This window comes from Vigna unguiculata, chromosome 6, assembly GCF_004118075.2.
Source record: "Vigna unguiculata cultivar IT97K-499-35 chromosome 6, ASM411807v1, whole genome shotgun sequence".
NCBI classification, from domain to species: domain Eukaryota; kingdom Viridiplantae; phylum Streptophyta; class Magnoliopsida; order Fabales; family Fabaceae; genus Vigna; species Vigna unguiculata.
In genome coordinates, this window is record NC_040284.1 from 19,400,055 (window position 1) to 19,544,233 (window position 144,179).

General features: G+C 29.6%; 12 protein-coding genes across 19 annotated transcripts; 10 read left to right on the plus strand and 2 right to left on the minus strand.

Annotated features, from left to right (window-relative positions):
- Positions 1-1,085: 1,085 nt before the first annotated feature.
- Positions 1,086-4,465, plus strand: LOC114186783 (ABC transporter G family member 26-like). Its single transcript, XM_028074798.1, has 9 exons — positions 1,086-1,283; positions 1,699-1,988; positions 2,277-2,432; positions 2,536-2,719; positions 2,840-3,118; positions 3,202-3,486; positions 3,554-3,838; positions 3,924-4,031; positions 4,196-4,465. The coding sequence occupies exons 1-9, from the start codon at positions 1,086-1,088 to the stop codon at positions 4,463-4,465; spliced, it is 2,055 nt and encodes a 684-aa protein (XP_027930599.1).
- Positions 4,466-5,535: 1,070 nt separating this feature from the next.
- LOC114188159 lies at positions 5,536-8,794 on the plus strand. Its single transcript, XM_028076710.1, has 2 exons — positions 5,536-7,557; positions 8,310-8,794. Exons 1-2 carry the CDS (start codon positions 5,683-5,685, stop codon positions 8,418-8,420), a joined length of 1,986 nt encoding a protein of 661 aa, XP_027932511.1. The 5' UTR covers positions 5,536-5,682; the 3' UTR covers positions 8,421-8,794.
- A 12,311-nt stretch (positions 8,795-21,105) lies between these two features.
- On the plus strand, positions 21,106-23,971 carry LOC114189200 (E3 ubiquitin-protein ligase At4g11680-like). Its single transcript, XM_028077914.1, has 3 exons — positions 21,106-22,346; positions 23,211-23,601; positions 23,698-23,971. Exons 1-3 carry the CDS (start codon positions 21,913-21,915, stop codon positions 23,842-23,844), a joined length of 972 nt encoding a protein of 323 aa, XP_027933715.1. The 5' UTR covers positions 21,106-21,912; the 3' UTR covers positions 23,845-23,971.
- Positions 23,972-27,551: 3,580 nt separating this feature from the next.
- Positions 27,552-29,302, plus strand: LOC114186671. Its single transcript, XM_028074648.1, has 2 exons — positions 27,552-27,689; positions 28,621-29,302. Exons 1-2 carry the CDS (start codon positions 27,668-27,670, stop codon positions 28,956-28,958), a joined length of 360 nt encoding a protein of 119 aa, XP_027930449.1. The 5' UTR covers positions 27,552-27,667; the 3' UTR covers positions 28,959-29,302.
- An 8,934-nt stretch (positions 29,303-38,236) lies between these two features.
- On the plus strand, positions 38,237-41,851 carry LOC114186805 (protein YELLOW LEAF 1, choloroplastic-like). Of its 2 annotated transcripts, none has more exons than XM_028074828.1 (5): positions 38,237-38,438; positions 39,563-39,617; positions 40,194-40,363; positions 40,827-40,896; positions 41,348-41,851. In XM_028074828.1, the coding sequence occupies exons 2-5, from the start codon at positions 39,572-39,574 to the stop codon at positions 41,542-41,544; spliced, it is 483 nt and encodes a 160-aa protein (XP_027930629.1). In that variant the 5' UTR covers positions 38,237-38,438; positions 39,563-39,571; the 3' UTR covers positions 41,545-41,851. The 2 variants fall into 2 exon arrangements, with proteins under 2 accessions (XP_027930629.1, XP_027930630.1); XM_028074829.1 differs by having other exon boundaries at positions 40,197-40,363.
- Positions 41,852-42,692: 841 nt separating this feature from the next.
- On the minus strand, positions 42,693-49,339 carry LOC114187878. 4 transcript variants are annotated; one of them, XM_028076270.1, is made up of 11 exons: positions 49,149-49,339; positions 48,218-48,310; positions 47,587-47,705; positions 46,198-46,946; positions 45,001-46,067; positions 44,660-44,872; positions 44,070-44,149; positions 43,844-43,936; positions 43,694-43,767; positions 43,481-43,613; positions 42,693-43,090 (listed from the first exon to the last, which is right to left on the minus strand). In XM_028076270.1, the coding sequence occupies exons 1-11, from the start codon at positions 49,231-49,233 to the stop codon at positions 43,007-43,009; spliced, it is 2,790 nt and encodes a 929-aa protein (XP_027932071.1). In that variant the 5' UTR covers positions 49,234-49,339; the 3' UTR covers positions 42,693-43,006. The 4 variants fall into 4 exon arrangements, with proteins under 4 accessions (XP_027932071.1, XP_027932075.1, XP_027932073.1 ...); XM_028076274.1 differs by having other exon boundaries at positions 47,965-48,310; positions 49,149-49,331; XM_028076272.1 differs by having other exon boundaries at positions 47,956-48,310; positions 49,149-49,331.
- An 8,243-nt stretch (positions 49,340-57,582) lies between these two features.
- Positions 57,583-62,017, plus strand: LOC114186580 (calcineurin B-like protein 3). The gene is made up of 10 exons (XM_028074533.1): positions 57,583-57,801; positions 58,698-58,743; positions 58,827-58,981; positions 59,304-59,386; positions 59,575-59,634; positions 60,272-60,380; positions 60,545-60,597; positions 60,681-60,761; positions 60,891-61,003; positions 61,683-62,017. The coding sequence occupies exons 3-10, from the start codon at positions 58,858-58,860 to the stop codon at positions 61,738-61,740; spliced, it is 681 nt and encodes a 226-aa protein (XP_027930334.1). The 5' UTR covers positions 57,583-57,801; positions 58,698-58,743; positions 58,827-58,857; the 3' UTR covers positions 61,741-62,017.
- Positions 62,018-63,078: 1,061 nt separating this feature from the next.
- Positions 63,079-66,498, plus strand: LOC114187599 (peptidyl-prolyl cis-trans isomerase FKBP16-1, chloroplastic). Its single transcript, XM_028075884.1, has 8 exons — positions 63,079-63,321; positions 63,804-63,986; positions 64,093-64,127; positions 64,918-65,011; positions 65,210-65,270; positions 65,846-65,891; positions 66,125-66,195; positions 66,288-66,498. Exons 1-8 carry the CDS (start codon positions 63,257-63,259, stop codon positions 66,378-66,380), a joined length of 648 nt encoding a protein of 215 aa, XP_027931685.1. The 5' UTR covers positions 63,079-63,256; the 3' UTR covers positions 66,381-66,498.
- A 4,281-nt stretch (positions 66,499-70,779) lies between these two features.
- On the plus strand, positions 70,780-83,119 carry LOC114187950 (protein transport protein SFT2). Of its 4 annotated transcripts, none has more exons than XR_003605364.1 (4): positions 70,780-71,215; positions 74,830-76,481; positions 76,715-77,921; positions 81,854-81,936. XR_003605364.1 is itself a non-coding variant. In XM_028076398.1 (4 exons), exons 1-4 carry the CDS (start codon positions 71,028-71,030, stop codon positions 82,815-82,817), a joined length of 672 nt encoding a protein of 223 aa, XP_027932199.1. In that variant the 5' UTR covers positions 70,802-71,027; the 3' UTR covers positions 82,818-83,119. The 4 variants fall into 4 exon arrangements, 2 of the variants coding, with proteins under 2 accessions (XP_027932198.1, XP_027932199.1); XR_003605365.1 differs by having other exon boundaries at positions 77,763-77,921; XM_028076398.1 differs by lacking the exons at positions 74,830-76,481; positions 76,715-77,921 and adding exons at positions 82,241-82,345; positions 82,707-83,119 and having other exon boundaries at positions 70,802-71,215; positions 81,854-82,121.
- A 10,734-nt stretch (positions 83,120-93,853) lies between these two features.
- LOC114188024 (LRR receptor-like serine/threonine-protein kinase) lies at positions 93,854-97,779 on the plus strand. Its single transcript, XM_028076507.1, has 2 exons — positions 93,854-96,834; positions 97,086-97,779. Exons 1-2 carry the CDS (start codon positions 94,020-94,022, stop codon positions 97,541-97,543), a joined length of 3,273 nt encoding a protein of 1,090 aa, XP_027932308.1. The 5' UTR covers positions 93,854-94,019; the 3' UTR covers positions 97,544-97,779.
- Positions 97,780-101,176: 3,397 nt separating this feature from the next.
- On the minus strand, positions 101,177-112,087 carry LOC114186560 (kinesin-like protein KIN-14F). Its single transcript, XM_028074499.1, has 18 exons — positions 111,910-112,087; positions 111,438-111,607; positions 109,777-109,940; positions 109,079-109,222; positions 107,070-107,429; positions 106,755-106,823; positions 106,402-106,626; positions 106,212-106,293; positions 106,020-106,115; positions 105,759-105,938; positions 104,916-105,022; positions 104,191-104,369; positions 103,903-104,067; positions 103,571-103,824; positions 103,101-103,264; positions 102,831-103,022; positions 102,025-102,734; positions 101,177-101,538 (listed from the first exon to the last, which is right to left on the minus strand). Exons 2-18 carry the CDS (start codon positions 111,595-111,597, stop codon positions 101,379-101,381), a joined length of 3,411 nt encoding a protein of 1,136 aa, XP_027930300.1. The 5' UTR covers positions 111,598-111,607; positions 111,910-112,087; the 3' UTR covers positions 101,177-101,378.
- A 22,959-nt stretch (positions 112,088-135,046) lies between these two features.
- LOC114187251 (uridine kinase-like protein 4) lies at positions 135,047-141,823 on the plus strand. The gene is made up of 15 exons (XM_028075444.1): positions 135,047-135,156; positions 136,202-136,364; positions 136,801-136,892; positions 137,400-137,469; positions 137,974-138,086; positions 138,323-138,419; positions 138,885-138,964; positions 139,266-139,460; positions 139,564-139,647; positions 139,721-139,781; positions 140,484-140,544; positions 140,668-140,761; positions 140,848-140,920; positions 141,243-141,325; positions 141,417-141,823. The coding sequence occupies exons 2-15, from the start codon at positions 136,214-136,216 to the stop codon at positions 141,594-141,596; spliced, it is 1,434 nt and encodes a 477-aa protein (XP_027931245.1). The 5' UTR covers positions 135,047-135,156; positions 136,202-136,213; the 3' UTR covers positions 141,597-141,823.
- Positions 141,824-144,179: the final 2,356 nt, after the last annotated feature.

Here is a 144,179-nt window from a genome sequence, read left to right on the forward strand (position 1 = left end):
AAGAATTCGTGTTAGAGTTGCTCCTCAACTATGCATATCACAAGTTTATTGATATTTTTGTTTTACAAATGGTTATAAAATTAAAAAGAGAATCTCAATATCTCAATAAGATAAATAAAAAAGGAAAGGAAAGAAAGAACCAAGATATGTATCGGAAAAGACATGTAATACGAAAAATGAAAAATAGAAAGCTAAAAAAAGAGATAAAAAAAAGGAGTTGAGAAAAAATAAAATCCATGAAAAAAATGAGAAATAAACAAGAAATAAGTGCTGAAAAAAATTTATAATGATAAAGATATTTTTTTTATGATTGTGTAAATATTGTTGTTCTGTTCATGGAACAATATGAGAAAAAGCTTTTACAACAACACATCATTTGATTTTAATGTGGTTTTAATGAATAGTATTTGTACGAATTATAGTTTTGAAACAATAAAATGAACCTTTTTATTAAACTATTATGTTTCTCTTAAAGGAAGTATACTCATGATACTTAAGAATGAATAAAATGATATGATATATAAGAGATCAATAACTTTGATTTTTCTTTGTAATTTTATTATGTTTCCAATTAAGAGGTTGAATAAGAGAAAAAATATATATTCAAACTAGACAACAGAACACCTTTTATTTTTTTAACGTAAAATTCACTTTATTTAACGTTGCCTAAGAGAAAGATTCTTGAAGATAACATTTCCGTCAAAGGCTCAACGATTGCATTCACATTCTTTTGTCCTCATTTCTTTGTGAAACAATGGTTTTATGAAAAGCAAACCTGTGAGTGCACCTAATTAATGGAATGCTGAAAAATTGAAGGAAATGGGTATTTTAAATGTTCAGAATCTCCTCAAACCAAACGTTCTTCATTTTCTTATTATGCATATCATAATGGTTGAAAACACACCGAAAACTTTTGATATTGGTTAAAGGGCATGTATACTAGGACTACATAGAACACACCAACAACTTGTCATGAAAAGTTTGTGTCACACAAACCAAAATTTTCCCTTTATATATACCCATGATTGTTGGTTCGATGCAGTTGACTCAACACATCAAAACTCAGTTCCTAGACTTCATTGATCATGGAAATTGGGAGAGAGGATGAGATTGTGGACATGCCCATGTCACCCCCAATAGTTGATTCCATTATTAACAATGAATGTTGTCACCACAGAGAGTTCATGTCTCAGACATATCTGCAGAATAAGTACTCAGAGATTGATATAGACACTGAAGATTCCAATTTTGATCAAAATCGCCCCCTCCCCATATTTCTCAAGGTACTAGGAAACAATGCCTTTAAGTTGTAGGACAAAATGACACAGTAATTTTTTGAAAAGTGAATAGTGTATGCCTTTAAGTTTGTTGATTGTTATAGTAGTTACCTTAAAGCCAATACTTGGCACTGTTTTTCATTGAATGACAGTGCATAGAAATTAATCTCTGGTTTATTTTCTAGAGTAGTGTGTTGACTGTTTAGAGATTAAACCCCCAACTGATGTGTTAAAAAGTGTATTTAGGAGAATGTGCTACCTGCATTCCTCTTCTTTTGTTTTGTGTTTGTATTTGTCTTTTGTTGCAAATGGACGAACCAGTATTAGAATCAAGTAACAAGTATCATTGCTTGTGTTGGTAAGCCATAACTGCACTAGTCAAACTCATTGAAATTATTTACTCTTCCTTTCTCATGTGCAGTTTGAAGATGTGGAGTATAAGGTGAGAAATAGCCAAGCAGGCTCAGGTAACGTTGTGAAGTCAATGGTGTCAAAGGTAACCAAACACCTCACTGTGGAAGAAGATAGATACAAGAAAATTTTGAAGGGCATCACAGGAAGCATAGGCCCTGGTGAAATTCTTGCATTGATGGGTCCTTCTGGTAGTGGGAAGACAACCTTGTTGAGAGTTATAGGAGGAAGATTAGTTGAGAATGTAAAGGGAAAAGTAACTTACAATGATGTTCGTTTCAATCCAGCTCTCAAGAGGAGGTTAAGTGGTTATCATAATCATATATGTTACTTCAGAAATGGAATCCCTACATTCACACATCAATTGGAAGCATTAGATTAAGATCATTAAGTTCACAGTTAAGATACATATCTTAAGTTGAACTAATTGAGATAAAATATGAGTAATCTGATCTTCATTTAATGGTTCCAATTATCTGATTTGTGAATGCATGAACTCCCTGAATGTGTTACTTCATGTTCTTGATACTTTCATAGAAGATGAATGTGTGCTAATATTTGTTATTTTCTTTTTCCCCTACCTGCTAGGATTGGGTTTGTGACACAAGAGGATGTGCTTTTCCCACAGTTAACAGTTGAAGAAACTTTAGTCTTCTCTGCACTTTTGAGGCTACCAGGCAGTATGAGCAAGCAGCAGAAGTATGCAAAAGTAGATACCACCATCAAGGAGCTAGGCCTAGAAAGGTGTGTTTTGCACCATATATATGCTTATGACAAAATTAGAGAGAGTTTACTTCAATTGAAAGACATAAATGTTTTCCCTATATAATCTCTTGCATAACCATAGATGTCGCCACACAAAAATAGCTGGAGGATATCTGAAAGGCATATCAGGAGGAGAAAGGAAGAGAACCTGCATAGGCTCTGAAATTCTTGTTGATCCTTCACTATTGCTACTTGATGAACCAACTTCTGGGCTTGATTCCTCCTCAGCAAACAAACTCCTTCTCACTCTTCAAGGACTTGCCAAGGTATGTATTACTAAATTTAATCATGTTCCATTATGCCAAAAATGTTCAAATGCAGATATAGAACCTAAATGCATGAATATATATGCCGAATGCCGAGAGTCACATCTGATTTACTTATAGGCTGGAAGGACCATAATCACAACAATACACCAGCCATCGAGTAGAATCTTTCACATGTTTGACAAACTACTTCTGATATCAGAAGGCTATCCTGTTTACTATGGAAAAGCTAAGGAAACAATGGAGTACTTCTCATCTTTGAGATTCACCCCTCAAATACCGATGAATCCTGCAGAGTTCTTGCTTGACTTGGCAACTGGAGAAGTGAATGACATAAGTGTTCCACCAGATATCTTTCAAAATGAAGAATCTTCTGACCCATCAAAAATTGTTATTGAAGTAGGATTTTCCTCAGACGTATGTTTATGTACACATTTTCATCTCTTATCAGCTTGCTATTTACTGTTTCTTCACTTTGTTAGTATTTACAGCGCACATACAAATCTCTACTTGAGCCAAAAGAAAAAGAACAGAACCATAGAGTAGCAAGCACACCAGAACGCCTTCAACTAGCAATTCAGGTTAAGATGGAGTGGACATGTAGTTGGTTGGACCAATTTATGATTCTCTCCAAGAGAACATACAAAGCAAGAAGAAAGGAATACTTTGATAAGCTAAGAATAGTTCAAGCACTTGGGATTGCACTCTTGTTGGGGCTCCTTTGGTGGAAATCTTCAATCAATACTGAAGCTGGACTCAGAGATCAGGTAATTTCCATGCCATTATTTATCTCATGTTGCAATATCAAGTTTCTAATCACAACTTATGTTGCAGGTTGGTTTAGCATTCTACATCTGTATATTCTGGACATCTTCATGCATTTTTGCAGCAGTCTATGTCTTTCCATTTGAAGAGTACTACTTGGTAAAAGAAAATAAAGCTGACATGTACAGATTAAGTGTATACTATGCATGTAGCACTCTATGTGACATGGTGGCCACCATTTTCTATCCTACTTTTTTCATGCTCATCTTGTACTTCATGGCTGGCTTTAACAGAGCTGTTGCTTCCTTCTTTTTGACACTATTAACCATTCTGTTAATAGCTATAACAAGTCAAGTAAGTTGTGTGTTAAAAGTACTCAATGGATGAGTTAGTGGTTCATCAATCATTCATTCATTACCATCCACAATTATGTCAACAGGGGGCAGGCGAAATGTTTGGAGCTGCAGTTATGAGTGTTAAAAGAGCAGGTGCTGCTGCTACTTTGTTACTAATGTTATTCCTTCTCACAGGTGGCTACTATGTCCAGGTATATGCAATCACTTTATTTTGGTATGAATGTTTTTCCCATAATAAGTAGCAACAATACTAATAAAAGGAGACAAAACTAGGACTCAAGTTCTGCAATTAATTTAGTCAGATATTTATCCTTATTTGAGTGATCGATCATTCACATTCATTTCCATTGTGCAGCACATACCAAAGTTCATGAGATGGTTGAAGTATTTATCCTTCATGTACTATGGTTTTAGGCTTCTTCTAAAAGTGCAGTATTCTGGAGACCAGTTATATGATTGTGGAAGCAAGGGAGGGTGCAGGACCCTGCAGAGTTCTCCAACATTTGACAGTGTAAACTTGAAGGGTGGATTGAAAGAAGTGTGGATTCTGCTAGCTATGGCATTAATCTTTCGGTTGTTGGCTTATTTGTGTCTTCGTGTAAGAATTGTTGGTAGAAAAAACTAATGTATGATGGAATTCATTGCTTGAAATATATGTTACAAACTTACCACCATAGAGAACAATGAATAATACAAAGTCACTCAATTACTGCTGTTTAGTTGGAAAAAAAAGAAGAAGAAAACTCTCAAACTTGTTTGCTAAACATAAAATGGAGCTTTCAATTTCTTGTTTGTTACAGTAAACAACTAATGGTCAAGTGAGTGTTGCACAAGCTGTTGTACAAAAGAATAAAAAACTCATTCATGAACAAAATATATATTCTTTTATACATACACACACTTTATACTATTATTTAATTTCGAGTAAATAAATCATTAAAAAATGATATTTCACTATTTACTAATACAATCAAACTTTTTATTGATAATAAATAGTATATTGTAATGAGGGTAAATTTACACGAGAAGATACGCCTCATATTTAGCATAAAATAAGAAAGTACTAGTTTCAAGGTTCAACATATATGTACATAAAGTTTTCAATTAAGTGTCCATTTAATTCCTTTTCACCGAATAATATTTCATTTATAAGTTTCATTATGAAATTTCATAACGAAAAAAAAAATTCAGATAAACTTATATTAAAAGTTATTAATATGAATTTAAAAACATAGACCTATCACCGATATCTTTTATGTTATAAAGGTTTATTGTATGTTTGATTGAATAAATAAAAGTGGAATAATTCTTTGATGTATTTAGTAAGAAAAAATATGAAGGAAAAATATAAACATATAATAACATAAATTTGTTAATAAGAATTTTAAGTGTTCAAAGAAAAAAACCAATTTATATCTTGATAATAAAAGTGGCTTTTCTTCGCAAGTCGAAACTATAAAAGAGTGATTTTTTTTTTCTCTTTCTTCTTGCTCTTTTTAAGTTATACCAAACAATAACAAAAATCGATAATTTTTTTTATCTTTTGTTTTCTTCCATTTTCTTTCATTCGAAACATATGACAGAAAAGTCAAAAGAGGATTTATTCTGATATTTGATGAACAATTATTCTTTCTATATCATTCTATTTTTTCTTGTTCTCGTTAAATCCACGCACCTTCCTATTTTCTCACACAAAAACAAAAAAAAAAAACACTAAAAAAACATGAAGCCACTCATTCATCATACCTCTCTCTTAGTCAAAACTCTTTGAGTTGCTTTCTCTCTCTTCTGTCAGTTCATAACTGGCAAACACTGTCACCTCTGCTACATCATCATCCATCCATGGAACTTGTTCCATACTCTGAACCCTCCTCCACCTCCCCGGCATGGCAGGACATGTTCCGATCCGCCTCCTCCCGCCACCCCTCCTCCGCCCCAGCTCCCCACGCGCCGCCCGAGACACCCCACGCGCCCTCTCCCTCCTCACACGCGCCGTCCAATCCGTCATCCGGCGGTGACCCAGATGGAAAAAACACATTTTCCGGCGATGCCCAGGTGCGGCTGGCCCTTTACATAGCCATGGCCCATGCGGGTCTCGCATTCGCCATTTTTATTCTCTACACGTTCTCCAAGCTTCTAGAAGAGTATTTGAGACCTCTGCAATGGGCCGTGCTGTGTTCTATTCCCCTCAGGGGCATTCAGCAGACCCTCGTAGCATTTTGGTCCGAACCACTCCAATTGGGTCTCACAGAAACCGTTCTAGCTGTTCCTGTTGCTGTTTTCAGGGTTTTTGTTGGCACACTCGTTGAGATTCGTGAAGCTTCTTTCAGAGTCGTTTTGAGGACGCCAAAGCCCCAGCAGAACCTCCCCTCTAGGAAGCGTAGTGGGTTCTCGAAGCTGCTTCGTTTGCTTGTGTCTTTCGGGATTTTCATCATTGCTTATGAGAAGCTTGGAGGGTTTGGGGCTTTGTCACTTCTTATTCTGGGATTTTTGTTTAGTTCAAACAATGTGGATTCCACTATGCACACTTTGTCCTCTTTTAGGAGCCTTAGTTTCAGGCGTAGTGCAATTAGTGCCTTTTTCACCAGAGGGATACTGAGGAGGTTGAAGATTATTGTGGCGGTTGGACTCATTGTTGGCATGATTGTGGGGTTTTTGAGTGGGGTGATTTTCTTCTCTTACAAGATTGGTGTTGAAGGGAAAGACGCAGTGATATCATTGAAATTGCATGTGGAGGAGAGCAATTATGCTGAGAAGATTGGTGTGAAGAAGTGGATGGATGAGAATGATGTTGCTGGGATGGTGGATAGTTACACTACAAAGGTATATGAGACTGTTTCTGATCAGATAGATGGGTTGGCCGTGCAGTACAACATGACTGAATTTGTCTCTGGCATTAAGCATTTTGTGATATCTAATCAGGGAAACTCCTCAGTGCCATCCAAAGCCCTTATGACTCCCTCACCGTACGCTGAGAAGTTCCTGAGCTTGAAAACCAGGGTTAGGAACCGCGAATGGGGCCATATTTATGCAGAGGTTGATTCAATTTTTCGGGAGCTTGTGATCACCCGTGAGGATTTGGTTGAAAAGGCAAAAGGGTTTGCCTTCAAAGGAATTGATGTGTCTCGGCAAATTTTCGCTAGTAGTAGAACCGTGCTTGGCAGCAGTTCAAAGTTTATGTTTTCCATAGCCAATTCTATAATCTCTGGAGCTGCTGAGGTTATCAATTTTGTGTCTCAGTCAATGGTGTTCATTTGGGTTTTGTATTACCTCATCACATCAGAGAGTGGTGGAGTGACAGAACAAGTGATGTACATGCTTCCCATTTCAAATGCTGCTAGGGTCAGATGTGTTGAGGTTTTGGATAAAGCTATTTCAGGAGTGCTTTTGTCCACTGCTGAGATTGCATTTTTTCAAGGGTGTCTTACTTGGCTTTTGTTTAGGTTGAACAAAATACATTTCTTGTACATGTCCACCGTGCTTGCATTCATAAGTCCTCTCCTTCCAATATTTCCATCTTGGCTTGCAACAATTCCAGCAGCCTTGCAATTGGTGTTGGAAGGCAGATACATAATGGCCATTGTGTTGTCTGTTATTCACCTTTTTCTCATGGACTATGGAGCATCAGAGATTCTATTAGACGTGCCTGGGAATAGTGCATACCTCACTGGGCTAAGCATAATTGGTGGAATGACATTGTTTCCATCTGCTCTGGAGGTAATTATTTTTTTACCCTCCTTGATTTAGTCTTCTGATGATTATTGAAGCATCAGTCTCTCACTGGTGATGCTTCATGTTTAGCTGAATTTCAATTCTTCCATGCTTGTTTCTGCATATAACAAAATTGCTCTTTAGTTTTAGTTTTTATGTTAACTTGTTTCTTTTGGACATTGTTGGTTTAGAATAGAAAACTGGTTTACCTGCATAACTTGATTCAAATTCTAGTTTTAAGCTTCAAAATGTGGCTATTAAGTTGATTTGATCTTCTCCAAACTAAACTTATATTTGCCACTCTTGAAAATAACGTGCCAATGCACATCCATCTATTGAACTGTTCAATGAACAACAATTGGTATAAAGCTTCTTGATTCTTCTGGGTTATGTTTTTCTCTTTCAAGTATTATCTTTCTTTGTTAGGGGTCAGAATCCAGAGAAGAATTCGTGCCATTAGATGAAAATTAGATTGTTCAAATCTTATATCAGCATTTTAAGTTTGATTTACAAAGATAAAATATGAATCTTCCAATATTCATTCAACAGTTTCAAATGGTCAATACCCAACTGTAAGGAATCTTGATCCTTGGCATCATCAGACTTGAATTTTCCTGCTGAGTCTTTACTTTCAATGTTTGTTTCATTTCTTATCATGTTTGGTTCAGTCTATAAGGTACTTTGGTTAGATAAATTTCTCTTACGGTATCACATCAAATCATTACATTGACGAAAGGGTGGTTTATCTGGTTCTGCAGGGAGCTATCATGGGGCCATTAATTACTACAGTTATGATTGCAGTGAAAGATTTGTATGCTGAATTTGTGTTGCAAGAACCTAAGGACAATCCCAAGCAGAAAGCCAGCTAGCTAAGCTTCTTCTTCTACCTATTGTCCATAAAATTATTTATTTGCAGATGAAGTTTGGTGTAGCTGCATGATCTTCTTTGCCATTGTTGATGGAGTTTGCATTTAGATTTTTGAGTTGCTCATAGTCACCCTACACAATCTCATTTTTATCTGTATCATTAGGTTATTATAATTGAAAAAAATAGGATCATTTTATTAGTTCCAGGGGTCATCAAATATTTTCACTTGGTGGCAGTGTTTGTAAAAATTGTACACAATTTGTATTTGTATCTGTATCTGTATTTTATTCCTGAAACATTTTTTCTTATTCTTTGTACCGAAAGAAATGAAACTCATGCTGGCTTTTCAGAAATATCAGTGGATTTAATCATGAAGACGAGTTTCATTCACTAGCATCATTATGTGTATCTGTTACACGAGAAGAATAGTAGTAACAGGGTTTTAATTTTTAAACTGAAATTTTCAATTATCTAATCTCCATAGGAGAAGAATTCACAAGACTTTGTTATATTAAAATAATTAAGAATATTATGGTAAAATAATAATTAATAAATTATAGAATTCTACTGAGTAATATGAGTAGCGTTTGATGAATATGTTCTTAAACAAATGAAAGCACACGAATTCTATATTATTTATGCGATGCCTTTTAAAATAGAATATATAGAAAACATAGGGGAAAAAAGTGAAATACAAAAAAAAAAACCGTAATAAAAAAGAAGACATGGGCTTTTTATCCAGGCCCGTGTAACATATTTATTACTTATTTTATTTTTCATGCTTTGGTAAAGTGTTCAGAAGATGAAGAACCCTAATCTAACATTTCTTGTCATCTTCTCTCGACATAATCGCGATCTCACTTGGTTCTTAGCGCAATCTTTATTGTCGTATTCTTCGTCGTTGCACCGTCATCAAGCCAGGTAACTATGATTCCCTACGTGCTATTTTTTTTTCTTAATTTTCAACAGAAAATTTGACCCGTTAGATTAGAAGAGTCTGAGCCGTCAACTTTGTTTATTTGACCTGAGCCAGTCCATTGTTTCTAGAAATCCTGAAAATGAATTGCGCATGCTCTTAATGAAATTGAACCGTCTGTTTATTCACAAAGAAAATTTCGGTTGGATGTTTGAGTTGTCGGTATAATTCAGTTTCAAGATGAATTTTTTATTCATTTTTCCATGGTTTCTTGAGTCCATATGGAATTGACGAATTATTTTTTAATTAGTTTGTATTTATATTGTAAATGATTTTTTTATTGATTATGAAAATATAGATAGGTATATTTGAGTTGTTTATGTAATCGAGTAGCAAGATGAAATTTTTATTCTATAACGATAGCTTTTGAGTCTCGTATAAAACTGAGAAATTACAATTTTATTTTTTCATTAAGTCTAAATTTGAATTGGTCGTGGACCGTTATTCAAATATAGGATCCACCTTGATTCATCTTCTTTTTCTAAAGGAGGTGAAGTCAATTTTGCAGTGAAGTCTGACATTACTTCACCTTTGATCACTCTGCAAGGCTCGTATTCGATATTTATACTAAGATAATTCAATTAACCATTTCACCATTTGACCTAATACGTTTGGTTTCCATCCCAGGCATCCCATGGTATTAATAATCTTTCATTAGACCACATGATCTTTCCTGTATTTTTTTCTTTACATTGGTACAAATTTTAAACTTTTTCTTATCATCTCCATGTCCTATAATAAGTATCTCAACATTTTCAAAGAGAATTTTCGATCATCTTCATAATCATCTTTCACATTATCATCTTTCATATTATATTATCGACTGCTCAAAATTAAAAGTATTGGCATTATTATTTTCAAAACATTATTAAATTTATTCAAGTTTATAAAAGAAAATATATTAATAATCAAAGACGTGAAAACAAAATTAAGACACAAATGATAGCAGACATGATTAAGGTAAGAGAAAGTGTGAGCATATATAGTCATAAACCCTAACGCAGTATTCCTTTGAGTGGTTGGAAGTGTGTGAAGTAATTTGGGATAGTGAATTCAGTTGTGTGACCCCGTTTCTTTTGTGCGATTTGAAGCAATGTGAGAGAGCGAATTTGGAGATGGATGGTTTAATTTATTCCTGCAAAAGTGCGGTGATACTCGTATTATGTGAGGGACATTATGAAAATACCCTTCTGAAAATACCCTTCTGTTTTCTTGTTTTTCATACAAAAAAATATGTCATGAGTGTAAGAATTCATAACCGTGTGTGATTGTTGAGTGCATCCATGGAGGGGAGGGGAAGAATATGAGGTGCTTCAGTGTGGTGGGGAGGAAGAGGATGGAGGTGGTGGGTTGTGGTGGCGAACTTAGGTGAAGGAGGTGGTGCTATGTGGCGGGAATGAAGTCCCATAGTGCTAGGATATGCACACTGGTCAGTGCAAGTGTGTGTGTGTTGTATTTTTTTTTTAACTTTTATTTAAAATTTAGTTGTATAATATTTTTAAAAATTAATTGTATAAATTTTTTTAAAATTAATTGTATAATTTTTTTTACATTCATAAAAATTTAAATTTTTTTACATTCACAAAAATTTAAATTTTTTTACATTCATAAAAATTTAAATTTTTTTACATTCATAAAAATTTAAATTTTTTTATTTTAAAATTTCATATAATTTTAATACTTTTTATAATTCAAATTAATTATTTTAATTTTTTTAAGAACATCAATTAAAAAAATCAATCTCTTTTTACACAAGAGTTTTATGGTAACTTAATATTTATATCTATTTTAACAATTAATTTTATCTATTACATCAATTAAATTTCTTACTAATTTTTATAAAACTTATCTTCAAATTCACTCACTTTACTCTTTAAGTTCACTCAAAAAAGCACAAAAATTTATTTACCCAAATTTACACAGATTCATTTTCAAACTCTCCACCATATCCATTCCTCAAAGGAACACATCCTAAAGGTGTGTTTGTTTAGTAGATGGATTTGTGATAAAGTGTGAAGATGAATTTATGTAAATTTGAGTGAATAAATATGTTTTTTTAGTTGGATTTAGAGGGTAAAATGAGTGAATTTGAAGATGATTTTTGTGAAAATTAGTGGTACACATTCTTAGGGTGTGTTTGTTTAGTAGGATGGATTTGTGAGAAAGTGTGAAGATGAATTTATGTAAATTTGAGTGAATAAATATGTTTTTTTAGTTGGATTTAGAGGGTAAAATTAGTGAATTTGAAGATGATTTTTGTGAAAGTTAGTGGTAATGTGATAGATTAAAAAAAACTTGTAATAGATAGAATATGAAGATTAGTAAAATACCCTTGATAATAAAAATGTATGAAATAATTTTTTGATTAGTCAAAAACATTAAATTTTAAAAATATTATTTAATAAATTTTAATAAAAACATAAATTACATTAAATTATTATTATTATTTTTATAATAATTACTATTATTTGAAATATTATTATTAATTATTATATATTATTTTTATAATTTATTGTTATATTTAATTACTATATATTATTTATTTCTATTATTTGATTATATATATATATATATATATATATATATATATTATTACACACACATTACACAACATTGGTTATGTAATCGGTGTCGCTTTTCACACTACATCAGCACCAATTATGTAACCAATGACATACACACATCACCGCAGTTATGTAACCAGTACACAATCCCTTGTAACATCGCTCCCACTCACACACCATCCAATATTCTCACCCAATACTAGTTTTACACCAACTACAAGGTTAATTTGGTAAGTTTAACTATAATACTCTCAAATCATGACATACAAGCAAAGATGAAATATGGAAGGAATTTTGCAGTTCCTGCAAATAAATGTACATCTGTTCAAAAAAAATAATTGCGTTTTCACATATCCATACGTGCAAATATACACAAAAGAATAAAGCTTTGAGTAAAAGAAAATGATTATATGAAAATATTATATTTGTAACCTTGCAAATTTATAATATAATATACAATGTATTGGAGTTACATTATTTTATTGTTTAAATATATATAAACGTTATATTAATAAACGTTATATATTTATAACAATAAACGTTATTTTATTGTTATATAAACGTTATTTTAAAGTTAAAATTTTCAGGTAACTAATTCTTTTTATAATTACTAGTGAACACATAGGTGCGACAGCGTCGTCTGAATATTCGCATTTTTTAATTTTTAAGAAATTTAAGATTAATAATAAATATATAATTTTTAAAATAGTTATTAAATATAAAATTAAAAGAAAAAAAGATATGTAAAAATAATTAAATAATAATTTAAGACAAAAGAGATTTGTAGAAAAATGATCAAAAGTAAATTATTTATAAAATAATTAAGGGTAAAACGGGTATTATGAAATGTAGAAAAAAAAAAGAATCTTCTTTATTGTTATAGATGAATGATAATATTAATTTATTAACAAAATAATGAAATGGTTACAATAATTATAAAATGAATTTTCAGTCATTATATATTAAGAAATAAAATAATTATAATAATTCAGAAATATTGATGTTGAAATCTTTATATAAATAAATTATATATTATGATTAATGATGCGAATACGTATGATCCTTTCGCCTTTGCAGCAGTTTTTTGGGTCAACACATGACAAAATAAAGATGCGAATAATAATTTAGTAATGTTTCGTAGATCAGGTACTCTGTCCTCAATTTTTTGTTCACCCCAAATGCACCTTTCGTCCTTCAAGGACAAATTAAAATTACTTTCTATATGCCTATTAAAGTTGCTTTTTGTATGCTTCCAATAATTTAAGTTGGTAAATAAATAATACTCTTTTTCCTTAGAAAAATAATATGTAATATAGACGTCATTAAATATTGTAAAATATATTTATAATTTTTTTACTACATGTCTTATAACCAACTTAATTATACTACATACTACACTTTCTACACTAGTACGAAAAAGAGTATTAGTTATTTATAATTAAGAAAAAAATTAATTATTAGTTACTAATCTTCAAGCGACAAAAAAATTAAGAAAGTGATTCACTTGTAGAAGTGTCGGAGGCATATAGAATGTAATTCCAATTTGTCCTTGAAGGATAAGAGATACATTTGGAACGGATAAAAAGGTGAGGGTAGATGTATCGGTTCTGGTTACTTATTGAATTATTCATAACATTAATTTGTTATGTATTTCCAGAAAAAATTGCTACCATGTTAGCGATGAAAGAAGCCTATTGGGAACAATTATTTATGGTGAAATTATAAAATTTTGTTTTTCATACATAGAAAAGTGAGACAAATACCGAAAATGTAATATGAAATAAAATCCAATATTTATATATACACATTTTTTTTTTGTTTTATTTTTATTTTTAATAGAGTACTCGTAAATTATTTTTGTAATGGCTAATTATGATAAATAAGTTTCATCATGGCCAATAGCAATAATTCAAGAACATCATATCTTAAAAAAAATTACTCATTTAAATTTTTAAGGTATAACCTCCAACTACAAATTAATTTAATTTTTTTTTAATTTTTTAATCAATGAACAAGGTACATTTGAGATGTTAAGTGTTGAGTTTTTCTAAACTATTAGGATAAAAAAGAATAGAGAAAGAAAGATAAAGGAACAAACAAGTTTATACTAGAGCCCTAAAGCCCTTGTCAAGTAAGTGTCCAATGACCTCAGTGTGGTGCCTGGTGCTATTACCTTTAGAACTCACTGACCATATTCCAACTAGCATAGTTAGGACTGACCAAAATGAATTGAATTGCACTGCACTGTTAAAAACTGCATTAAACTAGAAAATAGTTCATTTAAACTGAATTGAACTGAAAAATAGTTCAAATGAATTGAATTGGACTGTTTTTTATTTTAAGAAATTGAATTGAACTGAACTAAACTAAACTGCATTATAATATGAACTGAATTGAACTGTTATAAACTGAACTATTTTTCAAAATGTACTATTTTTGAACTGAATTGCACTATTTTTGAACTCAATGCACTACTTTTGAATTAAATTGCACTATTTTTGAACCGTTTTTGAATTAAATTGCATTAATTTTGTACCGAACTGCATTATTTTTTATCCGAACTGTACTATTTTGAATTGAATTGTACTAATTTTGTACTAAAATACACTATTTTTTACCTGAATTAAATCGGAAACTAAATAAAAAAATATGACTTAAATTTATATTTTTACATTTTTTCTTAAAAACATAATATATTTACAATTTTGTTTCTAAATATATCATATTTATATATTTGTAAGTGTATTATTAATTTTGTATAAATAAAAATTAATTTTATTATATTTACTTTGTAAATAAATTTGAATTCTCACTAATAGTGGTAATTATTTTATAAACATCCTTTTAAAAATATATTACTATTACTTATTATTATTGTTGTTGAATTCTAGGGGTGGCAATTAGGGTTTGGTCCGTCAGGCCGACCCGCAGGCTAGCAAAAAAATGAGGGACGAGCTAGGGTAGTGAGCCCGCAGCCTGTGCGGGTCGCAGGCCGGCCCGCAAGCCCATATAATTTTATTTTTTTTAAAAAACTTACACTTGTGTATATTAATTACTTTTTTATGGACTCTTGCATTAGCGTTTCAAATTCTTATATAACTGGAAAAGACAAGTATTATGTGTTTTTTAATGTGCTAAAATTTAAAGAATACATTGTGTATGTCATAATATGAATATGATGAAAATGTTGAATTATCAATTTATATCCAATTCCCCAAAGTCTTTACTTAATTTTGTGAACTTCTTAAAGTTTTTCAATTTTTAAACATTGAAAATTTTATCATAAAAATAAAAATAAAAATTAAAAAAAAGCGGACCATCTCGTGGGCCTGCGGACTGAGAAATATGCGGGACGGGCCAGTGTTTGCAGTCCGCATAAAGTGTGTGGGGCGAGCCAGCCCGCGTTGTGTGGGCCTTATGCGGGCCGACCCGGCCCACATTACCACCCCTACTGAATTCATTATTTATAGTTAGAGTATACTCATATTTATATTCTTCTATAATTATTCTATTCATTGACAACTTAATTAATAGTTTAAAATATCAACACAATAAATTAAATATACGTTAAATAATGTATTAACCAAAATCAATTTGTGAAAGAATATTACTATTTTCAAATATCAATTTCTTTAAGAAAAAGTATTATTCTTACAAAATATGAAAATTAAAATTTAATAATATTAAACTAGAAAAAAGAAAAATCCATGTATACCAAACCTAATTCTAAATTGATGGAAAAGAACCAAATAGCTAAATTCGGGTGGTAAATAATTCATTGTAATTGAGATGGTGGTTTAGTTAGGTATATAAAAAATAAATTTGGATAATATGGTAAAAAGAAAAATATTCAGTTTATGCTAAAACAAGTGTTACAAGACTACTGGGCTGTGATGGGTAATAGGAATCAGTTCCGCTTACAACACTAGAAAAAAAGTGCAGTTATGTGAGTAGATAACTGTTATGGGTTCAGTTTTTCAAAACTTAAACTAATAAATATTATAGTTCAATTTTTCTATTTCAGTTAGTTTTAGTTTAATATAATTAAATTAACTATAGTTCAGTGTAGTTAGGTTATTTTTGCCCAGCCCGAAGCGTCGTCGATACCCTTTTAGCGCCTAATGCCACACCAAAATTCAATTAGAATTAGTAATTTGGTTTGTGCATTTGGCTTATGTGTCAATTTTACTGCTTTTCTAACTTGTAATTGATTACCAAAACAATGTATAAAATGTTCCCTCATAAGCCAATTACTCAATCTCAATTGTTAACTCTCAACCATCCCAAATACAACCATACAAGCAATAACTACGAACATTATATCACAGAACTTCACACGTTAAGCTCAAACACCACTCAAATGTCAAACTCAATCATGTAATACAATTTTCTCATTCATTCAATTATCACACATCTAACCAAATAAATCAATCAAAGGTGACATACCAAATTTAAGGTAAAAAACACAATGTACCAACCATCCATCTAGACAAATAAAAAAAAGGGTTAAGTATGTTTTTAGTCTCTAAACTTTGACCCAAAATTGAAATTCGTCCCTGGTTGAAACTTTGATGAATTTTGGTCTCTAAATTTTAAAAATGAATGAATATAGTCCTTTTAACCCAATTTTGTTAATTTCTTTTTAGGTTTCGAACGCATTTCTTAGTAAATATTGAGCCGAGAATGTGTCAAGCAGCATAAACAACTCCAATATTAACATGAAACACATTCCATATGTTGAAAAAAGTCAATGTAATTGGGTTAAAAAGACTATATTCATTCATTTTTAAAGTTTAGGGACCGAAATTTATCAAAGTTTTGACTAGGGACGAATCTCAATTTTTGGCCAAAGTTCAAGGACTAAAAACATACTTAACCCTGAAAAAAAATTGTAAGAATTAAGATTAGATTTCCTTACGTTGGTTAAACAATCATTTAACTCACATTTGCTTTTTAGAGTTTCATTTATCACAAGTTGACCAAACTAGACAAATAAAACCCCTATTAGAAATCTATCTAAACATATTACCATAATCACAAAGCAACAAAGATTTATTTTGAGCACCTTCGAATCACATGCATTGCATTACTTTCCACATGCAAACTCAAAGAACAAAACAACCTTAAAAGGGGTAAAAAGTGAATTTACTTTGTTCTTTACTCTGATCGGATGAATATATAGACCTCTCAATCGTGAATCTATAAATGGTCTTTAATTATCAAACAAATGAGAGATGAGCTTAAAAGGTTAAAGAGAAGATAAATGAAGTTTTAATATATTTATAATTAAGATTTTTATGAATAAAATAATTGAGTGTCATTATTAAAATTACTATTCCTCTTAAACTATTTTTTATGTCCTTAAATTTACTTTTCTTCTTATTCTCCTTTTTCTAAAGAAAAAAATTGTTGTCAAATTTGTTTTCATAAATACAATAATATATTATGACTATTGATAAAATCGAGTGCTATAAAATAATAATAATTCAAGGTCTAAAAAATAATTTAAATTCAGATTCATTAAGATTATAATAATTTAAAATCCAAATTATCCCAAGAAAATAGGTTCTTCAATTTGCCAAAGAGAATCCATATTCAAGTTTCAAACTCAATTTAAACCAAAATTAACTAAATGCAAGTAAGAGTGTTTAAGAGAATTTCTTGCTTTAAATGTTAGATTTAGTGGATGAAACTTTTTTGTAGGCAATGGTGTGTGCTTGTTTTACGTTGAAAATGTGAAGATGGATGGATGAATTGCTTTTGGTTATTGTGAAATCGTGAAAGGGAAAACCTTGAAAATGAAGAAATGAAAATTGGAAGAGAAACCAAAAAAGTTTGAAAATTAGGTTAAGACAGAATTGTGATGTTGATGAAAAATATGAACAAAGCCAAAAGAGGGTGAAGAAGAAGATGGAAGATGCAATTTCTCCAAAATTGCTTCAAGATCATGTAAGCATTTTTTTTTTCTTTTCTGTTAAAGAATTTGATTTGTAAACATTGTTAATTAATAGATCATTAATTTGTACAAATTTCTAACATGATGTCTCTTGAAAATTGCATTATAAGTTAGTGCTAAGATTAAAATTGTCTAACTTTTAAATGCATAAGAATAAATTTACAATCAAAATTATTGGAATTGAAATTATTCTCACATGGAAAAACTGAAAATGGTTGGAAAAGAAATAAAGGGTATTTCATCATTCTCAATACATAATGTTGGTGTTCATTATATAATTGAATTATTTAAAAATAAATAAATTAAATTGTTATTTTAATTTTTAGAAACTGAATTACTTTTTTAAAAATAAATTATGAGTTATGATATTAAAAAATGTATGTTAAAATAAATTTTTTATTGATAATAATTTAAACAATTTATAAACTTCTGACCATTTATAGGTGTTCAATTTGATTAAATTCACTTAAACTACAATCATTATTCAAACAAGTCAGAAACTTCTAGTCATTTATAAGTGTTCATTTTTATTAAATTCACTAAAATTACACTCATTATTTAAACAAATATTGAATTAAGTTTTATCAAATTACTTTTATAATTTAAATCAAATTTTATAGTAGCTGAGTAGAATCGTGCATTTTATTCACTCCTAATAATAATAATAATATTTTATTTATGAACTATATGTATTTTCAGGAGTGACACTTATGTTTGAATATTGTAAAATCAAACCCTTCCTAGAATAAAGATTAACAAAATAAAAGATCAAAAACAAATTTTACTCAAGAAGAAAGAAAGTTTGCTGGATAGTAAAACTGAAAAGAAAAGATAAATAATGAATTTAGTTTTTCTCCACAACAAAAAAATATATTTGTATATTAACAACTAAAGTTTTTAAGGAACCAAAATACACTTATCTTAACAACTAATAACATTTTAAATTATTCAATCAATCTTTTCATACACTTCCACTCTAAATTAACGTTAGTACACATACACTAATATTAATTAATGTTTTTTATGAAAAAAAAAACAACTTTTCGTTGAACAAAAAAAGATATTGCTGCCACAATATCCAATTTTCCATTGAAAGTTATTGTTTTTCTTTGCAAGAAATATGAATAATTAATATTTCATGTCCCCACATGCCAAATAGGGTCAAATTGAAGTCAAATAAGTTAGAAAGAAGGTTAAAGTATTTTTTTTTTATTTGTTAATTATAGGTTGTTCTTTTCCTCTACATATCCACCTAATAAGCAACATGTTGCCAATTTTGATTGGTCATTCAAAGTTTCAATTCTAGTTCTTCAAGTAACATATCTACCCAACTTCTTTCAATTCCCTTTCACACACTTTCTTTTCAAGTCACCAACCTAATTTAAATTACAATATTTTCAACTCCTAAAAAAATTTAAGCATTTTATGTTGTGTTTATGAAATTCATTGCCACTAAATTTATTTTCTATTTGTGATGTTACATGTGTTAATAAACCACTTATTAATTAACAATTAACAATAATTAAACAATAACCAATAGTTGAGTGTACATGGCTCCTACCCATCAATTTCTTGGCCTCCATTGAAGCTCTTTGGAGTCAAGAATAAAAATATGTATAATTGTAGTACAAAAGAAAATGATGTATGAGCTAAAGTTTTTATCTTTTTATTTTTTGGCTCAACATTGTATTTATTTTCCCTTTTATTTTAATGCCCATTTGCAATAATTGCCCAAAAATATGATCAAACTTTGCCATCATTTCGGATAGGCCTTCTTTCTATCACATTAATAAGATGATGTTGACTTCCATTAACTAGCTTCATCCAAGAAGTTTACTTTGTTGGCTTTTAGTAATAGTTTTTCAAGTTCTTCACAAATAAGATTCAACCTTGCTTATGTTCAACTCATTATAACGAGAAAAAAAATGATAAATTATAAGTTTGATTACTTTTTGTTTTCACTTTCAATCACAAGAACTATAACAATAACCTTTTTTTTTTTTACTTTATTTTATGTACAAATATAAAAAAAAAGGCTAAGTTAACGTGACAAATTTGTAATTAAAATTGAAGAACAGAAGTAAACAAACATATCCTTGTATTCAGGTGGCCAAACATCTCTTTTGACAAAAGAATGTTACATTGTCTCTCATTAATTGAAAGTTTTAGTAAATATTCTCACAGCTCTACATGGAACAGCGCCTTATGCAGTATAATCGATCATATTACAAATTACAACTAGAAAAATGGATTTTAAAAAGAATTTTTATGGTTTTTAGTATTAAAAATTAGTTAACTCGATCTAACTTATTTTTTGTGAACTAAAAATTTTGTAGTCTAATTTGATCTATTATGGATCAATGAGTTAAGTAAATTGATTTACTTCAAAATTATTGTTAATGAATTATAAATTAACTTGATTGAGTCAAACTTCTTTAACTCGTGTATTAAGTAAATTAAATTTAATTTGACCACATTTAAAAAAATTACATTTTTCTAATTCAATCGAACTCTGACTTAAATATGTGATGAACAAGATTAATTCACCACAAGTCATTTTAACATATTTGTTAAAAGAACACCACCAACATGCTTATTCATGCCGAAATAATTATCTGTGTTCACTCATGATTAGCACAATTAGGTGAAAATGTTACATGACCCACAGTGCAAAGTTAAGCAAAATGAAACTATCTGCATCATTAGACACAACCTTGATCCAAATAATGATGTAAGCAAAGCAACCAAGTCATTATCTTCACCTCTAAAAATATCAGAACAGGTTAACAAAACCAGTGCTCCCAATTGAAAATTGTGGCCAAGATGCAAAATTGTGAGTGATTCCTACACCCAAGTAGGGCCACAATCCTCTTAACACTGACACAAATTGCTGGTTGGATTAGGTGGGCAACCATTTACCACACCACACAATATCAGAATCACTTGTCCCCGCCAGAATTCAAATAAAATTTTCTTGGCTTGTTTTTAGTTATATCATATATAACATAAACAATGCATTTATGAAGGCCACGTTATGAACAAACAAACATTACCCCCTTGGAGTCCTACGTAAGTATGAATGTATCAGATACTCACTTTAAGTCTTATCCACTTGAATTCAAAGAGAGAAAAACTAATAAACTTTACTTTAATTCCAAAATAATAAGAGGGGTGAGAGAAAGAAAGAAAAAAAAAATATATCTTTGCGTTTGTCTTAATTTTCTCAAAGGAAGAGAGAGAAATGAGGAAAGTTCTGAAAAATTGAACTCCAATTGCTTTCTCAGCAACTCTTACTTCATAGAAAATATAGCTATAGGAGAAGTTGGCCAACGGTTAACTTCCCTCCAAACCTTGAGAGTCTCTTGTAATCAAAGCAAAGTTCAGTAGTCGATTCTTGGTCACCTTCTGAGACTCAAACTTCACCTTCCTGACATACCCTTCATACCAATCTTTCCTTTCTGTTTCCTACCTTCCTTCTATATACACTTAATCTCCAACTTCTTCTCACTCACTATACACTTTTTCACCCTCTGAGATTTTCTTTTCACTATCTTATGCTAAAGGGTTCATGGCATGCCCTTGAAATCTTGGTTTGTAATTGTAGCACTAGTTTGGTTTTGGTGCCAAGTCTTTGAGCTATGGTGGTGCAGTGAATAAGGCTTCTGGTTTTCAAGAATATTGGAGCTGGTTTTCAACAACTTTGGTTGCTGAATTTCGTGCTCTTGAGCCTTCAACAGATGGTATTTTTAAATTAAAGTTCTTGAATGCTTCTTATGCCTTTTAAATTATCTCCAAGACTTCAAAAAAGTTGGCTCTCTCCTTCAATTCTTAAATGCTATGTACTGAGAATCAAACAAGACTTGGTCTCAGGAACACACACGTTTTTCAATTTTGGACTGTTTCTGATCTGAATACATATATAGAGGCAAAAGGGTATCTTCTCTTCACCATCCTCTATTCCTTTCCAAAGACAACATTTCCATTTAATTGAAGCAGCATGGCTTCTTTTCCTTCAAATTCTGCATCAGAACATAGCATGGCCAGTGCACAAAGCAGCTCCTCACCTTCTTTCATGACTAGAGTGGCCATGAGAGTCTCTAGATCAAGATGGTTCACCTTCTTGAGAAGAGTATTCCATTACCAAAATGGACCAAGATCTGATCTTGGCTCCAACCCTTTCAATTCTAGCACTTGGATGATGCTGGAGTTGGTTGCTTTACTGATCCAGATAACAAGCACAACACTCACTTTGGCCATTTCAAAGACCGAGAAGCCTATTTGGCCTATGAGGGTGTGGATAGCAGGTTATGATACTGGGTGTGTTCTTAATCTGCTGCTACTTTGTGGCCGCTACTATCAACTCCATGTGACTCAAGGAGGTGCTCTTAACCTTTCTGATTTGGAGCAGCAGAGAAACAATGAAGAATCAAGGTACCCTTTTCTATTCATTTCAACAGTTTTCCTTTCACTGTCATTAGCAATTAACAGTACCAGAAAGTTAGAATTTATAGGATACTCATTGTGTGAATGTGCTGAAAACTTGCCTGGTTGGACTTAGAAAATGTTGACTCCATTGGTTTTATGGCTGATTTCAAACAACTTCAAGACAGAATCTTCTGTAATAAAAAAAAAAAAAAAAACTGTTGAACTTTAATTGAGTAGTATAGTATTTCAACTAGAAAATATGGAACTGCTAAAGTTGGACTTTTGATTTTTTTTTTTCTTAAGTGCCAATTATTGTAGTGGGCCTATGGATTTGCACATGGTGCACATGGGGAAACAGAGCTGGAAAGGGGTCAGAGCATTGATGAAGATTGAAACTATTGTAGTTTTAATAATGCACCTACACTTTCATCACATAAGTTAGGATATGAAGACAATATATCATTTTTTAACTTTTAAGCATGAAATAATCAAAATTTCAGAGTGAAAAAAGGGAATGAGAAAGTACCAAACTTTTTCACTGAAAAAGAACTGGTTGCAGCAGGAACCAAGCAAAAAGATATACCAGACAATAGATTCTTGATTAGCACAATTATTTATGAATTCGGCTTACCTAACCTAACCTAGCTTTTATTGGGTCAATAATCAGGCACCATTTTCCACGTTTGATAATTCAAACAAAAAGCCTAATAACATTTTGTTATTAACAGTTATTAACAAAGAAGCATATTTTTATCAGTTTAGAGTGTTTTGCATCAGAAACCACACACAGTCAGCGAAAATTTTAAACTAATTAGAACAAAAGTCAACAAACTTACATCTGAAATTTGTTTTGAACTATGCATGATGCAGTGTTCTGAGGGGATCACATTTGATGGACAAATGCAGAAGTTCACTAGAGCTTTTCTTTGCCATATGGTTTGTGATGGGCAATGTTTGGGCCTTTGACTCGCGTTTTGGGTCATTTCAACAAGCACCAAAACTGCAGGTGCTATGCATGATTCTACTAGCTTGGAATGCAATATGCTACTCTTTCCCTTTTCTGCTGTTTTTGCTCTTGTGCTGCTGTGTTCCATTGATGAGCACCCTCCTTGGATACAACATGAGCATGGGCTCCTCTGCAAGAGGGGCATCAGATGATCAAATCTCACAAATCCCAAGTTGGAGATACAAAGCTGCTCACACCAACTTGGACTTTGCCAATGACTCTCAAACCACTCAAAGATTGATCAATGATGATCCAGTAAGTCACACTAGTATCATAGAAAATCTCTAACATTTTTTATTTATTATGATGTTTGATATTGAATTGAAATTGTGTTGTTGGGTGAATTGACAGGAATGCTGCATTTGCTTGGCCAAGTACAAAGACAAAGAAGAAGTTAGGCAATTACCTTGTTCCCATTTGTTCCACCAAAAATGTGTGGATCAATGGCTAAGAATCATATCATGTTGCCCTCTTTGTAAACAAGGATTACAAAGGTAGCCATCACACACAACACTCAACAACAACATTCATCTCAATATATATATTTCCAATTATTTTTGTATTTTTTTCCCCTTTTTTGGTTACATGAGTGAGTTTGTACATGTACACAAGAGGTCACCAGTAACCAAAAAACTACACAGAATACTTTATTCTTAGGAGTGAATCAATCCCCTTACTTTTCATATTACTCCATTGTTTCTACAAGCTTTTTCTTTCTTATTATCATGTCATTTAAATCTTATTGTAAGTTGTACCGAATAATAATAAAGTAAATATTTATATTTGCTCCTAATTTTTTGTATAATAAAATTATTTAGAGTACACTTGTTTCTGTTTATTTTTACTTTAATCATATCATTAGGACCACATATTTATCGGTTTTCTCAACAACTATTGCTTCCTAGAAATTTAATTGACCATTTTCAATGTTGTCTTGTTATGAAACATTACTCTTGGATACCGAATCTAGTATCACTCGAAATTAGTGTTTTTTCTTTTATAATTTAAATGCATTTTTTCTTATTTGAGTTTAATTTTAGTAATTGAGATACTTGTTATATATATATATATATATATATATATATATATATATATATATATATATATATATATATATATATATATATTTAAGTTGGGAAAAATAATCATTGATATGTACGGATGGTACATTAAACTAGATTGCCATTTTCAATGTTGGTTGAATAGATTTTGCACCATTAATGAACTCAACTCGAGTGATTGCAATCCACGTTTAACATGTAAAATCTTGAACAATTTAAAAACATGTTTAGGTTACAATTTATTGGTTATAAAAATATGAATTTGATTTCATACTGGGATAAGGTTTTGTTGTAGCATGAGTTTGATCAACATTTGAGACTACATGTTCACAAACACAGAAATTAATTAGAATTTATTTGGAATAAAAAGATAACGTAAAGTTTTTTTTTTTTAATCCTGGCATCTAATTATGCATTACTGTATAATTATTATTCTTTTGTGAAATTTGCTTTGAAAATTATATTCACATTGTCTATGAATGAATCAAGTGGTAATTTCTTCAGAGTTGTACCGTATGATTTATTGATATTTCTAGCCAGACCTTTGGTCAGGCAGTTCAAGAAAAAGCGACCGAAGAGTCCGTTACAAGCAAATAATCCCATGGGTTGTTGATGTGACAATTTTTTCGGAGTGATTTTAGGGAGCTCACGACCTGAGCGGCCATAGCCGCTCATTCTAGTGGAACTTTGTCGCTATAACATAATTATGGAGGCTTAGACAGCACGCACGACCCTTCAGTCGGACGGCTGCATCAAAACAAAATCGTAAATTAAAGTAATACAAGTCGTCAGTAATCGAGTTTAAACAACAATTGGGTTTGGCTCGTGATTAAGAAAATCTTAATCACATGCCCATGTCAAACACTATAATTAGGAATCCAAGGTAAATTGGTAAGGACTTTTACTTCGTATTTATTATAGCATTAATTGCACTCACCCGAACGGACTTGAATTGACTTAAGCATCAAAACCTTATCGACAGGTACCCCGATCGTCTGGACAGTCAAACGGGATAAAGAGGATTGAATGTGAAAAACTGCTACGAGAAAAAGATAAGAACAAATTGAGTGTTTTTAAATAGGTGCTAGGTCCTTATACTCAAAACAATAGTATATCATAATCATACTTTCATTATTTAAACAAATAATCAATCACATGGGTTAATTTAAAAAAAAAAAATCTTAAAAAGATACTTTTTTTATTAAAAATTAAATCGACATCAAGATAATGAATACGATTTTGAGAGTTTATATTGTTATGTTTTTATTTAAAAGAAAAAAATTGATACGTGTATCGCGAGAGGTGAAATAATAAACGTACCTTTTTTAACACTTTTTTTGTTGTGTAGAAATTTTAACACTTTTGATGCTTTAATATCTATAGTTTTATCGATTAAATAAGAGTTTATATTTGTTAACATTTCTTTTAATTTTTATTCAACGTTTATTTTTCAGCAAATTGTGTGGAAATGGTTGATGGTTTTAAATTGTTGAGTCCATCTCAAGAATCTAATTATTGAAAAAAGGTGAGAAACTGATTCTATTGTATCCCCATGATTGATTTAATTCTGCAAAATATTAATAAATTTGAAAAAAAAAATATGTTATTTTACTTGTAAAGATTATATATACAATGAAATATTGTTTTCTTGCAAACATACTCAATTATGAAAAAGAAAAATATTAACTTTGCCGTGATGAGGTACTTCCAAGTATTTCTTAATTTTTAGTAAAAATCTTAAATTCACATTACACATTCAATATCTTTGTTTTGTTTCCATTACCATCGAAGATAAACATATGAATTAATTGTGGTTTTTGGATTTGTTTTTAGGATCCATGGAAATGAAGTTGATGAAAAGGGAATCATATTGTTTTCATATAAAAAAAATATAGAAACTAATTGAGTCAGAAAAAGAATAAAAATCAAATTAATAATTAATTATTTTTTGAACTAACACGTAATTATTTTTAACTTGTGTTAGCACTAATTTAAAAAAAATGAATTATGCTGACCTATTTGTCAAATATTAAACTCAATTAAATAGAAAAATATATAGAACCAAAACAAAACAAACACCTCAATATAGAAAACAAATTATTACTTAAGTAACACAAATTTTATAACAAATCAGATGAGAAAATTAGAAAATTGAGTCATCATATTTGAATTATTTTAATAGAGATAAAAATAGATATTAGAACTTAGGTTGACTTTAATATTTTAAAACTTTATGACGAATGTTTTCAAGTATTAATTTACTATCAATATTTACAAGAAATATGAAAATATGTTTTTGATTATTAAGTGAAAATGATGTCAAAATAAAAAAACTTTAAAAAAGCAAAAAAAAAATGTCTTTCCCCTTATATTATTATACAGAAGCTAATTTTCAACACTAATTCCATTTATTTATCTATACCAATATGTCAAATGAATACTTAATAACCTAATTAGAAATAAAATTTGCACATTAAACATTTCACACTCTATTTATTTTTACATTACTATACTCTCCCACAAGCCTAAGTGTCAAATCACTCCACATTTTATGCAGTACAACACAAAAATTGAAAAACTTACAAATAATGAAAATAATTTTTTACTACTAAATTTTGACAACTTTTTTTTATAACCTTAAATGTTAACTTTTAAGTGGTTTTCCATTTTTCCTTTTTCTCATTTTCAAGATTTAAAAATCATTTAAAAGATGACACTTCATGTTGTAAAAGAAAGTTATCAAAGTTTAGTAGTCAAAATATTATTTTACATAAAATAAAGATCATAAAAATGTTGGAAAACAGTGAACAAGTAAGTATACGGTGACATTGTGAGGCTAATTTTTGGTAAAATAGTTAAAATAAAGAGTTACCAATGGTGATCAATGAAACCCTAATAAAGGAATATTATTTTTAACAGACTCTCTTTCTACCTCATTTCTTTTAGAAAAAAAAAAAAGGTAACTTGAGGTTACAGATTGTTGATTGGTTTAAAAAAACACAAATTTGAAATAAAAATGGTTGATTTGATAAAAACCACATATTTGTGTTTACAAAATTAAGTTAGTTAACAACATTCCCAATGATTTAGGGTTACTTACGGTTTTTTCTAATGGAGTTTTCACTATTTTTTCTTTTGTGGAAAGCATGAACTGAAAATTCCACCTTCTTCTCTTCTATCCTTCTTGCTGAGAATTCAAAAAGAACATTGAGAAAAGCTGGTTATTGTTGAGTCAAGGGAGAACTTGCTCTGCTTTTTGCATGCCATATCTCACAAACACAGGTAACAAAATGTCTCTTCTGTTTTTCATCAATGTTTTCTTTGTAGTATTCTCTTGCTTTTACCAACATAAACTCTCATTCATAATACCAGGTTGTTAATATTAAGCTCGATTTACAAAATATAAATGAGAGCAAACTTTATTTTATAGGTCGATTTTATACGGTAAAATAGAGTTAAAGTTCACTTCCTAACGGTATTCATAGAGGTGACAATTAGGGTCTGGCCTGTCGGGCCGGTCCGCAGGCCCGCGAAAAAAACGCGGGGCGAGCCAAGGTAGTGAGCCCGCACGGATCGGCCCGCAAGCCCGCATAAAAATTCAGAAAAAAAACTTACAATTGTGTATATTAATTACTTTTTTTATAAACTCTTGCATTAACGTTTCAAATTCGTGTATAACTGGAAAAGACAAGTATTATGTATTTTTTAATGTGTTAAAATTTAAAAAATACATTGTGTATGTCATAGTATGAATATGAATATGATGAAAATGTTGAATTATCAATTTATCATCCAACTCCCCAAAGTCTTTACTTAATTTTGTGAACTTCTTAAAGTTTTCCAAATTTTAAACATTGAAAGTTTTATCATAAAAAAAAAAAAAAAAACAGGCCAGCCCGCAGCCAAGTGCGGGACAAGGCGGGCCGGTGTTTGCAGCCCACATAAAGTGTGTGGAGCAGGACGGGCCAACCCACGTTGTGCGGGCCTTATGCGGGCCAGGCCTAAACGGGTCGGGCTGGCCCACATTGCCATCCCTAGATATTCATATATAATAACAACAAAGCATGTTCTTAGTTTATCGATAAAGTCAATTCACAATATTCAAGTGGAAACAAACTTCACCTTACAAACTAGTTTTGTGAAATTGAGTTAAGCTTAAAGTTCATTTCTTAACATGAACGTGTAATCTATTCTTGATGTGATATGTTATTAGGAAAAGTTTGTGATAGAAGAAATATGGAGCCAAAAGCTGAATATCAAAAGCCACCAAAGACGATGCTTAAAAAATTGTCTGATAAACTCCCTGAGTTGGACGTTGAAATACTAAAGAAGAACTCACACATGCTTGTGTCACCAACTTCTCAAACCCTAAACATGAAAAAATCACCTGGGAGGGTGAATTGTCTATGCTCACCCACCACACATGCTGGTTCCTTTAGATGTCGCCACCATCGATCTTATGACATGCGTAGAGGAAAATCGATTGGTTCCAACCTCGCAGAATTGGGTTCAAAAGCTGGTCCAATAAGTGACTCACTCAATGCTCAATAGCTTGCAATGCAAATAACGAGGTTGCATATATATATTCATAGAGTAAAACCATGTTTTGATCTTTCAAAAGGGTAAAACTCTTGTCATATTAATCTTTGAAAAAAAAAAAAAAATTATATATCTATTCTTTTTCTCATCACTTTAGTCTTCAAAAGTTTTTATCATTTAAATAAATCAGGTGTGACTTTTTTTTTCAAATTTTGAACTAAAGTGAATGATAACTTTATTTGAATTTTCTTATTTTCAAAGATTAGAGTGACTATGAGAACCATATTCTCTATTTACTCTATTTACATATACACACATACACTTACACAAACAACTATTGCTTGTATAAAGTGATTATGACGAATTCTTTAGTTTGATAATGATATAAAAGGTTATTTCTTGAACAAAAGCTACTTATGTTCAATTTCTTTGTATGTTGTTTTCAAAACTTACAATTGAATCATATATATATATATATATATATATATATATATATATATATATATATATATATATATAAAACTAAATAATAAACATAAACATGTATTTAATTGTGTATAAAATAGGCAAATCATAATTAAAAAATTTATAACCTAACTAAGGAACAATAATATGCGGCATTTTTGTGTTTCATGGTCTCTCAAGTTAAAATTGTAAAAATGGGTCGATTACTTTTTTTTTAATAGGGATAAGTCGTCAGGAGACAAGACGACATTACAGGTGAAGTCGTCCTGCCTCCTGCCGGTTTCTATTTTTTTTTTTTAAAACAAAATCGTTATGCATGAGAACGGTATCAGTTTAAAAAAAAAAGTGAAGTCGGTTAAGATAATGACGACTTCACTTTTCAGTATTTTTTTTTTAATTTTGTAACACCTTACAGGTTTTAAATATTTTTTTACAAGTTTTTTTCTTCCTAGAAATTATATTTTTAAAAAATTTAAACTAAAGCCATTTTCTTCCCTCATTAATTCAATGTCTTTCTACTTTTTTCGGATTGGATCTCTTCATTCATTGTCTCAGGCTGCACCCCTTTTTGTTGTTCCTTGGCTTCTAATTACTTTTCCAATTGGGGTAAACTCAAACTAGCAGCTTCAATGTGTTACAAAAAAAATTAGAAAAAACTAAATTGAAAAGTCTGACGACTTCACTTTTTCCTCCAAACTGAAACATTTTAATGTATGACGATTTCGCTTTAAAAAGAAAAAGAAAAAGACTTCATATGTGATGTCGTCCTGTAACTTAACGACTTGACCTTATAATACAAAAAAAAATTCAAAAGACTCATTTTTACAAATTTCACTCCAAAAAGACCCTAAAATACAAAAAAGTCTAATATGCATTATTATAAAATGATGTCTTATTAATTGCTAATGTTTTTCATATTACATCATTAATACTTTTTTTCTTCTTACTTTTCATTGAGACCTTTTAATGAAGCTCATAGTTTAGTAGATAGAGTAACAACGTTACTATAAACAAAACAAGTGATAGGGATAGGACTAGGGATGACAACGGGTCGGGTCGGGTACAGATAGTGTCTACCCACAATTCGACCCGCAAAAAAAAATCCGCCCGCTATCCGCCTGTTTACCCGCCAGGTATCCACTTAAAAAATACCCGCGGATATTTTTAAAACCTGCAGGTACCCATGGATACCCGATACCCGCAAATATTTTAAAAAATATATATTTTATAATTTTTTTAATATAAAATTATAAAAATAAAATATAAATTTAATTATAATTTAATTATAATTATAATTAAATTCAACATAATAAAATATACTGTTAATTTTAATTTTAATTAAATTTAACTTAATAAAATATAAATTAAATTTTAATTTTAATTTTTTGCGGATAACGCGTACCCGCATGTACGGATAGTATGATACCTGTACCCGACCCGTTTATAAGTGGGTATTAAAATATCCGCTACCCGCTACTTTCGGGTAATAACTATCCGTCGTGGATTTTATCCACGGATATCCGCGAACACAAATATTTTTGTCATCCCTAAATACGACAACATCTTCACCAGATCTTGAGATATTATTCATAATTCGTATTTACGGTAACCTTCATAAAAAAAATTGAGAATTAAGATTATTAAAATCGTCAATCATATCAAAATACTTAATTACAATATCATAATTCACAATATTCAAAACTATGAAATTAATATAATTATGTATATAAGGAACTGTTTCAAAATTATTAACCTGAAAATTTTAAATCTTTTAGAATTATAAAAAAATTATAATATGTTCATCCTATTATGTACATTATTATTTAAATTTAATATTATATTATTAAAAGGCTATTGTTTACAAAAAATGTGTCTTAAATATTTTTTTAAAATTGAAAATTAAGAATGTTAATTTTTCTTCTTAACTTAATGTTTTAAAACAAAAAAATATTACGGTTAAGTGTCCTTTTAATTTAAATTTTTCATAAGATTATTTATATTATATCACTTTTAAATGTGATAAAAATATTATGTTATTCTTTAATTAATTAATTATATATATATATATATATATATATATATTAACTGATTTTAATCTTTCAATGATAAAAATAATAATTTTCGTGATGAAATATAAGACTTAATAATTTTTTTTTCTTATTACAATAATATTTTATTTTTTTCTTTTTTTAAAATGAGTAAATGTAGTTGTTTTATATAAATAAATGATCATTTAAATATATTGAATTTTATTTTATTTTTGTTTAAACAAAGTATATTAATCTACCAAATTTAAGAACATGTTTAAATATTAAATAATTATTAAAAAAATTAAAAAGAATTATCAATAATAATTATCTTTTATAATACCGTTTTTTCTTTCAAAATTTTATTTTATTAATTTTTGTCTCAATTTACATACTAAACTAGATTTAACAAAAATTAGAATTATTGTAACTTTCACTCACTAAGATATTTTATATTCATCATTTTTTTCTTCATTTCAGGATGACGTAAGTAGAGCTACTTGAATAAAGTTTGTTGTTCCCAACATGATGTATTGCAATAATATTTTCAAATGTTCTTACATAATATTTAATTTTTAAAAGAAATTGATTTCTTCAATCAAGTACATGATAAGAAAAATTAATAATCTAAATTGTAGAAAATTTAATTTAGTAGAATCATGAAAATATCAATTATGTTTAAATTATAACTTTTAGAATCAGTAAAATAATCAAACAAGTTTTATAGTTCATTTAGTTAGAGCAATTGGTAAATTTATTACATGATTTAAGTTAAATGATTATATAAAGTTTTAGATAACAAAATATGGGTGTCATCATGACAATGGAGGAGACTTTCACAAGTTGGATACTATAGAATGGATACTAAGTGCCACTTTATTTTTTTGTTTCCAGCAATCTTTGGAAAATTTTGATTCCTGTTTCGTTAACCATTGGATCGATCGAGGTTTTTACATATGGTTCTTGACAAGTAGTTCTTCACTTTGATCATTGGGATCTACAATTGGATGTCTATGGTTACAGAAAACAATCACGCATAGTTGTTAAAATTTTGATTCTTGCTTCATTAACCGTTGGATCGGACTGAGGTTTTGACGGATAGTTCTTAACAAGTAGTTCTTCACTTTGATCGTTGGGATCAACAATTTCATAACTCTAATTTCATCATTCAATAATAGCTGGAATTAAAATTTCCATTTTATTGTTCATGCAACTTAAAAGTAAGGTCTAAAAATCTAGAATTTAAACCAATTTTGAAATAACCTTTATCTTAATTAATTTCAAATGCAGAGCAAGTGTTTTCCCTAAAGCTCCATACTTTAGTGAATCTAAATCAACATATGCAACAATATATACTTCATATATATATATATATATATATATAATTATCGTAAATAGAAACCACATCCATGAAATGCAATGGTAAACTAATATAATTATAATAGTTACTATCATAATTCAAAAAAATCATGTATGAAAATAAATTGTTCTTTCATCATACAAAATTTCCAATTAGTCTATCATCATAAGATTATAATAAAGCACCAACCTTTCATAACCTCAGTGCCTAACCACACCATTCAATTACCATCGGTTATCTCACACAATCATTCAACTTCACAATGTTTGTTATCTCAATAGTAACTCAAAACATATCATTACACATTCAATCATATCATCACAATATGATACAACTGCTGGTGATCTCAACATTAGGAATCGATTTGTAACTGTCACACGTAGCTTATCAATACCCACTCACCACTAGAACCACCAACGTTTGTGCTTCTTAAAGACTTACGAACATGATCTATTTTCCATCACTCTGAGAGCTTCCCCAAAAAATACATAAGAGTCACTTCCCATCACTCTATTCGAGAGCTTCCCTCAAAAATACATAAATGTTACTTCCCATCACTCTCTTTGAGAGCTTCCCTGGGAAACTATACAGAATTACCCTTCCCACTACTCACATTGAGTTTTACGAGCGAAGACCACTCCCCACTAGAGACTAATAGAGTGTCCTCCCCCTTTCGATGGATCACCATCACACAAGCACATATATTTCACCATTGTACAAAAATGACACCAATTCCACAATTTTTTTTTCGTACAAAATAATACATCACACAATTTTATTCAAGTGGCTCTACTTACATCATCCTTAAATGAGGGAAAAATAAAGTTCGAATAATTCATCAAAGATACCATTGATCTCTTTATAAGTGAATGAACCTTCTTCATTCGATGTGTTTATTATAATCTTCCACTCCTCTGAGTCTACGTGATTTACAGAATCTAAATTAATATTAATGATGTTATTATTGTCTTCATTAACCATAATGTCAGACATTATATTTTCCTCTCTTTTTCAATGAATGATCTCTTTCACCCGATTTTTTCAATTATAATCCAAATCAACTCTCTTGTTCCATTTATAAGAAGTATACGACGATTTCTTAACAAAAATAAAACTAACAAAATTTTAAAAGATCTTAAAAATAAAATAATGGTTTAAATATTTTATATTAAAAGATTTAAATAATTAATAAAAATAGAAAAATATTTTTTAAAATATTTAGATAAATGAAAAATGATTAAGATAAGAAAAAATATTAAGATGATAACTCTAAATAGTTCTTTTAAAATAAATGAATATTTAATTTTTAGCGTTTTTTTAGGTGAATTTTCTTAAAGAGAATCTTAACTATTAAAATTTACTCATAGATATATTCTTTACCAAAATATTTCAAAAACGTCAAATTCACCTCAATTTAAATTATATACATTTTTATCTTGTTTTTAAATTTCAAACACTGCATTCTATACCTTTTGTAACTTTCTTTCTTTTTATTACACATTACATGTAGACAAGTTTAATTTAATTTACAATGTTTGTTTATAATGCGTTGTCCTACTATTCTTTCATTGATCGAACATTTGTATTTGATCAATTTTTACACTAATTAGTGTCTCATTTGAATGGAGAAGATGGATAAAATATTACTGTTTTTTGTTTTTTTTATAAAATTAATAAATTTTTAAATTCACAAATAGAAAAGGTATTAAAATCCTAAAAAATATGAAAGTGCTTTTAAAAAATAAAATATATTAGTTTTACAAAATATGATTAGTTAAAAAAGATTAATATTTAAATAGTATTATTATATATTTAAAAAATTTTAAAAACCTAAAGTTTTAAATAAAAATAAAACTTATTTTTCAGTTTTAAATTTGTTAACTTCAAATTTTCTTTTAAACTAAAAGTAGTTTGATAAATTTACTTAAAAAATTACTTTATTCAAAACTATTTTGTCTGATGAAAAATATCTTGTTAAACGTGTTTCTGATTTGGTTTTCAGATTCTTATAAACAGGTAATAAAATATATTGTAGTTTTGATTTTATTTTAAACTACTTGTATAAAAAAAGTTACCGGTTATTTTCTAATATATATACAATTTTGAACATAAAAATAATTACTATATATCTATAATTCTCTATATTGGTAGAAAATCACTAAAACCATCTGTTATAAAATGAGACTTTAATTAATAATGTTCTAGTAATTGTATGTTTTGTATTATTAATTAGTTTGTGCATTTTATTTTATTATTTAAAATTAAATTTTATTATTTAAAAGTTGTTGTTTAAAAAATAGTGCGTTAATGACTATTTTTCAAATTTAAAATTAAGAATGTTTATTTTTCTTGTTTAGTTAATGTTTTGAAGAAAAAATATTATTTACGGTTAAGTACCTTTTAATTTTTAAAATTTGTACATGATTATTTACATTATATTACTTTTTAAATGCGATAAAATTATTATATTCCTTTATTAAATTATTTAACATGAGAAATAATGAAATGTTGTGATATAAATCTTATGTTGTTCTTTAATTATATATATTATAGATATAGATATAGATATATATATTATTATATTTAATAAGTAATATTTAATCATTTTTCATCATAAAAATTATTTAAAATTATTCTGCTTTTAGAAAATATTAAAATTATTTAAGAAACACTGCTGAAAACACATCAGTTATTGACCTATCCATTTGTCTCAAAAATTGGTCATCCAGTATAATTTTGTACCCATGACTAACATGACTTGCATTTATCAAATTTCAATCCATTTACATTCTTGTAAAAATATAATTTATATAAGGATGTAGATCTCACTTTTGTGTGAAAGATGTGATCAGATTCTGTTCAAACATTATTGAAGTAGTTGATGAAAAACTAAAATTCTAATTTACATTAGATGTAATTATTCCAACCACGTTCAATATAAAATATATGGAGAAATGAAATTTATTGTTAATTGTTATAAATGATTATTTAACGAAAAAATTATAACTATTGTAATTTTTTTTTTGTATATCTTTTATTATTTTTATTTTTTAAAATCTAAAATGTGACATCTCATTTAATAGAATAATTTTAATAAATAAAACATCACATAAAAGTAAGTATATGAGAATCAACCTTTTACAGATATCCAAAATATACTATCATGGACATATAACAATGTCATAAATATATCTTAAAACATAAAACAGATTCGCACAAGATTGCTCAACAGAGCAAGGAATTACAAAGAAAATGATCTTTCAAAAGAGGTTCAACAATGAGAAAGATCCAACATGCCTAACTAAACAACAAAATCTTCATCATCATGATGATCACCAAGGTTCTCCACATCTGCCCATACCATCAATGGTGATCATTGTAAAAAGGAAAACACCACAAGAAAACATAGCACAAACAGGAAAAGGGTAAGCTAGAGAAAAAAAAATTTAACATATACTTAACCAAGCAAATTATTAAACACAAGCAACATGTGACAGCAAACCATGACAGATCCTTTAACTCAATTATCAGGAGACGTGTAATGAAATCGGATTCATTGGTTGCTTGCACTTGTGGTGGCCTTTACTGCTCTGCAGAGTCATTGCCAATGAGTTTCACCCTACCACACACAAGGTTAGTCCATAATCATCTAAGGTCAGTATCTTTGTCAAAGATTATGACTTCCTGCTACTCTCACTACATGAACCAGTCTACTCTAAGTAAGTCTGATTGAATAAATTAGAGTGTTAGGATACAGTCTTACTCGAATCCTTAAGTTATCACACACACTACTTCATCATAAAAAAGGATTTCTCCATGAAATCCCCACACACAATCCACATGTTATCTCAAAACATTATCATCTCATGCCAAACATATGAAATACAATCCTAAATGCCACATCATATATCATACCCTTAAGAAATCAAACAACAAATCAGAGAAGAGAGCAAGTAATGAAACACGTCCCTACACTAGTCTCGTTCAAGCCATAAGCATGCGCTTAAAATGTTCTTTCGCTTAAGCTAGGCATTCTCGCTTGGACGAGAGCTCGATCATTGAACACTGTAAGAGTTTTCGCTTAAGTGAGACCTTCTTGCCTGAGCGAAATTGCTCTTCACTAAGAAATGAAGCTCCTCGCTTGAGCGACAACTTGAACAGAGACAAAGGTGAGTTTCTGCTACTCTTGCTTAGGTAAGAATTGCTCACTTGGGCGAAAATAGCAGGTTTCAGGATTCTCACCTGATCACGCATGCAAACCTAAAAACACAAGCAAGACAACACCCAACTCATTTTTATACAACACAAACATCAAACAGGCATTGTAAACATGATTCAGAATCCAAAAACATGCAATACTCTTAAAAAGCTTTGAACCCTAACTTCCCTTACCTTGACAAGTGCTAACCTAACAAAACAAGTCCCAATAGGAGAGGACCATAGCATGACTACAACTTAAGGATTGGTAACCAAAAACAAAGAGAGAAAATAGTGAGGTTTATGACAACAAATCTGAATCAGACCAGAAACTTCGGGAATTCAAAATTAAAAGGGAAAGAAATGGAGATTTCGTGTTCGACTTAGACAGAAAAAAAGAGTGAGCGAGTTGTTTTGGGTGAATGAGAGAAGTTGAGCAAAAGTTTAGTGAAAAAAAGGAGATCTTCAAGAGAAAAAGAACAAATGAGGTGGTCTTGGACATTTTTAATCATCCTAGAAAAAATTTAAAAACACAAATGGATGTCACATAATAAATATTTAATTAACAATATTTTATTATAATTTTAAATTTTCATATCTACTTTTGTTATAGAAAACAACTATTCTATAGGAATTAAGATTGTTGTTTTTTTAATTTTGTAAAGAACTATTGAACAATTTTTCCAATTTAACCAATTTTTTTAAAATTTAATCATTTTTTAAATTTATTATTTTTTATTATAAAAAATTAAATATAAAATAAATAAAAAATATTATTATTTTTAATTATAATAATAAATTTATTATTTTTTATTATTATAAATAGGGTAAACGCATGCATGACTTTCTATAATTATTACTAATAGAAATTACTAATAAAAATTCATGTGCATATGTGTTCACAGTAGAAAAAAAAAGTATTATAATTGTAAAAATAAATATAAACAATTTTATTATAAATATTTTTATCTTTTATAATTTTTTTATTATACAATTACTTTAATTAAAAAATTAAATAAACTTTAAAAAATATGATTAAATAAATTAAATAAATTTAAAATATGATTAAATAAAAAAATGTTCAATTTTAAAAGATATTTTACATGTACAGTCAATAAAATAATTAATTAATGTGAAAAATAGTTAATAAAAAGACAGATTGAAAAATTAAATTCTTTTATATAATGCTATAGATAAAAAATTTGACCGCCTCAACCATTTTTGTTCTAATAATACTAAATAAATAAAGATGTGGATGAAGTTTGAGGTTCCTTGTGAATTGGTAGCAATTTGGTTCCTCTATTCCCTCTATCTTCCTCTTCCTCTGTTACATTAGGGTTTCCTCTTCTCAGACGGAGCTCCCAATTGAAACACAAATTTTGCAATCCCTTCATACTTTCTTTGTACGATTCGTTAATTTGAAAGAAATCGGCGCCCCGCGTGGTACGTTATTATTTCTTGTTCCTTTATATGACATTACCGTAAAGGTTCAATTTTGATGGTCATTTTGGCCCCCCTCTATTACTCTATGGTTGGTTTGTTGTGCCGTTTTTGAGTTTCAGTAGAAGCTGTTGGTTATGAAAAATTACATGATTTTGTGTTTGTGTTATTTTCTTTACTTATGTTGGAGGGTGTTCTGTATGCAGAAAAATCAAATTTTAGAGGTTCTGGAAATAGGTTTAAGGGGTTTGGTATAGGATAAGAGTTTCAAATATTTTGAAGTCATTAGAGTTTGAATTGTGTTATAGGATTTTAATTTGGATGCTCTAACAATTTAAAATTTGTATTGCCATCTACCGATGTGTGCTTCGACTTTTAATGAGTTTGATAAATGTCAAGTTGATTATATTTTGAGAGGTCAGACTTGTTTAATTATTTTGCAATGATTCATATTCTTGGGCAGCGGTGTAAAATGTTTTTATGTTGAGAAAGCATTTGCACCCGATTCGTAGGATGTATGGTGAAGTGAATAAGAACTTGAGACTGGTGTAAAGCAATTTTTATTCCAATTATAGACAATGAATGCATTCTACTTAAAAAAGTTCTGATTTCCTCTTGCTAGTGGTCTTTTCTATGTGTGTTTGCCCTCCTATGAAAGTTCTCACATTAAACAAAATGGGTAGGAAGTGGTAGAGAATGTTTTTTAAATCAATGAAGCTGAAGTTTGAAGAGTAGAAGATGATGATGACATTGATTTCTTATTTGCATTGGATAATTGAATCTGCTGGCAATCTAATCATCACTTAACTATAAAAGTTGTGTAAATGGAGTTCATCTTCAACCATTTGCCCATGATAACTGTAAGCTGACTGTGGAATGTGGAGAGCCTTCTGTCATACAGTCACTCTAAACATTTTTTCATTAAAAAAGAAAACTATAATAATCTATGCTGATTTTCAGTCTTGGGTTCTTTTTTTGGTTGTGTTTTGATCTTTTATTATCATCTTGGAAGTTTGTCAGAGAATTTCTCCGCCTTTTGATATTGTTTAATGATATTATCTTCTATTTTCTTCAGTTATACATATAACTTTTTGTTTTTCTGAAGTCAAATTTTGTTTTCATGTCAGCTGTTATCAATGCTCGCTACTAGTGCTGTTACTGCTTTGTCCCTATTACCACCAGGTAATGACAATTTATGACTTTTGTTGTATTTCAATTTAAACTTTTGTTTAGGATAAAGTATGGAAGAAATTACAGTTTCTCATCACTTTTATTTTGCATCTGTTTCACAATTCCTGCACATAGAAGTCCTTGAAGCAATACTCATCGATGAATATGTTCCATTCCATTTTACACGCATGAGCCCTTTTATACTTTATAGGAATGTGAGATCATGCCAACAAAAGTTTTTAGGCTGTGGTAGTGTGACCAGAGGTCCAGATTGAGCAATCTTGACTGTGAATTTTTCTCCCTGCAAACAAAATCAGTGCATGTTTCACTGCATTATTGGTAGCTTTATGATCCAAGCATCAACATGTCCATGTTTGAAATCTGATATTTTCAACATATCCACTTTCATGTAAAAATTTCATCTTATTTCTTCATTACACAATGGATTGGATTCAGTGTGAGGTGAAGGTTTAGTTTAGGCTGTCCCATTGTCAGCATTTGTGTAAAATGAACTGCTTTCATATACATTTGCTCTCTCTATTTGTATGGTTACAGTTATTAATGTAACAGTGATTGTATTTTTGCTAGCGGTAAGAAGAGGTGGCCACCACAATGAGCAGAATGTTGTTACCTCATTGAGTTTACCAAGACGATCATGGACAACTAATAATTCAATATCTCCTAGTTGTGCACATTTTCCATTTGGTGCAAGAGCTCGCTCTCCTCAAACAGCAACTATAATATGTTCTGCAGCTTTGGTAATGTTCTTTACTTTCTAAAGTTCATCTTTGATTCTTTTAACACCTTCCAGTAGGCCAAGTCCCCTAACTTTGATATTTTTCACATAGATCTTGGTTTTGTTCAGTACTAGTAGGCATATAAAGTCTAACCACTTGGGGAAAACTTCATTTGAGGCAAATTGTCTTTAATGGCCACTTTAAGGCATTAAAAATCATACATCAATGTGCAACCAAGGTTTACATGCTTTGTTTGATGTGTTATCTGTCTTCTGTCTGTAAATATCTAAGCTTAACCATTTCTGTACTTTTAGTCCCTTACCCTGAAGACATTTTTCTTGCTATTTTTTCCCTGTTTTTATCCTAAGAATGTTTAAAAGAATTTACATGTGCTGAAATGTTTTTTTTGTACATACACATAATTATAATATAAAAACTATATTTGATAGATCATGCATTTACTAGCATCCTCTGATATGTGCAGAATGCAAGATGTGGTGCAGAGCAAACCCAAACTGTTACTCGAGAAGCCCCTACAATTACTCATATTCCTGGTAATTGCTGATGACCATCATTACTGATTTTTTGAGTCCTTTTAGTCAGGGCATATCCCTTCCTGTTTTTCAATTTATTTGTCTATTTTTAACTAATAATTAAGGACCTGTTTAGAGGAAATTTCTTCATAAGCACTTCCGGGAGAGAGAATAAAGTTTAGCTTCTTCAAAGCTAAAATTATCTTATATATGAATTATAAGTCAGATTTTGGAAAAGCTTATCTGAAATGACTTCTACAAATTAACTCATTATAAACTAATTTTAGGTTATGGAGAAACTAATCCGACTTGTCCGTTTTACTTTTCTCTCTAGAAGTGCTTATGGTGAAGTTTCTCCAAACAAGCCTTTATTGTCCCTTCCAAAAGAAGTACCATGCAGCCTAACATGGAAAATTGAGCAAAAGTCCTTCAAAATAAAGTTAACTCCATCATGATTTGATTCAATTTTCAGGAAAGGAGAAGTCACCACAGCTTGACGATGGAGGAACTGGATTTCCGCCTCGTGATGATGATGATGGTGGTGGTGGAGGCGGCGGAGGTGGAGGCAACTGGTCTGGTGGATTCTTCTTTTTTGGGTTTCTTGCTTTTCTTGGTTTCTTAAAGGATAAGGAAACTGAAGACACATACGGGGATGACCGAAGAAGGTGAAGAAGAATAGGTCACACTACAAATGCATGCTTTACTTGAAGTATTCTTTAATTTCCTCAGTCATATATGCATACCATAGATTGCATTGGTCAATTGAGGTTCTGCGCTTGCGTGAGATGATGTAATGCGTAGAATTTTGTAATTCCACTTGAAACTTTAGTATGAGGAAATGTATTAATAAGTATCTGATTAGCCTTGGCATAACTGTAGTAGCTAGTTTTTGACCTAAATGGAGTTTTTCATCCCTTATCTTACACAACAATGGAATCATGGAACACGATAATATAAGTTATTGGACCCTTGTCTATGTCTTGGTAAGCATTTCATTGTATTAAATTTATAATAATAATGGTAATTCATTCTAAATTGTCACTTTACAAACCTGAAAATAGAGTTAATGGACACCAGTGAAAGATTCACGCAAGTAACTGTATATCCACGCATATTCATTGCTCTTGCATTTTGTATGGTTTTCCTGATGAACAAAAGATAGTGGATCTTACCATCTCTAATTAGTAACTTTTAATCGTCATTGATGAAATTAGAATATGAAAAGTCTAATAACTTAATTAATCATAAAATCTCACATGTTAACGAAAAAAAAAATACAAATATAAAAATAAAAGTTTAATAAAATTTTCGACTAGAAATAACCAAATTTATTAAAAAAATAAAATTTAAGACTAAAAAATATATTAACTTTAAAGTGTTACTTTTTTATCGCTCTTAAATTAACAGTAAAAATTGAGTTGCTCGTTAAAATTTTACATTGATACAGAAAAAGTGAAAAATAAAAAGAAAGAAAGAGCATGTTACTGAAGTAAGTGTCTCCACATTATTTTTATTGAGACAAAGCGAATGTTGCAAAAGTTGATCACTGATTTTCACCAAATTTTACAAATTTTAACCGATTTATATTATTTTCCATTCCATGGCTCATTTGTACTACTATATATTGCAAACCAGTTCCATGAAATTTCGAACTTATATTTCAACAAGCTTTTTCATAGAGAAAAAACACCTGAAATAAAAAATTACCTTAATTTTTTCTTAAATTAAAATTAAAAGTAAATAAATATTTTCCTAAGTTTTATTTTTCTACCTTACAAATAAATTAAAAATTCGTATAGGAAATCCTCATGAAGAAATTTGTGGAAACAGCTCTACTACGTCTTATATATCCCCTCCTTTCCTTTGAATTATACACACAAAAAATGGTCCAGAATAACGGTATTTACCATGGTTAAATTCTGCACCACCACCACCACCTTTTCAAACAAAAAAGTGCGCTGCTATTTAGAAATGCGCTGTCGCAGTAAATAAAAAAGTCAGGAATAAATCAAATATCTTGGTTTTCTAGCATGCCCCCCAGACACTAATTAAAGCCTAGTAATACAATACGAGGAAAAGAGAAACAAAAAGTTCTAAGCATTCAAATCCTTTGTTAGCCAATGATCACTGCTCATCTTGTTGGCCTAGTCCATGTTGTCTCCGAGGTGATGGTGTTACCATAATAAACCTGCTTTGTACTATCGTCCCAATAAGCCTGAATACCAAGTAAAAATGAGTAAAAGATCAAAATGACTCAGTTTCATGGTTTATTAAGAAAATTAATCACGTTCGGTATACAGAAGTTATGGTTATGACTTATGACTATTTGCTTCAGAAAATCACAACCAAAACATAAAACCAAACACGACTCTATAGAGAAACATGTTTGCTAGTAGTTGAAAACACTCAAGAAAAGTTAACCACAAGTTAGCTCAGTTGAAGAAATATAAATTCTATAATAAAAAGAAGTGCTTTTAACCCATCCTCCTCAAATCAAATTTCTCCCTCTGGAAGTGACAACAGATATTGCAGCAGCATTTCACAAACTAATATACTAAATGCGATTGTTTTGAAGAGCGCGTTAGAAAGGATAATGAGAACACACCTGCCAATTACTTGGGAGACCCTTGGCGAGTTCAGTCGGATCAGGTTGTTGTTGGTTCTGCTTAATAGCATCTTGCGGTTTTCTAACAGATTCTTTTGCTGCTTGTGCTCTCTTACGTTTGACCTTCTCTCGCCTGAAAACAAGAAATCTAATTATTGTGTGCAAGATGGACAAGGGGTGGATGTGAAATTAAAGGTTTCTGGAGTTCCATACCAATCACCACCAAGAGGCTGAAAATTAGCATTATCTTTGGCCTCTCCACTTGCAATTTGCTTGGCATGCCACTCCTAAAATCAAAGGAAATTGAGAGACAAAGATCTGGAAGACTGAAACGTTTAATGAAGGTAAGTTCCACATGCAAACCTCTATTTCCCTTTGGCGCTTTCTTTCTAAGGCCTCGTACACACTGTCAGGTTCTTCCTCTTCTTCAAGCATCTCCTCTTTAGCTGCCTTCCACTGATAATGATAAACAACAGAAAGAGTGCAGAAAGGTCAAATATTAGAAACTAAGATCAATTTCACGTCGAAGAGGACATAATACAGCGAACAAAAGAAGAAAATATACATATTTTATTTTAAAAAATCCTACCTTGTCTACCAAACTTGAAACCTTCTTATTAGACTTTAACGAGGATCCAACTGCAACTGCTCGCTTCCTAGTCCGAGCAACTGAGAACAAGGAAAGGTAAGAATCAAGAATGGTAGGATTGCTATTTATCATGTAGCTTCACGGGCGCAAACATCATTCAAATTTACAAGGATGAACGAATAAAAACAATTAGGAAGAAACTGTATGCAGATGCTTGAAAAATAAATAAACCTAATTATCAATGGATATCAAGAATACCAAAAATGCATTGTCTAAGAGTGGACAATTTGAAAACATGATTTAACCTCACAATCCACAAATGGAAAAGCGTGCATACAAATAAAACACTCATATTACTGTCAGCCAACACAAGGAGGGAGGAAGAAGGTTAAAACAACACTACCAAATACTTGGAACTGAATATAGTCAACTATTAAAAACATGATATAATACCTAATAAACCTAGTATGTGTTCTAGAACCCTTAGATTGCCAACAAAACCAGCCAGCCTCTCTCAACTTTAAAAACTGAATTTGAAACAGGATCAACCAAGCAGTAACACCAGACTGACTCTTCCTTGACATGTTTACCTTTAGATTGGGCTTTAGAAACTACTGATGAGGCATTATTTTCTGCAGCAGTTTCAGAAGAAGCTGGAGGTAATGAGACACCTTCATCAACTGAAACAGTTGCAGGTGCCTGGATACTAGATGAGGTGGACGGAACATCACTAGATACCCAGTTGGCCCCACCAACACCAGAACCGTTAATATTGATAGCAGGTATGGGCTTTGAACCAGCTCCTGAAAAATTAAAGGAAACCACATTGATTTGAAGAAATGTTGGAATTACTCATAGTCGGACAGGAATATTTACAGTAATAGAAAAATAGAAATTGCTTGACTGTCATAGAGTACCAATACAAACCTACCATCTTGAACATCATAATAAGCAACAGTGTCAGTTGGATTGATCATAACTTGAGGATTTTCACTATACATGTTAGGAACCGCACTATTATAGTAAATCTGTGCAGGGGGCATAGCAATTTGTCCATATATATTACTGCTTGGGACTTCAGCAGCTGTCTGACCATAATATTCAACAGCAACACCAGGATAAGATAGAGTATATTGGGCATAGGAAAGGGGCTGCCCTGTCTCCGCATAAGATGGTAGAACACTATAAGAAGGTGGTAGCGGGTCGCCAGGTGGAGGAGGCACCTGATCATTATCTGGCGGAGGTGGTGGAGGCACATGCTCATTATCAGGGGGTGGAGGAGGAATCCATTCATCATCTGGTGGGGGAGGAACAACAAACTCACCCTCTTCAAGCAACACAGAATGGTAGTCAATAGGAGGATTCAACTGAACCACTTGATTTATTTGCACAGAATCATTTGCAACAGGCACATCCATGACAGTAGTATTGTCTGAGGTATTGATATCTTCGACTTCCATATCAACATCCATATCAACATCTTCACCGGATACATACCCATGTTTATGAATTGGTTCCTGAGGATTTATAACTGCTTCAACTTTTGAATTAATCTCTACACATGTTTCCATATGACTACCAGGAGAACTAGACGATGGAACATGCTGACTATTGGTAAAAACTTTATCGTCGATATCTTTTACAACTACAGCTGAACCATCAACCTGAGATCCATTACAAGCTTCAGAAGTAAGAAGGCTCCCTTTGTTCTTACTTTGATCTACCTCAGACTCATGTTCCATACCATTCAGTTGGTCCCCCAATTCTTCAGAGACAGGAACATGTTTATCCTCAACTTCATCATGTGAAGATTTACCAGTTTCAAGCAAATCATCGTTGATTAAACTTTCAAGCAATTTTATCTTTCTGTCAGAATGCACCCAAAAAGGAAGCAAAGATGATCCATGTGAAGCAAGACACCTAATATCAGAAAGCCTAATCTCGATCTCTAGCATGTACTTTGACAAGAATTCCTGGCCTTGCAGATTTTCCTTTGACCTGTTCAGTATTCTGTTAGTTACTTAAATCTGGAACTGGAAGAAAAAGCTTTTCACATTATGAAACAAATAAATAATCAAACACAATTCTGAAAATAAATAATAAAGAGCCACTAACGTTATATACATACTTTTTCAGTGATTCCAGCCTCTCTAACAAACTCTCACATTGATTCACAAGACGAGAAGGAAAATCAAGGTCCACTTGCTGTTCTTCAACACTAAACTTGGAAACAGATGAATGATGTTCACCTTCGAATATATTCATATGACCGTCATCTCTTGTCAATTCATTACCATTAACATCAGAACCCTGATTTTGACTTCTAAATTCAACACTACCTTCATTCATTTGGGACCCATGACCATACAACTCTTTATGAGAAGTCCTTGTAGCATCCAAAGAAGTGTCGGTAGTGAAAGCAGCAGAAGTGTCCAGCATAACAGTTGAGAGCACACTGGAACTATCACCAACAGCAGCACTCTCTGTTTTATCATTAACAGAAGCATGAGGTATCAAGTCACTAGCCAACTGATCTGCAGGAGCCAAGACCTGGGGCACTTCCCATGAAGTTTCACCGGTTTCAGTGTTCCAGTAGTAATAGCTTTGGCTTTCCTCGTGCATCACGATCTTCCACCCCATACCAACATCAGTGACAACTCTTTCATCAAAACTTTCAGAGCCACATATTTGATCTTTGGAAACCAATCCATTTTCCAAATTTCCAGTAACACCGTGACTTCCATTTCTTTCACAGGATCCGGCATCAACAGAAGCAGAATTTGGCATTGCATTTTGAAGTTCGTTATTTTGAGTAACAAGATCTGCAGAGACACTGATATTCACATCTTTGGAGCCTTCATCGAGTTCACCCTTACCCTGACAAGAATAAAACAGCAAAATATATAACTAGTAAATAAAAACAAAGCTTACCCACTGTAGAATTAAGCACCACCCCCATTCAATATACAATATTTCCTCAAATTAACTATGAAACGTAAAAAATGAGTACACATAAGTCATACTTCTAGATAGAAGCCCTGAATAAATATGAATATCATATTATATTATAAATAAGTTATGGTAAACAGAATTCCATTCAAAAGAAGTACTCAAACTTTTGCAAATCATAAGCCTCAAATTAAAAACTAAAAAAATTCATATCACAGCATCAGAGAAGTGAACCTCAAGCATAGGACACCAGAAAATAAAACAGGACAAGAATTGAAAATTTTACATAATTTGCTAACGAATGATAGACACAAAAATTTGTAATTCATAGCCATCAAGAAAACAGGATATCACTCTCTCAAATAACAAGAGCATACGCTTAATCCATCAAAGAGCAATTCAAATATAACACTAACATTGAACCCAGCCAAGTATTGGTGGCACACCCCTTCTCACCATAAGAGATTCAATCAAGAAGAATATTAAAATCAAGAAATATCAATTTAAGCACTGCAAGGAAAGCCACAAATATGAAGCTCAGACACATATCTAGTAGGTCGTAGAATACCTCTTCATTGAGCACAGGGCTTTGCAAATTCGCATCATTAAGCCTTTTGCTTGATCCGTCATCCCCTTCATCATCACTATATTGCCCAAGTAGCAGCAAGGGATTCTGCGGTTCTTGACCTGAAGACAAGATGCCAGCATGTTAGAAACAACAGAAATGCTGGAGTACTGACCATGCAACAGCAAGTGCCTTAAAAAAACTATTAAAAAGGTGTGCTACAATTGACAAGACAAAAAGCAACTCAAGGATGAAAAATAGATTCACAAGCATTTTAGCTTGTATAATCTAAGTCACCTGTTACAATGGGAAATGTCAGTTAGTCATTAAGTGAATAAAGTCAAAAACATACGAACCGATAAAACTTTTTACCGTCTGAACCTCAGTAATCCCTTGATGCAGCCAAAGGGGGGAAAACGAGATTACGAGTCATTCATATTTCAAAGTGGCAGGGCCGACCTCATCTGAAATGAATATTCCCAAGACCACACAGCAGCCCTACAGTCTGCGAACAGTTTCTTGGGGCAAACAACAAAACATGTCTTGTATATATAGATCCATATTTCCACCAATTTAATGTTGAGCACTCATGTCCTCTAAATATAGTCCTTTTGAGAAAACTGACAGAACCCACCTGAAGATGAGGGTGAATTGGGTAACCCATCACGATGTTGAGAATCAGTATCTCCTCCAGCTTCACCATGTAGAGTGGAGCCACCCAACTCTCCTGGGGAGGTATCAGATTAAGAACATAGCATGAGAAGTAAAGAAACGTATTAAAATCCATTTCAATAATTTGATTCTCAAAAAAAAAAAAAAAACCATGGCATCCTCTTTGACAGGTGTATTACGCTCAACGCTCATAGCATAGCTTTTCAAAATCAGTAATCTACTAAAATGAAATATGTCTTGTGCATAGCTCTACAAGTCATGCGCATTGAGCATTGCACTGGCGCCAATTATTTTTCAGACACATACAAAATAACTAATACATGGATAGAGACTAGTCAACAGATAGTGCCCAAATATGTGAAAACTCTAAACTTTTTATTTCGCTTAAGACAAAAAACATAAGTAACAACAGCAAACGCCTAATTTCAACCAACGACAATGTGAAAAAAAAACACGTGCGAGAAACCCCGGAAAGCATGAACAATACAGTCTGGTAAGATAAGACAAGTATCATTGTAACATGCATATATCAACTCATTCCAGTCTCGGAACACTAGACTAACCACGAACAAGTCATACTACAATCACTTCCAGTAAAACATAAAAGAAATAAAAATGAAGAAAAAATAATACAACAGGGAAAATATCATAGAGACATTGAAATGGATAAACTATCTCGTTCAAAATTCACGTACAAATCATATTACTTTCATTCTCAATTAAACTCTAACAAAACCTTAAAAAACAGTAACAGTACAAATAAAAAAAATCATAATCAGCAAATACATGGACCAAAATCAGGGTTTTCGAATTCGAACTAATAGGAAAAAAATCACAGAATAAAAAATTGAAAATCCAAAAGAGAGGTTATAGGAAGCAAAGGTAGTGACTACCAGAGGGTTCCGCAAAAAGATCGAGTTTGACTCGGCGACCGGAGTTGCTGAGAGCGGCGAGACGACGCTCTTTTCTCTTCCCCATTCGATTTGCTCTACGAATTTCGATTCGACAAACGCCCGGTGGAGGAAACTGAGCTGCAGATTTTAGGGTTTGTTTGTAGTGATCTTTTGCTTTTTAGTCTCAGAAGAACCAAAACCGAACAAAGAAGATGATAACGAATCGGGTCACTTGGTACGGTTTCAAATATACGGGTCGAGCAACTCGGATACGGTTCCTCTGCAGTTACGTGCCAAGGTCGTTAATCCATACAGTGTCTTCATATTTGAGCGCCACGTGGAAAAGTCAAAGGTATAATAAATAATATAAATCATTATAATACACTTATTTTTACTAAAATTATTTTACTCTCAATAAATACATTTCATTTACTTCACTTATTCATTAATTATTGAAAAAATGTATACAATATACATTTTTAATCATATTGATTAATAATATATTGTCACCTGAAAACATATACGATTTTTAGATAAAATTATTAAAACTGCAAATAACCTGAGATAAAAGTAGTAGCATTTTCTTTTTTTCTTTTTATTTTTGTGTGATATTGAGGTCTCCACTTTTTATTTCATTGATATATCTTATTAGGTTTAATTGTACTTTTTTTTACAATATTCTTAATTTTGGTTTTTAGTTTTGTTCCATAATTTTAGTTTCTTAGTTTTCTTTATTGTATAAAATGTGGTTCATGGATTTTATTTATATAATTTTCATTTTTTCATTTTTTAATTATTTATAACTTTATTCTATAAGACTCTGAGATTCATTTTTTTTTCTCTTTCTTCATTATTTTCTTAAGAAACTTTATCTTTTTAGCTTTTCTCTTTCCATATCTCTTTTAAATTTCTTAGTTTAATTAATATCTATTTCAACATCGTATAAATATCATATTTTGGAATGGAATACACCAACTTTTTATATTTATTACTTATAATAGAAGTCACTTTTAAGGAAATTTTTCTTTGATAAACAATTAATAATATGTTAAATTTAGAATGTTTGTTGAAACTCATATTGACTTAATGCACGTGAAACTACTAAAAGGTTGAAAACAATTTTATCAAAAATTTATAATTTTGAATTTATTAGTTTGATAGAAAACTTGTACATGTTAACATGATACATTTTAAAACAATCTAGTTAAATAACAATCATTTTTAGATGTTATTATTTTGTGAGATTTATTTTATTTAAATAAAATAATATTAAAAAATCATAATATTTTATCAAGAGTGTTACATTTCTCCATAAAAGACTGATCCCTTTATGTGAAGGTTTCAACAATTTTTTTTTAATTACAAAGTTTAATACCCTTCTTGTTTCTCTGTTCTAACATCAATAATTACCTTAATTTGCCTAGAAAAATGACGTTTCTGTTCAGAAATTTTGATAATTTATCTGAATGCTTCTATATTTATGTTTATTAGTTTGATATGTTTGTTTTGTGAAAAGTTTTGTGTATCAATTTTAGTTGAAAGAGAAATAAAATGAAATTTTCATTTTGTATCTTTTAGGGTGCTAAAAGTGAGTCATGATTCACTTCACTTTTTATGTTTTAAATATGAGTTAACTCAATCTGATTTTATTTTTATGAGTTGAAAATTTTGAAGTTTGGTTTAATTTACTATAGATTAGTGGATCATTTAAGATTGTTTTTCTTTTTTAATTAACTAAATCTACTTTTATACAGCTGTATAAACAAAGTATTTAATTATTTCATCAAATATTATTATAAAAATACAATTAAAAAATAAAATATCAACATATATAATTTGATACATAAATAATTAAAAATATAAATTATTTAAATATTATTTTTATTAAATCTTTTAATTTGTGAATAAAGTGAATCGTATTTAATTTTATTCACATTTAAAAAATTTTAATATTTTTTAATAAAATATAAAGATAATGATATTTTAACCCATTTTTTTTACTTACTTTTAATCTGTCATTTTAATTATCTTTAAATTATCACACCACATTATTTCAAAAATTAAAATAAATAATTGAAAAATAATTAAAATGATAGATTAAAAATGGATAAAAAAAGTGAGTTAAAATATTATTATCTCATCATCTAATTTGAATGGTAGTGAATTGTTTCACAAGTTATAATTCATTTGAAATAATTAAGTTTCTAACGAAATTAATTTAATTTGATGAATATATAATCTAATCAGTCGAAATGACATACTATAGTATAATACATTTATATTCTTTTATATAATTTAGTTAATTTTTTTTATTTCATAAAAGAATTTAATCTAAACTTGTAAAAGATATTTTAAAACGCGTTGAACATTGTGAAACGGGTTTATTGGGTTCCCTAACTGCAACTAGTTAGTAATGTAATAAACTTACTTTGAGGTGAGATTTTGGGTGGTGTATGAAATAAAATCTTGTTCTGACAAAAATATTTTAACATCTTTGCATTAACATGAATAAATCATAAAATGACAAATTGAATAACATCATTCATGTTCATCCTTTTATAATCATCATTGTATTTTCACTCAAATATTTTTTATTGAGTTACAAGATGGTTGCTAATTTCTTCTTCATCTCACTTAATTCTTCAACTTACATTTTACATTTTGTCTGCAATGAAATGGTTGTTTGTAGATGACAAAAATTATGTCTTCACGGGTATTATTGTATTACGAGTATTTATTATTTGTAAGTAATATGGATATTTTAATATTTGTTAATAAACGAGTTAAACACGCTATCATATTATTTGTATTCGTATGTATTTATTATTCATAAAAATTAAAATTAAAATGTAATTTATATTAAATTAAGTTAAATTTTATTAAAAATAATTTTATATTTATATTTATTATATTATATATAAATAAAATTATAAAATAATTTATATTTATTAGATTAAGTTTAATTAAAATTAAAATTTAATTTATATTTTTATATTTTTTAATTTTATTTCAATTTTATTTTAGAGATTTATAAAATATACTTTTTTATATGGGTACTATGATGCATCAATACTTCAACTTGGGTCCATGTCCGACACATATGTGTCTAATACTTTAATATACTTTATTGATATTTATTAATGAAATATATAATTTATAAAGTCGTAGTACACCACAAAACAAATATTTGAATAATGATCAATTTTAATAACAAAAAACAATTAGTCACTATATAATGACAAATTTATGTATCAATTTAAAAACTAAAAATTATTGACAACTAAAATAGTTTTAAAAAATTATAATCGGTCTCTAAATTGATAATTAAAATAGTCTGTATATGAATTTGTTTCTAAATTGGTCACTAACATTAGTTGCCAAAGTTTTGACTACCAAAATAATTGACTTCTAGATTGGTCTCTAACATTAGTTATCAGGTTCTGGCTATTAAAAAAAATTAGTTTCTAATTAGAAAATTGGTCTCTAAATTGGTTTTTAACATATTTTTTGTTAATAAAATTGATTATTATTTAAGAATTTTCTCGTAATGGTACTTTTATACTGACAATAATTTATATTTTTTATGTTGACAACTTTAGTACATATAGTTTTAATTTTGATTCACATTTAATAATCATATTTTTTTTATGTTTTTAAGAATTATTCTACAATTTTTAATATTCATATATCACATGTCTATCACGTATCACATTCTATTATTTTGAAAATTTACGTATCAATGTATCAGATATGTGTGGTATCCGATACACTTATCGTATTTGTGTATCACAAGTATCTACATATGTACGTGGATTTTAAGAAATCTATAGGTATTTTTTAAACGAGTACTTAACAAATAATGATGCAAGTAACAAGTTAACTTTTTTGTTAACGATCGAATTGCATATAGTCATTATCCGTCTCTAACTCGATTCATTGACATCCCTAAATTTGTTGTGTTGGAAATCACTCATAATTTAAAACTTAATAAAACATCTTACAAATGTGTGTGAGACAAAGTTAATGGACCATTACCTTTAATAATAACAACATGACATAATCATTCAATGTCCTCCAAAACATTTAAAACAACACAAAGGTACAAGTTATTCAGTTATAGACTTTTGCAAATTAATATTTTAATGTTAAAATCAATTTGCATTAAATAATTATGATTTATTTGGATACAAATAACGGGTTTGATATTTGACAAGTGATTGAAATATATGGTAGTTGCTACCTTACTTGGAAGAAAAAAAAAAAAAAAAAACCTTTGTTGTAAAGTGTTAGTTGTAAGACTAGTAGTTGCTTCTCCTGAAGAAGAGATGTTCCCACCTACCATTATTTAAGTCCTCCAATTTTATTAAACTCTCAATTTCAAAATATTTCCTTTTTTTAAGATGTTGCATGTACTTTATCTAATGAATATTTTTGTATTGAAGTGTGTATAGTTGACTAGTAAAGTTTTCATTCACAGTTGTATTCTAAGATGGCTTATTGAAATTGTCTTGATATAATATTAGTAGCTTAATTTTAATATATTAATACATTAATTGTATTAAAGTGTACACGGTCTATTTTACTAAATAACACTTTTAGTGTGATTTTGAAGTAATTGTCACAATATCTAATTATTTAAAAATTAATTATTGATTGGTGAAATTTTACATATACATATCTTTATGGGTTAACGCAAAATACCGATTAATTTACCAAAAATGTTTATAAGATTAAAGTTTTCCAATGACAATAATTTTAAAATAATGTCATGCACACGAAATACAATTTAACCCCTAGCTATTTGTAATTTTTTTAAAAAGCGACCCAAATTAGTAATATAGAAAAAGAAATGATCTCTTTTTGATAAATTAACCCAAGACACTTCTAAATTTTTAAAGCACCTTCCAAACCATTTTACATGTGATTCATTTTAAATTTTCATATTAGATACATTCCACCATTATTAAACGTCAATTTACCAAAATAACCTAATTGATTTTACTTAAAAGGTATTAAAACTCAATCAAATAAAAAATACTAAGATTAAAGTGAATCATAAATATAAATATATAAATCACATTAATAATTAAGCCTTATATTATCATTTAGTTATTTTCATCGAATATAATTATATTCAAAATCATAAGACACTCTCACACCTCAGAACATACGTATGGCCAATTCTTTTAGTTTAAAAAACACTTTAAAATTAAAGTTCAAAAATGGGTGTTTTAATTAATAATGTGAAGTATAATAATTGTATCTAATTAAAGTATATATATATATATATATATATATATATATATATATATATATATATATATATATATACCAAACTAAATAAACAATATCTTTAGAAAAAAAAAGGAAAAGTTCATTTGATACTTTGTTTTAAAAGTTCATTTCTTATGCAATGTGGGATGATAAAATATTCGTATTGTTTTCACAAGAGAATATGAATTACGAGATGAGAATGTAAAAGCATAAATATCTTTTTGGTTCTTATTTTTGTAGTATTTGTTGCGGATGATCCTTATTTTGACAGAATGTTTAAAATGATCCTCATTTGTACCGAATGTTTAAAATGATCATCATTTTCGTGTTTTATTTGGTAATTTTCTGTAACACTGTTTAAATCATTAACGGAGCATTGTACATGTGACACGGTTTATATTAGGGTGTGTTACGTGTACTGTACCTATGTTAATTAACGTTAATTTATCAATTTAGGGAAAATTTTTGCAATTTGGGAAATTTCTTCATAAGAGGGTCTTATCAGGAAGACCCAAGAAAAGAAGAAGGTTGGAAGAGTGGGAGTTGAGAAAGGATAACACACAAATCAACAAAGGAAAAAAATGTAGCATATGTCGTCAGATTGGACATAACAGGAACAATTGCCCAGATAAGCCTGTGAATGAACAGACTGCAACACCTGCTGAAATTACACCAGATACCCAAACTGCTGAGAATGCACCAACTACTGAGAATGCACCAACTGCTAAAACTCAAACAACTCAACCACTAAGGAATGAAGTGGAGAGTCAAGCAGCATCACTACCAACACCAGAAGAACCATATCAGCAGTTTAGGATGAAATTACAGATTAGGAAGATGTCATGATAGCAGCTACAAACGTCTTAGTTATTTTTTAGAATTTCTGATGTATAATTCATTATTGATGTACTTCATTTTGACTTTTCTTCAACTTCGTTCAATTTCACTTTTGCCAAACATTAATGTAGTGCATTTTGATGAGGATTAATTGATGTTATGAATTTAACTTTTTCCAGTTAGATAAATTTAATTTTTTCCAAGCTTAGATCAATATCACTTACTTATTCAATGCTCAGATTAAGATATCATTTTGAACATGTTGGGACTAATATCAACAGAATCAAACTCATTCATTTCTTCATTTAACAATAATACAAAACAGATTGAACTTTAAAAGATTACACACAATAACAGTACAAATAATACAATAACAACACAAGGGAACCCTATTACTAATTGTAACCTCTTCTCATCAACCTTCAATAACTTCTCCAAATCATTAATATGCCTCATTTGTGTCATGATGATGACATCCTTTTCATCAACACCACCATTTGAAAAAGTTGCAGCCCACATGATTGGAACCACCACTCTGTAAATCAATAAACCAAAAATTAAAACCAAATTATTATTAAAATAAAAATAAAAACAAATTGTACCCAAAATTTTCTACCAATATTATTTAGAGTTCTTGCCATCCTCAAAGCTGTCATCTCTCCGCAGTTACAAGTCGGGGTTAATCCATTTGTCATTGAACCACCAACAGTGCACGAAGTTATACAACACTGTTGCCTCCAACGATTACAACTAGAGGTAAAGGAAGAAGATTGGGACCGTAACATACCTATATAATGGGATTGCAGGAAGAAGAAGATTGCAACAACACCAATTGAAAATGGAGAAACAAGATTGTCAAAACTCACCAAGTGTCCAAACATTGCTTACCAAAACACTAGCTCACTTATTTATTCCCAAATATCTAATTACTACACCTGTACAGTACACGTAACACACCGTAATACAAATTGTGCCACCTTCCGTTAATAATTTAAACGACGTTACAGAAAATGATCAAATAAAACATGAATTGCGAAAATGAGGATCATTTTAAATATTCTGTAAAAATGAGGACCATTTAAAACATTTTGTCAAAATGAGGACCATCCACGACAAATACTACAAAAATGAAGACCAAAAAGGTATTTAAACCTATCGAATATTAACTACTGACAGTTAAGAATAATAAATATGTACATAAGGATGAGATAAAGTAGTTTTTTAAAAATATTAAAGGATAAATACGATGCTGTGAGGAAGTAGCTAATGAAATAAATATATATTTAAAAGATAAAATTAACAACATATTATTTAAATATGAGAATATAAATAATAAGAATATTTAGAGAAACAATATTAAGAATATTTAGAGAGAAATAATATTAAGAATATTTTAGAGAAATAATATAGATTTTACTTTCTGATTTGTGTATGCCGTCATCAGAATAAATACAAATTATGTTATACTTAACAATCATATTAAAAATCTTTTAATATTTAAATGTAATATAGGGTTAAAAATGAAAAGGATAAATTAAGTTACGAATATGATAGATACCAAACTCATCTGATTTTATTACTAAGTTATGAATATTTTTATGCCACAATGTTTATTTTAATTATTATATTATGCTTATTAATATCGATGAATATTAATTTTAAATTTTTTTATTTCGTACTATCTTTTAATTGATATAATGGCAGTATCATATCCATTATTTTTATTATATTTTAAATTTGATTGAAAACATATAAAAATGCAAGTGTAAGATGAACACTAAAATACACAATATAAAAGTATAAAACAAAATTCCATAAATAAAAAAAATGAGAAATACTCAAAAATATATTTGATTGATTAAACAAAATTAAATTTATACAAACTACCATATAAAACTGTATATTATTCTGTTATTTTTTATCCTTAATTATTTCAACAAATAACTTCATTATATATTTATGGTCTAATAAGATAGTAACTGAGCATTGATAAGTTACTAATTACTGATTTTTAGTTCCAAGTTAATTTTTCAGTCTCTCAACAAAGAAATTTACTTGTTAGACCAGAAAAATAAAAATTAATTTAATTAAAATATAATAGCAAGAATGGAAGTCCCACTTTCCAAAATTCAACTTATACTTATAGTTTTGAATCAAACTCTAAAAAAAATCACTGATTTTGTTAGAAGTGATGAAATCAAACGAAATTTGTAACAACTTATGATTATTTGGTAGTTTGAAATATTTTATAGATAACTTATAACTTATAACTTATCTTCTATTTATTAATTTTTCAGAGATAAGTTTATGATATGAAAAATTGAGTTAACCTTTGATATAAAATAAATTGTCAGAGGTTCTTGTGGGTTGTACTCTATCTGTCATCGACAACATCACTTGCGTCACCTTCATAAACACATTCTTTCCAATCATCCATTCCACTTCCCCAAATTCCTTTTAATTCCAACCAAACCCTTAACTTCTCCAAATCTTCTACGCACTTTCTTTTTCCTTTTCTGGTGTCTGATCTTCTGCCTCCAAGGTCTGATTTTTTTTCCCCTACCCTTCTGGGCTGTTTGTTTTTTCAATCATGGTTGAAGCTGCATAACAAGATTTTATGGTGTATTTTGATGTGGGGTTCTTCAGTTTTCTGTAAATTTTGTTTCTTTTATTTTGTGTGTTGATTCGGTGCCGGTTCCCATAGATCGATGGGTTTTTTTCATGCTTGTGAGGTGGTGGATATGTGTGAGCTGTGAATTGCGCTGAATTCATAATTCGGTAACCTTAAAAGTTTGTAATTTTTTTATGTGGGGATGTTGAAATTTGAATCTGGTGTTGCTCCAAGGCGATTTTGAGAGGTTTTGTGTGAGGAGCTTGATGTAGGGTCATGGATTCTGAGTTTGTCAATTATCAGTAATTTTATGTTTGTGTTTTGAAGATTATGGACTTACTGAAAATTTGTTTTTGATATGGGCATGTGACCAATGTAGCATTACCCCCATCTTGCTGAGTAAGGTTTTGTTTGTTTCTATTTTTGTAGTTGTTATGTAGGGTGTTATCTTGAGTTCCTTAATGCCTATTAATTTATCAAATATTTGTGGAAATTTACTTCAACATCGAAAATTTTGTAACTAGCTTAAGGAGTGTCAATATATAGACATATACACACATCATTGAAATGTGAATTTTTATGCACATTTTCTTGTGATTCAAAGTGAAAGGAAGAAAGCAATGCACAATTTATATAGCCTGGAATGTTGATGTTTGTAGTTCGTGGTGATAAGTACTTTTAATTTTCAATGAATTCTGTGTGTTTGAAAGTGGGACTAGTGGTGTTGCTTTATTTTCAATTTGGGTACCTTCTGATATGAAAATGGCATCAATATCATGTTTGAAGTCTGAAACTAGGTTTCTTTTTCTCTGTTGTTGCCTTTTCAGATCTTGCCATTTGGGATTGTTCACCGGAATTGGAAATGGTTAAAAGGTTGGTTTGCCTTGTGCCTGATTATAATGACTTTATTAAGGACGAACTAAATGAAATTTCTAACTGATTTATTCTTGGAACAGTTATGGAGTGTTCTGATTTGCGAAAGATATCATGTTGCAGTGCTTAGAGGGATTAAAGCCTTTATTTGCTTCCATATTGAGATGTTGTGATCTGGACATATACAACCAGCCGAGAGGCCTTGAAGATCCTGAACTTCTTGCTAGAGAGACAGTGTGTACGTACTTACCCTTACTATATGCTTATAATTCATTACTTGTCTTTTTGTTCTTACATAATTAGATTACAAATAAATTCTGATTTTTCTACTGAGAATATACACTTCTGAATTCCTTTATCTTCTATTATTCCATCATATTTTGAGGTAATTTAACTAGTGGCAATGAACAAAAAAATAAAAGAAAAAAGAAAAGCATTAGTATGAAAGCTATAATTATTTTGTTTGTAATGGTGGATTCTATTGCCGCGAACATTGCTGCTAGGAATTAAATACATAATATTGTACTGAAAAAAGGGTATATATTTTCTTGTATGTGCAGTCAGTGTAAGTGAAATAGAAGCACTTTATGAGCTCTTCAAAAAGATCAGCAGTGCTGTTATTGATGATGGGTTGATTAACAAGGTTGGTCTGTTTTAGCTTGGCCTTTTCCAACAATGAAAGAAAATATATGCCTAATTTTAAGTTTTATTTATCATTCCGTATCTATGCTGTTTATTCTATTGTTCCATTTTGTCATTTACTTTCTTTTGAAGGGTTTAGTTTTAGAAACTCTATCAGATGTTATATTCAACTTTAGATATCATTTGCAGGAAGAGTTTCAGTTGGCATTGTTCAAGACAAACAAAAAAGAAAGTCTTTTTGCCGATCGGGTATTGCTTTCGTTTCATTTTATTGATTTCCTATGCAAATATCTTTACTTTGACACATGAAACTCTCTTTCTATGGTCATATCAGGTTAATATAGACACAGATACACAGAAAAAAATTGGTTCTCTGTCTAATGCTTAATGTAATGACTGAAATTTTGGTACTTCTCCCTTTTTTGCTATGTTCCAATGCAACTGTTTTAGCAGTTTGACATCTATATCAATCACCTTGTCTAGTCATACTCATTTCTAGATGTTCAGTTGTCTCTGTATTTTATAATTTCTTCTCATTGGTATGTGTATAATATTGCATATTATGTCTACTATTGCATCATATTTGTTTACACATACTAGCTTGAATAGTTCACCGAACACAAGGATTGCGAAAATTATGATAAACTTATGTACCTTGAAAGGATGCTATTTTAAAAATTAGTCTGTGCCTGTTTGCACATGCAATTAAAAGGATGGCATATTTAATGCAGTACGAGATAGTTTATTTACTTGCACAAGTTGTGTATGCACACAATGCATGCTATGGTATACTACAGCCTTTAGCTTAATATGCAACCAAAGTATTATATTTTGTGTTTGTTCAACAGAAACTCATGCGTAATGAATTTTTCTCTAATTCTTTTAGGTATTTGATTTGTTTGACACAAAGCACAATGGAATACTGGGTTTTGAAGAGTTTGCTCGTGCTCTCTCCGTTTTCCATCCAAATGCCCCTATTGATGATAAGATTGAATGTATGTTGTAAGGGTTTTTCTTTTTGTACAATTATTAGTTTATCATTAATTTTGTGTTCACCTTTTAAAATTTAGAACGATGCATGATTGAAATCCAGTCTTCAGTTTTCTTCACTGACCTTTTTAAGCAAACAAAACTAAACCCAAATGATATCATGTTTCAGTTTCCTTTCAACTGTATGATCTCAAGCAGCAGGGTTTTATTGAAAGGCAAGAGGTACTTAGTCAAGTTTGTTTAATTCTAAATTTTGTTTCTCTTCATTCCAGACAATCCTGATTTTTGTATGTCTTTTTATGCAGGTGAAGCAAATGGTTGTAGCTACACTTGCTGAATCTGGCATGAACCTATCAGATGATGTTATAGAAAGTATAATTGACAAGGTTTTACCCCATTCTTCTTTCACCTGCATTTCTAAGTTCTAACTGTACCCACTTGTCTCAAGAGTCTCATTCTCTCTGTTTGAAAACACACATGGATGGTTTTAACATTTAAGTTTTGGATTTCTGTAGACCTTTGAGGAAGCAGATACAAAGCATGATGGCAAGATTGACAAGGAAGAGTGGAGAAACCTTGTTCTGCGTCATCCATCACTTCTGAAGAACATGACCCTTCAATATCTCAAGTAATTATTCAATTTATATTTTTTCTTGTCAATTTCTGCAGTACACTTTCCAAAGTAGACAGAGCAAAATAACTCTTAGTAAGAGGGTTCATGCTTAACTCAACTTCACATAACCGACTTGTAAAGTAAAAATTGCACCCCACTTATATATATATATATATATATATATATATATATATATATATATATATATATATATATATATATATATATATATATATATTAATTTGGCCTTATTCCTAATTGATACGAGATCTCCAACACCCCTTCCGTCGATGAATGAACATCACGTGAGATTAGACAATTTGTGAATAGTTTAACCGAAACTTGATAACAAAACAATGACATAATAGTTTCAAAGAACTTGATTAGGATAGGCTCTGATATAATCTTAGGAAGTGAGTTTATCTCAAACTTTAATTTTTACATAACGACTTGTAAAATGAGGATTACACCTGTTTATATATTATAATGTGGTCTTATTCTAATCGACATGAGATCTCAAACAATAACATTGATCTTTATAACTTCATAACTACTCATTACTGAATCTTTGTTTAGAAAAGTATGATAGTTGCAAGTTAAGTGTTCATCATGAGTATCCTACTAACATATATTTTGATTTGTCCTTTGTCTTTCACTGGGCTTTTCTGATACCCTTTTGAATGTGTTTGGGCAGGGACATCACCACAACATTCCCAAGCTTTGTGTTCCATTCACAAGTAGACGATACTTGAAGATAATTTCTCCTATGGTTCCATCCTTTTGGGCTGCAGGGCCACTTGTGTAGAAAAGGGCATGCCACTTTTACCATACATTTGTTACATCTTTGAATAATATATTTTGTTTTGTGGATTCTTTTGCTGCTTTTCTTTATCATTTTTTTTTTCTTCAAATTCCGCACAGATTTGGTTCCATTTTTCAAATCTAGGATTTCAAAAGCAAGATGGAAGGTTGTGTAGAGTTTGGTTTAAATTGTGATTTATATTTATATTTTATATTGATTGAGAAAGATATTTGTGATGCCCCAATATTTAGAAACTATAAAGCCTCATTTTTAATGCTTTTAACCAAGTTTGAACGTGTTTGAAGTTCTTAAAATTCGTGCTTTTCTATTTGAAAAATATGAACGATAACATAATTTTTGTTCTGAATTAAGAATTATACATCCAAATACACCTTAGAAAACACATAAATTGAGGAAAAAAAAAATTAAATTATCTTCTTTTACAACATTGTGCCGTTTTAACTTTCAAAAAGCTAAGGAAAGTAAATGAGTTCATAAAAAAATTTAATATAAACTTTTAATTAAAAAGCTCAAATATAGCTTTATGGAGATGGACATAGTGGGTATGGATCGTGCGAATATGGTATTAAACTTTAGGCTTCTGTTTCCTACACCCTTATAATTACTGTCTGCACCCCATGTAATAAGATGGTCCCTAAAATATTTATTTATTTATATGAGAAAGACAATTTTACAAGAATAGAGGAGAAGTAAATTGAAGTTGTTCAATAATAATTATTATTATTTTAAAATCACATAATAATTTTGAAAAAAGTTGCATGAAATCTACGTTTCTTTCAATTCTTATGGTAACATCTAATAATTATTGTTTATTTATCAAACTCTAATTTTACTTAAATTTTATAATTGTTCAAACTTCTAAAAGTATTTATACCTCAAATGCATAATAAAACTTAACATTTAAATAAAAAAATTCAAATAATTAAATAAAAAAAGAACCAAGTTCAGTTAATTTAAAAATAAAAATTTAATTGACTTAAACAAAAACCACAGAGAATCAAACTCTAACACAGAATAAATTAAATGGATAGAAAATATAATTAAGTTAAAAAAAAAGCTATATTTGAAATAAAAAATGTATACTTTTTCTAACAAACGAAAAATAAAAAGAACATTTTTTTTAAATATACTCTAAAATCAAATTTTCTCTCTCTCTCTCTCTCTCTCTCTCTCTCTCTCCTTTATTTATTTTTTGTCTAATTAAATAAAAAGAATCAGTACAACATTATGATATTTTCTCTCTGTTTTTAGTTTTGCCTTTTCACTTTGCATTTATAATGGAAGTTGCAAACAGTAACTAATTCTGGGCTTGGTGGGTGAGTCCATACTCATCAGCAAGTACCTTACTTTTGGATGGAGTCATAGAGATAGATAATGTTTTGTTTGATGATTGAAATGAGTGGCCACACAAGTATCAACCTTTATTCTCAATTTTCAATTTGAGTATGGCAGTTCTATCTTTTCTCTTGGTTCCATCTCCATGTGCTGCCTCTGTGCATGCATCTCCAAGGTATGAAATTTCTTTCCAATCTCATTTTTCTTAGTAATTATGTCCAAATGTGTCATACCCTTGAAATACTTATTTTACATTAATATAATTGTTTATTGTAAGTTGAAAGAGGCCAAATGGTAAACCTTTTTGTGAGAATCAATCCAAATTTTCAAACATTATGCTTGAAGATAGAAGACACACCCAATCTATGGAGAGGGTTTCTCTGATTTATTGTAATGGGGAGAGTTTCTCAAGACTGTGCAAAAATCTTAATGTGGTGAAATGAAATAAAATATTTTTTAGATGGTGAAATCTTAATGGGAAGAGGTTCAGAATAATTCATGTCTTTCTCTATTTTTCTTTTGTGACGTTGCTTTGTGTTTATCTTATATCTTTGCTCCTCATTATGAAAATGGATTCTTTTGATGCATAAAGTTGTCATCATGCTTCTTGAGAAGCATCTTTGTTGACCAAGTGCTTCAAACCTCTGATAAATTCAGGTGCTTGGAGGATGCAAAACTCAGATATGCTGAGTCTAATAACAGAGTCTCCATATTAACAGTGAAAAGATTTTCAAGAAGGATGGTTCTTCAATTTCTGGGGATTAATCACATGATATGGCATGCTTCTTCTGCTCTGGCTGCACCAATTATGCCAGACATGAAGGAACCTGAACTCATACGGTTTGTCTGTCTTTCTTCCTTTTTTTAACCTAATCTAATATTGTGAAATGAAAAATGTTAGTGTATCATGATTTGTGATTTACTATTTTTTATGTGAAGCATCTAGGACTTTGAAGCTACCTAGTGGAGTGAGAATTCAAGGTAAACAATTTTTGAACTTCCATGCTACATTCCATCAGTAAAATGAAGCATGTATGTATGACATAAATTGTTGGTGCAAAAACACTTTGATGATTCACACTTTTTGTCTTCTTTGATGGAAAGACCAACAACCTTATTTTCTTTTTATTTGAGTGTGTATGTGTTTTTTCCCACATCCCATTGTAAGTATAGAATTGTATATGTTTTGAATGTACTGTGTGTATAATGCAGACCACAGTATGTATTTATACTATGTTACAAAATCAATTATAATAAAAACACTTAATAATTAGAAATCAATCATCCTAACCTAATTTCCTAGATTATATAACAGTTAATTTCCTATATTTTTTAACTGTTGATTACATTATAACACTCCCTCTCAAGCTGGAGCATATATGTTATATGTACCAAGCTTGTTACAAATGTACTCAATTTGAAGGTCTCTAAGGGACGGTAAATATGTTAGCCAATTGATTGTTAGAGTTGACAAAATCAGTAGTGATATCTCCAGAGAGCGCCTTTTCTCTAACAAAAATGACAATCAATTTCAATATGTTTGATTCTTTCATGGAAGACCGGGTTTGATGCCTGATTACATTCTAATAGTAGATTAAGCAACACTTCATTCTTCCATGTTTCTTCAAATACACGAGTGAATATACTTGATAAAATCATTGAACTATAATGCATTTTAGTGATTTTGCTATTCTTTCCTATTGAAATAAATCAAGCTATCAATACAAGTCTTTGTACATAAATAGGTATTCATATGAAGTTTTCGAATTAGATATTGTTGAAGGGGAAGGACCAGAAGCACATAATGGAGATGTGGTCAAATTCAATTGTGTATGCAGGCGTGCAAATGGATACTTTGTTTTCAGGTAATTGCAAACTGAATTTTTCACATACATGATATTCCACTGATTACCATGATTCAAATCATTATTGTATTCTAACACACACAAAACACAACCATTCAATTTCTAGTTCATATTTTCCCCCTTAATTTCCCTTAAACCAGTTTATCTGATCCAAACCTGTTCTACTGTTGCATGGTTTCATACTCTAATTCATGATAGTACAGTGGACCAATTCAGTGGAGAAAGTACACCTGTTACACTTCCCTTGGATGAGAACCAGGTAAGTTTTTTTCATTCAACTTGTATGTTTACTATTCAAATGTAAATGAGGTTGTATTGTCATTTTTGTCATGAGCATATAGATGTATTATTGTCAGTCTGCTGAACCTTCAAAATATATTGATGTTGATATATTAAAGAAGTTTTTAATATATTTTAAAACATCAAAATTGTATTTATCGATGTATTTTGAAGACTTAGTAGAGGGACAACACCACAGACTCAGCAGAAAGTCTAAATTCTGTAGTGTCCTTGACAATTTAGTTGAGTGTGGGGGCATTCTGTTGCTACTTAACTCTAGTCATCGTTGATTATGTTTTTCAAACATTCTTCCAAGTTGAGTATTCCATTAACCATAAAATTCAGCTCTGACTTCTTATATATATGGCTATTGCCTTTTACTCTGTTCATTGTTTTTCTGCATTTTAGACTTTAACTTCTTCACCAATTAACACATGACCATAGTCATAACAAGATTATATTATTTATCACTTGACATTCAAATTCTTGGTTCTTGTTCTTTTGAAATCAATTATGAGGTCTCATTGTACTAATTTGCATTTCTTTTTTATGCAGATTATAGTGGGCTTAAAGGAGGTCCTCACAGGCATGAGAGTTGGTGGTATGTTCTTCCATGGCATTTATGAGTTGCTATATATATATATATATATATATATATATATATATATATATTACTCCAAACTTTGGCATGCAATCCATTTATATACGTTTCTAACATATGATTATAAACAATATTTAAACATAACAATGGACATGATACAAAAACATGTTAAATTAAGGTCAATTAATTAATGTTGTCATTGTAATTTTTGTGGCATTTACTTGTACTTTTAGGAAAGAGAAGAGCACTGATCCCTCCTTCAGCAGGATATGTAAACGAGAACTTGAAACCAATACCTGAAGAGGTTAGATTAGATATTCTTTTAATTGCTAAGCTAAATTCTCAATAATTATATTTGATTGTAATAGTAGATTGATGTGCTTTTGTTAATTGCAGTTTGGCCCTCGTCGCAGCCTTTTTTCTCATGCACAGGAGCCGTTGGTTTTTGAAGTGCAACTCTTGAAAATTTTGAGCCCTCCAATTTATTAGTTGTGCTTATTTATTTTATTTTATTTTATTTTAATTCTACTTTCAATTTTAGATATCTTAATTGTGGAGTCTTATTTGTATTTAAATTATACCAATTGAATACATTTGATGTTACAAATGTGATTTTATTTTATTTAATAATTATGTAACTTTAATATGTCATAAATCAATATTATGAGAAGCTAAAATAGTAAATTTGAGAAACTAATTATAGTATAATTGTAGTATTTAAGGGACCTAATTAATAAATTATAATTTGAGAAACTAAAATAGTATAAGTAATGTCAATTAAGAAGAGAACACAACTAACTTTGAGTGTATATGTTGCCTTTGCCAAGAGAATCTTTTGTTTTGGTGTCAAGTATGATTGTACCATGATTAGGTACAATAATGGATTAACAATATCAATCTAAAATGTAGAATATACTCACTACATTGTTCATTACACATTCTCAACCCGAATAAATCATCATCAACATAGATTCTCAATTTAAAATCACATATAACATATACAAATTACACATGAATAGTGTTCAAAACAACATGAATCATCAACTCAAAGTAGTTGTTTTTACAAGTTAGTAAAACCAACTTCAAATTCGTATGTGAAGAAAATTCCTTACATTAACTATGACAAATTTTATTATAAAAAAAATTCTTTAACTTTTCTCTACTTAATATCTTAAGATGTGTCATCCTAAAAATCGAGATAGGAAACATATCTTAAACCATCGTATCTCATGAATGCATCAATTTGTTAAAATAAAATGATCCAACATTAGTGAGATCGAACGATCTATATACACCCATGAGAGCATCTAATGTACTTAAGATCTTAATGGTTTTGATGATAACAACTACTATAATTGAACTGAATTAATATTTTATATATAATCTAACTTGTGTGTTAATGTTGCTGAATGTCACAAATCCATTTTTTTTCTTTGATCAAAAGTCTATAAGACTTTGTTTGATGTGTTATTAGACAAAGTATGTTATTTCAAAATTCATTTTGAATTCAATTCTGATGAATTTAATCAAGTCGTAATAATCAACATATTTCTAGATAACCAAATATATGAAAGATTTAATAAATGAATTATATATATAGCTATATGTTTTAAAGTTGATACACATTTGAAAAATTAATATATATCTGATTTGAAGCTTCAACAATAATTTTCCAGATGATGTATAAAAAGTTGAAGCTGAAAACGAAGAACAACAATAAAAAAAACAAGTTACACCAACACAAGATTCATATTGTTCTCTACAAATCTTTCTATCATTCATTTAGTGTGTTCAAAAGAGGGAGTATGAAAGTTATTTTAATATTTCTGTGTATGTTTGATATGTTTGGTGCTAGACGACTTAGTATAGTGTTATAAAAAAAAAGTATAAGACTTTATTCACCCCTTCTAGAGCGTATCACACACACTAATTCAACAATTCCATATATACATGTAACAAAATGGTAAAAACTTCACATATTTTAAAACATACACTTGTAGTCATCATATGTTGTTTGAGCGATCTATCTTCACAAATGAGAAACCTAAATTAAGATTTTAATAAATTATTGATGCCATGAATTTATTAAAAAGAAATCTTGCTAAACTTATTTTAGTCCATCTATAGAGGGCGGTGGCTGCCGGGGGGGGGGGGGGGAGGTGGGTGGGTGGGTGGGTGTGTTGGTTTGATTGGATATTATCTAACTTATTATGAGAATTGGATTGTGAAATCTATGCTTATTGAAATAAATGATTTTATGCTATTGATGGTAAAATTTGTGACGAGGAAAGAATTGGAAATTTCAACATATATGATTGTTTTGGTTTGGTTTTAAAAATTAGATAGTGAATCCTTACGTTTTTAAGTCGATTTGAATAAACCTTTCATCTAAGTTGAGATATCAATTTGGTAGATTAGCGATATCTGAGATTGTTCTGATATAAATTAAGAGTATTTTGGTACTAGAAAAACAATTGAATTACTAAATTAGATAACCTATATCACGTGTAGAAAACTCTGCTAAGGTGTTGGAAGGTGTTTTAAGTTGGGTGCCAACTTTTCTTGTTGGGCACTAGGCTTGAGGGGTTTTTTACGTGGATTGAATGTGATAGAGGACTATCCCTAAATTCCATACAAGAAGAATTTGAAGATTGACCTTTACAATTCAAAGGACCTATGACAAGGGCATGGAGCAAGAGATTGGAAAATCGCATCTATTCAAGACTCTTGATACTACAAGCAACTGCAAGTGAAAATTCAAAGGATATGAAGATCATGGCTTGGAGCACTTTTGAAGGATAGTTATTAGGAAATTAATTTATATTTTTGAACTTTGGGTTTTCTTTTCGAAAATAGTTATGTTCTATGTTTTTGGGCTTTGGATTTTCTTTTATAAATTAATTTATGTTTTGGTTTGGGCCTTCTTGTAAGGTTCTTAGGTTTTCTTAAACTCGTGTGCCTATATATAGAGGTACCAAAAACTATTGTAAACACTTTTAGCCATATATTGAATTTGATTTTATTAAAGAGAGGATTCTCTTTGTTCTTGGCTTAGGCCTTCGGTTCTTATCAAAGATTAACATCTTTATGACGAATCTTCACTTGACTTATCAATCTGCTAGATTGTGGCGTCCTCCATCTCTGTCTTATTCTGCGTTCTTCTTTGATTTATTTGTGTCGTGCCTCTTGAGGATTCAAATTCAGAAACGATCATATAAGATCGTATCAAAATGAAGTATAGTTGTAAAAATTGGAAAATAGTGAAACATGGAAAGACGATGGTATGTGGTTAATGTGCGTGTTAGGTTGTAGAAAGATTGGGTTTTGTGCCATGCAACATATGGTCTAGCATTTTATTATTTTATGTGTGGACATGTGATATAAATGAGTAGGAAGAATGATGTCCAATGGAAATGATGATGATTTCTTGAGTTTGGTTTGAGGTTGTGATTGAAAAATATTGTTAATTTGTGAGTTGTATGAATGTGGTTAGTTATAAGAAAAATTAACTCATTATTTGGTGTTAAGGCATCTATTGTGTGAGCTTGATTGTTAAGTCATCCTAATTCTACTAAACTTACATACTCATATAGAGAATAAATTTTATGTGGCGAGAGTTGAAGGAGGTTCCAGTGTCGGAATTTGTGAGAGAACACATTTCTGGCTAGGCTATAATGAACTAACCATGTCATAAGGGATTTTAGACCATGTAAATCTGGGCAGGTCGTAACGTATTATAATGTTACATGGTAGGTGCAAGACTTCATGCATATTTAGCTCAATACATGATATTTTGGAATTGAGTACAGATAATGACCATGTTTTAATGAATTATGATTATCTAATATCTGGGATTTCAAATGAGAAACTAATCACACTCTTAGATTGGAAGACTAGATTTAAGAAATTATCATCAATATAAATTTTAAAAATAAATTTTATAAAATGAATAAATTTGTTATGTATTAGAATTATACATTGTAAAGTTACATTATAAAAATTGTGGAGATTTTTATTAAAATTAAACATATTATTAATATTAGTGAACACACATGCGATCTGTGTTCACATTTATTTTTAGAATATAAAGAATATATAATTAACTTTAAAATAGTTGTTAAATATAAAATTGGAAAAATAAAATATATACACAAAAGATGTTTTCAAGATGAAGACAAAAGAGATTTTTAAAATAATGATTTGAAGTAAACTATTTATAAAATAATTAATTTAAAATAATTAACTTTTAAAATAACAACTAAAGGTAAAATTGAAAAAACGAGATGTGAACACAAAAAAAATCTCTTTATATAATTATAGATTTTATATTATAAAATATTTGAAATTAAATATAAGATATCTATATATTTAGATATCTTTGATGAAAATTTATTATTCTTTCAGAGCATATTAAATATTTATTTTATTTATATTTTTTAATTATATTTATGTAATTTAATTTTTTCAATAATTTAGTGATGTAATTATATTAATAATATTTTTATTTGTACTTATTCACACAATCTTATATTATTTATTAAGACATGAAGATAAAAAAAATAAATTAATAAAATAAAGTAATAATCACATAAAAAATATAAAAGTTTTAACAATCAATCAACATAAAAAGAAATTCAATGTAGGTTTAATTTAAAACAAAAAAAAAACTTAAAACTTAAATTTAATCAAGTTCACAATCTTTAAAATAAATAGATAAAATTTTATAATTCAATCATATTAAATATTTTTGACCTCACAAACTTAGAAATAATAACGTATCAATTCATCTAACACTCAAAAGTTGAACATGGACATTTTCAATTTCATATTTAACCCTAAACATACGAATAATTATGATTTTACATCTTTATATAATTTTGAACTTCTTACCTGTATAAAAAAAAAAAGAAGAAAAAGAAAAAAAGACTGAGAAAGGGTGGTAAGGTATTGTAGCAATCCAGTGGTGATTTCAACAATACAGAGCAGAAGCAGCTATTCAATTCTCAACAACAACAACAGAAGCACTCAGCACACAACAGTTAAATCCACACATCAAATCGCAAACCCTAATTCATTTCATTTCCCTCTTTTCTCCCTCCAAGCAAGGGTCACTCGCATTTGGAATTGGCGACCAAAATGCAAGGGTGGTTCTCGGCACCGAGCGGTGGTGAGGAGGAGGCGAAACCCTCGTCGTCATTGCTTGCCGATTGGAACTCCTACGCCACCGCCCAATCCTCCCAGGACAGCTCCAATTTGGGTCTTTCCTTCGATCTCGAATCCGCCGTCAGGTCCGCCAACGACACCGTTTCAGGCACCTTCAGCGTGTAAGAAACCCACTTCAATCTCTTACCACGCCTCTTTTTTATTTTTGCTTCATGTGTTTTTATGTAAAAGCAAGTATGGTTTTAATTATGAAGAGAGAATGATGCGTTTGGTTCTGTGTGTGGTGAGAATCGTGTAACAGCTTAGTGTTTGTTAGTGAAATTCCAGATCCGTGCCTGAGAAGCTTGGGGTGGGAAATATTTGTCCCTAGTAATACAAAATCATAAGTTAGTCTAAAACAATCACAATTATCGGTCGAATTAGGCTCAGTTTGGATAAACTTGTCTTTGGAAGCACTTGTAACTTACATAGAAGAGATTAGGAAAGTATAACGGACTGGGAATCTAATTTTTCTAACTCACTTTGGCTCTATTTAGATAAACTGATCTTTTGAAGCACTCATAAGAGAATAAAACAAGGAAGTAAAACAAGGTAGTAAAATGGATTTGGACTCTAAATTGAGTGATCCAGTCTAAAGCGTAAAAGTAAGCAATTTTGATTGTTGATGAGAAATCGATAGTGGATGTTATTGTACATTCATGCAAATCACTTTTGTCTTAAAATATCATTGGTTGATTTTCTTTCTTATCAACAAGCGTACTTCTTCCACTCCATAAAGCGAGTTACTTGTTTTAAAGGAAGCAGATACAATTAACTAGACTTGTCCTTCGTAAGTTAAAATCAACTTGTGCTTTTAATTTTAAAAGAAGCTCATTTATACAACTTCTTGAAAAGCTGAGGATATAGGTGCAAAGTTTTTTCTTATGGAAGAAATTTGATTCATTTTACCTTTATATGTTCTTTTCTTGTTAGTGTTTTAGGGAGAAATTTAGCCCAACAAAGTCTTAGTTTATAAGCATGAGACACTTTACTTTAGTCCTTGAAAAGAACCAATGTGACTGAAATTTGTAATTTCTAGGGACTAAGGTGTAATTTTTCTATTTTTAAGGATGGATGAGTACCATGTCTGTAGCCATTGGTACAATCCATTTAAACATGAAGATATTGTTAAAATAACTTTAGCATGGATTTTGTTCCCTTTATTATTATAGTTGTTGTTGTTGTAGGTTTTGATTCGTTGTACTTCTAGTTATTTTGCATATTTAAGAATAACTTTAATTACTCAACAGATAATTCAACGGGTTTAGAAAAAAAAATCATTTTTAGAATGTTAATTTAATTAGAGTCATGTACACTGTTGATTCAGAAGGAAGTTTGACACTCAACTAGATTTGTGCTAGGCTAACAGAACCCTCAATAAGGGATAAGATAGATGTAGCTAGGTGTTATTAAGCTGCTTAAGGGCAGGACTACACCAATATGGAAAGCATTATTATCTTGGGATTAACTCTATTGCTCGTGAGGTTTTGGATCAAGGAATTGCCTAAGGTGTTTCACACCATGAAAAGTGTTCATCATATACAAGGGATAAATCTGTTTTGGTAACCATGTCGTGTAGACCAGTTGGATAGAGGGGACTAGAGACTAGTTTCGCTGGTCCCAACTTTTACTCTGGCTCAAAACTTAAAACTGGCCATTTATGTCTTTGATGCCACTGGAAACTTGAGCCTCCCAAAACCTACCTGTTAACTATAATAAAGAGGGAGACATTGAACTAAAATCATGTGTTTCTGAGACAATACAAATGCTTTATTTATATAGAGAAAAAGGAACCAATACAATAAATATAGGAGATTTGATATCCTCTAATTGTAAAGATATGGTACAGGAATAAATAAAAATATTCCTAAATACATATATTATCTAGATATTCTTGGTTATATATGATATGCTCATTATTTCTATAATTACAACTCTACCCTACAAGGTGGACCATATAAGTCAAATGTGCCTAGTTTGTTGCAAATATAATCAATCCTTGGTCCTCTTAGAAACTTGGTGAATACATTTAGTAAATGTTCACTATAGTTGGCAAATCTAGTGGTGAATACATTTAGTAACTGTTCACTATAGTTGACATTTAGTAACATTTAATAACTTTTCTCTTATGAAATGAAAATTCACCTCAATATGTTTGCTCCTCTCATAAAATACAGGATTGGAGGCTACATCCAATATTGCCCCATTGTCACATATAAGGTGCATTTGGGAAGTTTTTTAAAAAATTGAAGCTCTTTGAGGTGTTGTTTTTTCCATAGCTCACAAGTGATTAATGCCATTATCCTCTATTATGCTTGTGCACTTGATCTTGTGACAACATTTTGCTTCTTACTTTTCACAACATTAAATTACCTCACCCAAGAACACATTAAATAAGTACAAGAGATTTGATATCCTTTAATAATAAAGATATGATATGGGTATAAATAAAAATATTCCCAATAATACATATATAATCTAGATATTTTTAACTATATAGGATGGTGCTCCTTATTTCCGTATTATAAAGTATCAAATGTTTCTTAGTTTTCTCTTCCATTAACATGTTATATAGGGCTATCCAAGATGCAGCCCTTATCGATATATACCTTGTGGATTTCTTCTTTTAAGGCCATGTCTCATTCCCAGTTTCTCCCCAATCCCCCGCCCTCATTGTTGTGTACTCATTCTAGCATGTTCATACCTAATTTCCAGCTGCCAGCACAACCATTGCTCCACGATTGTCATTTGATCCCATGTATAGCGACCCCAGCATGTCTTTATTTCCATCACAGTAGTTAGTTTCCCACTGGACCTACCTCCACTGGAATGTCATGCAGTCTCATGAGTTGGTACTGACATTGCAAAATCTCCTTCACATGTTGTATTCATCTAATTGTTCTCTACTTAGATCCGTGGTGCTCTCTTCCATTCAACCTCTCCTTCATTGTGTCCCTTCGAAAGGTGCCTTTTAGTTTTTTGTTTTGGTACCCATTGTGACCTTGGGCTAGACCTGCACCATCAGATGGTTCCAAAAACATTTTGAGACTAAGTTTCCTACTCTCAATCTATTGTCTGTACTCCTCTCCACTTAAAGTTGGTTTGGAGGGGAGCAAAGCAACTATGACACATAAGCTTTGCTTATCAAATGGCGTTCTGAGTAAGATTAAATATACCATGTCACCACCAACACTGACTTTGGCTATCAGCAGGCACTCTATGTGAATCAAAATTGATACCCAAACATGCAACATTTTGTAATTCACCATTCAAATCTTGGGTTGGTAAGATTACATAGACCATCTCTTCCTACCAATGCCCGAATGGCTATTAGCAATCACTTTGTGGACAAAATTGACACCCATATATTCAGAATTATCAAATCCTCCCTTCATCTATCCTTTGAGCATATTTTTCATATCATTAGGAGGATGCTAAGGTTGTTTACGTCAATGGCACCTAGTATCTCTGTAGGTGCATTAATTATTTACTTAAACCTGATGTAGATTCAATGGGCTACAAGAAAAGTAATTATTACTGCAGATGTTGATATTTAATGTTATTTTTATTAATATTTCCTTTGTGTACCTAACTTTAGGGTTAGGGTTTTAGGCAAATGTCTTGCCTCTATTCATATCCTATATATTTACATCAATAAGAAACACAACAGTGCAAGTATACACTGTTTTTCTGTCCATCCTATTTGTTCAAGTGGGTTTCTCTTATTTGTTCTCAGGTTTGGTCACTTATCTGAAATGGCTTCAATAGGTTCTGCTCCTTTCTTTTCGGCTACTTCGACCATTACAAGTGCAAGGCTCAATTGGAAGAATTATTTGTCTTGGTCTGCCTCTGTTGAATTATGGTTCCTTGGTCGAGGATACCATGACCACTTAGAAACTGAACTCAACTCTATTCCTGATGCAAACAAATCCCAATGGCAAAAGATTGACTTCCAACTATGTGCTGTTTTATGGCAGTCAGTTGAGCCTGATGTCTTAAAGTTGCTCCGATCCTTCAAAACTTGTTTCTCTTTTTGGAAGAATGCACAAATTTTTTTTGCTAATAATATCCAGTGTCTCTTTGATGCAACTGAAAGATTGACTTCTCTCAAACAAACCAACCATGATATGGTCTCTCATATGATTGAGGCTAGGGATGCGGTAGAAGAAGTTAAAAGATTCCTAGTGGCAGACTCATTAGAGGAACTCAATAAGAAACTTGATAGATATTATATGGTCTTGATTTTGAGACACCTACATTCAAATTTTGATCATGTTCGTGATCAAATTCTAACTAGTGATCAAATCCCTTCTATGGATGATTTAATCACTAGATTCATCCGTTTGCCTTACCTTATTAAAGATGACAATCAACATGAAATTATTGAAAATTCTACCATGACTTCAATAGGTTCTGCTCCTTTCTTTTCGACTACTCCGACCATTACAAGTGCAAGGCTCAATTCGAGGAATTATTCGTCTTGGTCCACCTCTGTTGAATTATGGTTTCTTGGTCAAGGATACCATGACCACTTAGAAACTGAGCTCAACTCTATTCCGGATGCAAACAAATCCCAATGGCAAAAGATTGACTTCCAACTGTGTGCTGTTTTATGGCAGTCTGTTGAGCCTAGTGTGTTCCAGATGTTCCGATACTACAAAACTTGTTTCTCTTTTTGGAAGAATGCAAAAAATTTTTTTGGTAATGATATACGATGTCTCTTCGATGCAACTAGAAGATTGACTTCTCTCAAACAAACCAACCATGATTTGGTCTCCCATATGGTAGAGGCTAGGGATGCGGTAGAAGAAGTTAAAAGATTCCTAGTGGCAGACTCATTAGAGGAACTCAACAAGAAACTTGATATATATTATGTGGTCTTGATTTTGAGAAGCCTACATTTAGATTTTGATCATGTCCGTGATCAAATTCTAATTGGTGATCAAATCCCTTCTGTGGATGGTTTAATTACTAGACTCATCCATTTGTCTAACTTGATGAAAGATGACGATCAACATGAAATTATTGAAAATTCTACAATGGTAGTCCCTTGTGGAAGAGGAGGAGGTCGGAACATACGAGGAGAACGTGGTGGTAAGAGTGAACGTTTAAAATGCTCATATTGCAAGAGAATGGGTCATACTCAAAAAAATTGTTATTCCTTGCATGGTTTTCCAATAAAAGCTGGTCATGTGTCTAAATTTGAAAGATCAAAATCTAAATTTTTTTATGGAGAGTATCAAGAATTTTTGAGGTACAAGTATGAGAAATCAATCAATGAAGGTCAATCCTCTTCAATTCCAAGTGTGTCAACTACATGCATTTCTCAATTTCTGGAAGGTCATAGTCCATAGATTCTTCATTCAGGTGCCTTGGACCATATTTATGGTAACATTTCTTCATTTTCTTTCATTTCTTATCGAATTTTTTTCATTTTTTTACTCTTGTCAATTGATTCAAAGTGACTTCTTAAGGAGCTGGTCAAGTTTCTTTATCCCCTTCACTAAATTTATATTGCCTTGTTCATTCCTTATTGTCCTTACAATTTAATTTTTCTAAGTTAATTGACTCGGTCTTTAAGCGGTTTTGTGACCTGCATTGCTAATTCTTTTGTTATACAGGAGCATGGTACGAGTTGTCTAATTAGAGAAGGATACGAGTCATGGGGTCTTTATTATCTAAAACAATGTCCTTTAATATCTTGTTTTGCAACTCCAACTTGAAAACTTTTACATGATCGTTTGGTTCACTCAAGTTTATCAAAATTGAAGATGATGGTTCCTAGTCTCAAACACATCCAAGCATTAGATTGTGATAGATTGTGAATCTTGTCAGTTAGAAAAACATGTTAGATCTTTTCCTAAAATGTTTGAAGCACAATGTCTTTCTGTTTTTTCTAATACTCATTTTGATATTTGAGAACCAAGTTGTGTTGCTTCTTTTGGTTTCATTTATTTTGTAGCTTTCATTGATGATTTCTCTTGACATACTTTAGTTTACTTATTGAAAGATAGATCTGAACTTTTATCCATTTTTAGCTCTTTCTTCGGTGACCATAAAAACCAATTTGGAAAGACAATAAAATTTCTCAGAGGTGATAGGGACTATTTTTCTGTTGTGTTTTCTTCATTCTTATTTTCTCAAGGAATTTTACACCAGTCAACACGTTCTCATACTCAACAACAAAATGGTATAACAAAAAGGAAAAAAAAAATCTTATTGAAATTGCACACTCTCTAATATTGAATAATAATGTCCCTGTTCATCATTAGGGAGATGTAGTACTAACTAAGTGTTTCTTAATCAACATGATGCCTTCTTCCTCCCTTGAGAATGAAGTTCCATGTTCTATAATTATTCCAAATGATCCTCTATACGATGTCTCTTCACGTGTTTGGATGTACTTGTTTTATTTATAGTGTCTCTCCAAATCTTGATAAGCTTTTTGCAAAGGCTATTAAATATGTCTTTTTGGAATATTCTCTCCTTTAGAAAGGGTATAAATGTTACTCTCCCTCAACTTGAAGGTATTATATGTTTGCTAATGTTATCTTTTTTTAGGACACCCTTACATTCTTGTCCTCCATGGAACATTCTTTATTTGTTTAGTAGGTCCTTCATGTACCATATGTGATTCATTGATTATTCCTTCTTCCTCTCAAATTGAAGTTTGAAGTATAGATGACATTGTTCCATCGCCTCTTCTCACATACCGGTGTTATGCACAAATCACTCATTTCTTGCCTGAAGATACTTGTGACTTAGATCCTTCATCCTCATTGACTTCTCCTGACTTTGACCATGCTTGACCTTTTGCTCTTAGAAAAGGTATTTGATATACTTGTAATCGTTTGTCTTGTTCATATTACGCTCTTGTTTTCTCCTTGTCCACCATTATTAGGCACTTGGTCAACTTATGGTGGAAAACTATGATTGATGAAATGAATGCACTTGAACATAGTGGTACTTGGGAGTTTATCCCTCTTCCTCGTGGTAAAAACTCTGTTGGTTGTAGATGGGTCTATGCTTTTAAGGTTGGTCTTACTTGTAAAGTAAAAAAGTGTCAAAGCTTGTCTTGTAGTTAAATGATTCACTCCAATTTGTGGTCTTGACTTTTGTGATACCTTTTCTCTGGTGGCTATATGGTAGTCATCTATCATTGGCCTCTTCACCAACTTGACATTAAGAATGGCTTTCTTCATGTTGATTTGGAGAAGGAAATTTGCATGGAGCAACCTCCTAGATTTGTTGCTTAGAAGGAGTCTGATTAAGTTTATAAATTACATTGGTTTCTCTATGGCTTGAAACAATTACCTTGAGCTTGGTTTGATAAAGTTAATCATTGTGCAAACTTTTGGATTCAAACGGTGTGAGGAAAATTCAATGTTTCATTCTCATACTTTTTTTGGGAAGTGTGTTTGTTTAATAATTTATGTTGATGATATTGTTATTATAGGAAAATGATATCCCTATAATTGCTCAATTAAAAATACCTTTTTTAGCTACTTTTAGACCAAAGACCCAAGCCATCTAAAATATTTTCTTGGTATTGAAGTGACACAATAATAAGGTGTTGTGTCATCATTTCATAAAGAAAATATGATCTTGATATTTTGGAGGGAACAAACCTGACAATTGCAAGCCCATTGATAGGAAAGGTATAGAACGTTGGTGGGAAAACTCATTTGTCTCACTATAACATGACTTGATCTTTCTTATTTAGTGGTAGTTGAGAGTTAATTTATGCGAAACCCTCACATTGATTAGTGGAATGTTGTTATTCACATTCTCAAATATGTAAAGGAGAACCTTGGACATGGATTGTTGTATGAGAACAAGGGAAACACTGGCTAGTGTGATGTAGATTGGGTTGGTTGTCCCATTGATAGGAGATCTACCACAAATACTGTGTATTCCTTGGAGGGAATCATATGTATTGGAAAGTAAGATACAAAGTGTTGTCCGGTCTAGTGCAGAAGTTGAGTATAGATCTATGGCCCTGGTTACATGTGAACTCGTGTGGGTTAAACAACCCTTTTAAGAGTTGAAGTTTTTGTGAAAATGAGTAGATGAAGATGTATAGTGATAACGACAGCTATTTATGTTGCCTCCAATCCAATATTTCTTGAGAGAAGTAAACATATAGAGATTGATTGTCATTTTGTTAGAGGTAAATTGCTGTCCAGGAATCCTATCACTGGGTTTGTTCGCTCTAATGAGCAACTCACAGACATTCTAACTAAATCTCTAAGAGGACCTAAGATTCAACTTTTATGCTCTAAGTTTGGTGGATATGATCTATATACTCCAACTTGAGTGGGAATGTTGAAACATAATGTTATTTTATTAATATTTTCTGTGTACCCAAGTTTAGGGTTAGGGTTTTAGGCAAGTGTATTGCGTTCTTTTGTATCCTATATATTTACATCAATAAGAAACACAACAGTGCAAGTACATATGCTGTGTTTCTAACCATTCTATTTGTTCAAGTGTGGATAAAGGTGATACTCAACTAAAGTAGTCCATCAAACATTTCATACTACTTAATGAGACTTGATGTTAAGTGTTGGAGTAGATATGAAGTGATAGCATAGCTTTCGCTACTTGTGAATTCATTTGGTTCACTGTACATACTAGACAAGTCAGCTGTTTGCTCATTCATCTTGTAGAGCTGTCAAAGTTTGCTTGCCATCACCATTATATTTCTTCTTCACCAGCTTATATCCAATTTCACTTTATTACACTTTTTTTTTTAAATTCTCTCTTCTCTTTGTTTGAAACCATGTTTACTAACAATGAGAAAGTGAGGAGTTCACTGCAAGGGGTAGAAAAAGAATGGATTGAAGACTTGGACAAATAATGGAAGGCCAACATAGCTTGGTTACTCAAAGTTAACCATTTAATGTCTATTATATCAAAATCATTTTTTATTAATTTTTGCAGTGTGCCGTTATTTGTTAAAGACATTTTTTGTAAGCACTTTGAGAATCCCTTCAAAGTTAATTTTTTTAAGGAAGAGAATCAAAACACTTAAGTACTCCACTGAGCATCTCATAATTCTTGATGTTGGACTTAGGTACTCCATGATACCAAAATCGGAATCATACTCTGCTCTATAACACTTGGCCTGTTTGGCTAGGACCTCTGCATGAGTAGCCTTTTCCTAAATATTGACAACCCACTCTTATTTAATTTATTTGTCTTTGTGTGTGTATGCGTGTCTCTCAATGTCCTATATTTTAGACATTGGCGTTTGTGATTTATAGTCTTGTAATGTTGGATATAATACTTAAGCATTTCATGGTATCCAAGTCCTTATCAGTATGTTGATTCCCATCAGTTGGGAATAAAGTTTGTATGTAATTGTTTTTTTCCTTTACACACCTCTTTCACGAAAGGATTTCTAACAAAATGTAGTTAACAATAGTATTTATTTTTTAAATACTAAGGAATGTCATTCCCGTCATTATGTTACTGGGATCTTATTCCCAAAAGTAAAATTTGATAACGTGAAACAAAATTCCTGTGTTTTCCTAATATCAATGTGATCATCTAAGTGTACACATGATATTTCTCACTTCTCTCTTGTGTCATAAACTTCACTGTAAGGTCATATTAATTTATAAGGCTGAGTCTTGGTGTCAGGAACTTTTGTGAATTAATGTTACAACCTATAAAGCTCAGATATGGACATAGACACGGATACGACACAAATACGACATAGACATGGACATGAAAATATTGCTAAATTTAGAAAACGTAAAACACGGGACACGGCCTGTATATACATATTAGTTTCAAACTTTCAACTAACACACTGACGACTAACACAAAAATGAATCTAACCTATCTATCTAATATCCAAAAAAGTGAAAAGTTGTGATCATATTTTTTCCTTAATTTTGTAATCATAATAGAAACTTATGTGGTATCTTACAAGTGTATGGGTTTTTTAGAAAAATGATTGAATTGTGGTTATTAATATTGTGTTGATGTCATGTCAAATACAAAAAGTGTTTTTCAAATTGGACACTTGAATGATACATGTGTCATACGAGTATCGTACGCGTGTCGGTGTGCAATATATGTTGGACACGGGACACGCCATTGATGAGGCGTGTCTGGGCTTCATAGGTTACAACTGAAAACAGGTTTCTGATGCAATTGTCTATGGGAAAATTGGCTATTTTGTCTGCCTTATATGCATGTGATAAGGTGGTGGAGTTGGAAATAGCTTTTGTTAGACGAGAGCTCTAGGGCCTAAAATTGGCCCTTTTAAAACTTATAAGCCTAGGTTAGCCTGAAAACTTAAAAATGTACGTTGTGGTAAGACTTTTTAATTGGTAAATAGCCTAATTCTAAATAGGATAATGGGCCTAAAGTTATACCTGATGTAGCTTAGACAACTTTACCCTTTAAACATGTCAAGTTATATCTTCAAAAAATTTCTGTAAAAATTTAATAGCATAGTATTACTGATTAAAGGATGTCAGCGAGTTAGGCCTTACAGCTTTTTAACTAAATAGATTTTTTGTGAAAGCTTAAGCTGGAAAAACTTGTGGTAAGTTTGCCTTATTGGTTTAGGCTTGACTTGGTTTTAGAGTATAAAATGGCGCAGAAAGAACATACATTCTCCTAATTTGTTTTAAATGGATTTTCTACATCATAGCAAAAGAACATGCTGGTAAGAAAGCCTTTTGTAACAAATAATGATGATTTTTTGCCTGGGCTTATCAAGTAATTTGTTTCTTATTATTTAGGGTTTCCAAAGGCGTGAGAGATCTACCTGGCAATTTTCAGTCTGCTACTAGTAATGTGCCTTCTGGCAAAGCACTTGTATATTTTGGTTTGCTTCTGGCAAGTGGAGTCTTCTTTGTTTTTATAGCATTTACATTATTCCTGCCCGTCATGGTGGTTATGCCCCAAAAGTTTGCTATATGCTTTACACTTGGCTGTGGATTTATTATCGGATCATTCTTTGCTCTCAAGGGTCCAAAAAACCAGCTTACTCACATGATGTCAAGGGAGGTAACTTGCTACAATTTCATTTCCTATTGCTGATATGTTGCTTCAATGAATTTGTTTGGTCTCTTTGATTCCCGCTTTGCTGCTTCTTCCTTACTGTCGCTGTTATAATTGTTTTTCAGAGGCTCCCTTTCACATTGGCTTTTCTAGGCAGTATGATTGGTACCATATATGTATCAATGGTGCTTCATAGCTACATCCTCTCTGTGGTATTCTCTGTAGTGCAGGTATCACCTTCACGTATCCTTAAAAATTCTTCCTTGTAGCTTAGCCATGCCCATTCCCCAATCCCCAATCCCCAATCCCCTTGTGTTATTCTTTTGATTTGCTGTTTATGCTAAATATTTTTTGACTTCTGTTGTATTGAATTTATTATAACAATTAGGAACACTTCTTTCAATCTAGCAAAACCAATATAAATTTAGGAACTGCTAATTACACACTCTTGATAGTGTGCTTTATGTGATGTGTGGGTAGCTGGGTGTGTGGAGATAGATCTTCTGTACACATTTTTTTATTCTTCTGTCATGCTTCTTTATAACTATACATGTCTTTACATTAAAAATGAATTTTTGACTTCACTTGCAGGTTCTCTCACTTGGCTATTATTCTATATCATACTTTCCTGGTGGATCTGCTGGAATGAAGTTTCTAACTTCTGCTCTTACCTCTTCAATAATGAAATGTTTTGGACGGTGACCAATTTTTTGGTTGACAATTGAGTTGAGTTCGGACCAGTGTCTATACAGTAGTTGACTTGTAAATTTATCTCTAAAGATCTATCTGCCGAAGAGACCTACTGGGTTGAAGCATGATCTAACACTTTCCTAGGGTTCAACGTTTATTGCCACTGCCCTATCTGAATGGAAAAAAAAAATGATTTGCCTCTTCGCCTCATGTTTGTGAAAACAAAATAACATTGTCTGATTGATGAAGTTAATTCTACCTGTGTCGCTCCCTTTTACAGTTTGAATTTGAAATAATCTTTGTTTGTTTGCGAATTTCATTTTTTGATAGGGAATTGATTTCCCCCTCTCGATTTTATCACATTATGTCATGAAGATGCAGACGTCACCCTTTTGGCATGGAAGTAGATTAAAAAAAGACTTGGATGGGTATAACTTATCCTTCCATAAATGTAGAAAGGGTCTAAATTATCTGAGATCGATAATATTTTGAATTATACAAGCTAAAATACGTTTTTAAACTGTGCAACTAGAAAATTTCATTCATGAATGATTTAGATTTTTCACTGCATGAGAAAGAGGAAAGGTTACTTTTGTGAATTGGTCCTTATTGGAGTATGGTGGATGTTGGTTGGATTGTAGCGTCAGTGGTTAAAGTGGAATGATGAAATGGAATCTGAGAGATTTGGTGATCCAGCCAAAACAATGTGCAGAAATTTGGTTGAAACTGCAACCATCTGGCCCTTCCTCCCCTCACTCTTTTTGGTCCCCTCTCTTCTGGACATTCTTGAATTCAATACTATAAACAGACATAACCTTTCCCGGGTTTAAAGGACCAAACTATGTTCCCATTCAACTTTTGACCTGGCTAATACATCTTAGAAGGGCATTGGCTTTTGCTTCAGATTTTGGAAAATTTTTAATAATTTGGAATCAAAATCACACTATTTCTGATGAAAAAAACCTACCTTTGTCAGTTTTGCATAAATGATCCTGTAGTAAGGTAATGATATTTACTCTGTTTGTGAGAGTAAAAAGGAAATGCAAACAACATCCTCCTCCTCTTCAAGTCCCACACTGATATGCTTTTTTTTTAGTGAAATATTTTTTTAATATCTAAATTCTAAAGTGAAATTGAAATTTATTTCTGTTTTAAATTTTAAAATAATTTGGTATTTAAACTTTAAAATAAATGAATATAATTAATTTAATTTAATTATATTAATTTTTTTTACGTGTCAAACATATTTTACTATTATATTTGAATTATTTTGATAAGTTTTGACTCGAATGTTGATTTTAAACACAATCTAACAAGTTAAAAAAATTAAAGTTATTAGTTTAAAATAATTATATTCATTTATTTTTAAAGTTCAAAAACAATTATATTTGAGATACGGACGAGTTATAATTTCAATTCTAAATTTAAAGACTAAAATAATAACCCTTTCTTCTTTTTTCTTAATTTCCAAAGTGCAATGAAGCAAAAGAGTTTGTGTACCAATGTTGACTGGTGGAGTTGATTTGACAAGTTGAACGAGGTGTGGTTTTGGTGGAAAGGAAGGGTTTATAAGCTCTGTTTGTAGTGATTACCTCTCTTTTTAATAATTTATAGCCATTGCAAAGGTTATTAGGGAGCATAAGCCCCGGATTCAAGGGGATATTTGGACATAATAATGGCTGAGACTGCGATTTGACCTTTTAATATGAAGATTATGTGACGAAGCCATGTTTCTATTCGGCAAAAACCTTTTTAATAATGGAATTATTGATTTGCATGGATCATCTTCATCCAGAGAAAACAAAGCTTAAGTCAGTGGAGCACTTTCAAACTTTCAATAAACAAAAAGTGAACTTATGAACAAAATCAAACTTGAGACTCAAATTAATCAAATATAAAACCATGTTCATTATGATGGAGTCAATAATTTGAATTCTTCTCAATCAATTTGCTAGATGGTGGATTTCAATTCTCAAGGCCACACATAATTAGAGAGAAATGTCTAAACTTAAAAGTAGCAATGTTTTTTTCCCACTCTTAAAACAATTCACATTCATTATAAGGAAAGAAAGTAGAAATGAATGGAAAGATGATAGATGATTTCATTGATATAGTATAATATTTGTTTATACATTAATATATTTAAAATTATTTTATAAAATTATTTTTTAAAAATAATTTAAATTATAAATTAATTTTTAAACATAAAATTAAAATTAAAATTTAATATTTTAATTTTAATTTACTTATAGAAACATAAATATTAAAGTGATAGTCGATTATATATTTATACAATCGATTATCTTTTGAGATGCACAGTAGATCTTCATAAATTTTTACATCCATTAATTCAAGGAATGTTTAACTCATCAAACTCTTTTCAATTTGTGTGAATTTTTACTTTTTAAACTTCCAACTTTCACACTTTCTTTGCTTTTCTTTCCTCTTAAACTTTTCGTGCTCATAACAAACAAAATCTTAATATTTAGAGTAACATTTTCTATTTAAGAGTTTAATAACTTAAATACCATAGTTTGGTTATAATCTGATTCATCCAATCTAACTTAATCACACATATTAACTAGGAATCACAATATAACTACATTTTGATGTGATTTGAAAGTGGCAAACGACAAATAGTATTTTGGATGCATTGATTTGTATGAGTGTTGTTAGGTACTAAAAACTCCACGTGTGCCATGCATAAGGACAAAAGTTGTCACATGATATTGCAATAGTAGAATAGCAATTGCAACAGTTGAAGAGCATGTCAAAATTCTCTACCTTTCGATACAAAATCATAAAATCTCTCACCATCTTCTCTTTGCCCTCATAATGTAATTTGGCTGAACACATAATTATCAACACACTCTTGACTTAGTTTTAGAAGAAACAAGTTTGGAACCTTACATTTTATGAATATTTAAACAAAAAGTTATAATTTGTTAACATATTCTTTTATCTAGTGATGTATCTAGGGTATGAAAAGTTTCTCATTTATTTTTTCCTCTTCTCTCTCTATCTTTTTCTTTTTACCCATCAATGTCCATGTGAGTAGAAGGAGTAGTTAAAGATAATGCTCAACTAATATTGCATAGATTGGCCCATATCGCACACGCCCACAAATAATAGTTCTGTAGTACCTAATTCATAAAGGCTTACCGACACAACAAGGAACATGAATTTTTGAGACTCATTATTGCTATCAAATAGAGTGATGAAGGTAATGTGTTGATGTGCAACATTAAATCTTCTTTCATCTTTTTATCTTCATTTTTTTTATATCCTTGCAATTTTATTTTTTACTATATATTGGCATTTGTAAACATCAGGTTTATACTTAGAGATGTCAAAATCGATTAAAATTCGTGAGCTTTCTAACTTGGTCCACCAATAATTTGATTTATCCGGGTTGAACCTATAGTGAGTCGGGTTGACTCACCAACTCGCATATAAAAATCACACAAGTATTTTTTATTATGTTGAGTTTTGCATTCGGGTCACATCAGTTATTATTTGTAATTTGTTGTTAGATAGTAATTTGTATTTTTGTCATTTTGGTTTGTATTTGGAGTTTAACATTATTTTAGATTGTATTGAACTTTATTTAGATTTTAATCAGAACTATAATTTAGTTTTTTTTTTTGTAACCGATTAAAAAATGTATTTTTTTAATTAAGTTAGCAAGTGAGTCAACTCATTTAACCCACCAACTCGTGGTAGGTCGAGTTTAAATTTTTTTTTGGCTCACTAATAAATGAGTCGAGTTAGATTGGCTCACTAAATGGCCAACCCATAGTGAGTTGACCAGACCGAGACGGATGACCCATTTTGACAACTCTACCTCTATGTTTGTGCTACTGTATCTAAATAGAGTTACCTTTCAACTAGAGTTGTCAAATTGGGTTGGAAACCGCGAGCCAACCTGACTCACCACGGGTTTGGACCGGGTTGGGTTGAAATTTTTTTACAAATTTTAACATGGATTAATTTTTGACCCGACCCACCTAGAATTCAGTCCACCCGGGTTGAACCCGTGGTGAGTCGGGTTGGCTCACCAACCCACAAATAAAAGGCCACACAAATGTTTTTATTATGTTGGGCTTTGCATTTGGGTCAAGTTAGGTTATTTTTTTTAGTCAACACATTGGGTATTTTTGTGATTTTGGTTGTAGTTGGAGTTTAACATCCTTTTGGATTGCAATTGGAATCTATTGAAGTTTATTTCTATTTTAATCATAATTATAATTTAGTTTTTTTTTTAGATTGAAGAAAAAAATTGTATTTTTTTAACCTACCAACCTGTGGTGGACCTTGTCAGATTCGGATTTTTTTGACTAGCTAATAAGTGAGCTAGGTTGGATTAACTCACTAAGTGACCAACCCGTGGTGAGTCGAGTCAGACCAAGCCGGATTACCCGTTTTGACGGCTCTACTTTCAACCACCTCTCTTTAACATGCATAATTGGTGCTTGTGTTTTGTTAAAAAGTCACAAAAATAAATATGATCATTTTAATTTAATATAAAGTTTGAATTAGAATAAAAACAATGTTTTGCTCTTCCATATAATTTTGTAGTTGTTGTTATAAAATTATTAGTTTTTTTTAATTGTTAAATGTTTTTGTTGTTATGAAATTATTAAATTTTTTAAAAAACTGTTAAATGTTCATAATAAAAAGATTTCAAATGATTTTAAGGATCAATTATATATATTAAAATCAATTTATTCTTAGTTTATTTAAAAACTTGTCAATCTTTTTTTTTCTTTTTTACTTTTCTCTAAATTTTTAAATCCAATACTCATCTTCTTTTTTTTATTCAATTTTTTTTCAATATTGAATATTATCAAGCCTGCATCAAAACTAATTGATAAGATTTTAAATAAAATAAGTTTTTGTCTTTCTTTTTATTTATAGTTATTTTTTCTTGATCTGATTGTATATGTGACTGTTTTTCTTACCACATGTGAAATTTAAGCCAAATAGATAAATCACTATTAGTTTAGATTTTTGTAGTAATATATTTGGTTAATGTATTAATTTTTAAAAGAAAGTTAGAAATTTTTTAGATTTTATAATCTTGGAAAATTTTCTTGAATAAATTAAAGTAATAGAAGTTAAATAAATTCTTTATTATAGTTTACATGGATTGCAAACCAAGATTAGATACACATGAATGAACTAGTGTAGAAACTATTATCTTTTATAAGGAACGGTTTTGTTAGGGTAAGAGGGTATACCGAAAACTCTTAAGTTAAATTGAAATTATGTTGCTTTGATTGATTTGTACATGTCAGAAAATGTTGATAAATATACAAAATTGCTAGGTTTACACATAGGTTTCATTCAAGAGATACAACATAAATAGGACCTAAGCTCAACCACATAAGAAATTGACATCACTCTCAACCCAAAATCTTAACACAATAAGTTTATAGGTCTTTATCCTTATATAGTGCTTCACTTTCTCATTTCTAACCAATGTAGGATTTAGATTCACACTTGGATTCCTAACAATCTCCCCTTCAAGAGTGAGTCCCTTCATCCACATTGGTACACTTCCCCTCCAGCGGAAGCATTACACTCCCCTTCCAACGGAAGCATTTCCAACCATGAGTACTCCTTTTCTGTCTTTTATATACTGTCGTTCTTCTTAACGGGACACGCTTACTTGAAAGCCTTGTTAGGAAGACTTTCGATACAAGGACTATACTGCACTCGTCTGAGCCGGTTTTAACATCGGCTCTGATACCACTTGTTAGGATTACAAATGGGTTTCACTGGAGAGATACAACACCAATGAGACCTGAACCCAACCACATGAAAAATTGACATCACTCTTAACCAAAAACCTTAAAACAATGGGTTTATGGGTCTCATTCTTATATAGTGCTTCTCTTTCTCATTTCTAACTAATATCGATAAATACACAAAATATATTTATGTGTAAATCCTGAGTTTATGTGACGAAAGTCTTGAATGTGAAATACCAAATTTAATTATTTTTAATTGAGTTTATGCTAATTTTTGTTTCGTTTATTGAATACTAAAATTTCAAAATTACTGTTTTAGTCTTAAAAGATTACAGTGAAAGTAAATAATGATGTTTTAAAGCCTATATAATATCTTAAAAAATATTTTGATTTTTCTTAATTTTGTACACTGCCTGACAACAACACTATTCACTTTTGAACCAAATTAGTGTTTTAGCTATGCTTTACTATTTAGTTCCATAGGAAAATGCAACTAACATTTGGTTTCATGTGCCTAACACTGCTATGTTTTTTACCTTTACCAGAATCTGTCTTAGGTTTGTTTCTCACTTTTAATATTCTAAGTTGGTGCTTCGGAGTCACAAAATATATTGTCAGAATGTGACTTTGATCCAATCATATAAATTATATTTAATTTCCACACATGTTTGTCACAAACCTTCAAAATAGGATCCATACTTTATTTCTAAATCATAAAACTTCAGCTACAATAGTGGATAAGAAAATCACAAGAGGAAATCATCAGTTATTCAAATTATGTGATCCAATCTCACCAATCACAATTAATTCCCAAATCATGATGTTATTCAAATTATATTTATAAATCATAAAGAGAAAAAAAAAACTTGGGAAATATGGTAAAAGCAAAAGAAGAAAATGCAAGTAACATTTTTCTTTTTATTTTCTTTCTAAAATAGCTCTTGAGTTTACAAGTAGAAAAAACCTTGTAAAATGTGTGATCAAAGACTAAAAGGAATTATAAAAAAAAAAGTTATGTAGTTGACAAGGATGGATTTGAATTTAATAATCGATATGATGAATATTTATATGAATTTCTCGGATTTATTTATTTATTTTAGTATAAAATAAAGGCTAAAAAGGAATTATAACATGATTTTTGTAGTTGTAGATGGGAGTGTTAAGAATATGTTTAAAGTATAAGTCTTATCCATGATGTTAAATTTAAAATTTAGATTTTGTAACATTTAGTGTGTACTTTTAAGTATAATATAAATATATAAGTCAATATTATTTTTTTCAGAGCATTTACAACCTAATAAAGTCAAGATACTTCTTTAAGTGATTGAACATTGAAACTCTAAAATGTTCCTAAAAATGAGGAAAATATAAAGAAAATGAAAAATCCACTCCATACAAAATTCTAATTAGCTGAAAATTAAATATATTTATTCTCTTATTGTTGGAATCTGATCAAGAAATTGTTAAAAGTATTCTTTAAAAATTAAAGACAATAAAAAAATGAAAATGAAAAGAAATTCAAAAGAACATCTATTTTCTAAAAATAAATAACCAAATAATTAAAATTCTAATTTATGTTCTTAAATGTAACTAGACTTTTAATATTGATTATTTAAAAGTCTACATTCTTCTAACACTCATAAAAACATGTTTTTATATTGGTATTATAGAAAAAAACCTTCTATATAATATGAGAACAATCTTAAACCGAAGACCTAAAGATTGCATGAGACCCTATTCTTCACAATAATAAAAAATATATATATATTTAAGTGGACAAAGGTTTGGAATTTTTTTGTGATTAATTATAGATTAATTAAGTGGATCTAATAATTGTTTTCATTGAAGATATATGTTTGATTAGAGATGAATGAGCTCCATAACTTTTCTTCTCGTTCTTCTAAAAATTTGGTTATTTTATTGATAGCACTTAATGGTTTTGCCTCGGAATTACCAAGTGATGATAGAAAGTGTCTTCATCCTTATTTCATGTGCTGGAATAATGGTTTGATGTGTAATGTTCATAGCATGCTCCAAAGGGTGGCCATTCTTATATACTATTTTTCTCAAACAATAACAATGGTGGGGTTGGAGTAGGACAATTTCCAACTATACAATACCATCCATAAATAACTTGTGTGTGCTTTTCTTCAAAGAATACAAGTCAAATTGATTTTTTTAATATATATATATATATATATGGTGAAGTATGAAGAGTGAAGTAAAGTTGTTTTTGGTATGGATAAATGGATTTTCTGGGAGGTATTGAAGTAGAGGGGGATGAGTTGAGTGGTGAGAGTATCAGAAGGTTTTTGTGTAGAAATAGATTTGAAGTTTTCATAATAGAAAAATGATTAACATTGTGGGTGGAAGGTTATAACCATCACAAGGGAAAAATTTCCAAACAGTTCGACATCAATGCATTTTATTTGAATAATTGAGTCTAGAAGAGCCTTTATTTTGAATTATTTGTATTTTATAACTTGAGTTCTATTACATAATATCTATTTTTCCTATTAACTTAACATTTTGCCATGTTATTTTGTCTGTGTTTTCTTCTTTTTGCAATGATCATATTTATTAGTTAAGTCAGAATCTATTATCTCAAAAGAATGGTGACAACTGTTTAACTTTTGGATTCAATTTCTTCTTAGATTAAATCATTTAAAAAATTTATATCATTTTCTTTTGACCTTAACCTCCTCTACTAATATTTATGCAATTAATTTTTTTTGGGATAATTATAATAGAATACTCAAGTGGATAATCTGATTTAATTTTAGTTGTGTGATATTTTATTTCAGTAGTACTAATCTATTAAAATATGATATTACATTTAAATATTCAAATGTAATTATATTACTATTTAAAAAATATTTATAGAGTATGCAATACAAAAGCTAAAAATGATTTGAGATTATATAATGTAGAAAACTTTGGGAATGCATATTCGAGAGAGGGTAAAATGGGAAATTTGATATCCATGTAGGACAAAAAATTGAGATGTAGGAAAAATTTGGCTATAGTGAGAGCATAGTCTCCTCCTTCACTTTGAAAGGGTGAAATAACTTTTACACCCTTCCAAGTGCTTTTCAAATGTAACTAACCATACATCAAAACCTACCTTTTACTTTAGAAGGCATTTTTTTTTTTTTCATCTGAAAAAGCCTCATCAAATATTGCCTTCAGAAAACCCTTTAACTAAATTATCTTTTTCTTTTCATAAAATGACTTAAAAGTCTTTTTCAACAATCTTGTGAGCTATATAGTACAAAACCTTTTTTAATCTAAATTTTGTAGTTTTAACCCGTGAGTTCATAATGGTGACTAAGTTACAAAGAGGTGTTTAAAGAGATGATTGATCTTTGATTAATTTAATGTTGATTTTTGAATTTAGCATTTGAATATTGAAAAGGATGCAACGTTGTTCCTTCCATTGAAGGCCACCATACTTTTCATTGTTTTGAATTCATTCTTTAAACTAAACACTATGAGACAATGTTGGCAGATCTTTCAGAATTTTATATACCCTTTTTTATTACACATATTCTCACCTCCATGTGCACTTCACTTCTTCATCAGATTCCTCACCCATTTCCTCCATCTATGTATAAACAAATCCAAGTTACTCCCTTTACAATCAACTAACTACACAAAAAAAAAAATCCTCTTCCACCAAAGTACTCAAATTTACACTACACATCAATACTGAGTTTTACATTCTCACAAGAGTTAATATCTAAGGACTTTTAATCGAACATTCAGGTATGTCAAAATAGATTTCGATCCGTGAGTTAGATCGAAAAAAAATTGATTTTTTAAATATAGATCAAACTGAATCTAATTTATTTAATTTGGGAGTTAAATGGGTTAAAGTCGAATTAAGAGTGAGTTAATTGTATTTTACCGAAAACAATCTTTATTAACTTTTTAGCATTTTTTGTAAGTTTTTTATTATAATTATTTACTACGTATAATTATGTGGGTTGACAATTTAATCTTTTTAAATTTTAAAATGTTGTTCAATAATGTTTAAATTATTTAGATATTTAATTTATTTGTTTACTATAAGTTGACACTTTAGTTTTAATTTACTATATTTATAATTATGTTTGACAAAATAGATTATCAGTATGAATGTAGTGCTATTAAAAAATAAATCAGAGTAAATTCGCTTTGGTTGTACTGCAATATATAAAATAAATCGAAAGAGCAAACTATTTTTAAGTGAGTCAACCTTTTAATCCTACAATTCATGGTGGATCGTATCAGATTACAAAAATTTTGACTCATAAAAAAGTAAACAAAATTGAATTGACTATTTTTAACTCAGATGAATTGAGTTTATAAATAATGTAAATTTAGCTAAGGTAGTTGTTAAAAACATATATGTTAAATAGATGAAAATGAACTGTTTACTTTACATCATGAGTTAGTTAATTGAGGAAACAACATCTGAGCATTGTTTGGTTACTCTGGGAAAACAAACAAGGTAACAACTATGAACAACATGAATGCCTTATCAACTTGAACCACATAAAATAGGTGGACCACAAAAAATGGAGCTAGATAAACAAAGGGAGAAGTTATATTCTTCACTAAACAAATCAAGAACTATAAAACAATGAAAATAATGAAATATGTATCATATTGTCTGTTATGTTGGATCATCAGCCTATCACTATCATTGAGGTAATAACCCTAATTTTCCATTAGTTCAAAAGCCATTTTCCTATCTACATATTTTCCTAGTCTAGTGATAACCACATTTACTTTGTTTCCTCCCAACCGTGGCTACTAAAAGATTATAAGAGGATGAAACAATAATGACCAAATAATGCAGAAAACAAAGCAGGATAATAATGTTAGAGTCCACGTGGGGAGCAAAAACTTAGGAAATCTTTTTACATGATTTTCAGTTCCACCATTTTCACCACTCTGACATATTAGTATTTTTGAAACACAGTTCTAGCTAACAAAGAGTGTCAACTCGGAATCATTCAAACCGTAGAATGTTGAAACTTCCACGTCGATTAAAGATAGACAATTTTATAGTACATAAGTGTGTGCAAGTTTACTTTTTTTAACATGGTATCAGAACCATTGTTTAAAGTCTATCCTAGTGAGATTTGTGTTGATTGGACATATACTTTCACTTATTATCGGATCACCTACTAATGTCTAATGTCTGGTCCTACTACACATGAGACGTATATTCCTTTCGGCCTCTTACATGAGAGGTTAAATGAGAAATTTAGCATAATGAAAGACTAAGCAACATGGGAAGAAGTATGAGTGTGACCATGTTTTCATTATTAAACAACAACTTCCATTACAATAATAAAAGCATAAAGAATCAAGGTCTTGGACCCAGATCTTCTACTCTTCTTCCTCTATAAACAAAACATGGGGTTTCCCCTCTACAATCCCAAAACAGATCAACCGTTCTCTTCTCTCAGCAATGCCTGGAAGCTTAAGGAATCTGTCACTTTCTCCCAAAATCTTCTCCTTCACCTTGCTTCTTTCATTAAACTCCCTTCTCTTTTTTCCATGTTGTTACTCCCTTGATGAGCAAGGTGAGACTCTTATAGCATGGAAAAACAGTTTAAACATCACTTCAGATGTGTTACCATCATGGAACCCTTCAGCCTCAAGCCCATGCAACTGGTTTGGGGTGTATTGCAACTCACATGGAGAAGTGGTAGAGATAAACCTCAAGTCAGTGAACTTGCAAGGCTCATTGCCTTCAAATTTTCAGCCTCTAAGGTCCTTGAAGATTCTGGTGCTCTCATCAAACAACCTCACTGGAAGGATTCCAAAAGAGATTGGAGAATATCTAGAGCTCACCTTTCTTGATCTCAGTGGCAATTCTCTCTTTGGTGAAATTCCAGAAGAAATTTGCAGCATCAGAAAACTTTTGAGTTTGTCTCTCCATACAAATTTCCTTGAAGGCAGCATTCCATCCAACATTGGCAATTTATCAAGCCTTGTGAACTTGACAATCTATGATAATCATCTCAGTGGTGAAATTCCAAAGAGCATTGGCTCCTTAAGCAAGCTCCAAGTTTTCAGAGCTGGTGGCAATAAGAACCTCAAGGGTGAGATCCCATGGGAGATTGGAAACTGCACCAACTTGGTTGTTCTAGGCCTTGCAGAAACCAGCATTTCAGGAAGTTTTCCTTCTTCTATCAAAATGCTGAAAAAGGTCAAAACCATAGCCATATACACAACTCTGTTGTCAGGTTCTATTCCAGAAGAGATTGGAAATTGCAGTGAGTTGCAGAACCTGTACTTGCATCAGAACTCTATCTCTGGCTCAATACCAAGCCAAATTGGAGAACTCAACAAGCTTAAGAGTCTACTTTTGTGGCAAAACAATATAGTTGGTACTATCCCAGAAGAGCTTGGAAGCTGCACAGAGATCAAAGTCATAGACTTATCTGAAAACCTTCTCACAGGTAGCATTCCAAGAAGTTTTGGCAACCTTTTAAATCTCCAAGAGCTTCAGCTAAGTGTCAATCAGCTCTCTGGTATAATCCCCCCAGAGATTTCAAATTGTACTTCTCTGAATCAACTGGAACTTGACAACAATGCTCTCTCTGGTGAGGTTCCTGATCTTATTGGCAACTTGAAAGGCTTAACTCTTTTCTTTGCATGGAAGAACAAGCTAACAGGAAACATTCCAGATAGTCTTTCTGAGTGCCATGAACTTGAGGCACTTGATCTATCTTACAACAACTTGATTGGTCCTGTACCAAGACAACTATTTGGTTTGAGGAACCTCACCAAACTTCTGCTTCTTTCCAATGAGTTATCAGGCTTTATACCACCTGATATAGGAAACTGCACAAGCCTCTACAGGCTGAGGTTGAATCACAACAGAATAGCAGGTAATATTCCACCAGAAATTGGTAACTTGAAGAGTTTGAATTTTATGGACATGAGCAACAATCATCTCACTGGACAGATTCCTCCAACACTATCTGGATGCCAGAATCTTGAGTTTCTAGACCTTCACTCCAACAGTCTCACTGGTTCTGTTCCAGATTCTCTTCCCAAAAGCCTTCAGTTGATTGACTTGTCAGACAACAGGCTAACTGGTGCATTGAGTCACACCATTGGTTCATTGGTTGAATTAACCAAACTCAACCTTGGAAAGAATCAGATAAGTGGAAGAATCCCAGCAGAGATCTTGTCTTGTACTAAGCTACAACTTCTGGACCTGGGAAGCAATAGCTTAGATGGAGAAATTCCCAATGAAGTTGGTTTAATTCCTTCATTGGAAATCTCTCTCAATCTTAGCTTCAACCAGTTTTCTGGTAAAATTCCATCCCAGTTCTCTGGCCTTACCAAACTAGGAGTGCTTGATCTGTCTCACAACAAGCTCTCAGGGAATTTAGATGCCCTCTCTGACCTTGAGAATCTTGTCTCCTTGAATGTTTCCTTCAATGGCTTCTCTGGGGAGTTGCCTAACACTCCATTCTTCCACAAACTCCCTCTCAGTGATCTTGCTGAAAATCATGGTCTCTACATTGCCGGAGGTGCTGTGACTCCTGCTGACAAAGTCCATGCTTCATCAACCATGAAGTTCATCATGTCCATTCTCTTAAGCACCAGTGCAGTGCTAGTACTGCTCACAGTATATGTCTTGGTCCGTACTCACATGGCCGGCAATGTTCTCATGGAAAATGAAACTTGGGAGATGACTTTGTATCAGAAGCTTGATTTCTCCATTGATGACATTGTCTTGAATTTGACATCAGCCAATGTGATTGGCACTGGAAGCTCTGGAGTTGTGTACAAGGTGACAACTCCAAATGGTGAAACACTGGCAGTTAAAAAGATGTGGTCATCAGAAGAATCAGGAGCATTCAATTCTGAAATTCAAACACTGGGGTCAATTAGGCACAAGAACATCATCAGGCTTCTGGGTTGGGGATCAAACAAGAACCTGAAGCTTCTGTTTTATGACTATCTCCCTAATGGAAGCCTGAGTTCATTGCTTCATGGTTCAGGAAAGGGAAGTGCTGAATGGGAGACAAGATATGATGTTATATTAGGTGTGGCACATGCACTAGCATATTTGCACCATGATTGTTTGCCTGCCATTATCCATGGAGATGTCAAAGCCATGAATGTGTTATTAGGTCCTGGATATCAACCTTACCTTGCTGACTTTGGCCTAGCAAGAACTGCAACTGAAATTGGTGACAGTTCTAACTCCAAGCCAGTTCAAAGACATTACCTTGCTGGTTCATATGGATACATGGCTCCTGGTATTTATCTTACCTTTTTTACTAAAATTGAATTAATTGTTGAGTGATTAATGAAAAAAAGTAGTTTTAGAATTTAAATGAGGTGGACTTGGTTCATGACTTTATCTATACTTTTTAACCTATGGTGGATCAAACCAACCACATATGAACAAATATTATTAAGAAGGTTTTGATTCATAGTTCTGATACCATGTTAAGAAGTGAACTTTTGAACACTATACTAATTTGTGTTGTCTTTGGTTTATTAACAGAGCATGCATCTCTTCAGCCTATAACTGAGAAGAGTGATGTGTACAGTTTTGGTATGGTTCTACTTGAGGTTCTGAGTGGAAGGCACCCATTAGACCCAACTCTGCCAGGGGGTGCACACTTGGTTCAGTGGGTTAGAAACCACTTGGCTAGCAAAGGAGACCCTTCTGACATTCTTGACACAAAGTTGAGAGGGAGGGCTGATCCAACCATGCATGAAATGCTACAAACCCTAGCAGTGTCGTTTCTATGTGTAAGCACTAGATCTGAAGAACGTCCAACAATGAAGGATGTTGTTGCAATGCTGAAGGAAATTAGACCCCTTGAGACCTCAAGAACAGACTCTGATGCATTGAAGGGAGGTTTAACCTCACACACTTCTCCCCCACCTCCTAAGAATGTGGTTTCTCATGGATCTTCTACTTGCTCTTATAATTTCTCAGATAACTCCATCAGTTGAGCATGTATATGAAAAATGCATCTCATGGAGAAGCTATACTTCATTCCAATTTGTACATAGCCTAATGCAGTGCCAATTAGAGGTGTCTGAATTATTAATTAAATGATATTATAGTAATATAGTGTGGTGATTTTCCCCCTTTTAATGTTATCTCACACAGAGGATGCAGATTTCAAGTATTCATATGTATGTTGGATATACAAATAAGGATTAAATATGATTTTAGTGATCTCAAATTAAAATTTGTCTTTACCTAAAACTTTGATAATAACATTTGAGTTGTTTACACCGTTTATTACATTCTTGTTTCATTGTTATATGATCACTAAAATATGTTCTAGTTCTTGTTAACATTTTATCATCAAAGAATTTTCTTAGCTTGTAGAAATTAATCTTCCTGAGTGAATGCTGATAATTTAACTGTATATTAAGAGAAAGGGTTCAAATCTTGTGGAAAGTTGAAACAATGATTGGTTGTTTTGGATATATGTGTTTAGAATTTATTGATGGAGAACAATATTCCATGACTCATTCTCTTTCTCTCTCTGTCATAGATCCAAGCCAGCCTTTCATAACAGTACTCACATGGTCCCATGTTCAACACCACATGTCCATGTGCTGTCTGAGAGAGACTCACTTTCCAACCATTAGTGAAAAAATCACTGAAACTAACACTAACTTCTTCATTTTTTTTACATTGATGTTTACGTTATTATAGTTCGTCGGAAATTCTACGTTAATCAAAGATAAAATAATTTTATAATACATAAATAAATGCAAACTTCACTTTACACATCAATTTTGTAAAATTAATTAAGCTTAAAATTCACTTCAAACATAATTGAACATATATGTTTCATTTTCACCATTTAAAAAACAGGATAAAATATGTGAGGTTTCTGACAGTGAAAGGTTGCATGCATCGTAATGAAATGCACATGCATATGTGCAGGAGCATTATAAATGGAACAGTGAAAGATGACATTGCATAACTATGATACTTACCTGCTCCCAAACCAACTTCGGTATTAGTAAGTCAAACTTTGTTTCTGATATCATTATATTTAAAAAAAAAATAAGATAATAAGTTTGTAGGATTTTTCTTTATAATAGTAATTTTATTACTTTTAAGTAATGTAAATCTCGTATTCATATTTGAATTTCTATCAATATATATCAATATTTTTCTGTTGTAAACTATGTTATTTAAAAGAAAAACAATAAATTCTTTTAGATAGTAATCATATATTATAACTATAAGATAATTATTATAATTTAATTTTTAGTTTTTCATATTCCAATTATATACTGTAGTACAATTTTGTTTCTTTATCAATTTTCTATAAATATGTAATAAATTGGTTGTTGTGACCTTGAATGATGGATGTTGACCACAAATCTTCAATCGATTAGGGAACATCTAATGGTAAAGGATTAGATAGTTTAATAAAAGTCAATTATATTAGTCACTAATCATAAAACTATTCTAAAAAGAAGTTTTTTTTATCATTTATTAATATCATTTCATTCAAGAGAATTTTGTTATTTCTGAAAAGAGATGTTATCTGAGTGTTATATATTTACTTCTTGATTGAAAAAGAAGTGTTGAAGATTCATTAAAAAGGCTAATGAATATTTTTTTTAATTTGTATTGATAACTTTGCATTAGTGTTTAGTGTGTTGTAAAATTGAGTGTTTTTTGTAAATATTTTTGAAACGTGTTTTATGATTCTGTATTTCTTGTTTACATAGAAATTCTTACAATTAGATAATTCAATATTTCGGGAAAAGAAAATCAATGTAAATTGTCTAGATTAATTAGAGAAGAATGTAAGTAATATATAAAAATTTTGTGACTGATGTATTTCATCTTTCTTCCCTAATTTTGGATTCTTTGTTATTGTTGGCATTCACTAACATTTACACTTAATTTCTCTTACAACATCATGAATTTAATATTTTTTATTATTTTAAAACTCATTTTTAAACTAATTCAGCCCATCTTTGAGTCCTTCTTTGTTTTACTATTAAATTATAAAAATTCTGCCAATTATAAAAAATATAATAAATTATTATCTAAAAAATAATGAAAAAACTATAAGAGCACGAAATAAAACTATAATTATTGTAAATTCAATGGTTATACTCCGTTCTTATTTTATTTATACGCAAAAAAAAAAATACACTTTTGCAATACTATTTTGAATTTAAGTACTTTTACATCGTTTAATGATATTTTTTAGAATATTTTAACTTTAATTAATTTCTGGCATTTTTTTTGGTTTTAAGATAAGAACATTTTAATTAGAAAAATACTAGGACATTAGTAAGATTTAATTTAGATGATTAATTTGTTAATAAGTATATGAATTCATTTTGATTAATCCAAAAATTCTTGCAGGTGCACATATTTCAAATCAAGAGATTTTTTTTCCCATCATTTGCAAGGTTTGACGAAGCTTTTTGTAGTTATTGAAATTCTTAAACCAAACTATTTCATAGTATCTTTGAAAAAGCCATCTTTGGCTTTACCATGCAAAGAGTAAGAGAAGGACAAAAAGAAATATTATGGTGGGATAATGTCAGAAAAAGAAAAAATCAAGAAATGTGATAGAATAAGAGATTTAAGATATGTTAAAGCAAAATTAGAGTACGACTTTGAGTGTTATTTACTAAAGAAAAAATATAAACATGTTTTGTAAAAATAACGATTTTTTATTTTTATTTTATCTTTCAAAAATTATAAAAGTAATTTTAAATTATATAAAATTGATAAATTTGAAATCCATGAAAAAGTTGTATTTAATCCTTTAATTTTCTGAAATTCAAAATAAATATTTTTATCTTAATATTTATTTTAAGATAGTAAAATATAATTTAATTTAAGAATCTTGAACAAAATTTGTGAACGTGTCATATTTTATCACATATTATAATAATAATAATAATAATAATAATTACATTTTAGAATAATTATTTCATATCTGTTTCCTATACTCTTAAATAGATAAAAATAAATAAATAAATAAAATAAAATCACCAATACTTCGTATATTCAAATCTTAATTCTTTAAGAAACTGAAATTAAATTAATTTATTATAATCTTAGTCTTTTATGACAATTATAACAATCAATTATCATCAGAGATTAAGAGTTTGAAAATTCTCTAGTTAGAATTAACTTATTCCAAGTATTAATTCAAATTAGACAAACTCATATTAAACAAGTTAAAGGCCGTCAAACTCATAAAATCATTAAGCATATTAAAAAAGTAATTAAATTAAATGAATCTTTAATCAATTAAAATATAGTGTTTACATGAATTTAAGTCTTATACATTAATCTTAAAGAAATACATTAGACACTCATTTTTTCACTAGAAAGAGAATTTTGGATTATCACTCTAAGAATTTTAAATTTATTTCATCCTCCAAAAATTGTATAACATCTCTCCCTAATAATAAGAATTTTATTGGACCCAAATAAAATATTACATACTTCTACAAAAAAAAAAGAATAAAAATAAAGTGAAATAGCACTAAACACATCAACTGAAAAGGTCTTTAGAGAATTTTGTAAATACCTTAATTAAAAAGAATATTCAACAAAAACATGTACACAAGAAAACTCAGTGACTCAGAAATATGTATTGATATACCAAGCTTCAAATTACAAAAACATGCTCAAATACAAGGGATGAGTGGCACATACATATTAACCTCAAAACCTCAGTTTGTATAGAATTGTGTGTGTGAGGAACTCAAACATTGATTGTAGTTCCTGTACAAAAAAAAAATACTATAAAAAAAATGCTCACTGTGTAACATGAAAACCTCAAGATAAACCAAAAAACTTTCCACGTGGGGTAGATCTGCTTCTTCTAAATTCAGGCGTGGATGTATTGCTTCCTTCTTTAAGATTGCTGGCTGAACCATTCAAAACTTTGTTTTCAACTTTGCTAGCCAATAAATGTTCTCCTGCTTGAACAATTCCTCTGCATGTGGACAAAAAGGTTCTATTATCAATACCAGTAATGCTAATATTTTTGCATATGCATTTGTAAAACTAATCTTGAATCAACATGAGTTTGTAGTAACATGCTTGTTCTGTGGTAAAAAAGAGCAGAAAATTGATTTTGACACAAAATATTGTTTGGATACTGTAGTCAAATTGATTTTGAGTGTGAAATTACCAAAATAGCTTTAGTCATCAAAGCAGTGTTGATGCAAAAAGCTACTTCTGATAGTTATAATAAATAAAAATAAGAAAAAGTAAAAACTGTTCTTTAATAAGTTAGAATTAACTAAGCAAGTTAGAAGTTATTTTTTAGAAAAGCCTAACACAAATTTTCTTTTGCATTATTTTTTCTAAGCGTTTTTTAAAAAGTTTGGAATCATGTTTCAACATTTGCAAACATCATGTAAACTCAAGATGAAGTATGTCTTAAGTTGATCCAAACACACCCTACTGTTAGCCATACCTTGATTCAAGGTTCTGAAAATTCCTTGCAAAGTTCTGACGTATCTTTTTGAGATTTAAAGCACCGTGGACAGCAGACTCCATAAATCTAAGATCATTTTCAGCCTCAGAGTAATCATTCTTTGGAGGTGTCTCAACATTACTTTCACTAGCAAATTCCATGTCAGGAATGAATGGTGAGGTCAAATCAGGCTTTTGAATCTTGAAGGGTGATAGTTGATTAGGCTTGGCCTTAGCCTTACTCTCAACCTTGCTTTTTCTGATACCACCTTGTCTTACTGCACTAAGTGCTTGCTTGAATTGTTCCTCTTCATGTTCTTGATGAACTTTCTTATAGTTGAACTTCTGGAGGTTGAAGATAGTTTCCGAAATGTTTTCATGCTTTACTGTCTCTTGTGAACTCACATACATTCTTGTGTTATTGTCAGTGGATGCAACCACTGGCATTGTGACAAGGGATTTGTTAGCAGCTGGAAATGGATGCTTTAATATTGGTTGGTTGTCCATTGTTTCAGTTTTTACTTTGCTTTTAATGACTGTCCCTCTATCATTGGATTGTGATCTTCTCACTGGAGGAGATGGTGATCTTCCCTTCACTGAGCTCACTAACTTTTCTTCAGTCAGAAAAGACATTTTTGGCATAGAGTCCTTCTCCATTAATGTTGAGGGAAACCTTGACCTTCTTTGCTTACCTGAAGAGCAACTTCTAGACTGAAAAAAGAAGTTCAAATTAAGTAAGAGCATATATGAATCTGCATCAACATGGCACAATGTCCAAATGCATATTTACATATTTTATTTAACTACCTCCAAGCTTCTATCATCCATAAGTCTTTGACCAGTTTCATGCTTGGTGTTGCCACTGGCACCATATTTTGGTAATTGAAAAGGTGAAACAGCTCTTGGTTTTTGAGAATCAATGGCGTTTCTAGCATTCCCAGCCTTCCACTGCTCAAGTTCTGCTTCCTTCCTCTCCAATGCCAATTTGAGATTTGATATCTAAAAAAATAAAGAACCGTTTACATATGTTGTGCATGTTACATTCAAAATTGCACTACTTGTGACTAAAACGCAAACCTCTTCCTTTAGTTCTCGGATTTCACCAGTTTCTTTGTTAGATTGAGCAGCCCCAAGTTCAATGGATGAAACCCTCTCAGCAAACTTTAGTGTGCTAATTGTCTCTCCAAAAGCATTAAGTTCAGGATTTATATGAACAAACATCAATGTTTTTGCATGCCCTCCTATTGGTAAAAGAAAAGAAACACATATCTCAAGTTAATTTTGCAGAAATTCAAAGCTAGCAAACAACAATGGCAATAACCAAAGTAATACCAGCATTTAAATTTCTATTCACTTATCAGCCTAATCTGACAACCTGGTCCCTAAAGAAAGATTGTACACATAGTGGTCAAATAGTAGTAACACCTATTATAACATTATGGTTGTCATAAGAGAAATGGAAAAAATTCCAAATCTTAGTGCTGCTATAACCTATTATTATTGGTAACTTGCATCAAATGGGAAAAAATTACATGGCAAAATGTTACCTAAAGAATCTTGTAACACTTGTGTGAGCTTGCTATTTCTGTAAGGGATATGTGGACTCTTCTGTGCCAAGGCAGAGATGACATCGCCAAGTGCAGAAAGTGATCTATTTATATGTTGAGCTTCCTTTAGTCTCTCACCAACTGCCTCAGATTTGTCAACCCTCTCACTTCCAGCCAAATCAACCAGATGGAGACAACCTCTTAGAATGGAGTTGGAAACTAACTCCCTTCCTCTAACATGAACAGTCAAAACACTGCAAAAAGTAAGAACATGGTTAAATATATTTCGTGGTTGTTGGTACTCATCTATGTTCATGAAGATGTCACTTTACCTATGGGAACGACTGCTTCTCTCATTTAGAGCTGTAGCACCCACGGCACGGTTCTTCTGACCAATTCTCATCAAGTCTAGAACATCTTGAGTACAGGTAACAGGAACTAAAAATGCATCAGGCACATTGATGCCATTCATTTGAGAATTGTTTCGAATGTCTAATGTATATCTTGTTAAGGAACTGAAATAACTACATAAATTTCATTGGTAATATCTGTATAAAATTAAGAGTTTGAACTGCCTTGCTGAAAGAAAAAATTATGATAGGACACTGCTTAAAGGATATCTTCTGTTAGAGCCATCACTGACTAGCAAATCTCTCACTTGTTCATTGTATATTTCAATCATCTGAACGAAAACTTCATACTTTATGGAATCAGACCTTTCCTTTGATATATGAAATAAATCACCCAAAGCCCTGTAGTTTACACCCCATGTCTCTTCTGTTGTAAGATCAGGGCCACTCTGCACAAGCAAGTTGATCACATTAATAGGCATGATAAAAAAAAATGATGGAACACGAAAATGTTTCGTAATTGAACTTATTATAGACCTGGTTGTTTTCTGATGTAGCTATAGTTCCAAGGTCTATAAAATGGACATTTTATCAATTTATGTTGACAAAAAACAAGATATGAAATTAAAATTTGTAAGAAAGCTGTTAAGTTAGAGGTTGAGTAAAGTTTCAAATAAGGAAGTTTTCAAGAGAAATGGCTCCAAACCAAGGTTTGAACTAGTATTACTAGAGTCTTTAAACTCAACAAATCGTGTGATGGTGTCTAAACATGTACCATAAAACACTGAAGTAGAAGGAAAAGCATATGATTGGTAAATAATACATGGATACCCCATGAAAAGAAAGCCAATGGTAGTAAGTTTAGAACCACATACATTGTGTTACCTTTTGTGTAAACAACAGTCAATAATAGCCAATTAATTCAAGATACATTACTTTAGTTTAATGAATCAACATTATGTAAAATAACTAGGACTACTATAAGTGTCTCATACCATTGTGTATGTTTTCCCTGAACCAGTCTGCCCGTATGCAAAGATGCATACATTATAACCATCTAGAACGGATCTGATCAAGGGCTGAGTGTCAGCATAAATTTGTTCTGCACATGACATAAAAAACATCATGAAAAGCATCAAACAAGTACATGACAAAAACTGTAAGAAACGCAATTTATTAGTAAGAAAACCATAAGTTTATGATGAATCAAGGAAAGATTTTACTGACTGAACATTAAACAGGAGAAAGAACTTTCCTGCAAGTATTTCAATTTCACAAAGAGACAGTGCTCAATTTATAAACAATAATAAAGAGATAATGAGTCTCTTCAATCCGAACCTGTCTGAGGAATCGAACATTGATAAGATTTGTGTGACTATTTTGTTATTAAAATATAATTTTAAAAACCAATTTAACAATAAATTAGAGACTATTTTGTCATTAGGCTATAGTATTAGGGATCAATTTGAATTTTTAATTAAACACATTCAAGGATCAAAGCAGATTTTTCCTTCTTTTATGGACTAAATTGACAATGTCTCTCATTTAAGGATCAAATTGGTCAGTTGCCCTAATATTAAAAATAATATGAAGTCTGTCCTCGATCCATTAAAAAGGTCACTCACCCTGTTATCCACATACCAAGAGGAGAATCAAGTCCCACATCTAGTAAAGATAATGTCAAAATACAATATATACAAGTGAGGGAAATCCTCATCTTAAGAGTCATTTCATAGGTTTAAATTGACCCTAAACCCTCTCTGTAGGAATATTAAACATAAACACAATGCCTCAATTGGATATTTTATTGTATTATATTGCCTAAACCCTTAAACTACCTTGTGTTACGGTTGTTCCAAAAACCTTATCGAATGAAAATACTCGTCTAGCATCTTTTCCATGCTTAAGGGGATTTATGATCATCATATCTCCATTTTCTCCAATATAGTCCACCGTAGACTGCCCATTTGATTGTCCTGGTAAGAATGGCCTCACTCTACAATAAACCCTAATGGCTCCTGCAAAACAGAAATTTATTAATCAAATTTTAATAAGTTGATCCATGAAACTCATTGTTAGGAACCCGGATTCTTATGCACCTTTAAGGTCTTGTACTTCATTGTAAAGAAGGCGGTTCTCCTCCAAAACTTTGTGGTAGGAAGTGGAGGCCACTTCAAGGCTTTTGATATGATCCTCTAAGTAATAGAACTCAAGTCAGTCCAAATATTATCATGTTATTAAAACACTTCTACAAACAAGATATTCAATGAAAACCAACTCTTAGATGTTACCTAGCCTACTCAGTTCTTCTTCCCACTCTGATTGAATTTGTTTGACCTCCAATTTTGTTTCTTCAAAAAAGTACTTCATACCCTGAAGCCGGATGAAAACCTTAGCACACTGTGCTGAACAGCTAATCCAAACTCATATGTAAAAGTAAACAACTAACAATAGCAATAACTCCTATGATCCAATTTATACCTCAAGTTGTTTCTGTTGAGTGTTGATTACTTCAGCATATTTTGCAGAATAGTTGCCATTTTGTCGAATACTATCACGTTTTCCACCACAATTGCAGAATTTGGAGAAGTCATTTGATGCCAAGCTACTTCTTTGGTTAAGATATAGTGAGATGGTTTCTATGAACTCTCTCTTTGAGAGACAACCCATGTCACCTTTCAATATTTTCTTCAAGAAAAGTCCAAGCTGCAAAGAATTGTTGAGAAGTGTACTTTGGTAAACCATTAGAACGAAAAGGAAAATGTCAAATGAATGGCAATTGTGAAGTTTGGAAACAAATATAAGTTGCATACAAAAATTAAACTATGGAGTACCTGAGTGCCTTGAGAAACAAGCAAAGATGAGAAATCCTTGACTACCTTGCTGAGTAAGGTATCAATTACCTACAAATTATAATCCATATCACAGATAAGACTGCATAAAGAAAAGAAAATCTTTATGCAGATTATCTAAGATTTGTTCCATTTATATATGTTAATTCTAGATTATCTAAGAGATTCTCATGCTTAGCTTAGTGAGTAACATACTCTTTTTATAATATTCATATATTAATCTTCTCAGAAACACGTTTTGTAAAAATTAGAAAAGAAGTTACAGCAGTACAACAAACTGGAAAGGATCTTACCGACCATTGCATTCAGAGGAAGATCTTCAATCCCATTGGCCTCTCTAAGGTAAGCCTGAAGAAGTCTGAGTCCAAAGTGATCATAAAGGAAAGCCAAAGCATTGGCAGTTCTGCTTTCCTCAATCAAGAACTCTTCAGATAATTGAAGAAATTCTAGCAGTTGTTCATACTGTGATGACTCTGACTCATCTAATGATTCATCAGCACTTTCACTGCCAACTATGGAGGAAGGAGACTTCTTTGGAAAGGAAGTGATCCTCACAGTTCCACCATACCTCCACACACCAACCCCACCAGATAACTTCCATTCATAAAACCCCTTCAAACATAGAATGCAGTCCACAACTTTATTGGATGAACCTCCCTACATTTTCAAGTTTTAAAACACAAACCCTCTTTCAACAGAAAACTCAAAAGTAGTGTCAAAATCAACAAACAGATCAAATCTAAGAGGGATACATGGTATCATCTTCAATAGAAAAAAAAATGGCAAGATGTGTTCTGAACAATCTATCTAGCATTGGTTTCATTTGCCAAAATTGTTTTGTTTAGAAACATATAAAATTTAAATTGATTTTATGATATTTAAAAAATTTTGTAAAGAAAAAAACCCAAATTTGGTTGAATTTGAATGGAATTGTGCTTACTTTTTAAGTTTTAATTAATTTAGCATTATACATAAAATAAGAGTGACAAGCATATGATTACTATTTCCCGGATATTTTAAAATTAAAAATGAAAAAAGTAAATATCTTGCATGAAAATACTCAAAAATACATAAAAATGTACATAATCAATTCAAAAAAAAAAAAATATATATATATATATATATATATATATATATATATATATATATATATATATATGTATATGTACATGTATGAGTGTGTAAAGTTTAGAAACCATTTTCAAATATAGATGGATTACACTAAGAATTTTAATAATGAATATAAATTATTTTTAGTCCTCCTATAATTTTTTTAATTAGTTTTATGCAGTACAAAAAAATTATGAATACTTTTTATTTTAAAAAATATTAAACATATTTTATTTTCATTAAATAATTTTTATATAATACCAAAATATTGGCTATATTAGTTAAACCAGATCAAATTCATTCAATCTGAGAGTTTAATTAAAATTTATCGGCCAATATATACTTCTTTATTCTATCGTCTAACTACATATTATAAATAAATTTTTTAATTAATTTATATAATATATATCTGTTAATAAAAAGTATTTTTTATTTTTTTATATTATTTTTTAACATATTTTACTAGCAATTTTATTATTATTGATATAACTTATTTGATTGATTTAATTATTTACATAAAAATAAACTGAAATCAATAATAATTTTCCTCATATACTTTATAATTATAATATTATAAAATATTGCCCATTTTATCATTTTCATATTTTTTCACAATTTTTTTTTACCATTTTTACTTTTTTTATCCTAATATTTGTTAACCAATGTTTTAATTTTTTGTATAGTTTTTCTAATTTGTTAACCAATTATATCAGGTTTGAAAATATTATTGTATAATTATAACACCTAACAAAAAACAAATTATTTTTAACTATTTTCTATATATTTTATTATAATTTTATTTTTATATTTGGATGCTTATTTTTATTATAATAATAATAATAATTATTATTATTATATTTTTTATTGTTATTAAAAATGCATTTCCAGTAGTAACTATTATAGAAGTTATGTCCAAGATAGTTTCTTATCAGTTGCAAATGTAAAAATTTAAAATCTAATTCCCCTAAAAAGTAATTCATTTAGCAAAAGAATTCAACAATAGGTCTAAACAATACAGTGCGCATGTACTTCCAATTTTATTATTTTTTCTACGAACAAAAAGAAAAATATTTTATTAATTATTAACAAATTTATTTATAATTATTTTTTTAATTATTTATCACAAAAATAATTCCATATTTGAATGATTAAAAAGAGAATGGAACAAAAATAAATAGAAAATCCAAAGGCCAAACCTTCTCCAAATCAGATGCTTCAAATGTGAGAAGCTGCATCTCCTTAACAGCCTCTAAGAAATTCCTCATGTTCTCAAAATACTGAATTGCTGAGTGGGCCGCACCCTCTGCACATTGAACAGCAAGCCCAGGATTCTCCACCACCTATCCAGCCCAATACACAAAACAACCAAATAAAGAAATTGTCACCAAATTAAGACTTTGAAAACTAGGTTTTTACTTCCTACACCCCCATAATTTCTTTGTACACCCCTTCAAATTTTCAAAATGACCATTTTTTTTCTAGAAAAGTACATATTCCAAGAGCTTTCCAAAACAAGCTTTTCATACTTTTAGGAATAAAATATTTACAACAAAATTTTCGAAATAAAATTTTTGAAATATGATTTTCGAAACAAAATTTTCAAAACTCATGAAATTTATTCTTGAATATGTTTTCTGGAATGAAATTTCCAAAATAAACTTTCTGGAAAGCATGTAATGCCTTCCTCTTACATGAAGTGTATTATGGAAAGAGTTTTCCATAATACATGAAATATGTTCCAGAAATAGCTTCTCGAAATGATTAATGTCTTGTTTGTCCCGCATAATTTATAGATACTAATAATTTTTTATATTAAAAAATTGTATTTTTTCAGTTAAACTTATATTTATAAACAACAGGAAATTATAAAGTTTTGGAAAATGGAAAAGTGGACCTTGAGAACAGCACCAGGGTTGACTTTGTTGAGGACATTGCAGAGAATGAGACCATTGCGTAGGGCAAGGCAAAAGTCTTCTTCAGAGGGTGTTGCAGTGAGAGACAATGATGCAACATTGTCCATTTGGCGTAGCCATTCTGTTGCTTTGTATCTTCTCCGAGCTTCCACCATTCAACAAAAACCAAACCATTTTCATCACAAAATAAGATCACCAAAAAGATTGAACTATGTGAAAGGTGTAATAGGAAGTCACCAAAAACATAGAGAATGGTTGTATTATGTCAAAATCATCAAACAAAAAAGTTAAGGGACTGTTATTAGAAGTTAGGTAGAAAAACAAAGACACTAACAATGATTAGTAACAGCAAAGTGGCATTTTAAATGTTACGAATTTATGGTGCTCCTTGCTTAGATGTTGCTCCTTGCTTAGATATAGGGTCTTGATAATCGTTAATGCTTAACATTATGCTCTAAAATCATAGTTAGGGACTATGATCATAATTATGTCCATAAAAAGATTAAAAATATATCTTCTAATCAATAATAAAATAACAAATCATAATGATAATATCTTAATACAACCCTTTAGGTTATAAGATACTTGGTGGCACAAATTTTGGACCCGACCCCTTAGGGACAAGGGCACAGTCCTACACCTTAATTGAGTGGTGGGGTGCTGATCCATTTTAGTACAAACACTTACCCCCACACACTATTCTTCATCATCAATCTCTTGCTACATCTCATTCTTTTTCTTTTCTAGCCACCCACACTTTGTTTAACATATAAACCTAGCTTTTTGTTTTTTAACATTGCTTTTTCTGCTTTTGTTAAGTAAAGGGGTCCAAGTAATAATTTGGTTGACCAAAAAACAAAAGAAAAAAAAAAATGAAATTGTTAAAATAACCAAATGATATGTTGCTTCTTTTCTTTTCATTGGGTCATAAGAAACAAACATCACACCTAGAAACGTGCCTCAACTCAAGCATCTTTTGTCAATTATCTACTTTTTCACAAAGAGCTATTGTCTTCTTTCTTTTTTTCTTTCTTTTCTGGAAGAGGAACTACACACCACATATATTTGCAACAATTTTTGTTCAAGTTATGCCTACTTTCACAAATTGGCAGGTTGTATGCACCCTTTTGCTGCTTCCAATAAGGTTTTCCAAGAGAAGAAAATCTTATTCCCAATTCAGGGTATGAACTCTTTCAGCAAAGTGAATTATTCCCTCCATTTCAAATTGATCCATGTTAAAGTTTTTATACAGTAACAAAAAAAAAGTAACCACTTTAAGATAATAGTATGAAGGGATAAAATAGAATAAATTTTTAACATTTATCAAAACAAAAAACACTAAAGTGTAAATCAACTTGAAATATTAACATTTTTGACAGATTATGAGTGTACAAGTTCTGTATAGTATCAATCAATCTTGATCTCCCATGTCCTTGAAAAATATTAACTATCGTAAAATACAAACATAAAATTATTCCATTGAGAGATATTGAAAAAAAAACTCATACCAGTAATAATATATGAAGATTAAACTAAAATTATATTTACAAATTTGGTATTAAACTGCATTATTACACAACTGTATTTATATTATAACTAGATATTAATGGCATGCATGGTGTGTGACATTAAAGAAGCATACCTGCTTCCTCTGCCTTCCTCTGTGCCAATTCATTATCATTGAAACCTTCCTCTGTGACAGTGCATGAAGCCTCCTTGTTCATGGTGGTGACCACCAAACCCTTCAATCCTCTCTTTGAAGGAGATGTGAAAAATGAGTTTTGGCAACTCTCTTGTGGCATCTCAATCTCTCTGATAATCAACCAAGAAAACTGTATTAGATGATAATAGCATTGTATGCATACAAAAAGTTTCATACACAACACAATTCCTATGTATGATAATATCAGAATCAATAAACTGATTGTGGGTAGCTTCATACACATAGCAAGAACTAAACTTTTCATCTGATCAATTCTTACCTGGATGCAAACCAATTCTTACCTGATTGTGGGTAGCTTCATACACATTGCTCAACTATATTATGAATGGGTTTTCCTTATCGATAAATTTAAAAGAAAAGCACGAGATTGCAGAAAGAAGAGTAAAATTACCTGGGGAAGTGAAAGATTGAGAACAAGAAAGTTAAGTTTGGTGAATGAGGAGGTTAAGGAAATGGAAAGAGGGTTTTTGTGTGATGAATAAGCATTAGAAAGAAAGAAGAAGGTTATTGTGTGCAATGGTAGTGTGGATGTGTGAGTGTGGAAACTGAAGAGAAAAAACAGAAACACATGAAAACTTTCAAACGTCGTTATTGGCATTCTCAGACTAATATAGGACAAATGACTGCGTCAATTGACGGAGATTCTACCTATTCTTGCCGTCATATCTATTTTAATATTCCCAATAAACTAAATTTCAATATTAATGAACCAAAAGTTCTTCCGAAAATTAACAAATTTAAAAGCTCATTTATTTAAGAAACAGACATTTCTCTTTAATCTGTTACTAAAATGAACATTTAAAAAACATAAGTCTGGTTATTTTATCAAAATACATTTTGTACAAAAATAAATGGAAACAAATTTAATTTATATATATATATATATATATATATATATATATATATATTAAACTTTTAAAGTGATTATTTACCGTATACAATAATCTATAATTGGATGACACTCAATTTTAAATAAATTCATATACCTTAGATGATGATAAAAATTTTAATTCTAACAAAAAATATTGAACATAATGTTATATATGTAACAAAAAAAAAATTACAATAATTAATGCACATGTTAACCAACTGAAGTAGACTTCATTCGCAATTTTATAATCTTAGGTTTTACAATCTTTTATTACATTTTTTTTTATAAAATTATAGAGAAAAACAAATGGACCATTACCTTTATTTACCAAAATATTGTAGAAAAGGTAATTCAATCAAACTGTTATTTTTTTTCAGTATAATAATAATAATTTAAAAAACAAGTATAAAACAATTTATAATCTTATTTACAGTATAAAAATAACTATACGCAACAAAGAATTAAATTCAAAATTAAGTAAGTTTTAATATTATTTATTATTGAGTATAACGACAATATTATTTACTATTAATAAATAACAAATTAAAGACAATAAAAGACAATAAGGTCGTGTATAAATGACTTGAAAACACACTTCCTACCCATATTATTGTCTACTCGGTGTTGTCTCTCCGTACTACAGCATTCAAAATACAATAAATTTATGTTCTAGAGTGTTAATCTTTCCATTAATTTATAAGTTGATCTTTAATAATTAAAGTAACCTATAACTAAAATGTGATAATAGTGAAAATTCAGCTATTTTGTTAACTTTTATTTATCCTTATTATCTATTTGACTTGGTATATTATTAGAATTTAAAATCTCATATATTTTTCAACTTAAAACTTAAACAAAATTTATCAACTTTATATATAATTGAGCCAATTTTTGCATAAATATTTTCAATTTACCGATGAAGAATGACATTAATCTATTATCAATTCACATAAATTCTGAATTCATGAGACTTCTAAAAAATTTAAGTAAATATATAACAAATTTCATAAATATGTTAATGCATTTCTATTATAGAATTTCTATCTCTTGCGAAATTCTTCTCGGTCTTTGATGTTCAATCCTAATTTTCTGATAAAATGAGTGAAAAGCTACAAATTAAGTCACATTTATTTGTATATCGTAATATTTATTTAGATTTGTATACGTTTTAGTCTTGTTCAAGCGTACATCGTAATATTGTTTTATTCCAAATTCAATATCTTTAATTTACAATCTTGTATAAATATCATCTGCACCCAAAAAGAAATCATGCACGTGATCAACACCAAAAAATTTCTTAATGCGCATGAAAATTGAATCTACTAATTGTTTTCCTTAATTATGTCAAGAAAATCATTACAATATACCATAACTAATAAGATCATCTTATTCACATATTCATATATTTGAACTACTCAATCAATCTTCTATCTATTTTAATATAAATGAAAATATTTTAATGGTCTTGTTGCTTAAAGCACCAATTACCAAATTAGCCTTTCTTGATTACTCATAATTTAAAAATTGTAATTTTTTATGAGTTTCATCAGTCTTCTTTATTTCATTTATTCTTTTCAAAGAGGTACTTTAGTCTCATGTGATCACTAAAAATATAAAAATAAACTCCATAAAGATAATGTCTTCACATTTTCAAAATCAAAACCATAGTAGTAAGTTTTAAATCATAAACAATTTGTTTCATGACTCTTCAATTGTTTGTAAGCATTAGTCACAAATTACAATTCTCTTTACTTGCACGAACATACTTCTCATACCTTGATATGATGTTTGCAAAAAACTTTATAGAATGTTCTTAACTTCGTGATGATTAGATTTGAAGAACTAGTTAGGATTTATTTAATTCCAAAAAAACTTTGTTCACTCCTTTCGATCATTTAAAAGATATCACTTCAAGTTAACTAAGTCAAAAGGACTATTATCTTTGAAAATTCATTTGTGAATCTTAAGTAATATCTAGTCAAACGTAACTTTAAATATTCTTATTGCAATTTTGCTTACACTTTAGTATGATATACACAAATTCCTTGAACTTATGCAACATATCTAAAGAATTTTACTTTTGACAACCAAAATTTAATTTAGCATGTAACTATTTCTACTTCAAAAACACCCAAAATTATTTCCATGCGATTTAAGTTATTTGTGATTTTCATAATAATAGACAAGTATGTCATTTATAAAGACAATAAACTTATCTAAATATTATTTTAAAATCTTATTCATGAAGTTAATGAATACAACTAGAGCCTTAGTCACTCTAGGTGACGAAACATACTTATAATGTTCATATTTAAGTTGTCTTTTATACCTCATTTTCTTTCATGAGAATTTGATTATATCCTTAAATTAAATCTACTATAAAAAAACACAATTTACGATTGATTCATCAAATTATCAATTTTATCTATAACAAATTTTCAATTTGTTTCTTTAACTAAACTAATTATGCTAAGGGACAACAAATACAACATCTACGCTAAATCAATCTTATAAAAAAATCACTTATAAGTAATCCTCAAACTTCATTAAGAAATACATTTATGCATTATTGTAATATTGGTACACCAACATAGTTTTCTTAATTAATATAGTATTTCTCACAAAATATAAAGATTTGCCCGAAGTTTTTTTGATATAATTTAGAATAGTTTGGTAAGTGTATTTCATTTATATGTTTCTTACGGACTTTAATTAACTTCTTAGACTGTTGTGAAATTACTTTACATTATTTTCTCAGAGAACAGGTACTTTTTACTAAAAAAATGACTCTTAATAAATTGAATATAATTTATGTAGATATAGAAAGCTCTCATCCTTTAAATTATTTATTTAATTAACATAATATATAATTAGTAATTGAGATTCAAACTATTAATTATACTACAATATAACTCCCGTGACTTAGTTTATCAAGGGTGTAGAATTACATTATCTTTTAATTTTATACTGACACTTAAGACATTACTAAAAATTCTCATATTACATAAAAAAAATTTTGTAAATTTATTAAAATAATTTACAAGCAAAAAATTTTTCCTGTTATTTTTTCTAAGGATCTGAATTGGCAGATAATTATTTTGTGGGTAATTATTTCCTACAAAATTATAAAATCCGTAAGTATTTTCTACAAAATTTATTGTGAAAAGTGTTTTATACAAAATATTTTACAACAAAATTAGCAACAATTTTTTTCATACCAAATTTATAAGTATTTTCTAAAAAAATTCGAAACAAAATTGACAAAAATATAATTTTTTTTATTAATGAGATCACGTAAGTGACTAATTAATTTATGAGATAATAAGAAAGTAAATTAAAAAAATGCAAATATAATACTTATTTACACTACAACGTTATCAGTGAAGAAGTACACTTGTCACACAATCTTAAATAATAATAATTTTACCAAGATTTATTATGACCAAAACCAAGAAAATGCATTTAATAAACAACCAATGTGTTAGTTAATCAGTGCACCGATTACATTATAATTTATAGAGTTGAAAAAAAAGTAAAAAAAAAAAAAGACAGAGAACCAAAAATCAGCGTTATGTTGATGAAAAGGACATAAATCTAATTAAAAATTGGTTAATTAAACAGTAAAAGGGACTGCTAAAAGAAGAAAATAAACGATCTTTTGACTGTGGATTAATCAACATGCTTAATTAGCACTGATTTCGATCAATCAATTGTTGGTTTCTTAAGAACAAAATATGATTCATTGTTTATTTTCTTCTTCTTTTTTTCTTTTTCTTTTCATGCGATGTGATTTGCTTTCATGTTTGGAAGAGAAATGAAAGATAACAAAAAAAAGAAACACAAAGGTTGACAAGAAATGCACATAATATAAAAAGATAATGTAGATTTTAAAATTTTATTTTTATAATTTGTTTAATAATCGATTTATTCTATTATATATTATAATGTATGTATTATTTAAGTGGTCTTTTGAGTAAAGAATTCACGGAAAAGATATAATATCAATAAAATATTATTAGAATCCAAAGGAATTAAACCACTTATAACATGTAGTTTCCTTTCTTATAAGTTATTATTTCTTTTTTCATTTCTATTTAATGTTAAATTTAGACTACACTTAAATATATCATTACATGAAATTATATCTATAAATTGAATATTATTATCCACAGTGGGCTTCAATGTTCCAATTCTAACCCAAGTTCATCCGGCAAGCATCATTAGGAATGACTATCGCGTTTCCGATGAATGGTCCGCTTTAGAGCGTTTGAGCTTTGTCATGATTTTATCCTTAAAAGGCGTCTCAGAGGGTGGAGGGAGGTAGAAGTATTTAAACTTCGTTTGACCTCGACTCCTAAACGATGTGAGACTTTATTGGATATACCAGAACAGTACTTATTTGCATTGTTTTTTTTTTGGATTTTAAAAATAAAATAAGAGGCAAAAGGTGAAGGTTGGATCCCTGTAATGAAAATGATTGAGGATGTTGCCTTTGTGCTTTTGGTGGTTTTACATTTTGCACCCCCATTTAGTGGACCACACAGAGGGGACCTTATCGTTTCTCTTTCTCTCATTATTTTGTTGATTCACTTTCGTAGCCTTTCTTTTAGGTTGGTTGGTTAAAGATGGAAGAAACTTCACCTACAAGCATGCATGTTAGTATTAGTGATCTTAGACTTTCTTCTTTGTCAAAAAGACCTGAATTACAAATGGATCATTACTAATCATGAAAACATTTTCTTGGTATGTGTGCTTTTTCATTTTCTCTTGTGTTTGATTTATCCAATTACTAGGTGAAACAATTTGAGAGATTATGCTAAAATACTTTCTTAAATTTTTAAATAAAGTATTTCCTAATGTATTCATGCAATGTAAAATATGTTTTTCTTGTAAAACTCTAAATAGTTATTAGTTTGAGTGGTAATGATTTTTTTTTCTAAAACAATATTTGCAATTACATTTACACGAAGATTAATAATATATATAAATCTTATATCAACTAAAGATAAAATCAATTTATAATATATAAATAAAGATAATTTCATTTTACGAGTCAATTTGAAAAGATGGATTTTAGATTTAAACTCACTTACTAATATGGTTAAAGTTTATCCTAACAAGATTTATTAAATTTAACGTATTATCTGTTATTAGATTGTCTGTTAATATCTATTCTTATAATCCATATGTATTTGCTTTGGTGCAAGGAGTGTGTTGGGTATTCCACATCAATTAAAGATAAAACTAATTTACACTATAGAAAAAGATACAATTTTCATCTTATAAGTCGGTTTGTAAGAATGAAATAATTATATTTATAAGGGTTAAATATGTTTTTGATTCTTCAAGTTTTAGTGAATTTTGGAATTAGTTCATCTTTAAAAGTTTATACCAATTTAGTCATTTATCTTTAGAAATATGTGAATTTTGTCCTTCTTACCAAATTCTGTTAGGTTTATTTGACATTTTAAACGTATTTTATGATAATATTTGAGTTAACATTGAAGCAAAAATGTGTCAAGCGGTGTAAACAATTTAAATACTATTATGAAATGCGCTTGAAAAGTCAGATAAACTTACCATAATTTTGTTAAAAGGACTAAATTCAGGCATTTTTAAAAATGAAGAACTAAATTGGTCAAAATTTTTGAAGAGGGACTAATTCCAAATTTTACTTAAACTTGAGGGATCAAAACATGTTTAACCCTATATATAATTATGAAATAAATTTTGTGAATTAAGAAAAAAGTTGATGTTGTTTGTAGTTGACCACCCTTAGCTTAGCTTGATGAGTGGAGAAAAGGTGGATTGAAAAATGCATCACACAATCTCATGTAATGCCAAATAGTAATATAATTGGAACCAAATAAACAAACCCTAATCCTTTGTTGGTAGAAAAGAAAAAGAAAAGGAATGTGTGAAATAGAAATTGTTGTTTTTGATGATTGATTTGGGTCCATTTGGCATTGGAAATATTGCACACTAGGATGCATATTCATATGTTATGATCATTCATTCACGCATGCTAATTAATCAATGTAAATGTTCCATTCTATTGCTAATCCTTTTATATTTATATTTATGTGCCTCTTTTCATATTTCTCAATGAAAAATTCCACACTTGTTCTACCCACATGGATGTGAAGGATGAAAAATATTATAACAAAAAATTTTACCTTGAATTATAGGGTGCGATTAACTTTTATGTTGGCATTAATGAATATTTTTAAGGGGTAAATAACTGTTCAAATTTGGCATCTTAAAACTGTTAATTTAATATTTTTTAACTCAGTAAATGAAATATATAAGGAGCGTCAAAACATTTATATATATATATATATATATATATAAAAGTAAAAGGATTAAACTTAATAACTTATATATATTATTTAAATTATCCATTACCTAAACTCTAATGGTTTAAAGTTTATTTTATATAATTTATTGTTTAGAAAAAAACTGAGGGGTTATTCAATTAACGAAATAATCAATTTCCAAGTTTAGAAACAATTCTAAATATTCTAAATATTGTCCAAAAATAACTAGGTTTATAGTTCATAATGGACTATTCCAATTCCAAATTAGTTGAAACTAAGGTATATCTGTGACATCCTATTTAAATAGATTAATCTACTAAAATAAAATATCGCATAGTTATAATATTAAGGAGTAAAGCTGACAGAAGAAACAAGGGTTAAAGAATGTACTTTAACAGTCATCCATAGGAGTACTTAGAGAGAGACCTGGGCATACAACACTGCCATAAACAAAAACAAACCTAAAGTTTAACAGTTGTGCAAAAGAAATGCTCTAAGAGCATGGAATTACAAGGCACTAGGGCCATAGAACTTCTTCGAAAGCCATACCAATGGGCCCACTAGGCTGCACTGTTACCACCATCAGGCCTACCTCCAGAAGTATTCTCATATGCTCCCACCAATGGTGATCATCGCAAAAGAGAAAACACAACAGAAACATACACAAAATACAAGGGTAAGCTAGTGTAATTTGAAACTTATCATAGTGTAAAAGAACAAGTACATAAACATTCCCAGACATACAACACAGAGACACATAAGTCATGTTATGGCAAACAAGCAAGACACTATGACTCAATTATCCGGATACATATACTAAGATGGGATTCATCGGACGCTTGCACTTGTGGTGGCCTCTACTGCTCTGCAGAGCCATTGCCAATGGGTTTCACCCTACCACACACAAGGTTAACCTTCAAGCATCTAAGGCCATTATCCTGCCAAAGACTAAGGTCTCCCGCTACTCTCACCATTTGGGTCAGTTTGCTCTACCTGAGACTCACTGACCCTTTAGAGTTTAGGGATGCGATAGTTACTTGAATCCATATCTTAATATATACACTACACACCACCATGAGGTCTCCCCATGAGACTCATGGAATTACGCCTATCACATACACATTTCCTGTCTCTCATACCACAACCACCACTTTCATTTCATACATCCAATTCTTATTTCACCCAATAATCATGTGCAATTCATGCCATCACTCATACCAAACATACCAATCTCGTTCAGAAAATCCAAACACCCAAGCATATTCACGTACATCATATTTAGGAAGAATAATCCAGACCATACGTGTAACAAATCATCCAAATAGTTAGTAAAACAGTACACACACTCACGAACTCGCTTAGGCGAGGGACTGGCCTTACTCAAACAGCGGGCTCTCGCCCAGGGGAGACATGCAACAGGGGGATTTCACGAACTCTCGCTCAGGCGAGGCCTTCTCGCCTGAGCGAGACAGGGCGTCGCTCAAAACGCGAACTGGTCGCCTAGGCGAGTGCTCGAGGCAGAATCTTGGGCGAGCCTCTGCTATTCTCGCTTAGGCGAGACGAGCTCGCCTGGGCGAGAATACCAGTTCTCCCCCATTGTTCCGCGCATGCAACCCAGAACAAACAAACCAAACATCATACTTTTGATTTTCACACAAGCACAGACATTTTCCAACTCATTTTATGCAACAACAGAAGGGAAAACGAGCACCCACAACGAAAGACAAAGAAAACTAGCTTCCCTTACCTCTGTTTTGGAGTACCAAAAGCAACCAACCCTAGCTATGGGGTATCGCAGCTACAAGAACAATAGTAGAGCTGAAACATGAAGATCCAGACCAAAACGGGGTTAGGAGATCGAACCCTAATATACCCAAAGCGCTCAACAACGAAGAAAAGGGGAAGAATTAAACTAAAGCTTTAGAGTTTGACTTACCAAGAGTACCAGATGGGTTAGGCTAGCTTGGAGATGGAAGATGATACGTGCCCTAGCAGAACTTTGCTTCGTAGAGGGAGACAAGAGGGAGCTCTGTTTCTAAAAACCCAGGCAGAGAGAAAAGAGAAATGAGGAAACAGAAAGGATATGGGAGTCCTACTGTTGGGCTGGCCTTGGGCCTACGAAAAGGCCAGACCCAAGAATATAACTATAAAAAGGGGTTTACAATATCTGAATAAGTTTGATGTAAGAATTATTCTAAAAGAAAATGAAATATTTATTTTCATAAACTAAATTTAAAGCTTTATTCATATAACTTGTCTGAATTCATATTCTTAACTGATTAATTTATTTTAACTTTCCTAACAATTTTTTGTTTTTCACTTTTAAAAATTTGTAAAAACGTCTTAAAATGGATATATGTTTGTGTGTGTCTAACTTTGATTTTTTTTTTTTTTTTACAGATTGATTGTATCAAATGTGAGATTCAAGTTTTAGGGTAGTTTTTTCTGTACCCCTATAATTTCAATTTGCACTCGCATAAGTATAAATATTCCAAATCTATTTCTTGACTTAAGATTTTCTATTTTTGGAGTGGGTAATCTAGGTCATTTTAAATTGTATAATTTAGAACGTTAAACATTAATATTTTTGTATTTTTTTAATGTAAAATTCAGAATACAAATTTATATTATGAAATTTATTTTATATTATACAATCCAGAATATAAAATAAAAATGTATAATGAATTATGTTAATATAAATTTTTTTTATATTATGAATTGTGTATTTCAAAATACAAAAAATTAAAAAAAATGTATTATAAATTCTACAATTTAAAATATATTTAGTGCTCGAATGAAAGAACTTACAAAGGAAGTGCATGACAGGTGTAGAAGAATAAGAAAAAAAACGATGAAGTTGAGAATATAAACATAAATTAATTATTTCACACTTTCGTTTATATTATTTTCTTTCATTTAGGGTAAATTGGACATTTCATTCATATATGGAGGGACAGATTGAAATCATGGAAGTGCAAGAAGAATTGGCAAGCAACGTATAGGTTTGGGCTTACAAGTTTCAGGCCCAACGAACACAGGATAGTTATTATTTCCATTTTTCAATTTACCAATATACTTCTAATTTATATTTATACAAATGTTCATTTAATCTTTAAATAAATTTTACTTTTAAAGTTAAATTTTAAAACATGAATACATGCTATTTATAATCTTTAATATTGCTAATTTTAACATAATACATTCTATAAAGAGTATAAAATCAGTGTATTTTTAAAAGAATAACAACACAAAATATGCACATGTACATATAAAAATGTCTTTCCAGCAAAAGTTATATTTTCCATCATACTTAAATATAACATATTTTATCTTATTCATTTCAAAGTATTATAGATGAGCATACTGATTCAAGTTCAAACGAATAAAAAATATAAAAATTATCAAATCAACGTTTATTGAAAAAGTTATATTAAATATAGCCTATAAATATTAATATGTTATTCAATTTTATAAAGCCAGGAGTAAATTTATACAGTTTTAAAATGATTAAATAAATTAATTACATGTAAATCATTAAGTTTATATTTGTATAATTAAATTCATTTACAATTTATTTTGTAGTAAATAAGGACTAATACATAATATTTCAATATTTCAAATATAATATAATATGATGCACAGATACGATACGTGTATCTGATACGACACGTATTCGATACGTCAATACATTTATTTTCAAAATAATAGGATATGATACGTAGATACGTGATATATGAATATTGAACAGTGTACAATAATTCTTACAAATATAATAAATATATGATTGTAAATCCAAATTTCCTAATTAGAGACCACTTATTTTGGTAGCCAACACCTAAATGTTAGTGATTAATTTAAAAATCAATTCACAATTGAAATTATTTTAATTATCAATTTAGAAATTAATTATAATTTTTTGAAACTATTTTAGTTGTCAATTTGGTCATGACTAATTATTTTTTGTCACTAAAATTGGTTACTATTTAAATATTTTCTTGTAGTGTACTACGACTTCATAAATTATATACTTTATTGATAAATATAGTTAAAGTATCATAATGTATCAGACACGATATATGTTCGACACATATACGTGACCCAAGTCGAACTATTAGTGCATAATAGGATATAAAAATTAAAAAGTAAATTTCCTTTAATTATACAAATAAACGAAAGATTTAATTTTAAATATTTTACAAGAAAATAATATTACAAATCATTTTTCGTTTGGTGAAGTGCTTGCCGGTGAAATCAAAGAAATTCAATTGAAAACTGAATTTAGTTTAAAAGAAAGAAACAAAAAAGTTTTATCTCAATTGAAATACGAAAGAACTTTTCTGTTTAAATTCACAACAAAAATATCCTAACATATCTCTTAGCACTTTATTCCATTCTACTATTTGACAAATGCAAAAGTATACTAATTCCGTGACCAAATAAACCTTTTTTCGAATTTTGCTACAATAAAAACTTCAACATTTAAAATTATTCTGTGTATAAAAAAAAAAAAATCATATAAATTGTTCTAATAATTATACTTTTTCCTAACTTGTTACGGTGTTTTTTTTTTCAAATACCATGACCAAGTCATTTCAAACCAAATATAATAATATATCAAATATAAAGAGATTAACAATAAATAAAAAAAGGTCATTTTTATCTTTTTCAATTAAAAATCTCCTTACAAGCCCCCCTAATTCAATAAACCTTCATTATAAATAAGTGTTCCTCTGTTATGTAGTGAAACTAAGAATTGTTTTCTTTATTAGTTTTAAATATCATAAGTTTAAAAAATTGATATTCATAATATAATACAAAAGTTAATTTATTTTTTAGTATACATAAAAGTATATAATTATATTAATATATGAGATAATATATAAAAAAATCAGTAAAGGTCATATATAATCTTTAATGACTAACCATAACAAAATAGAGGATAGTAAAAAATCCATAACAAATACCTTCACAAACACAAATAATAAAAGTATAATTCACATTTTAATGTCGTTGTTCTTAGGTAAAATTAGACAACAATAATGTTAATATATTAAGAATTAAACTAGACATGTGAAAATAAAATAAATAAAAGATGACATTTTAACAACGATATAATTTACATTAAATGGATAAAAATTGAAATTTGATCTTCACATCATGAAGGAGTTTTATGCCAACACATGATTAAAAGAATCGAATAATGATGTACGAAGATCAAAAGTGATGAGAATGTGGATTCATCATGATAATGATAAAATTAATAGATATTTTGAAATATCACTAACATTAAAAAAAAATAATGTATTGACTAATGAATTAAGGGAAGACAATATTTTAACAAAAAATAATATATTTATAGACATCATTTTTGTTGATAAACATTGTGTTAATTAACCATACTTCTAATATATATATATATATATATATATATATATATATATATATATATATATATATATATATATATATATATATATATATATATATATATATATATATATATATATATATATATATATATATATATATATATATATAATCAACATACCTAGTTTGAAACATACAAAAGTCATATTTTATCAACCTTTAACAAGAACACAACAAAATTTAGATCAATAATTGCAAATTGCCTAAAGTAAAAGTAAGCATATTACTATATGAAAATATGAACAATTTATTTGGTTCATTATACATCTTAAAGCTTCAAACACACTATTAAACAAATATTGACAGAACACTTTTCCAATATAGTTTCCAAGTATACATGTTTTAAACAAATCACAATGCATGATATTCCTTCTATTTAGCACAAAATACTATGTCACCTAAAAGTATTTATAACCTACAAAAGTCTTCGATCCTACTATTGTTATGTCCTATAAAAAGTTCATACGAAATCAAATTTAAATAAACATCTTTGTAATAAAATAATACTTTAGTTTGTCATTCGATCTTCTCTTAATCCAAATACATATTTTGCTACTATATAACTCACTAAGTAATGTCCTATTAATTTTAACTTTTATATCTAACAATAACATTTAAATAAATGGAGTTAAATCAATGAAAACTTTTTTTTTCTCGTTTGTAACCTATCATTAACATGACTCAAATACTCCATTCTACAAATGTGTCGTAAAACATACTTACATATGATAATGAAGAAGTAAACAACCAACCAACATAACCATAAAATTATTATCATTTCACAAAAGCAAATTATATTAAAATATAAATTGTATTTGCAACTATGGACTCATCAATTTTGGTTGAACCAATTATCATTTGTTGGTGCAAATATGTCAAAACACATGTTAATACAATATACAAATGGAAAATTTAGACATTTCAACAACATTTATGTGGTTCATAAGTATATGTCACATGTAATAAACAATTTTTTTGTCATGTAAAACTTTTACAAACTTCTACCATCTTTTGAATCTTTCAAATCCTAAACTAAAGAGAGTAATCAAAATGACAAATATACCAACCTCCACAACACATATTTATTTTAAAAATACTCTAGAACTAAATTAGTGTCAAAACGACTTATTCACTGCACCCATTTGAATATTGTAAAAATAAGTAAAACAACCTACAAACACAACCAAACAAAAAACAAAATTGTTCCAACATTATAGTATCAAAATCTATGATGGTTCTTGGTGTTATGTTTGAGTCAAATGAGATATACTTGGTGGGTAATGAGATCTACAATAACTCCAATAAAGGTCACATGGTATGCTAAGGGTCGATGCAAGTTTTGGATAAGTAGGATTGGTTTGAGCTAGTTCTTAAACCCCACTATGATGACCCCCCAAAAAGTAAAAGGACTTGAAATTAGAAATCTAACTACAAAAAAATGTCTCATTAACAACTAAATTTAGTGACTAAAAGTTGTTAGTCACTATAGTGACAAATTTATATACTAATTTACAAAATAAAAAAGTATTGGTTACTAAAATAGTCACTATTATAAATAAAAAATTATAATTGGTGGTTAAATTAGTCACTAATTAATTAAAGACTAATTTAGAAATCAATTTCTTTAGTAGCAAAAATCTTGATAGTTAATGTTTAGTGAATAATTCTTTTGGTAGTTAAAATTTTGGTAACTAGATTTTAGAAACAAATTTAGTAATCAATAGTTTTTATTTTGTAAATTAGTATTTAAATTAGTCACTAGAATGACTAACAACTTTTGGTCACTATAATTAGTTGTTAATGAGACATTTGTTTGTAGTGTAATAGGAGATGACACCAAAGTAAAGTGGCCAACATTGTGAAAGTATAATAACACAAAATCTACCACACTCATACAATGTGCAAACAATATATTGTAAAACCTAGAAGAAAGAAAAAGACATCAATACAAAAATGTCAATAAAGTTTATTATCCCCAACGATAACCAAAAGGATGACGATGACTTAACGACCTTAGTTTGAACTCGAACAATAACTAGTCATCGATACCATTTCTCACTTTTGAGTTTTCTTCCACGTCCAAAATCTTATTCTCCTCCATCTTTGACACTAACAAACCCACATTGCACAATTGTTTTCCCTTCACACTTTCTTCCAACCCCTTTGTTTTCCTCTTCCCTTTCTCAAATTGTTTTTTTTCCCTTGTCGCTTTCTCCCAATCATGAAATATATATATATATATATATATATATATATATATATATATATATATATATATATATATATATATATATATATATATATATATATATATATATATATATATATATATATATATATATATCCCTACCTAAATTTCATTTTTACTCTTTGTCACCAATAAAATATTGTAACATCTTTATTGTTAATTGGTGGTAAAAAAACTTACTATGATTAAAAGATCAATTTTGAAAAATTAGTTTTAATCATACTTATACTTATGTACAATAAATGAACATGAAATCATATTTTTACCCCTTGTCACCAATAAAATATTATAACATTTTATTGTTAATTGGTTGTAAAAAAATTTACTGTCATCAAAAGATCAATTTTGAAAAATTTGTTTTAGTCATACTTATACTTATGTACAATAAATGAACATTCATGATTTTAAACTAGGAATTTTACTGCATTAATTGATTTTGGTTATATGAGTTTATTTCAGTTGTTTTCTTTGTAGTATCTTTACAACCAATTATTGATATACTAAATCATTTCATTTTTTATGACTTGTTTTATAAACTATTTTTTTAATGTTAAATTATGTGTTTGTTTTTTTTATTCTTTATCTTTGTCGTCCATTATTATTTGCTACAACTCTATGTATGTATAGAATATCACATTATAAAAGTTTATTATATATATATTTTGCTTTCTCAAAGTGTAAAGTCCAATATCCTATAAGTAAAATGATCTTTAGAGTAGCTCCATTCATAAAATTTAGAAATCAAACATAAATCATTTGTACAAATATTAGATAAGACGGTGCAATTACGTTTGTGCTAACACATTGTGAGTACCTCAAGCCAATTATGATCGTGAATAGTTTTACTTAATTTCATATTAACTCTGAATTCATCAATATAATAGTAGATTTGTTTATTTGTATGATATCTATTTTAAAAATTATACTTTAAGATTTGTTTTTTATGACATAATCTTCTATATACTTATAAGGCATGAGTGTTGAATTCATATTAGATTATTAATTCGATTATATACTTTTTATATAAATATAACTAAAATATTGCATAGTCCATTATTTGATTATTACTCTGCGTATTACATATTTAATTGTCATAAATGTTTGGTTTAAACTTTTTAATATAATGTCACAGTCATTTAAGTTTATTATAGTCAATATTTAAACATATTTTAGGCATCTCAATCTTTAATTAAAGTCTATTCTAAATGAAATTTGGACCTATCAAACCCATCGATACTTCCACTCATATATTTAGAATAAACACACAATATCCTCAGTGTGAATAAATGTATTAACAATCTTACATACATTAGAAATAAAATCAAGTTATAATATATATATATATATATATATATATATATATATATATATATATATATATATAAGTAAGTAAGTGAGGATAATTTTCTCTTAACAAATTTTGTCGAATTTGATTAAGTATAAATTTTATCGGAAGAATTAATCTTATACAATACCATATGATAATACTGGGAAAAAAATTTGGTTAAATTACTTTTTTGTCTCTCTATTTGTCAAGTAATATTATTTTGGTTCTCACATTTTTCGTTGTCTCAATTTGATCCTCATTTTCTTATAAATGATTTAATTTAGTTCTTACTGTTAGTTTGACCAGACGGTGTTAAAGTCAACGTCACGTGTCAATTTCAGTTTTCTTTTTAATTTTAATTTTTATTTTTTACACGTGTCACTTCACAAACAATTGTGTCACATGTCAAAATGATTTAATTTGATCCCTATATTTGTTTTTAATTTCAATTTAGTCTCAATTTTTGTAAAAATAAAGTATTATTGCCTCTTCTTAAATTGACACTCAATTTACTTTTTTATAAATTTTATGGTGATATTCTTACTAAAATTAATATTTTTATTAAATATTTTAAATTAACTTTAAATTCTATACAAAACAGGTTTTGTTTTAAACTTGAAATTTAATTCCTAAACTTATGTTTGACAAGTTATTTAATTTTTAATCTTCACTAAATTTGTATAATATGGTACACTTTATACCTTTATATATGATGACAAATTGTTAATTTTTAAAATTAAGTTTGGGGTTTAACTTTGTTTAATAATAAAACTAAAAAAATAAACTTTTTTAAAAATATTTCTACAAATATTTAATAAAAATGTCAATTTTATTAATAATATCATCATATAAGTTGTATACAAAAATTAAATTGTGCATCAATTTAAGGAGGGACAATATTGCTTCATTTTTACAAAAAATAGACTAAATTGAAACTAAAAACAAATATAAGGACTAAATTGAATCATTTTGACACGTGATACAACTCTTGAGTGACATATGTACAAAATTAAAAAAATGAAAAAGATTAAAAAAAAAAAAATAGAAATTGACACGTGTTGTTGACTTTATCACACTGTCTGATTAAAATTAACAACAATGACCAAATTGAATAATTTTTTAGAAAATGAGAATCAAATTGAGACAACGAAAAACTTGAGAATCAAACTGATATTATCGACAAATAAAAGTACCAAATGCGTAATTTAAAAATAAAATTAAGTTTTAGGATATATACATAGTAATACTTTTCTGTCACACAGAATCAAAATTTCAGTATTTTTAATATTTATATAGTTAATGCAAAAAAAAATCAAAATTTAAGAACTTGTAGAGACTCACTCTAACTTCAAATATTTGTTTAAGTGAGAGAGGAGGATCAAGATGAAAGTTAGTATTCACATAAATCTAATTTTCAAATCACTATATTTTTTTAATATAAAAAAGAACTATATGTAAAACAGGAAATTATCATGATGATGTTAGTCGGCAAGGTAAAGTGGATCAAATCGAATCTTTTCAACGACTAATGAGACGAAACTTTCCAAGATGACATGATGTGAAGTTTTACACAATATATTATAATATATATATATATATATATATATATATATATATATATATATATATATATATATATATTTTGTCTTCTTAATTTCTAGGTTTAATAATGAAGTTTCACATTTTTTATATATTTTGTTACCTAGTTTTAGTTTGACAAATTTCATACCAATATTTTAAAACTAAACATATTTTACGTTTCTATTTCAGGTTTATCAAACATTGATGTTGCGGTTACTTGTCATAAATGTGCGTATTGACAAATAATACATGTTAAAATTAAAAAATGTCAATTTTGTTTATTTTGACCTATTTTCATATTTATTCAAAAAAAATTCATCATGTATTTTATATTTTATCATTAAATTTTCAATTTAAAAAGGTAATGTTTAAAAATGAAATATTTATTTTATTTTTGAATCGGCCAAATAGTTTTAATCACAATGATGTGACGTAAGTGTATTTTAACAAATAATATGCGTCACAATTAAAATATATATATATATATATATATATATATATATATTTTTTTTTTTTTAAATGGTCGTTAATGATGCTGTTTAGATATTTGCTTCGTAGCAGAACATTAACATAGGAGAAAATAAGAGAGAATCAAAGGTAACATTTCATTAATCAAAGCTCACCTCATGACTTGAGTGTCCTAACTTATTATTAGGGATATTAAGGGGTACATGACACGGATATTAGCTTTATCTGCCTATTTTTTTAATATTTATAAGTACTTACAAATATTTATAAAAAATAATAATATTTAATAAAAAAATTTAACCGTAATTTCAAATAAAAATACAATGTCATAACCTTTATAAATTCCAAATAAAGTGAAAATTTAAATAACATTGAATGACAATTTACAAATAAATGAAGATTTTTTAAAATTAATTGATAAAAAAATAACCTATTCAAAATCAATGTGTTAATGTTTTAATAATTTTTTTAATTTAAATTAGAGTATAACAAATACAAGTATCCATAAGTATAGATACTGTGATACCCGTACTCGTCCCGTTAACATGTGGTGTAAAAAATACTTATACCTATTACCTACGGACATCCATTTTCAATATCTATTTACTACCTATAATACACAAAGGGTTAAATATGTTTTTGGTCCCTCAAGTTTCAGTGAATTTTGGAATTAGTCCCTCATCAAAACTTTGTACCAATCTAGTCTTTTATCTTTCAAAATGCGTGAATTTAGTACTTTTAACCAAATTTTGGTAAGTTTATCTGACGTTTCAAACACATTTCATGATAGTATTTAAGTTAACATTAAAGCAAAAATGTGTCAAACAGTGTTAATAATTTAAATATTATCATGAAATGCAATTGAAACGTTAGATAAACTTAACAAAATTTGGTTAAAAGGACTAAATTCACACATTTTGAAAGATGAAGGACTAAATTGGTCAAAAGTTTTAATGAGGGACTAATTCCAAAATTCGCTGAAACTTGAGGGACCAAAAACATATTTAACCCATACACAAATATTCGCATGTACAAATGTTTTTGATATTCCTACTTATTATGTATACCATTAAGTTTCATAATATTACTTAAACTAACTCAAATTTATCATCACTAAAACTATATAATGTCCATGCATTCTTAATATTATTAATTGACTAATTATTTTTTTAAAGTTAAGACAAAATAAAACATCTAAAAATGATAGAATTAAATTAAAAACGATAAAAAGACTATTAAACTTATAAAACAAAACAAACAGTCTTAAAAGGTGAGTATTTTACTTTAAATTTTTAATAAAATAACATAAAAGCTTTTATCTCATACAAATATAATTTAAAATTATTTATGGTAAACATGCTTTTTACTTTTTATATTATGTAAAATTCGGTATTAGTTTCTAGAATTATTTATGATATTTTTTTTTTTAAGTTTAAACTGTTTCTGTAAAACACTGTCTTGTATCATAATATTATTATTCATTGTCGGAAATGAATTACAATAAAAGAATTTTAGATGCACATAAAATGTGTATTTTTCTTCTAACACAGTTTCTTTCTCATAAAATACCGTCTAAGCCATTTTAAAGATAAATGTGATAAAATACATTTTCTTAAAAAAAAATTAGAAGATGATAAATTATTGTAGAGAAATAAAATAAAAACTGAACTTTAAACACTTTTAAAGATTAAAAAAAGTTAAATATGATTTTTGTTTTTAAATAATTTTAGAAATTATGTTTTGTTTTTTAATATATATATATATATATATATATATATATATATATATATATATATATATATATATATATATATATATATATTCTGTAGATTTATCACATGATAAACGAAATTTGATATAAAATTATAATATAAATTTTAAAAGAATGTTTCATAACAAAAATAAAATATATAAATTGAGTTCAAAAACTAAAATACAAATTTTGAAAATAATTTAATAATATAAAATATATGAATTCTTACAGAAAATTTAATTGTAGTTTTAGGATATAGTTAAATATATTTGTAGACTGAAACTAAATTGAAATTTTGTTTATATTTTTATTTTAATTTAAAAATAATGAATCTAATTTTTTTACCTAATAATATAATTATTTTTTATTTATTTAACATTTTTCAAATTAACAATTAAATTAAAATGTATACAAGTAATTTAAATATTAATCTAAAATATTATTTGACACACTAAAAATATTTAATATAATTAAATTTAAAATGATTACAATTATTTATTTTTAAAATAAAAATTAAATTAAATTTCAATTTTGACACTAATAATTTTTGCTTCAAAGAACAAAGTTGAGAGAGAATCTAGGATGAAATCGGAGAAGAAAAGAGAAGTTAGATTATTTGTTTTAAGAGATAGAGAGATGAAAGTGAAAAAATTTAAAAATAAAATTTGTAAGAGTTTGAGAATAATTTAATGAATGTGATAAACAAAAATATATATTTTAATAAATAAAATTATTAAATTAAAGTTTTACCCTATCATTCAAAATAATATAAAATTAAATGTAATTATTATTATTATAGTCATTATTATCATTATTAATACTATCATCAATATTAATTTTAATATTGTTATTATCACTATTATTATTAATTTTAATTATGGTTTAATATTATTATTAATAATTATTAGTATCATTTAATAACTTTTTTTGTGTTTTAATTTCACAATTAGTATTTTTATATTATCATTGTTGTTATTATAATTATTATTAATACAATTTATATTATCATTATTATTAAATTTTATCAGTTATTAATAAAATTTATGTTATTGTTAACTATTATTAATTATTAAAATTAATTATTATAAATTATAATTATTATCATAATAATTATTATTATTAATGTAATCATTATTATTAATGTACGAAAAATAGTTAAACTTTATGTTTATATTAGTTTAATTTATAACTTATAAACATTAAAGTATTAAATATATTTTATAATTCATGAAAATAAAATTATAATAATGAATATATCTTTAATTAAAATTTATAGATAAATGAATAAAATAACATTTAATGATGGCATTTTCTTACAAATTTTTGTAAATTTGTTTTTATTATAAAAAGATGGGTTTTATCTTTCTCTTCTAAATTCCTTGCGATACATCTATGCAAATCTCTTCTTAATAATAGAATCAGGAATCCTAAAAACATTTGTTTTTTTTTTTTAAAAAGTGCAACACATAATTAAATATTATTTTATTAATTTTCCTATAAATTTTAATTAAATATCTATTTATTATTATAATTTAATTTACATGAATAATAAAATATATTTAATCATTTAATATTTATAAGTTATAAATTAAACTAATATAACCATAAAGTTTTTATCTCTTTAAAAATTAAAATAATATAACTTTTCTTTAAAAGTAAACGAGGCCCACATCCGAATCAGTGCCGACGTAGATTGCGAAAAAATGTGATAAGCGTTGGGTCACACACACACTGTCAGCAGTAACGTACAAGTCAATTTCAAATACAGAAATATTCTCCAAACTTTTAACATTTACCATTCAAACATTAAAATAATTTTTTTAGAATGTTGATTTCAAAAAAATTAAGAAAATAGATTTAGTTGTAATTTTTATTATGATTGGTGTTCACACATTTGTATATATTTTTTTCATAATTTGCAGTTTTTTCTTTCATTAACCAAAATGTTTTAAATATAAATATTAACACTATGAAGCTTTTCAATTTTTTTTTCAATAACTATCACTTATTTTCCAAATACAACATGATTAATTATGACCTTAACCACACAATGGAATTTTATCAGTGATAATTTATGTATTTTAAAAACCCTCTTAATTTGTCCTGTTTTCTTGATTTTTAATGAGTTTGTGCTTATAATATATATATATATGATTTTTCATATTTTATAACTTTAATAATATAAATTAATTATTTTAGTAATTGTAACATTTAAATTGTAAAATAATTAAATAAAAACTTTAAACAACATATTTAACTAAAAATAATGTATTATTTTTAATTTATCATTTTATGCATTATTTGAATTAAAATATAATTAAACCATAATACATTAATATGTTTAAATTATTATTTTTTTTATAAAAGGTGTGATGAATTACTCGAATATTTACCCAAATAGAATAAAATTTAACTGAGAGGCAATTATTATAATTTTAATTTTATCTTTTTCAAATTTGAACCAATTTTGTCTTTTTTTGTGGGAACCTAATTATAGACAGCTTTCCAATTGGTCTAGTATCCATAAAGAGAAATATTTGTACGTGAAAGAAGTTAACAAAAAAAATTAAAAATTTATTAAGTGAATAAAAGTAACAACTAATGTCTATTAAGTAATAGTAAATTACTATTTAATTTGAGATTATTTATATCTATGTTTTGGTAGTATTAATTTAATCATGATACATGTAAAAAATAAATAATAGTTTGAAAATTGTTAAAAAAATAGTTAATATGATTTTAAGTAACTATTCACATGTTTAATTATCTTTCGAATTAAGAACTTTAATCATACATGTTTAATATTATAACTTTTATAACTTTAAAAATTAGAATTTAAAATATTAAAATAAACATACATTTAAAATATATTTTAAAATATATTTAAAATTTTATCTATAAATTTAATAAATATTATGATTTTTATGAAATTTTATTTTGAAATATATAATTATTATTCTTTTTAAATATTTGATATATAAAAAATAACTTTTCTTTTAATATTAAATATATATCTAATAATATTTATGTTTTCCTTATCATAATTTTTTATTATATAAAGAATAATTAATTAAAATTGAAACAGTAAAAATATAAGTATGTTTATGAGTGCAAAAATATAACTATTATTCAGTAAAATGAAAATAAAAGAAATTTAATATTCATCGAATTTAAATATAAAATAAATATAAAATTTTCTATAAAAATAAATATATACGTTGCCATCCTAAATACAGTAATTTCAGTTCATAGAAAGAGAGAAAAAACTTTACCGCAACGCGTGTGTCTATACCGAATCTTCTTAAAAAGGTGAAAAGTTGTGCAATTACAAAACAATGTGGTAAAATAAGAAAAAACGAAAAATGAGTATTTAATTATTTATTATTTTTAAAAGTTATGAATTTCAGGGACAATTGTCATCAGAAAAAGAATAAAATAAAATATAAATGGTTGGTGAAGGTGGTAATTTTGTAGAAAAAATGGGGTCCATTTGCCAACAACTAGTGTATATAAACCAAACCAAAACAAAGGGATATCACAAAACCATTTACACTTGACTCATCTCTGTCTGTTGCAGTAAATAACTCAACCTTCTACTATTGCTCTGCATCTCTTTCCCTCTTTGTCAAATTCTTCCACTCAGCAGGTATGTTAGGAATCAGCATTTGTTTATTTGATATAACAATTATTCTGTGCATTGGTTGGATTGTTTGGGGTTCAACTTTGATGAATCATGCAACTACAATATTTTCCCTTTTTTTTTTCTCTTATTTTTTGGATCTGGATTTGGCTGTGGAAAACCCATTAGAGAATTTTGGGCTGTGATGACTGGGGTTTGTCTGTTTTACTCAGTGGTGAAGTGGACAAGCATAAAGTTAGTTTTTTTTTTGTTATTATTATTTTATTTTGTTTGGTTGTTACTTGCATTGGTAGGTAGGTTCTTTATTCTATTTGCCCTCTGTCTATTGATGTTTTGTTATATGGTAAGTGAAACTTGAATCATTGCTGGCTACTTTGTTGAAAGGATTTTCATGAGTGGGTGAGCACAATTTTGTGTTTGATGTATATGCTGGAAAAGTAATATGATGTGTTACTCTTTTCTGGTCCATAATAGACAAGGGCAGAGTGAAAGTGGGATGCAAAACTTTGTGATATACTTGAGGAATTGGGGGTGCTTAGTCTATTTATAGGGTTTTGGTAGATTTATGAAAATGGTGCTGGGAGGTCTGAGAAACCTTTTGGATTCCCTTGGTGTATGCATATATTCTTTGAAAGCCATAGATAATCTGCAATTACTAAAAATGGTACCAAAATTATCAAGGTCCAAAGATAGTGTACCAGAGAATCTCAATCTGTAATGATAGTGGAAGACAAAAGGAATGACATGCTACTCTACTCTACTTTAGTCAATGCAAAGTCATGATATGCAAAAAAAAGAAAAATGCATTTTTAGTCTTCGATTCAAAAATAGTGACTAAAAAGTTCCAAAGCTAAAATGGTTGACTTGATTCAACATTCACATTTAATACATTATTAGTCTGTATGTATACGTACACTATAAAGTTGGTTAAAAGGTGGTGGTTAATCTGTTCGCTATATCTAGTCATACTAGATTCAGATTAGTCTTGGTGACTTTTATTGTTTCTGGTTTCATTTCTCCATGTGTAATTTTTAATTATGATTTTTTCCAGGTCTCTGTGCCAATGGATGCTAAGTCGGCTGTAGAATTAATGGAGTCTTCTAACGAGGTTCATTTTTCTGGATTTCACATGGAGGGTTTTGAGCAAAGAAAGGACAGCATAGAACAACCAACAACCTCTGAAACTGACATGTATAAAGAACCTTTTGTCATAGGTGTGTTTTCCTGTGTTGAACTGCCAAATAAGTTCACATGAGGCCTTGAAGTTGTGTTACAGAGTACATGAACAAAATCACCACTGTTAAAACACAATTTTGTACTAGTTGAAGTAGTCTAGTTTCTTGGCTTGAAACCTGTGTCTTGGTGTGAAAATTGACCTACTCAGGTCAGAAACATGTCTGCTTTTAATAGAAATCACAAATTCATCTCGCTGGAGCTATTAAAAATTAAAATGAAATTTAGGTACATAGCATGATACATTTCAACTAATATCAATGTCACACCGTTCTTTTTTTCTTTTCAAATTCTGTCAATTAAAATGGACCAGAGCTTTTTCATAGCTCAAGGTGCTTAGTTTGGATACCTTGCCTTCAATTCTTACGCTTCTCCTTTATCTTAATGATTCTAACTTGCTTATGTTTTATGATGCAGGTGTTGCTGGGGGTGCAGCATCTGGCAAGACAGCAGTTTGTGATATGATCATTCAACAGCTTCATGATCAACGAGTTGTACTTGTTAATCAGGTATTTAATTATATCTGTTTATACTTCTCAATTATCAAATTGAAAAAATATATTAAAGGGATCATTGAAAACAAACAATCGATTAGTTTCTACATCAGGCCCTATATGCATCCTGTTCTATCCATGATCTGAATCTCTTGGTATTCTGTTTTCCTTTGATATTCAAAGGATTTTAAGGAATGCTTTTATTACCATTATTGTAAATTTGACCCCTTTCACAACAAAATACATCATTTCTGTTCAATTATTTTTTTAGTATTCGTCTAAGCTTCTATCTTACCTTAGCTGATATCAAGATCATACATGTCTCTCGGGTAATATAGTTAAAATATACTCTTATGTTATTTCTTTGCCATTCATGTCATTGATTATCTCTATTTATCCATTCTATTAGTTATTCCTTCCTTTTGACTTATTTTTGGGTGGCGTGTTCCAAATTTGGTCCATACATTTCTTATTGTACTTGTTTTGATACATTGAGCTTAATAAATAAACTATTTATGACAGGATTCCTTTTACAATAGCTTATCTGAGGAGGAACTTACAAGAGTACAGGATTACAACTTTGACCACCCTGGTAGTACACTTCTTTGTCATTACTGACATTCTCTTTCATATTAAAGTATTATAAATGGAATATTCTATGGCCTTATCTCTTGTTATTAACATACATTTTTTAGTTTTGAGAATGAGGGTCCTAAACTTTTGCTCATTCTCATATTTAGTGATTCTAATAAACTAATTATGAACTTTTTAACTAAAGCTGCAGGTTAGTGAGTTAAAATATTAGTTAATGATAATGCACTGACAGTGTAAAATAGTTTTACTCTATTATCCAATAACAAATCATGTTGGTATGACTTTTGAGGTGATTATTGTAAAAGTCAACAAACTTACCACACTGATCGGATGACATTGTAAAAATTTGTAAAAATATTATACAGAATGAACACCTTTTTCATTCTCTTATAATGTTTCTGAAAATTGATGGGGTAGCAAGACGAGTTAAAATATTGTCATTTTGATTTTATTAAAGAAACTATGCTAATATTCTTGTATTTATGTTTTGACTTTGAATCAGATGCTTTTGATAATGAGCAATTGCTTCGCGTTATGGACAAGTTGAAGCATGGTGAAGCAGTAGATATTCCGAAGTACGATTTTAAGACTTACAAGAGCGATGTGTTAAGAAGGGTATATCTCTGGAACTTTTGCTTGTATTCGCAGTTTTAACCATTTGGTTAAAATGATAAACAACTTAGATTGACTTAATACTCTTGAAGTTGCAAATATAATCAAAAGAAAGTGTTTCTTCATTTAGTACAAATTGAAGTATAAAATATATCTATGTGATAATCGAAATGCATATTTTAGCTTATAAAAAGTTGTTGTGATTCTCTTTTCATTGTTTTGCTTTAACGTGTTTTCAGGTGAACCCTTCAGATGTCATAATTCTAGAAGGCATCCTTGTTTTCCATGATCCACGTGTTCGGGAGTTGATGAATATGAAGATATTTGTTGATACAGGTCCTTTATTATTGTTTTTCCAAATTTAACTCAGAATTTATTTATTTTAAGTTGTGCTGCATTTGTTAATTCAAATGAGATATGTTGTAAGATTAACTTTTTTTCATCTCTTGGAATTAGTTTCTTCCCCTCCCCCTATAATCCACATTATGATATCGGAAAATTTGTATTCTCCATATTGTGTTATATCATTTAAGAAATTTGGAGGATTTGCGGTACTATGAAACCATTTGTTACACGTTGACCCATCTTCATATTGTTACTTTTTTCATTTATTTGTTGGTTCTTTATTACTTCATTAAATTATTATTGTGTGTATCTCCTAGGTATTTTCTAAGCTTGTATATAAACTTAATATTTAAAATTGTTGAGCATTGAATTCCAACTTCTACTTGTTTTATTTATGTGTCTTTGTTGAAATACTGAGTTAAGCTGTTACTTTACATTTTAAAATGTTCAGTGCAGATGCTGATGTTCGATTGGCAAGAAGGATTAGGCGTGATACTAATGAGAAGGGTCGGGATATTGGAGCAGTTCTTGATCAGGTAGCAACTTTCTACCAGACCATTTGCGCATCTTTTGACTACTCCTTGATTCTTTCTCACCTTGCTATATTTACTTCAATGCATATGAATTGAGAAATATTACTTTTAGATTCATGCTGCTGGTTGGTTACTGTGCAAATTCCTTAATATAGAAACATATGATTGTATGGAATTAAGTCATTAAGGATTGTTTTTGTTTATAAATATTTGTCAAGCTAGCATATTATTCAATAGATTCATGGTTAAGATTAACCATTTAATGGATATTTTGCAGCTGACTGTTATGTAATATTTATTGCAGTATTCAAAATTTGTGAAGCCAGCTTTTGATGACTTTATTCTTCCAACAAAGAAGTATGCTGATATAATTATACCCCGTGGAGGAGATAATCATGTGGCCATTGATTTGATTGTACAGCATATCCGCACAAAGCTAGGTCAGCATGACCTATGTAAAATATATCCGAATTTATATGTCATTCAATCAACTTTTCAGGTACCCTTTTGTTTATGGGCATTTTCAGTGATCCCACTTAGTAAACACCAATCTTTGATTTTTACTTTTAAGTTAAACCATCTTGGTCAATGCTGCTATGCAGATAAGGGGTATGCATACGCTGATACGTGATGCTCAAACAACAAAGCATGATTTTGTATTTTACTCTGATCGGTTGATTCGATTGGTAAGTAAATAAGTTTGTTTTTTGTTTCTGAATTCAATGGCAATATGACATCATAATAATTGAACTTGACCAGGTTGTTGAACATGGTTTGGGGCATCTGCCATTTACAGAAAAACAAGTAGTCACTCCCACCGGTATTGTTATCTTTTTAAATACTTTCGTCTTAAGATTATTGTGATGTGCACGTTTCTGTGCTATTTTTTTCTTTCTGATCTTTGTGGCAACAAATATTTAGAAGAACATTTTTGCTGACATATCTGGTTTTTTATTGCTGTTGTACGTGCTCCGTTCTCTCCTTTGAATGCAAATTGTTGTGGAGATAACATGTACATTGGATCTCGAGGTTATCATGTGTTGGTATATTGTTACAAATGAGGAATACAGAAACTACGAGTGCTTCGCTATATTCTACAAATGGCTATGACTATAATTTTAGTTTGTTTATTTTCTGGTGTTAGATTTCTGTTATCCTATGCCTTAAATGGTAGTCTTGGTAGAGGTTCTAACATTATTGAAGTTGATTAAAAAATGTCAGCATTCCTGTATGCCCTCTAATGATTTACTTTTTCATGTCTCCATTTGATGGCATGATGCTCTACTTATAGAACCAATGTTGAAAGGAACATTTATTGATAGTGTGAACCAAATGTCTGTCATGTTGCTGTACATGAGATATGTGTCAGTTGTTTTCCATGATGTTAATTGGGAACAATTGCCATATTTTGCGTATGTTTCCATATATATGTCATATTTGCTATTCGATTTGCCTAAAACAGTTAGTTTGTTCACATGAGAACTCTCTTAAGGTAACTGTTGATTCTTGTCCTCATATGCAGGCTCAGTATACACTGGTGTTGATTTTTGTAAAAGGTTGTGTGGTGTCTCTGTTATCAGAAGGTATTAGTCTTGTCCAAAACTGAAGTATCAACTCCATTAGATTACACTTGGTGGCATGCCTTAAGGAATTGATATTTGGAGATTCATTTTCTGTTATCATATAATAACATACTCTCATTTCAGTGGGGAGAGCATGGAGAATGCTTTGAGAGCATGCTGCAAAGGTATCAAGATTGGTAAAATTCTAATTCACAGGGAAGGTGACAATGGTCAGCAGGTTTGTCCATCTGCTGCATGTATGCTTTAACACAAATCTCAGTTTCATTTCTTCACACTGATTTCTTATCTTTGATCAACGAGCAGCTAATATATGAAAAGTTGCCAAATGATATCTCAGACAGGCATGTGTTACTGTTGGACCCTATACTTGGCACAGGTTTGTCATTCTCTTTTGTTTTGAAGTTGCAAGTGTGTGTTGGGAAACGGATTCAGTGACTTTTTCCCAGGAAAAGTCACTAGTTAACTTGCTCAATTTTTAACTAGTTTCTTTTATATTTTTTTTTGGAAAATTGAAATCGGTCACTCAACATATAGAAATTAACTAAATTACGTGACCTTTTCTGAAAAAAAGTCACTGAATCTGTCCTCTGTGTGCTGCCTATTGGCGCTACATCGAAGCAAGAGCAGATTTAAGAGAAATTGATATTTGGTTTTGCTGCTTTTCATTGAATTAGCTTCTTGAACATTTTTCATCCTAGGTAATTCGGCTGTTCAAGCAATTTCTTTACTCATAAGAAAAGGTGTACCTGAATCCAACATTATATTTCTTAATCTCATATCTGTAAGTTGCCAATGTCTTGCTCGGTTCCTCTATCTCTTTTACCTTATGTTATTATTTAGATAATTTTAATTCTATCTCTGCATCTTTTCAGGCTCCTAAAGGTGTGCATGTTGTATGCAAAAGTTTTCCAAGAATAAAGATAGTAACATCTGAGATTGAAATCGGTTTGAATGAAGATTTCCGTGTCATACCTGGCATGGGGGAGTTTGGAGATAGGTACTTTGGAACAGATGATGATGATGATGAGCAGATGGTGGTTTCTTCACAGTAGTTATAGTTTGGCAAAATCCATGATAAATTTTGGTTACTGGTTGTTGGTCTTCTAGAAAGGTGATTGAGATTTGGTTTATGATTATAGTGCTGGGATCTGAATTTTAGTTCTAAATCAATTTTGACACTGTTGGTCCTTATTAAATCACCCATATATTATAGTCCTTGTGCTTATTCAAGTTTATGAAAATTTTTATAAATTTTTATGAAAAATTCAAGTTTATAATACTGCACTCTAGAAATTTTCTTTGAACTCTGTGTTGATTTTTTTTTTTTCTAGATACCTGACTGTGAAGGTTAAATACTCACAAACCTCACTCTTTATATGTCGAAATTAATGTATATGTTTATTTGACAGATTGCATCTTTAGATTCCCAAACTTGTTTTAGCTAAGTTTCTACTGCACATGCAATAAGATATTAGAAATGTATAAATATGTCATATGATTAAGAATTATATATTTAGGTTATCTAGATCCTTAGATAAGTTATCAAATATTTAAATTTAAGTAAATCTCCAAACAAGAAATTCTGCATTGCTTTTTTAAGATTTAAATACAAGTAAAAGCAACTCATTCATGTGTTACGCAACAATGTAAATAGTTGCAACATTTGCCCAAAATTTATTTATGGCTGTGAAAGTTTTGCAACAATTTTTTTTTTTCTTACATTTATTTTGATAAATAGTTAATTTGGTATAATAAATATTGATATTTTTTTTGTACAATAAAAGAAATTATGATTTTTTTTATAATTTTATTAATTTTATTTGAATTTTTTTAATAATTAAAATAATTTGGTTTTTAGATATTGTTACACGTGTTTATTAAAATACAATAATCTAAATATGTAATAATTATACTTAAAAGGATTTTTTTACCTTGTTTTGTGATTTTGTAAAATTAAAAATCTTTTAGGTTGTTTGTATATTAAGGTTAATTTTTTTATAATGAAAATAACAATGGTTGAAAGATTAAATACATGTTCATTTATATTAATTATTAATAAAATAATTTTAATTATTAAATTGTAATTTTTTATTGTATTATGAAAGAAATATATTAATATTTGTCATAGTAGATGGACTATTTATCTTATATTTAGTTACATTGGACTTCATGATTATCTATTATCATATAATATTATGCCGTCATGTAAAGAAATATGTATTAGTAAAAATTATACTATACAATCATAAAACTAATCTTAACCATCGCTCAAAAGTTGATTTTGTTTGGTTCAAGTATTTTCTTATATTTAAACTAAATTGTTTATATTTTCTATTTTTCATTTATGATTTAAACTTTTTAAAAAATTCAAACTAAATTATCTATCTAGATATATGTTCTTTTTTTAAATAATCCAAACCACAAAAACCCTTATCAGGAGAATATAACCAAATATTGAAGAGAAAACGAAAAATTACAAGATTGCATAGTAGAAAAAAGTTAATTTTAAACATATTTTGTGTGTGAATAACCGGTTTTGTATAATTTAAATATGGTATAGAGTTAGGGGTGGCAAACAGGTCAGCTCGACCGTTTTGGTCCGGCCCGTATGTGGTCCGTCAAAAAACGGATCGAGATGGACTGGCCCGTCTAGTTGTTTTTTTTATTTACTATTTTTTGTTTTTTTTAATTAGTTTTCAAAATTTTTAATTTGTTTTATTTTTTAAATTTGTTTATATATATAAATTATTATTAAAATCATATTTAATCAAATAAAATATTATTTTAACTTTTAATTGGTTAGTTAATGTTTTTAATTAGATAAGTTAAAATAATTATTAAATTTACATATTAAACTATTCAATTATAACTAATAATTTAAACTTAATTTGTAGGTGTTAATGATTTAAATTACAATACTATTATATATTTATACATTTAAAATATATAATCTAAAAAATTATTTTTTTTAATTATTTTTATTTTGTTTTATTTTTTTAAAATGGGTTAACGGACCAGGACGCGCTGGCCCGTACTTTGGCCCGTCAAGTTGACGGGTTGGACGGGACGGGCCGGAACGAGCTGACGGGTTAAAATCTTCAACCCAACCCGTTCCTTTTAGCATGGACTGACGGGCTGACCCGTTGGCCTCAGCCATTTTACCACCCCTATATAAAGCAACAAAAGTGTATCTTAGTCGAAATTTGAGTCTATATTATCATTTGTTAATTTCTTTCGATTTTCATGTTCAATGTCCTTATATGAACGCACTATATCTTCTTTGTGAGAATATGTTTTTCACTTAAACTAGAGATAAGACCAAATATAATATATAAGTAAAGACAAAGTTCGCCTAATAGAACCGGTCTATCTTAGTTGATATTTAGACTTATTAAATTAGTTGTTATTGGATTTTTTTTATTTTTGCACCTATCCTGAGAGGATATATTAAAAATTTTATATTAACTAAAACTTAAATTAAAATATATAAATAAGGACAAATCATATATTATTAAACGAGTTTTATATGATTGAGTTAGATTAAAAACGGTCCTTTCATACACTTTCTGCAAAATTTCTTGGAACCTAGCAGCACATGATTGGCTAGTGAACCACTTCACTTGCACTACACAGTA

Bases quoted from the DNA above. Each gene is read 5' to 3' on its own strand.
- LOC114186783 (XM_028074798.1), top strand. From the start codon at position 1,086: ATGGAAATTGGGAGAGAGGATGAGATTGTGGACATGCCCATGTCACCC. The intron at 2,433-2,535 runs GTGTGTTTTGCA...GCATAACCATAG, and splicing joins AAGGAGCTAGGCCTAGAAAG to ATGTCGCCACACAAAAATAG. The intron at 3,119-3,201 runs GTAGGATTTTCC...TCACTTTGTTAG, and splicing joins CATCAAAAATTGTTATTGAA to TATTTACAGCGCACATACAA.
- LOC114188159 (XM_028076710.1), top strand. From the start codon at position 5,683: ATGGAACTTGTTCCATACTCTGAACCCTCCTCCACCTCCCCGGCATGG. The intron at 7,558-8,309 runs GTAATTATTTTT...CTGGTTCTGCAG, and splicing joins TGTTTCCATCTGCTCTGGAG to GGAGCTATCATGGGGCCATT.
- LOC114189200 (XM_028077914.1), top strand. From the start codon at position 21,913: ATGGCTTCTTTTCCTTCAAATTCTGCATCAGAACATAGCATGGCCAGT. The intron at 22,347-23,210 runs GTACCCTTTTCT...TGCATGATGCAG, and splicing joins AGAAACAATGAAGAATCAAG to TGTTCTGAGGGGATCACATT. The intron at 23,602-23,697 runs GTAAGTCACACT...GTGAATTGACAG, and splicing joins GATTGATCAATGATGATCCA to GAATGCTGCATTTGCTTGGC.
- LOC114186671 (XM_028074648.1), top strand. From the start codon at position 27,668: ATGCCATATCTCACAAACACAG. The intron at 27,690-28,620 runs GTAACAAAATGT...ATATGTTATTAG, and splicing joins GCCATATCTCACAAACACAG to GAAAAGTTTGTGATAGAAGA.
- LOC114186805 (XM_028074828.1), top strand. From the start codon at position 39,572: ATGCTCGCTACTAGTGCTGTTACTGCTTTGTCCCTATTACCACCAG. The intron at 39,618-40,193 runs GTAATGACAATT...TATTTTTGCTAG, and splicing joins TTTGTCCCTATTACCACCAG to CGGTAAGAAGAGGTGGCCAC. The intron at 40,364-40,826 runs GTAATGTTCTTT...TGATATGTGCAG, and splicing joins TAATATGTTCTGCAGCTTTG to AATGCAAGATGTGGTGCAGA.
- LOC114187878 (XM_028076270.1), bottom strand. From the start codon at position 49,233: ATGGGGAAGAGAAAAGAGCGTCGTCTCGCCGCTCTCAGCAACTCCGGT. The intron at 43,768-43,843 runs GTTTGCATGTGG...CTTTGATTTTAG, and splicing joins AGCGCCAAAGGGAAATAGAG to GAGTGGCATGCCAAGCAAAT. The intron at 43,091-43,480 runs GTGTGTTCTCAT...CTTGGTATTCAG, and splicing joins GTCTCCCAAGTAATTGGCAG to GCTTATTGGGACGATAGTAC.
- LOC114186580 (XM_028074533.1), top strand. From the start codon at position 58,858: ATGTTGCAGTGCTTAGAGGGATTAAAGCCTTTATTTGCTTCCATATTG. The intron at 58,982-59,303 runs GTACGTACTTAC...TTGTATGTGCAG, and splicing joins TCTTGCTAGAGAGACAGTGT to TCAGTGTAAGTGAAATAGAA. The intron at 60,598-60,680 runs GTACTTAGTCAA...CTTTTTATGCAG, and splicing joins GTTTTATTGAAAGGCAAGAG to GTGAAGCAAATGGTTGTAGC.
- LOC114187599 (XM_028075884.1), top strand. From the start codon at position 63,257: ATGGCAGTTCTATCTTTTCTCTTGGTTCCATCTCCATGTGCTGCCTCT. The intron at 63,322-63,803 runs GTATGAAATTTC...TGATAAATTCAG, and splicing joins TCTGTGCATGCATCTCCAAG to GTGCTTGGAGGATGCAAAAC. The intron at 65,012-65,209 runs GTAATTGCAAAC...AATTCATGATAG, and splicing joins AATGGATACTTTGTTTTCAG to TACAGTGGACCAATTCAGTG.
- LOC114187950 (XM_028076397.1), top strand. From the start codon at position 71,028: ATGCAAGGGTGGTTCTCGGCACCGAGCGGTGGTGAGGAGGAGGCGAAA. The intron at 71,216-74,829 runs GTAAGAAACCCA...ATTTGTTCTCAG, and splicing joins GTTTCAGGCACCTTCAGCGT to GTTTGGTCACTTATCTGAAA.
- LOC114188024 (XM_028076507.1), top strand. From the start codon at position 94,020: ATGCCTGGAAGCTTAAGGAATCTGTCACTTTCTCCCAAAATCTTCTCC. The intron at 96,835-97,085 runs GTATTTATCTTA...GTTTATTAACAG, and splicing joins ATATGGATACATGGCTCCTG to AGCATGCATCTCTTCAGCCT.
- LOC114186560 (XM_028074499.1), bottom strand. From the start codon at position 111,597: ATGCCACAAGAGAGTTGCCAAAACTCATTTTTCACATCTCCTTCAAAG. The intron at 104,370-104,915 runs GTATGAGACACT...TTGCTTGTGCAG, and splicing joins CAGGGAAAACATACACAATG to AGTGGCCCTGATCTTACAAC. The intron at 101,539-102,024 runs GTATGGCTAACA...GTCCACATGCAG, and splicing joins TTTCAGAACCTTGAATCAAG to AGGAATTGTTCAAGCAGGAG.
- LOC114187251 (XM_028075444.1), top strand. From the start codon at position 136,214: ATGGATGCTAAGTCGGCTGTAGAATTAATGGAGTCTTCTAACGAGGTT. The intron at 138,420-138,884 runs GTCCTTTATTAT...TGTTCAGTGCAG, and splicing joins GAAGATATTTGTTGATACAG to ATGCTGATGTTCGATTGGCA. The intron at 139,648-139,720 runs GTAAGTAAATAA...GAACTTGACCAG, and splicing joins CTGATCGGTTGATTCGATTG to GTTGTTGAACATGGTTTGGG.